Genomic DNA, 144179 nt, shown 5'->3' with positions numbered 1-144179 from the left:
TTGCAACATGTAATTTGAGAAGGAAATGTATGTTCCAACGCAATTACTTTTTCAATGATAATGTAATTTTAAATATTTCTAAAACATATTTATATAGGAAGAAAAATATCTGCTGAATATATTGCAGATTTTCATATTAATACATTCATTAGAAGATTTAATTTGAATGTAAAGAAAATGCGGTCTTGTAGACCGCACTTTCCCAGTCAAGTCCTAAATTTTTCCCTTCCCATTTAAGGGTTAACATTGCTGTAGAGAACTTTCCAATATTTTTACACAACTTTCAATCTCATCGAACCTTTGTTTTCATGATGACAATTTTTTTTTTTTTTTTTTTTTTTTTTTTATCCAAGCTTTGAAATTTTCACAAGCAAATGTTCTCATTGTCATATTTTTATTGTTCATCTTAACTACGTTGTGGCATTGTAACCCCAATTTTTTAAAAACTTCAGATGAATTTTTATGGACTGATAAACTTTGCATCTCATAAAGAAGTTTTGATGGTTTTTATCATCTATTTTATGGTTTATATCATCTATTGATGGTTTTTATCATCTGAAAGCAATTTTTTCAAAAGAAATGATTCAAAATCGGCTTTTTGCGCAATTTACCTAGATTGTATTTGTGCATAAGTATCACTATTAGGTTTATTAAGTACAATATCTGAAACGCAAGTTAAATCATCGCTACCTAAAGCTGAAGCGACATGATACAGTTTGTAGAATCAACTGTAATATTAGCCAATTGAAATTGAGATTCAAGTTGAGCAATTATAATTCAGGCTTGTCATTCCAAAAAAGTTGGAGTCTTAATTGTAACACTGGAATTCTCACCGCTTAAACTTGTTGGAGAAATAACAGAGAACAGGTTTTCGAAGCAACTTTGTTCATTCGTCTTGAATAAAACGTAATAAGGTTAAAAAAAAAAACCTTAAAAATGAACATTTTGTACAACATTAGGGCATGTTTGGTACATGTCATCTATAGCCATCTCCGTCTACCTGTATACATCGTCTTTTCGTCTATATAAATACACTTATATCGTGAGCTAAATGGCATCTGAATTCATCTGCTACCTTACGGTACTTTTCATAATGATCCCACGACTGATTACCAACAAAACTTCTATTATTTTTAAACACCGGCTTTTCATTCATTATAGTAGCATTTAAAAATTATATAGCAAATATTAACAGAATACAACAATTCAAAATGCGCTATGAATTCTTTTAAGTACCGATAAGATTGAAAATCTCAGCAAGACAATTTAATTGTCTTATTTAGTTTTATTCAACACAACTTTGTTTGAATCTATTATTCGGCATCTCGATTAAACCGAAAAGTTAAGACGAGAAATGCGAGCTCGCCGGGTTGCATTATCTACAACAATGGGGTTTAATACTTTGCATAATTCGTAGCTTAAATAGTTGTTGTTGTTTCTAATGGCTCTTGTCCCACGGACTTCTTAGTCTTTTGTGGTTTAAGCCAAGAGTACGTTTCTTGTTTTTCCAGTAGCGCCAACTAGGGCCAAGAGAACGATTTAGCTACACACACGTCACAACCCTTTTTACTGGGCGGACTTCATTCATGCATTTCATTCACTCATCCGCATCATTATTTAGATCTGAATTGGAGAACGATCGTAACTGATCCAGTACCCCCAGTGGTGTTATTCTCGACATGGAGGACTTTCTGACCACGACAGATTTATACGCGCGTCAGCCACCACAAATGCGAGGAGTCTTCGGCCTGCGGGGTTCGAACTCGCAACCCAGTGGACGCGAAACTAACGCCCAGCTTAGCTTAAATACTAGTAGAATAAGATTCTCTTACAAAAAAAATAAAAGATTAACTTATAAAAAAGAAAATATTTATTGATAAAACATAATCTCACATGCATAAGTAAGAAAGCAAATGTAATTTGAAATTGACGACACAATCTTTATATAGTCAACAATTAGTTTATTTCAATTCACTTCTTTAACTGTCGATTGATATATTGGCGCCGCCACAATGTCATTTATCATCTATTAATGGAACACTTTGTTGACGATCTGAAAATATCGTGACAATATATAGCAACATGGCTTTCATAGACTGACAATCGAAAATACAATTAGTTGCTTGATGTGATAACAATGGCCATATTTTCATGTGAGAAGAGTCGATGCGTCCACTTTTGAAGGAAGAGAAATGTTTTTTTAGATTGTATAATCCAAATTTACCACTTATTCCAGTTGAAATAAAATTCGGTTTTTGGAAATTAACTTTTGTCTGAATTTGACTCCCCTGCTGCATATCCCAGACTTGGGGAAGCGATATGAGATAACAAATATTTTAAGGTTCTCTCCAAATTATCTTTTGAGTGTCAATCGAACCACTTTTTTCCGTATGTATGATTCTCTCATCCTTTCCAGCATTGATCAGGGTGTATGGTGTACAATTCCAACTAATCTTCTATTTCGCCACGATTAGATACCGTCCATCATATTGCTTTATGGATCTATTCAGAAGCATTTTATAAGCCCCCCCCCCTAGCCAGAACAGCATCCATTTATAGATAACTCTTTATTTAAAGCGATCAAACATACCGGCCTTATATTATTTTTCCGATAAAAATTTATTCCATAACAATCTATATTCCAAATGGTATACCGTCCGTCCGTCTCCGCTGTTTGTAAGATGCATATATCCTTCAAATTCTGCTTTACAGTGAATCAAAATGCTCCTACAGCCGATGATAGATGGGTGTTTGATTATGTTACCATTAAGTAGCTTAATTATTGACTTCTGCATACTGGGATACACGACAGTTTTCTTTTTTTAAACCTTTTTCAGGACTCCATAAATCCTCAATCTTTACTTTGTTTTCCAAAAGTTTTTTTTTTATATCTGGCTGTCAATATCCTTTTGTGTCAATTTTCATCGATAATTCCAAGTCAAATGGCTCTGTTGGCTGCAGTATGTTTCTTCCATTTGATACATTGAGCTTTTATCTGCATAATTCTTGCTCTGTTCACTATATTCTGTGTACTATAGAATATTTCACATTCTGCTCGAATTTATACCGATGATGGCATGAGTGCAATGGAAATGCTTTTTCGCTGCCACAGAAAGATTACATCCTATTGACCAGTATGCTTTACATCCTCCAAATCATTTTTTACTCGAGTCGTGTGAGCATTATGGTGATAAAATGGTAGATACTGTTGCAAATTCAACATATTTTACTATGACCTAAAGACTTCCATACTATAACAAAGTACTTTAACCCCACAGACTGCTTTTCTTCACATTTAAAAAAATTTATAGATGATTTTTCATACTCAACATTATATGGTTATGAAACTTTGGATCTTTATTTTCAGTTCAACTATTTCACTCTATTTATAATCAGAATTAAGGAAATTTACTTTGCAATCGACGTTGATTATCCTCTTCCTGGTTTTTATTTACGACTCTATATTTTAAAACTAAATACAAAATAATTGGTACTTTAACAACATTTCTATGACCACAGATATTATTCTCATTATTACATACTATCACATTTTGTGTCATCTAAATAGGTAAGGTTGATATGGCTGCAGTGTTTCCAGATATTTCGACTGATGTATTTCCTCCGTGTTGCTCTATTAATACTTCTGAACTCTATGCTATCTGTCTGGGACTTTTCTAAATTTCTATATTCAAATGTAAAAAAAAAAAAAAAAAACATAAAATCCAATGAAAGCGTTGGTGCCTTTTAAGAACTGCTAAGCATTATAATCATCATTTAATGATGACTGTTTGGATGTTCATAATTCTCTAAAAAATGCCAATATCAAGGGTTATTAAACTACGGCATATGTTCGCATTCCAAGAAATAAGAAAGCAGATAAGGCAGTGAAACCTTCAAATGGGCTTGGAAACGTCTGTTTCTTTGTCATGCTATGAACAAAGACACTCAACAAAGGAAATTGCAAAGAATCTTAGGCACACAGACCAACAAATAATTAACTTTACAAATTCCAAAGTTCAGTGAAAGGTTTTGGAAACATCATTACAAAGGAAATATGACAAGAGTGGGGAAAGATCACAAGCTTTTAACTCGACACCACCTTTTATGCACTGAAACAGCTCCTCTATGTAATATGTACAATTGCTCTTTAACCATTTAAACATTTTATGCACAACAAAATCCTTCTTGCCCACAAACAAACCCATTTGGTTACACATATAGTTAATTTAATTGATATCCTCGAGAAGAATCCTCATATCAATGTTTATGCTTTTCTTAGTGAAATTCATTATTTTACGATCTATTTTAACTTGAATGTTTTTAAATAATATAGTGCGACTCCCAAGATAACGAGTATTTGGCGCAGCATGGCGAAATTAGCGTTCTGACCATTCAACCAAACTTGTTATCCAGCAGGATATAACAATGAACTCAGGCATGCCATTTTATTCATAGGCAAATGCTTTCCTTTGACAACTGCGCAACACCCCAGACACTCATACATTTATACGTAGCTTAGTTTCACATATCAAACATATTCAAACAAAAACAGAAGAAAAGATCAAAAGTGCCTAGTTTTTATTATGTTATTAGGTAAGCTTTAATCCCGTATTTTAAATCCCATCGAATGAAAATGCCATGACCTTTTTAATTTTAAGTGGAAGTGCATGCAGTCAATAATTTACTGTTATTTGTTTCCGGCTCACTTTTGAAGTATACCAAAGTATGTAATTTACCTTGAAAAGCGACTATAGCAACCATTACAATACATTGTAAGAGATTATATATTATTTGAAAAAAAAATACTGCAGAGCTAGAATTTGCATATAATTTCGCTCTTTTTTATCAAAATGTTTGGTCTGACGTTGGTTACTTACTGAATTTAAGGAAATATGCCTTGCATTATAACGGTAGCTTTCTTTTTAAATGCATAATTTGCATTTAGAATTATTTGTTCAATGTTGCAAAACAATAAGATGGCAAATGTATTATCGAGGTCAGTAAAGTGATAAGAATGCAATGGTGCAATAAGAATGCAATGGTCTTTTGAACGGCCAATACTTCATGCTATTTTAATTGTATATGTATCAGGCACCAAGTGTAAATTATGTGGGCCTGATGTTTATTTAATCCTAGGAGATAAAAATTCTTTTCCCTTTTTGAATGCATAGTTTTGGAGAGACGTATGTCAGCTCACACGCGCTCCATGTCATCTTACTAATCATCAATACTATGAAAAGTGTCCCAAAATAGGAATTCATATGCTTGTAAATTGAGTTATTTTGACTATACCAAACTAATTAAATTACTAGGAATATGGCAGATACGTTTTACAAAATATACATTTATTAAATTGAAATCTTAAAAATTCAACTTTACACCGCTTCAAAATGAAAAAAAAATATTTAAATCCATTAATATTTTCTTAAATTATCCCGAATAAACGTCAAAATTTCGCTAAATTGTTAACTAAAATTTCCAATATCTCCAAGGTCACATTCCCACAGTATGTATAGGCCATATATGAAATTTGTAATCAAAAACTCGGCCTGTAGAGCGCCACACTCATTCATCTTCAGTTATTAATATACAATTTATAAGGAAAATTTTATTGGCATTTTAAAATTATAATTTTGATCTTGCTATTCAAATATAATTCAAAGGTAAATTGGAGTGTATTGGGACACTTTTGAAATGAGAAATTCAACAAACCTATAAAACATTAATATAATTGAATTTACTACCACTTCTTCAGACTATAACTTTAAACATAAAAATTTCAACAGATAATATTTCTTACGGAAAAAATATCGATAGAGAAAAATATATCGATTGACGTGTGAAATCTTGTCGTAAGTCATTGGAAAAATCAGTTCGCTGTGAAGAACATATCTTGAAATTGAGTGAGTCTGTTTTTAGCATTATTCACAGATTCATGTAAACAAATAGTACTGAAACAAAGATCAGTTTGTTCACGGACATTTTATGAATTTGAAGAGATACGGATTGTGAAACAAGTTTACTTTTTTCGAAAAACTAGTGCAATAAAATTGACTCTGCAATATAAAAGTAAGTTCGGAAAATCTGTAAATCCTGAAACTGTTAGAAATGTTTTCTTAAAACATAAAAATCATGGCATAGTACCTCAATGAAAGCCCTACGTCAGCAAAGCTTATAGACAAGCTAGACTGGCATTTGCTAAAATTATGTAAAGCAGTCAAAAGAGTTATAGAAAAATGTAATTTTTGTTGATGAAAGCAATATAATATTTTCGGATCAGATGGCAAACAAAAGTTTTGGTTGAAACGAAATGCAGCAATGCATGTCAAAAATCATGACGTATTATCAAATATGGATGTGGCAATCAAATAGTCTGGGGTTGCATGATAAGTACTAGTGTTGGGAACTTGCATTTTATTGATGATGCAATGAATTAATATGTCTATCTTGACAGTCTCAAGCGAAATTTAAAGCAAAGTGCGAGCAAGCTGGGAATCTTATTTTAATCTGTACCAAGATAATGAACCGAAACCTGCTACTGATATTTGCAAGTTATGAGTCTTCTACTATTGTCCTAGAGTTAAGACTAATACGCTAAGGCCAGACTTGAATCCCATTGAGCCTGAGTGGAATTATTTTCAGCAAAAATTGTGCGAATATCACATTTCTAAAAAGCAGGATTTAAGAAAACGTTTGGTAAAGAGTAGGCCAAAATCCATTAATCATTTTACAAAAAATTGGCCCAATCCATGCCAAATATACTATCAGAAGCCATAATACGCTAGGGCGCCCAACAAGATATTAACTTTTAAGTTTTCTTAGTTTATTGGGAAGTGTCCCAATACTTTTTTGAGCACGTTGTTTTGATTTGTTTTCTTTTCAATTATAACCATAATTGCATTAATATGGGTTTTGTTTCAATTATTATGATTAGTATTAATCAAAATAATATCCATTTCTTTGTTTGGGTTTCATTTTTGCACTTAAGTAAAATATGAAATGTCTTAGTGTGTCCCAATACTTATTTGACAGGCTTTAGATGATTTATAATTGCGTAATTTTCAACTCTATGTAAAATATTATTGCAGAACAGTGTTTGTAACAATATAATAACTAAATGGAGGAAATGAAACAAATAGGATTTATTATAAATAGCAATTTATTTACATTTGACCTTGTATATCTGAGTAATCATTGGTATTTTATAATTAAATGACTTTTTGTTGATTGCCAACATACTTATTTGGTAACTCGGTTAATAAGAAATTTTTAATCGTAATTATTCGGGAGTTTCATGGTATAGTTGGAAATATTAGTTATAGAAGACCAGTAATTTGCTGTTGTTTAAATGATTAATCTATTGGCTGTAATTTTTAAGAAAATCCTATTTAAATGCATTGCAGGAATTTCCAACTACTTTTTAATGAAGTAAATTGTTTTAATGAAATTTCATAATAGTATAACGAATTCAATATGAATAGTTAGACTTAGTGCGGCAGAAAACATACACAATTCATATCTGCATGAATTGAAATTTGAAATTGGAGAGTTTTAAGGCAATTGCCGGAAAAAAAACCATTCCTTTTTTTCAGTTCCGATTCGTTCTTAGTATAATTTTGTAGGAAATCCATGGGAATTAAATCTGAAATAACTGCAATGAAAACAAGCGATAAATAGTTTAGACTGATATGAAATTCTACAGCAGTGCTCCAAGAATCATTGGAACAGATGTGAAATGTGGAAACTTTCCTGTAGAAAGTCGGTGTGGTGGGGTGTGATGATGTATAAAGCTGGTCACTTTAGAGCTGAAGCAAATACTTTTATTCCATGTCGACATGAGGAATTCACGCTGAAGACTATTACAAAAATATTGTCTAATATATAGGAGCAGATGCAAATTCACAATTACAGCTGATGTATAGGTACTTGCATATGAAAAAGATAATTTGTTAATGCTGAGTATTATAAATGAGTTTCAAATCCGACATTCAATTCTAAGGTTCGAATCCATAAATCCCTTTATCAGAAAAATGCGTCGGATATACCTATATGAAATTGGTTACTCTAAAAATAAAATATAAAATTATTACTTTCAGGCATTTTCAACATGCAAAATAATTTCTAATTTAGAATTGCAATTTTTAAATTGCTATTTTATTTTATATTAATAGTAAAAAACCAAATCTAAGGTATCTTTATAGCTTTCAAAACGTGGCCTTGGTGGAAATTTTTTTATTCCAAAATTTTTAAAAAAATCCCTTTAACGAAATTCAGTTATTTTGGAACTTGAGAATCGGGGCATAATACACTAAGACTTATCCTCAATTTTTGGTGGCATGTCCAAAAGTTCTGATCTCATCTCAATTCACCCATCAGATGAAGAAGTGGAGGATTTTAAAATGAATTGAGATATTTCGTAACTTTCTAACAGTGGCTCTAATTTTTCTTTCGTAACAAAACTTTCTTAATGGGCTCCTTCATTTCATGGAATTGTCCAAATTCTCTGGCATCAAGATTATTTTCAACAAATTTTATCTTTCCTGTGTCTGTGTCCAAGAACATTCTTAAATCCAAACTTTCCCAAAAAAAACCAAAATATGGGCACTGGAGGCCATCTCTGCTGCAGACCAATGGCACTCGGGTTATATTTTTTACCCTTCCGAAGAGTGAGGGCTCTAATATGGCCGCTTAAGAAGCACAAGAAAGCAGTTTGGTGGTATCTGGGTCTAAGCTGTAAGGATCCACGCGGATTTTTTGCGAATTACCATGAGTGGTTGGGAGGGGTTTCCGAAAGCTTTTTTATTTCTATTTTTTTTTCAGGGATGAAATCTCGCTAAAAATGATCTTCTCACAATGTCTCCACCCTCCTCAGCAGCGGACCTGGCTAAGGAGTCGGCTTTTTCATTACCTTCAATCCCAACATGTCAAGTGATCCATTAGAAAAAAAATAGTATACACCATAATATATATATAAATACTTCATTATTAATTTCGCACAGTCCCTTAAATAAATTTAAAAAAAAATCCGAATCTCAAATCTATCTGTTCAGAATGTAATGAAATTTAGTCCTTTATCTTTTAACCTTTCTTAGAACAATATTTAACACTTTTTAGAATGCCCTAGAAAGTGGAATAAATATCTCCTAATACAACGAGTATATTTTGGATAGTGTATAATTATGCCTTATGCGTATTATGTGGTCTGCATTTCAATACAGTTCCAACAGAACAACATTGACCTTAATATTAAATTGTTTCATATCTTTCATAAAATCACAAATAATCTCAGCCTGCATGATACAAGCAATCAGGAAATCTAAATATTTTCCGCTGAGACTTCATTAATGTAAACTCTATACAAAATTTTGAGAAACTATATATATTTTTATGTAGTGTTCGAAATAAACTCTACGGATGAATCTATTCGAAAGTCAGGGATTAAATATATGTAGAATTTGAAAGCTTCTATTGTCTATAACTTAACATTCATTTGGGAATTTAGTTCATTAGAATACCTTTATAGAATTTAAGTATTGTAATCATTAAGTATACTTTGCTTGATATTTTTCACTACATGTTAGGAAATTCTAACTTGAATAACGTTTAAATCTCATGAATGATTTCATCTACTAGGATATATTTGTAGTATATGGAGTAGTAAAACATTCGTGTTACTGAACTATTTTATGACTTTCCAGAATGTTGTGCTGGTAACTACAAAGCCCTGTAGTTTCATCACATCTAAATGTGCTCTAACGTCATCGGCAAAAATGTTTTGATACATCAGAGCTCATTAACTGTAAAAGAACGACTTCAATATTGATCAATAGAGCACATGTAATTGGAAAAGTGCCCTGCTTACATTTTATTTTTAAAAATAATAGAGAATATTTCTTAAAGTTATATATCTAGGAGTTGATCTTTTACGGGTTCATGCTTAAATGCGTTTAAACAATTTACTGAAGAGGAAGGTCTCAATATACATGAATTGTCTCATAAATTAGCTCTTGGTATATTGCATTATATTTAAAAGTATATAAATACCATCAACTGTTGCTATGTCTAATAATTAGATGTAGTTTTCATGCAAGAGTTAAAATTTCATCGGGCAAGTTTTATTATCCTTAAATGCGCAGAAATGTTACTTAATTCCTCTGAAACTACATATCAGAATTCAGCATGTCATTTTCTTTTTACTCCTAAACTGATTTAAAAGCCATATATATTCGAAATTTAAAATTACAGTTTTCCTTTTTTAGTAGTAGTCTATGATCTGAGACAATGCGTTTATATTATAACAGAAAGAACTTAGGAAACATTATATTCACAAAAAATATATTTTTATGTATGTCTCATGGCTATACCTATGAATTATGATGAAAGTGTCGTAGATTTGACATTTGATTTCGTTGAAAAATCGTTGTGCATTCCGGTTCATTTGTACATCAGATTTGTCATACATGGACGGTGATGATCTTGTGGCGGTACTTAGTTTGAGGGTGGAGGACAAGAGGTTCAAAAGCGTATTCATCATTATAACAGTCATGTGATATATTGCATTCGTAGAGATCAAATATTCTTTTATTGGTGTAGCAAAGAAATATGGAGAAAATTGTGCTTTGGTTCGTTTTTACTCCGACTGATGAAGGTGTGCCCCTGAGGGTCATCAAGTGTACGACCCCGAGGTCTCCTAGTGATCTAGTATACCTTACATATTTCCATCCCTTCAGTCTGTTGCCGTCTGCTTTGTTTCTTCCTTTCCATCGATGACAAGAGAGTGAGCTCTCCATGAGAAGTTGTCCCCGCTCTGTTTGCTAATTGCTTCTCATTGACAGCAAAAATCCCACATGTTGGCCGGGTGTGGCAGCCTATTAGACGGGGTGGTGCATTATGGTCCCCTGTGTTTCAATCGGCTGGTAGATAGTCATTTGAGTGGTCAGTCTGCTGGGGATTAAGCGAAGAAGTCACTTCTTGGGCTTAGCATTAAGGTGGTCACTGTTCCCCGATGTCACTCCCAGTAGTATGGGTTCCGGCTATCACTAAGGTAAGCGCCGAGTTTGGAGATATCTAGAGCCACTGGTTCATGTTTCTTGTTGGGCTGCGTGATGGGCGGTGTCGTCGGAAATGAATTTCTACCAATATCGTATGGGCAAAAGGAAACCTGCTCCCTTAGGTGGGCAACAAAAGGTTTCAAATAACTCAATGGCAGCTATCTTTGAAACTTTATTTCTCGTGAAAAGAGTTTCCAAGTGGAATGACGTTTCATTCGGTATCTTCTTTCTTAGCTGAAAAAAGAATCGCTGGTAATATCGAAGAAGTGAAATGCACCAAGAAACTTCGTTCCGGAGACTTGTTCAATCCCGGAAACAATCGCAACAAATAATGAAATTGAAGACATTTGTTAATATTCAAATTGCCATTTCACCATGTTTCTTTAAATTCCTCCAATTAAGTTATTTCCTGCGGAGAATTGTGTAATGTTGAAGTGGAGGATATTCTCAAAGATTTGATAAGCCAAGGGGTATCATGCAAGACGTATATCAATATGGAGAAATGGTGAACTCCATAACACAAAGCATTTGATTTTTGACATTTAGTTTTCCAAAAATGCCAGAGTATATTAACGCAGGCTATATGCGTTTTCCAATAAGACCGAATATCCTCACTTCGATTCGTTGTTTCACATGACAACGTTTTAGGCATTCTACGCCTTCTTGACGAGCGATACTGACCTGCACCTGTTGTGGAGATGTCGGTCATGACAGTTCTCAATGCAACTCTGCAGAAAAGTGTGTAAACTGTAAAGGTGTACACACCTCGTATTCTAGAAATTGCCCTAGCGTAGTTGCTTGAAAAGGAAATAATTAGCACAAAAATAAAAACAAATATCTTACACCGCAGCCTGGAAAGTTGTGAAATGCCGAACCTCTACAGGCACTATCTATGCTTCCATAATTCAGATAAAAGCTACGAAGTAAAAATCTTTTGGTGCATCGAATGATTCTTTGGCTTTAGACAAATATAATGCAATTCTCGAAATACACTCTAGTTACAATTCACCTAAATAATGTTTTACTCAGAATGAACCTGTGTCCTTTCCAGTCTTTGACGTTGCTTTAGCTTCACAGGTTTTGACAGATTTACAGTTAGTCGCAAAGAAACAAATATAAAAAAACACTATTGTTCACAATTGAACACCAAATGGAATCAATGTCGGAGAAATCTATATTTTGAGTAACTTCACCTTCGCAGTTTCGACTTACTCTATTATACAAATAAACAAATCTTCAACATATATGGAAAATCATTCCAAAGCTATACATAAAACTGGTTCTTTTCTCTAACTTCCTCGATTTCTGTCGCATATCGTCGTACGTTAATGCCGACAATAAAATTGACAATGATATCGGCTCATCTATGGCTGAAGTCACTATAGCCTCTTCAGTTCCTGTGGTACATATATGTGTACCTGCAATTTTTCATTTTTCTTATACAATAATGTAAAATTTTGTCGAAATAATGCATGCATTTCAACATTTATGAATGTAGCGTCCCTTTTGCATCGATAAATAGAACAATAGTACAATATTTTTTTCATAGCCATCGCTATTAATTAGAGACATAACGAAAATGACGTTGAATAGAAAACACAGCAAATATAAGTACATTTTTTAATATTTATTAATAAAATAAATGCTCGTATGTTTTTTTTATAAAATACTACGTGTCTGGTTAAGGTCATTACCAAATTATATCTTTTTATCTATAATAGAATCGGTGAAAATACAAATTTTACTAAGGTACACATACTATGTATGCCTCGGGCGTTTTCGCTCCTGACTGCTTGCGATCCATTGCGCTGTTTATCTTTTGAGAGCTTGTTTTCAAATTGTCATTTCTTACCTTTGAATATATTGCATATCTTTTTTATAATAAATAATTCTTATGACCTATAAGGTAATAAGATATATAAATTTGAAAACATTTATTTTTTAACTTGAGTAAGAAATTTAATTTTATAGCTGTCTTATAGTCAGTAACTGATATTTCAATCCTTTATTATGTATAGATTCTATACATAATACATTCTATACTATATAATATATGGAATTTTATAAGCTAATAATTTTTTTTTCACGTGTCAAGTGGCTTTAACTCAAAGGGAGGTTATTGAACTTCTAGAAAAAAGTGAATTTAGGGGAAGACATAGAATTTCTCATGTATCAAATTATGAAACCTGGCAAATGGGATGAATGGGTCACAGACGATAGTCAAATGTGCCTTTTCAAGTAGAAAGATAATAAATTCATGGTATAGACAGAAGTCAGTAAAAATAATGGAAACAAAAAGCTGATATAAAATAATCTGCTATTGTAAAAGCATATAATAGGGGAGGCATCGATCATTATTTTGCATATTACCGGTATGCAGTAATTAAAAGAAAAAATGACAGACGCGAGTATTCACGCATTTTGTAGATTTAGTAGTTGTCAATTGCTTGATATACTATAAAATGGTGGTAAAGCGACAAGCAGAACTAGTAGGAATGAAGACGAAAATGTTGTGAACTTAAAGCAATGTGAACTTAATGCATACAATTCGGTCCTGTTAAAATGAGGGAATTCTCATCAGAACAAGTAAAAAAAGAATCATCTTTGAATGAAAACAAATTAATAAAAGAAGAGTCATCAAATGATGGAAAGGCAACTAAAAGACCATTGGGGATTTCGTTACCACCATCTGATGAAAACGCCTCTAAAAGAGCAAGAAAAATTGTCCCTTCCCGATTAAAAAGAAACAAGACTAGATATGTCAAACCATCTACAACATTATATGGACTATAAGTATGAATAAAAATGCAGGTATCCAGGATGTAAATCTACAAGAGTAAATTTAAATTGCTCAAAGTGAAGTATCACTTATGTAATATTTTTTTAAAAAAACTTATTTTGAATGAAATTTCTTTTAACAGATTATTAATATATTAAATTTTGTATTTTTTCATTTATAAGGCCTTAGATTAGGAAAAGTAGAGCTATTAAATAATCAGGAAAAATATTTTTTTTTGTCGAGGATGCTTTAACTTGCTTAAGACCTGATTTACACATGTGTACCTTAAAATTATGGGACTTAAAATTGTTTGATCAACAAATATTTTTTTCCAAAAACTATTGAGATGGAACAAAGGTGAGATATATAGAAATCCAATTTATAAACCAGTTTTTAAAAAGTCGGGTCTGAAGAGGGTATGGAGATTCCTTGGCAAACATTGTTCAATAGAATTTAGAATGTGCAAACATTTCTTTCCTAACGACATGATGCAGTTATGATACTATTCCTGAAAACCGGCCAAGATCTTGTAATTCTCTGCACTCTAGTCCAATTGTCTTGAAGAATTGCATTTGTAAAATTTTGAACTAGCTTGACTAATACTAGAATTGCATTTCAATTAGGAAAAAAAAGCATTCCTTTTCTTTGGTTTCTGCAAAAACAGATGAACTGTTAAAAATGTTTTCCATTATAAAGCTCACATTGCCTTTTCTACCAAAATCAGGCCACTAATGTCGTTTTCGACTTCAATAATGCACATTATCGCACATGGCACTATGGAATCTTTTGCATTTTATCTTAATTTTAAGGGAAATTTGCCTATATTTATTATTTTATCTTGTCTCATTTTCCGTGCTCGAATCGGAAATAATCTTTCAGGCAATATTATTCAACAGGCGGGATTTCCTCAAGAGAACTTGTTTATACATAATTTCAAATTCTTAGCATTTTACCAACCGTTGTGAAACCGTGTACACTCTGGAGTGCGCATTTGTTTTGGGATTATGCCTGTATAAATTTTGTCTAATATGTCACCAATTTGCTTTCTACGCCTTAGGTCTAGAGGTATCTGTTCGATATTTCTTCCACATGGTCTCTTCCCCATTATGCAGTTCAAAATATTAGTATGCCTAACAGTCTTCTTACACAGTGCACGTACATATGTCCTTCCTTTTCATAAGAAAATGAAATTCGGCATTCATGCTGTGTATCTTGAGAAACTTGATATATATCGAACTAAAATCTTATCTTTCCCACTTTGGGATTATCCAGGCTCTACATATTTTATTTTTAAATTTTGCTAAAGTTACCTTGCTTTGTTTTTCTATAACTGTTTAGTTATTATCGATTTTCTGCTCATAAACCATCTTACACAGAAGGGCCAAATATGCTCAAACTGTCGGATGTGTTGTTTTTACAACAGTGACACAGTTATCGCCTGCTTGATTTGTGCACGGTATGACTGAATTATTTGCAATTTTGGTGGCTTTTGAAGAAAATTTTTTTCTTCTTATGAAAAGCGTTTTTATTGCATTTATTTAAATTTTCAGTAGTGTAATTATAACTAGTAATGAAAAGACAGACTGCACTGCGATAACTTCACAAAATTCTTCATGGCCATCTACACATTTTTCGGCACATATTGTCCGACCTTTTCAGAATTATCTTTTGCTTATTAACTTATAAGAAACATTGTTCTACTTGTTAATCAATCTTATTGCATTCTATAATTCAGGAATCTTGGAAAATAAACCGAAATTTATCAAACTGACAATTAGCTTGTGGCATGTCATCTGGACAGACCAGGGACAGATGTCAGCTTAACGAGACTACTCATTGGTCATAACGGCTTCCTCACAAGTGCCTCTTTGTTTGGCGTAGGGGTACCGATGTGGTCAGACTGCAATATTACTCTTGTAGTTTTACACATTTGAAGTCGATATCCTAATTTCATTCTCATTGTATACTATAGTTTAAACCAACATCATTCGAGTTCAGTGAATAAGTGAGAGAACACCTTCAACGGAATATTTTTGAAATTTAAGGGATTACAAGGGTTTTTCATTTATACCCACAGTATTGTTGTGTACTTTTTCATTTTAAAACTTTATTCAAAGAATACACAAAAGGCTTGAGCACAACGATCAAATTGATTAACGAGCCGAAGGATTTCTTGTTCCCACAATTCCATTGGCCTTTATAACGCGTAGTCCTTAACAGTGTCTTTAAGTTCGCCATCCGAGTTGAAGCGCTTCCCTTTCAGATGTTTTTCAAAGGAACACACACATGAAAATCGCAGGGTGACATGTCCAAGCTGTAGGGTGAATGATCGAGCTGCTCTCACTTGAACTTGTCCAGTTTCGCTTGTGTGACCCTGGAGATGTGTGGACGCGCTTTCTCATGGAGCAGAACCAACCATATCCTCTGTGAGTAGTCCTAATCATTTGTTTTTGAGTCACCTGTATAGACTATGGAGTGTCTCACAGTACACATCGGAGTTAATGGTTCTTCTGTGCTCGCCATCCTGTCTTCACATGCACTGCCACGACAATTGGACGTCGCTCTTTATAAGAATATCTGTTCACTCCTACACATGAGGGCGCCCGCGCATGCTCTGATCTATGCCGCAGACTTGTAATTTTATTTGTTTTATATAAATATAGGATTATTGTTTAATTATATAAATTTATATAAATAATGGATGTTTTATATAAAAATTAAGATCCTTGGAGAATTTTATGCACATTTGAAGTCACAATTTTGGGATTCCTATTATTTTTAGTATTCCCATTTTTTTTTTATAACTGTTTCTCACATTTGAACTTAAGAGAAACATTGTTCTACTTGTTAATCAATCTTATGAGGGATATATAAATACCACTTTTTTTTTTACTTAATATGACAAATTTTTGCTTTTATACCATAAAAAAAAATTCATTTATATGATGGTTCTTCGCTATTTCATTTTATTACTGAAAATTCACTGCTATAGGAATTCTGATGTAATAGTATAATTACATAAACGTTTGTATCATATTAATTTAATTCAATTTCTTACTATTGATTGCTATCCATGCATTGCTAGAAAAATTAAATGCCCAATAATATAAATTCACATGTTCTATAAATATAATTTAATATTATAAAAGGCTAATGGCTCTTTATTATTACCATATATTGCTGAAAGAATGAAGTATGTAATTAAATATATGGAATTTTAATAAAACACCATAATGAATATCCAGTTTGGTAATCGCATTTAAATAATTTAATAAAAACAAGTAGTAACTGAAATCTATTTATTAGAGTACACTTATACTTATTGTTTTTATTATTTTATTATTATATTTCTTGGGAAATGGAGGATTCATTCCCTCCATTTCCAAAATCTTTGAGCTTGATCGTCCTTCTAGGAAGAACTGCTATCTTTGCTCTCGGTACAGAATATCTCTCGAAAGTTCAAATTCAACCAAACGTTTTTAGCTGTTGTATTAACTAGTCATGAGTAATATTTTGCGTAACACATTCACTGTGTTATTCAATATCTTAGTGAAATTGAAATGTTTGCTTAAAATTATACTACGTTAATGAATTTTATTGTATTGTTGAAGAAATTGAAAGCGAAATAACATTCTTTTATTTCAATTTGGTTTTGAATGGTATAAAGAAATGCTAGTCGCATGGAAATTATATTTCAATTATAAAAAAAACATTAAAAAAGCAAAATTCTGTATTTTTTATGAAATTTTATTAAAGCTAAAGATGATGCTCTATATAGTTTCTTTATAATGTTAAATGAACGACGAAAGAAGACGCTTTGTAAGGATATAATGATTTAAATCCATTTTATAAAAAGTGTACTTAGAATATATAATGTGGATTTTCTGATATTTCCAAAAAATGTGAATTTAAAGGGAAAAATTCCAAGTACAATGAAATTTGAATGTAAAAATAGATCGAGTTTCGAATAAATTAAGTATATATACCGTAAAAATTCTCAAAGAAAATTTATTTAGAACCTTAACATGATTTCAAATACTATTGACATTTTTTTTTTTGAGATATGGAAATTTCAGTAAAAGCATTGTCAAATTTATGCTTGAAGGTCTTTTTTGAAATTCTCGGCGGAGTTAATATCTTTCTTGCAACATATCCCTCGCCAGTTCGAATGGAATGAGAATTGGTTGTTTTACAATTAACAAGATAATAAGGACAAACCTTAATACACATATTCAAGTATGTATATATGTATGTATTTTTAACTCCAAAAAGATTTTACTGAAATCTAGCTAAGTAAATTCACAGCTTCGACTTTATCGCATTGGTCTTTGCCTACCTTAAAATTCCATTCCATGTCTTCCTACTATGTTCCATGTTGTTTCTTTTTTTGGATTTCATAAGTGTTTTTTCCGGCATGGAGTAATTAGAATCACCTGGAGGATGAATCCCCTGATGTAATCATCAAAATTAGGAAGAGGTCGGATATACCTCGCCCACCCTCAAACATTGGGCACCCATTTTAGTCCTCTCCTTTGACTGTGAATATTCTTTCAATACCTGTAATTTAAAAATTTCTCAAATAAAAAGACTGAAATTGTGAACAAAGCATAAGCAACTTTAATATATTTTAATAGCGTAAGTTGGAATGGTTCTCTTCCCTCTGTTCTACCAACTTTCCCTGTTTAAATTAATTTGTAATGTATAGCGAGATTCATTAACATGTTACGTAACTAGGAAACATGAATCTTCGTACTTACAAGCTTAACTACAGTTAAACTCAAATTATTGAGGCGAGAAGCCTCAAAATAAAGAGCTCAATTAAACCTGAATATTCTGTATTATATTTTAAACGCAAAGAACAAATGCTTTTTAAATGAAAAACTTTTATTTCACACGTAAGCTTCATAATTTCATTGCGCCTCTAAATTAATAAAACGAATAAACGAAACGTTGTTTTATTCATTATGAAGTGCATGTTAGAATTTAGCACGTGATATTTTATACCAAAACTGAAAAAAAGTAACTGAAAACTGATCTAAAGTAAAAATCTGCTCAATAGGAAATAGTTTTCCTGCTATTCTTTGATCTGACACTCTATTGATTACACAATGAAAATAAAGAAAAATTATGTTTACTATAATTAGTTTTTTTTTTTAAATATCTTGTGGAAGTCTTCGATTTAATATGAAATTTTTTCTAATTCGACATTCGATTCCTTAGAAATCGCTTTGCGTTCGAATCTAATATAAACAAATAAAATTATTTAGTCTGCCTACTGGGCATAATCAAGTTACTCATAAGTACATACTCTTAGGTGAAAGAATACCTATCTGTGCACTACATGACTTGCTGAATTAACAGTTAATCATGGTTTAATTAAATGTACAGCTTTTAATGGTCGTAGCTGACAATTTTTCCAAGCATCGTTGGAAAAATATCTTATATCAATTTATAATCATCTTAAAATGTCTATATCAAATCTTATATCAGTTTAAACATAAACATATTTGATCTTATGCAAATTAAAAAAAAAATTAACAATACTTTGAATTACCGTCTTTATGGCGCAGTATGGCGGAAAATGGCAAAAAAATATCATTCAATTAATCAAGCTAGTATAAATCAAATCTGTAATAAATTCAGAACCATAGCTTAAATCATGTGCCTCTGGCTTCGAAACTCAATAGCTCTTGAAAATGGCTGTGTTACAAATTAATGTCGTTGGTACATTAAATTGGTTGATGTGGCGTCAAAAGGTGAAATACAAACGCCATTGGTATCTCTTGAACCATGAGTTAATAATAAATACCAGATCGGTCAAATTTCTCATTGTATTGCTTCCAAACTGGACGTAAATATAATAAATTGTCGTTGACCAAACGTTTCCTTTTGTAGTATTATGGAAGCGAGTATAAGGGGGTATAAGGTTTCTTCCTCATAATTTTTGTACTAAAGAACCACATTCTCGCCCCCTCCGCCCCCCCTACAAATATTTACTTCCCAGTAGTGTAGTTACTCAAAATACAAATTTTGAATAAATGAAAATATTTTTGTTCACTTTATTATTATAGTTAAAGCATTTAAATCTATTTTAGCAATTTCAGAAAAAAATAGATACTTCAACGAAATTTGTCGTTAGAAAGATAAATTTTGAATCACTGGAATATAATTTTCTTTGGTTAATAGTTTCCAGAATTTTCAACTGGAAACATTAAATTTCGTTAAACGAAAAGTTCTGGGAAGGTTCTAAAGGATAAAATACATCTGGATAATTTGACAATTTTACTGATGATTAGTGAAAACATTTGGTTGCAGATCATCAAGCTATTCGATTACTTTACCAACTAAAATATTAAAGAAATCCTTCCCAAACATTTTCAGTGTTTCTAGCCAGAATTTGCGTTGCCATTTTGTATAATAAAAATATGATCTAAACGCAACAAATATAAAAAGTTAAATCCGTTTTCTTAAAAAATATATAATTTGGTTTGAGATGAAAATTATTTTATTTATTCCACTGAAATGCATATAGTCAGTTCATCAGTAGAAAGTTTTTTTATGAAGTGACATTAATTAACAGTCGTTGACTTGATCGATAACTATTTTTTAAGTCGACTACAAAGATGTTAATAGATGTTAACACAATTTTCGATTACTTTCGGGTTTAATACGGAAATTTCCGAAAGATTCATCAGTAAAACTTGATGAATTATGATGATCTTAGCAACCAGAACAGAAAATTAAAGATTAAACGAAATAAGACAATGAAAGCAATTTCCTTTCGAGAATATTTCTTTCGTTTACTTAAACCAATGAAATTTACTTATTGACACAATCCTTTATTCAATGTTGCAATTTTTCTGTTGCATTTGTAGTATTAGCATTTCGTAGTTCAATTATATCCGTTATTACTTAGGGGGAAATGGAATACATTTTTCACTTAATTAAATGAGATTTTAGTGTATTTTTCATAAAAAATCGATATATCTTTAGAATAAGTAATAACTTATGGTATTAAATAGGATTTAAATTGCCGGGGAAATTGATTTTTTCTTGAATTCGAATTTATTTTTAACATTTCATTCAAATGAAGACATAGGAGAGGGAGAAATTATTGAAATAGTAAAAATTTCGACCAGTAAAATTTTAATTTCTAATATAAATTTCTTAATGGTTCCGCAATATTGCAATTATGACTAACAAAAACGGATTGACAATGTATTGGCCTTTAAGGCCAAGCATATTATTCTGAGGGACTCTTGTTTTTTAAGTGGATAGACAGAAATTCAGGAATCTTTACTCCTTTCATGTTTATCTTTCACTTCATCTCCTGCTTTTCTTTGATATCTGTCATCTCCCAACGACCAGCCAGGGAGAAATTACATTAGCAGTTCACGCTTCTCAGTTTGCTTCCAACTTGTCATGGGTGGCTCAATCCACGTGGTGCCTCTTCTTTTTCACTTTCTAGACTATTTGCGTTGGCAAGATTCACAGATACGCATGCCAAAACTGTTCACTACAACTCTCAAAGATATCTTATAAAAACTGGAAAAGTAATTATCTTCTAAATGAATTAATTTTCGAATTGATTTCTGCAAAGGATCTTAGTCGAAGGTCGGGAGCATCTTTCTTCTGTGATAATTGCTGCAGCCGCATGGAACACGTAGGTGATTTTATGCCGAAAGTATTTCGACGAACGGGACACATTTCCAGTGCAACATACCTTCCTGAATGTTGCATTCTTTTCCAGGAGTTATCGTGACATTCAGTCCATGCTTCGTGAAATCAAACTAGTAAAAGATTTCATCTTCCTATGTGAGTCTTCTTGAAATCCAATTTCCCAATAAAATTTCGATGTATTGCATTCAGGAAAATGCAGATACTGGATCTCGTGACTCGAAGGGTTATGCATCTCAATTTCCAGTTTATATTTGGAAACGACTGTCACTTAATATACTTCTCTACAAGTTGTATATGAATATTAGTCGAAACATTTATTTACTGCTTAATGATACCATTCGTAAACTAGAACTTTATAATTGAGTGTATCAACTCTATGCCCTTTCTCTTGTTAGACAACTTAAATGGAAGGTATAGTACTTTGTGGGAATCGGAAGATACAAATTATCGTAGGCTACAGATTGAACAGTTTATATCTAATATTCTATTTGCTTAATAATGGAGAGAAATGTACTTCCACGAACCCACACGTAATTTCTAGTTATTTTGATCTACCCATACGCTTTATTGAACTCTTTCCAAGGTCCATCTTCGCTGTAAGCCTATTGCATAGCACACTTGTGATAAAAATGTGCCATTTTGTCCACATCATTTTCTGTTGCAGTGGTCAGACTGGGTTGCTTTTTCGCAGTTGGAAACTATTACTAAGATTTTTGTCAATACTGAAGATATTTAGTGCGTCGTGATACAAATAGAAGCATCTCCAAGACCCCACCCCCCACTATTTAAAAAAAATGTCGAAGACCGTATTAAAACAAAACCTGTCGAGGCAATCTCAAGATTGAAAAAGAGGCTAAGTCGTCGAATATCTTCAAAATATGTAGTGCTTTAACAATGCTTAAGCTTAGTCAGTTTAAAAAAAAAGTGCCATCACGTAGAATTCTTTATTAACCTCGTTTCATTAATTACGTCCCTATTTCTTGTAAAACGTTTTGAAACAAGGCCAAGGCTGTTAATAGGATTTATTTTTTTTATCATCCTTCCTGTTTTAAGAAAGTTGCAGGCATTCCGTCCCATTAGTCGTAGCCAATATTTTTGGCCCAGCATTTGCACAAGAGTCCGCAATTGATTCTTATAACCCTGACATTTTCACAATTAAAAATTGGGAGGAAGGTAGCCTTAGCGTTTTAATGTTTTAAGTACCTTTCCATACGATTTTGATTTTGGGACATTTGAACCGGAAATGGGGTTTTTTCAAGTCCATGATACTAGTTCTGGGACAGATGATATCTCATGAAACCTTAGGTGGCATGTCTAGGAATGGTAACATGCTTATAGCATTTGAATAAAACTTCCGTTTTCCATCTATTTTTGATATATCATTGATTTTTTATTGGGCAGAAGTACACCTTTTTATTATAGTAGGCTATTGTGATACCAATCTTAAAACTTGTCTAAGATTTATCCAATCAAGCTACAAGCCAAATGTTTTGGTAACATTTTCGAGTGCATCGAAATATATACAGAATGTCTACAGAATTTATAGGCTGATTTGTATAGTACTTAACCTGCATGTTTAAAATGCCATTGAAAATAGTACTACGAATGTCACGCAAGCCGATAAAGAAAATGTCAATTTTATCCACTGTCATTCTTATTTTCCATATAATTGTTGAATTTTCCATTATATTTTTTCCTATATATCGTTGTATACTGGAAAAATAAATATGATTAAAAAGTAATACTTTTTCAAGAATATTATTTGTTGTAACATGTAATTTGAGAAGGAAATGTATGTCCCAACGCAAAAACCTTTTTCAATGATAATGTAATTTGAAATATTTCTAAAACATATTTATATATGAAGAAAAATATCTGCTGAATATATTGCAGATTTTCATATTAATGCATTCATTAGAAGATTTAATTTGAATGTAAAGAAAATGCGGTCTTGTAGCCGCACTTTCCCAGTCAAGTCCTAAAATTTTCCCTTCCCGTTTAAGGGTTAACATTGCTTTAGAGAAAACTTTCCAATATTTTTACACAATTTTCAATCTCATCGAACCTTTGTTTTCGTGATGACAATTTTCAGTTTTTTTTTCAAGCTTTGAAATTTTTACAAGCAAATATTCTCATTGTCATATTTATATTGTTCATCTTAACTATGTTGTGGCATTGTAATACAAATTTTTAAAAACTTCAGATGACATTTTATGGGCTGATAAAACTTTGCATCTCATAAAGAAGTTTTGATGGTTTTTATCGTCTAGCTAAATAACCTGAAAGCAATTTTTTCAAAAGAAATTATTCAAAATCGGCCTTTTGCGCAATTTACCTAGATTGTATTTGTGCATAAGTACCACTATTAGGTTTATTAAGTACAATATCAGAAACGGAAGTTAAATCATCGCTACCTAAAGCTGAAGCGGCATGATACAGTTTGTAGAATCAACTGTAATATTAGCCAATTGAAATTGAGATTCAAGTTGAGCAATTATAATTCAGGCTTGTCATTCCAAAAAAGTTGGAGTCTTAATTGTAACACTGGAATTCTCACCGCTTAAACTTGTTGGAGAAATAACAGAGAACAGGTTTTCGAAGCAACTTTGTTCATTCGTCTTGAATAAAACGTAATAAGGTTAAAAAAAAAAACCTTAAAAATGAACATTTTGTACAACATTAGGGCATGTTTGGTACATGTCATCTATAGCCATCTCCGTCTACCTGTATACATCGTCTTTTCGTCTATATAAATACACTTATATCGTGAGCTAAATGGCATCTGAATTCATCTGCTACCTTACGGTACTTTTCATAATGATCCCACGACTGATTACCAACAAAACTTCTATTATTTTTAAACACCGGCTTTTCATTCATTATAGTAGCATTTAAAAATTATATTGCAGATATTAACAGAATACAACAATTCAAAATGTGCTATGAATTCTTTCAAGTATCGATAAGAATGAAAATCTCAGCAAGACAAATAAATTATCTTATTTAGTTTTATTCAACACAACTTGTCCCCTCAGGGGCTCACCTACTATAGGTGAGTACTTGTGTCCCAATCCCGAGGTACCCAGGGATCTTTACTCCCTTTAAGTTTATTCTCCTCTACGCCTTCTGCTATTTACTTGATCCTTCCATCCATCGACGGCAGGCGAGGGAGCTCCCCATGAGAAGCTGTCGCCGATCTGTTTGCTTCTTGCTTCTCATGGACAGCCAAAACCCCACGTGTTGGCCGTGCGTGGCAACCCATTAGAAAGACGGATGGTGCATTGTGGTCCCCTATGCATCAATCGGCTGGTAGCTAGTCACCTGAGTGGCTAGTCTGCTTGGGATCAAGCGAAGGGGTTACTCCTTGGGCTTGGCGTTAAGGGTGGTCACTGTCCCCGGGGGTAACTTCGAGCGTATAGGTTCCGGCTAGCACTAAGTTAAGTGCCGAGGCTGGGAGTGCCCAGAGCCGGTCTCTGCCTTCCATTGTTGGGCTCTGTGGTGGGCGGTGCCGTTGGACCTGAATCTTATTCAATATCGTATGGGCTCCTCCCGGAAATCTCCCTTCAGTGGGCATCAGAAAGAAATATATTTTACATCTCCTCAAGCATTTGATACATATTTTGTCATAAAAAGAGTCTCGGAAAAACAAGAAACCTTTAATAACGTTTCACCATTTTTGGTACAAAAAGCAATTACAGCAGTTGTTGGTGAAGTTAAAGCAATCCGTAAAATGAACTCTGGTGACTTGCTGGTTGAAGTTTTCTCCAAAAATCAAGCCCATCAAATCATGAAATTAAAATTTCTGGCAACTATACCCGTCACTGTTAGCTCCCACATGTCACTTAACTATTCAAAAGGTGTAATTACATGTGGAGAGCTTTTTAACGTCCCGCTAGAGGAAATAACAGTGGAACTGAAACCGCAAGGAGTGACAAATGTACGCCAAATTAATATTCGCAGGAATGGACAACTCCTTCCCACCAAACACTACATCATTACTTTTCATAGTCCGAAATTACCTGAATTTTTATATGCAGGTTATATAAAATTACCAGTGCGGCCATATATCCCAAACCCTTTGCGATGTTTTCAATGCCAGCGCTTTGGGCATTCAAAATCTAACTGCCGCGGGACCCTCACTTGCTCCCGCTGTGCAGAAAAGGGACATGACAGCCAGCAGTGTTGCGCACCAGAAAAGTGCGTAAACTGCGAAGGCAATCATACATCTTTCTCCCGAACTTGTGAACGCTGGCAATTAGAAAAAAAGATAGTAGCAATTAAAGTAAAATGAAAACTTATCCTATCCTGAGGCCAGGCGAAAGGTTTTGGTCCAAACCCCTAAACCTGGCATAAGTTATGCTGCTGCTGTACAGAAACCATTCTGCGAAAACTGTTCATGCAACAACTGCACAAAAAGCAAACCAAAAACAAAACCCAACCATAAAAATTCAGATTCTGAAACAGAAAACTCTACAACCAGTACTCCTGAACCCCGTCAAACAGAAACACAAAAAACAAAATCCAAATCCAATAAATCCCTCAAGCTGAAGCTATCAAAACGAGGCCTATCTGCAAAAGATTTAAATACGAAATTTAAAAAATCAACGCTACGTACATCTGTCGCCCTGGGACTAGCAAATCAGAGTGTCGTCCATAAGGACTTAACGTCTATTTTTGGTGGAACATCTAAGAGTTCCGAACTTATCTCACTTCATCCATCTGAGGAGGATGATGAAGAACTTAAAATGAGTTGCGATCCCTTGCAACCTACTAGCAATGTCCTTAATTCTTCCCTTGCAACAAGAACTTCTTAATGGGTACCTTTCTTTCTTGGAATTGTCGCGGCATTCGGTCCAAATTAAATGATATAAAGTAAATTTTTAACAAATTTCATCCTGTCTGCTTAGGTGTTTAGGAAACTTTCTTGACACCAAACATTCCCATAAAACTACATGGCTACAACTGTGTACGGAAAGATGCAGACACAGGATCTCACAATTCCGGAGGTGTTTGTATCTTTAACTTGAAATCTCTATCCAAATTCGCCTCTCAATTTACAAACTTCCCTACAGGCTGTGGCTGTACAAGTTCATGTACGGAAGTTAGTCACAGTCTGTTGTATTTACTTACCGCCACATGATGCTATCTGTCGGCAAGATCTGGACAACTTAGTGGTTCAGCTTCCTAAGCCTTTTATATTGCTAGGTGATTTTAACGGACATAGTACTTTGTGAGGTTCTTGTACTACAAATTCTCGTGGGCGGCAGATTGAGGAGTTTATTTCTAACAACTGCCTCTGCTCAATAACGACGAATTGACATACTTTCACGAACCCACACGTACCTTCCACAGTCTTGACGTGGCCATTTGTTCTCCTGAACTTATGCCATCACTAACCTTCGCCGTTAGCAAATATTTATATAATAGCGACCATTTTCCTGTTATCGTCTCCCATGCTGATAGCGGTAGTGTGACTATTTGTCCTCCGCGTTTCCTGTTCCAGCGGGCAGACTGGGCTACTTTTTCGCAACTGGCAGATATCACAGAGACAATAGTCAATACATCAGACATCTCGGAAGCAGTATTGCAAGTAGTTAGCACCATAATGAATGCCGCTAATAACACAATACCAAAATCATCCCCACGTCTGCGAAAATTTAGAAGACCATGGTGGAATGAAGCCTGCCGTGACAGTCTCAAACAACAGAAAAAATTTTTGGAATAAGTTCAGAAGGTACCCAACAACAGAAAATCTTGTTGCTTTTAAAAGAGCCAAAGCACTAGCACGACGCATTCGTCGTCAAAGTCAGAGGAATTCATGGATATCATTTGTTTCTTCTATAACATCTTGTACATCTAGTAAGATCTTGTGGAAAAAGGTAAAGGCTGCTAGTGGGATTTAGGATGAATCATCCCTTCCTATTTTAAATACTGGAAATATGATACATTCTGCCCCTTTAGAGGTAGCCAATATCCTTGGCAAAGCATTTGCACCAGTATCCGCAATAGATTCTTATGGTCCTAACTTCCAGGCAATTAAGAATCCCGCTGAACGGTTGCCCTTGCATTTTGATGACAGAAATACCTATTCTTATAACTGTGTCCCCTCAGGGGCTCACCTACTATAGGTGAGTACGGGTGTCCCAATCCCGAGGTACCCATGGATCTTTACTCCCTTTATGTTTACTCTCCACTGCGCCTTCTGCTGTCTCCTTTTTTCTTCCTTCCCTCGACGGCAAGCGAGGGAGCTCTCCATGAGAAGCTGTCGCCGCTCTGTTTGCTTCTCATGGACAGCCAAAAACCCCACGTGTTGGCCGTGCGTGGCGTCCCATTAGACGGGTGGTACATTCCGGTCTCCGATGTATCAATCGGCCGATATCCCAGGCATTTAACTGGGCTGCTCAAGGGGATCAAGCGAAGGGGTCACTCCTTGGGCTTGGCGTTAAGGGTGGTCACTGTCCCCGGGGGTGACTCCTAGCGTATAGGTTTCGATCAGCACCATGGTAAGCGCAGAGGCTGGGGTGAGCCAGAGCCGGTGGCTGCCATCCCTTGTTGGGCTCCGTGGTGGGCGGTGCCGTCGAGCCCGAACCTTAATCCATATCCTATGGGCTCTTCTTCTAACGTCGTTGTAGCATCATCTAATTCTCGTTTCATGATCATTAGTACTCAAAATACATTTCATAGAGTTTCTCCTTTCCTTGTAAACAAATTAATACAATCAACAATTGGTGAAGTACAAAACATTAAAAATCTACGTTCTGGTGACCTTTTGTTGCAGACTTCCGAGAAACAAGCTCTTATTATTAGTAAACTCACCAAATTAGGAGATTTTCCTGTCCAAACAGCCTTACATAAAACTTTAAACTTTTCACGTGGTGTCATTTCCGAGCCGGATCTCATCGACTTATCTGATGGAGATCTTGTAACAGAATTTTCAGACCAGCAAGTATGCGCCGCGCGTCGTATCAACATTCGGTGTGACGGTCAACTTATACCAACAAAACACATTGTATTAACTTTTCAAACTCCAGTTCTTCCTAAATCAATCAAAGCAGGATACCAAATTTGTAGAGTTCGACCATATATACCTAACCCTCTTAGGTGTTTTAAATGCCAAAGGTACGGCCATTCCCAGCAAGCATGTCGTAGCAAAATGATCATGTGTGCAAAATGTGCTGAACCTGGACATGAGATAAATAATTGCCATTCAGACACCATGAAGTGCGTTAATTGCTCTGGGTCTCGTACTTCTTTCTCCAAGTCTTGTCCTAAATGGACTCTAGAGAAGGAAGTTATATCCACAAAAATACGAAAAAATATATCCTTCTCAGAAGCAAGAAAATTAATAAATGATAGAACTCCAAAAGTTGGTGCATCTTACTCTGGTATACTAAAAGCAACACTAACATATAGTAGTGCTCAAACTGATTCTCGTATAACTCAATTACCACCCACTAGTTCAGTTTCAAATCAAACTACAAAATTGCCAGCAGTCTCCTCTGTTCCTTCGATGTCATCCAATTATCCTGTAAATGATAAAATTGCCAAACGTAATTGCAGTAATAAAACAAAAATCTCCACGACATCATCTCTTAAAGCGTTTAAAGTAAATGCAAAACAAAGAACAAAAAAGAAAGCATTATTGAATCGACCCCTTGTGGCAGTAGATTTCTTAAAAACTTACACGTCGTCTTCTGAGTTCTCCGATATGGAGTTAGACCCATCTACTATCTCTAAAAATCAATCAGGTGGGGAAAAAAAGAAAAAACCTCCAGATAAATCCCAATCTTGATGGCCAAATTTATTTCCTGGAACTGCCGCGGTTTCCGTAACAAAACAACTCATATTAAAGATTTAATTAGTGAAACCCATCCGATTTGTATAGCTCTGCAAGAAACGTATTTGAAACCGTCAGACACTATGAAAATCAGAAGTTATAGCTTTATCCGAAAGGATAATGAATCTGATCGAGCTACTGGAGGTGTTGCTCTCCTTGTATCCCATAATACACCCTCGTCTATCATTCCATTACATACAAATTTGCAAGCTGTTGCTGTCCGAGTTTTGAACCCTTCTTTGACGACAATATGTTGTCTTTACTTGCCACCCAGTATTTCGGTAGAATTAAGAGATCTTAATGCCTTAGTGGATGAATTACCATCTCCTTTCATCCTAGTTGGTGATCTAAATGGTCATAGCCCTCTCTGGGGAAGTGAAGATGTTAATCCTCGTGGGCGGCTGATTGAAGAATTGATTAATAACCATTCACTATGCCTGCTCAATAATGGAGAAGAAACATATTTTCATCATAGGAGCAAAACCTTTCATTCACTAGATCTCGCTATATGCTCACCTTCTCTAGCTCCGTACTTTAATTTTAGAGTGGGAACGGACTTGCTCGATAGCGACCATTTTCCCATCTTTTTAGAACATTTAACTGGAAGTGGTGTAAATACTCCACGTCTACCACGATATATTTTTCAAAAAGCTGACTGGATAGACTTTACCTCAAGGGCACAAATAACACGTAATATGGTAGAGAATGATGATTTAAATAGTGTTGTAAACCTAATAACTGATACTATTATAAAAGCTGCAGATGCTACAATCCCAAAATCGAGATCAGGAAAAATCAAATATAAAAAACCATGGTGGAACCAAGATTGTACAAAGGCCCAAAAAGATCTTCAGAAGGCCTGGAACACCTTTAGGCGGCGATCAACAACGAATCATTTGATCCTTTTTCAAAAGGCCAAATCAATAGCACGACGAGTTAAGCGACGAAGTCAGAGGACTTATTGGATTAAATTTGTATCGAGCATAAATTCTGATGCAACTTCCAAGTATATGTGGACCACCGTTCGAAAAGTATGCGGAATATATCCTGATCGTTCCATCTCTTGCCTGAAGAAGAATGGGAAAATTATTTCCAGTGTTCAGGAAATGGCTGATGCTCTTGCAGAAGATTTTGCCTCTGTATGTTCAGCGAGTAATTACACGGAACCTTTCCTCACGCACAAAAAATACCAAGAAAACATCAAACTACGCTTTAAAACAAAAAAGCATTTATCTTACAATGCTGATTTTACCATCTTGGAGTTGCGCAGAGCATTATCTGTCACAAAACAGACAGCACCGGGGCCGGATGGAATTACTTATTCAATGCTTCAGCATTTATCTGACAGATCCCTCCAAAATCTTCTGTTCATGTATAACAGAATTTGGAAAGAGCATGTGTTTCCTGATAAATGGAAATTTGCAATAATAATCCTTGTACCAAAGCCAGGAAAAGATCCACAAGAGCCATCTGACTATAGACCAATAGCCCTGACCAGTTGCTTATGTAAGGTTTTTGAAAAAATGGTAAACGCACGCCTCGTTCACATACTGGAGGAAAATGAATTTATTTCCCCTTTTCAAAGCGGTTTTCGGAAGAATCGTTCAACAATTGATAATCTTTTGGCCTTGGAAGCGGATATTTGAACGGCCTTTATAAAAAGGAATCATTTGGTATCAGTATTTTTTGATATAAATAAAGCATATGATCGAGCATGGAGATACGGGATCATGAAAAATATTTACGACCTTAAGTTTAGAGGGCATTTACCTCTTTTTATTCAAAATTTTTTACACCATAGATATTTTAAAGTGCGGCTTGGGAATACCTATTCCAATGTTTTTTGCCAGGAAGAAGGTGTCCCACAAGGCTGTATATTAAGTGTGACACTCTTTATTTTAGCTCTTAATCCTATTTTATCTGTTATACCATCAACTGTCAACAAGACGCTATATGTAGATGATATGCAAATTTCTTGTTACGCCCGTGACATGCGATACATTGAGAGGCAGCTTCAGACAGCGATAAATAACATTGTAGAGTGGTCAAATAAACACGGTTTCACACTCTCTCCTCAGAAAACAGTTGCTATGCACTTCTGCAAACGTCCTCTTCATCCAGAGCCAGAGTTGTTCTTGAGAGGTAGTTTAATTTCCATTCAGGAGCAGCACAAATTTTTAGGAATTATTTTTGATAAAAGATTGACTTTCCTTCCGCACATTACGTATTTGCGGAGTAAATGCCTGAAGTCATTAAACATTCTGAGGGTTTTATCCAATACTTCTTGGGGTGCTGATCGATCGTGCCTACTAAGAGTTTACCGAGGTATCATTCGATCAACAATTGATTATGGATGTGTTATTTATGGTTCTGCTAGGCAATCTTACCTTAAACGTTTGAACGTTGTTCACCATCAAGCTCTCCGATTGTGCATTGGAGCATTTAGGACATCACCAGTAGCTAGTTTGTATGCTGAAGCGTTTGAGCCTCCTTTGTCAAATAGGAGAATGAAGCTATCATTGTTTTATTTCTATCGTATTTTATCTAATAAACGCCATCCTTTTCATGAGAAAATCCGGAATGACGTTAACGATCGCTTGTTTAATTCGCGCAAATCCTACATACCTCATTTGGGATTGCGTATACAAAGAATATTGCCAAATGATTTTAGCGATATACAAATATATGCGGATGATAGTCCAAATGCAGCTCCATGAATGGAGGATAAATTACACTTTGAAGACCCTTTTAAACAATTTAGAAAATCAGACACTGATAGTTTGGTTTTTATTGCACTTTTTAAACATCATCGTGAATTTTATTGTTCTTATGAACCCATTTTTACGGATGGTTCTAAATCATCTGATCATGTGGGTTGCGCATTTGTTCATGGACATCGAATTATAAGTTATAAACTTCATCCTTTTACTACTGTTTTTACCTCGGAATTAACTGCTATTTACTTAGCCCTCAAATATATTGATGAACAACAGATCCATAAGTCTGTTATTTACACGGATTCTCTGAGTGTTCTGCAGGCTCTAAACTCTTCATCTCTTGGTCATCCACTTCTACAGGAAGTGAAGAAGATATACCGACTTCTATTTTTTAAAAATATTAGTTTTGCTTTCCTGGATCCCTTCACACATCGGCATTTCTGGAAATGAAATCGCAGACACAGCAGCTAAGTCGGCGAGCGTAATCTTGCCCCAACGTCTTTCTTATAAAGATATCCGTACAGCGATTATTCGTTGGTGCTATCGCCAGTGGCAAAATGAATGGGACATGGAAACTAACAACAAGCTTCATTTTATTAAACCGCAATTGGCCAACTGGTCTTCAAAACTAAGCAGGCGCTATGATGTAATTTTATCCCGACTACGCATTGGTCACACTCACTTGACACATAGATTTTTACTTTTTGCCGAGCCACCACCAGTATGTTTTAATTGTGGAGATATTTTAACAATTCCTCACATTTTAATAGAATGCGCAAGTTTTACTGATCTTCGTTGGAAGCATTTTAAGTCCAACAATTTTACCTTAGATTCTTTATTGGGTGAGACGCATCACCCAAACATTTTTTCGTACATTAAAGATGTTCATATCATCCATGAAATTTAACTTTTAGTTTTTATACCTTCTTACTTTAACTTTTGACTAGTTCGAACACTGTCAGTTCACTTTTTGTAACGATAAACTACTTTTTATCTTGCTGTGAAAATTTTAAACTGCTTCGGCGCAGCATATTCTATATTAGGATCTTGCGCCAGAAATCTAAATCCAAATCCAAATCTTATAACTGTGAGTTAAAGATGTTTGAGGTAGAAACAGCATTATCTCAAGCGCATGATACCAGTCCAGGACCAGATGGGATTACTTATAATATACTCCGGCATTTGAATACTACTTCCCTTTCTAACCTGTTGCTGCTATTTAACAGAATCTGGAATGAGCAGAAGTACCCATCACAATGGCGGGAAGCTATTGTGATACCCATCTTAAAACCTGGCAAAGAATCTTCCAATAATCTGAACTACAGACCGATTGCGTTAACGAGTTGCCTTTGCAAAACATTTGAGCGAATGGTCAATGCTCGGCTCGTATACGAATTGGAGAAACAGGGATGCATTCCCCCGTTGCAAAGTGGTTTCCGTAGAGGTCGCTCTACCTTTGACAACCTCATTTTACTGGAAACCCAGATCCGCAACGCATTCGTTAAGAGGAACCACCTTGTCTCCATATTTTTCGATATAGAAAAAGCCTATGACCGTGCTTGGCGCTTTGGCATACTTTCAAAACTTTAACTTTGGTTTTAGGGGAAATCGTCCCATATTTTTAAAGAACTTTTTATCTCATCGAACATTTCGCGTTCGTTTAGGAAACTTTTATTCAAATCATTTTATTCAAGCTGAGGGAGTTCCCCAAGGAAGTGTCCTCAGTGTCACGCTTTTCATCATCCATCTTAGTCAGATTTTAACAATTTTACCTTCATCTGTGCATGCCAGTCTTTATGTTGACGATCTGCAGATCTCGAGTCAAGGTAGTGATATGAATATAGTAGAAAAACATTTGCAAACCGCAGTGGATAAATTGCTAGACTGGTGTGATAACAATGGACACACTCTCTCTCCGGAGAAGAGCCAATGCGTTCATTTTTGCAGAAAAAGAAAACTTCATCTCGATCCGAATATTAAGATTCGGAACATTCAAATCCCTGTGGTGAACGAAGTACGGTTTTTGGGAGTGATTCTCGATCGGAAGCTCACAATCCTTCCGCATATCTTATATTTACGGAAGAGGTGTGAGAAATCATTGAACATTTTAAAAGTGCTCTCGAAAACATCTTGGGGTGCCGATCGAACCTCCTTAATTCGTATTTACCAAGCAGTAATTCTTTCCCAAATTGACTATGGGTGTATGGTGTATGGTTCCGCCTCCCCATCAGTTTTGAGGCGACTGGATACCATCCACCATTCTGCTTTGCGTATTTGTTCAGGTGCATTCCGTACTTCTCCGGTTGAAAGCTTATACGTCATATGTCATCAGCTACCTCTATGTTTAAGGCGTAAGAAATTGTTTGCCATATTTTATTTTAAAACAAAATCTGTCCTCAATTATCCTTTAGGCCAATTGTCATTGCCAGTTGGTCTTCGCCGACTGTATAATGCCCGTCCTTCGAACATGCTACCCTTTTTTGAGAGAACCAAAAAACTCCTTCATGACTCGGACCTTAACGATATTCGTGTTAGAGCTGTGGATTTCCTTAGTTTCCCACTCTAGGATATCCCGCAATTTTCTTATTTGAATCCTTTTCTTGGATTCGATAAATCCTCAACAGATACTATTGTTCTCCAACAGATATTTTTATATCATCGCTATTGGTATTCTACTTTTAACCCAATTTTCACGGATGGCTCAAAATCAGATGGTCATGTCGGTTGTGGAATCATATTTCCATCCGATACACTGAGCCACCGTCTTCATAATTGCTGCTCCGTCTTTACTGCTGAGTTGGTAGCAATTTTCTGTGCTCTCCAGAAAATTAGATCGTCCTCTGAGCGTCAATTTATTATTTATTCCTTATAGCATGAGTGCTTTGGAGACCCTTTCACACTATCACAATCGGATGCATCCGGTTGCGATTAAAATTTTATTTACTTTGCGACTTTTGAAAAATGATGGCTTTCAAATAAATTTCTGTTGGGTTCCGAGTCATGTCGGCATCTTCGGGAATGAGAAGGCAGATTTGACAGCAAAATCTGCAACGACCTTTTTAAATATAGGACTTCCCTTTTGTGATATCAAAAGGTCTATAGATTATCACTTTTTTTCTATTTGGCAAAATTCATGGGATCTGCAGATCAGAAATAAATTACATTCTGTTGAAACGAACATTGTTTCTTGGCCTGTTCATCCTATACGTGAGATGGATGTTAAATTGACCCGTCTCCGTATAGGACATACACGTTTCACTCATAAGCATCTTATATTAGGCCAAAATGCGCCTATGTGCAGCAGCTGTCAAGTATATTTTACTGTTCATCATATTTTAATTGAATGTCCTGTTTGTAATGTTTATCGTGCTCAATTTTTTAATTCGTCTTATTCAACATTGAAAGACTTGGTGGGTGCAAGATACCACCCAAACATTTTTAAATTCTTAAGAGTTATTGGCTTTTTCACTTGCATTTAGCAGTTTTTTTTTCTGTTTGAGAAACATTCTGTTTTGAAGTTCATGTACATTATATAATTGCATCAAATTTTCATGTATCATTGTTTTAAATTTTAAGCTGCTAAAATCATTTCTTATATCATACGCACGCAATATCATTCTTACACATCTATGTTTATAATTTAATAAATGAGGGGTTTTTTTAATATATTTTATACTTTTACCATTCGATTGGCGCAGTATAGCCAGATATGGCTCTTGCGCCAATAAACCAAACACAACCAACCCTCAATTTTCTTTTTTAAATCCTTTTTCTTTTTTAAATGATTTATCGAAAATTAATTTTTTGATAAATCATCAACTCCTCCGATAATTTTCCAACTCTCTCTGCATCATCACTATCAGTATTCTTATTTTATACCAGTTTTCACGGGTGGCTCAAGATCTGATGGACATGTTGGTTGTGCCATTGTAACTCCATCTGAGACAGTGAGCTATCGCCTTCACAACTACTGCTCTGTGTTTACGGCTGAGTTAGTGGCCATTTTTTATGCTCTGCAAAAAATCTCGCCTTCTACTCAGCGTAATTTTATCATTTATTCCGATAGCATGAGCGCCTTGAAAACACTTTCTAATTATCATTATCGGATGCATCCGATTGCTGTTCGTATTTTGTTTACACTTCGTTTATTACAAAACGATGGTTTCAATATAATTTTTTGTTGTGTTCCGGGTCATATGAGCATTTTTGGTAATGAAAAGGCCGACTTGGCTGCAAAATCTGCGATGGAGTTTTTAAGAATCGGACTTCCATTTTCTGATGTTAAGACGGCTGTTTTTAATCACACATATTCTTCTTGGCAGGAGACATGGAACATTCAAGTTCAAAATAAACTACGTTCTATCAAACCTACCATTAGTTTGTGGCCTGTTCTCCCTATACGCGAGATGGATGTCAAACTGACTCGTCTCCGTATAGGACACACCCACCTCACTCACAGGCGTCTAATTCTAGGCGAAAAAGCAGCAACATGTCCTACTTGTCAACTGGATTTTACAGTATATCACATTTTGGTCCAGTGCCCTGCTTTTAATTCTCATCGTATTCGTTTCTTCCATTCACTGTCTTTAACTTTAGCTGACTTGGTGGGTGAGAATTACCACCCGAATATTTTTAACTTTTTAAAAGCTATTCAGCTCTATATCCACATATAAATTATTTTTTTATTTTTTTTATTTGTACATTTGAAATCATTGTTATGTTTGAAAATGATACATCCATTGTTACTTTTAAAAATGTCTAATTTTTACTAGAATCGTCTGCTTTTAAAATTTTAACCACATACTTTTTAGGATGGAATTAAACCATACGTTTGGCACAGTATGGCCAAGATTGGCTTTTGCGCCAATAAACCCAACAACAACAACAACCGGTATTGCAATACCTTGTCCTAAATGATAAAGTACATTTGAATAATTTGACAACTTTACTGATGATTAGTAAAAACATTTGTTTGCAGATCATCAAGCTATTAGTTGACTTTACCAACTAAAATATTGAAGAAATCCTTAAAGCGTTATAATTTTATTCCTAAACATTTTCAGTATTTCTAGTCGGAATTTGTGTTCTCATTTTGTATAATAAAAAATAAAGAAAAATTAAACACTGCTAATATAGCAAGTTAAATTAATTATCTTTAAAAATATATAATTAGTTTAAGATGAAAAGTTTATTTACTCATTCTACTAAAATACGAATAGTCAGTTCATCAGTAGAATTTTTTTTATGTAGTGACATTAATTAACAGTTGTTGACTTGATCGTTAACAGCCGTCAACGTCTTTGTAATCGATTTAAAAAATAGTTAACACAATTTTGAATTACTTTCGGGTTTAATACGGAAATTTCCGAAAGATTTTTCAGTAAAACTTGATGAATTAAGATCTTAGCAAACAGAACAGAAAATTCAAGATTAAACGAAATAAGACAATGAAAGCAATTTCTTTTCGAGAATATTTCTTTCGTTTACTTAAAACAATGGAATTTACTTATTGACACAATCCTTTATTCAATTTTGTGATTTTTCTCTTGCATTTGTAGTATTAGCATTTCTTAGTTCAATTATATTCATTATTACTTAAGGGAAAATGAAATACAATTTTTACTTAAATAAGATTTTATGGTATTTTTAAAAAAAATTGGTTTATCTTTAGAATTATTACTAATTTTTAGCATTAAATAGGATTAAATTGCCGGGAAAATATTTTTTCCCTTGAAATTGAATTTATTTTTGATATTTCGTACAGATGTTGACATACGAGAGGGAAGGAAGTATTGAAATAATAAAAATTTCGAACTGGAAATTTTGATGAATTTCTTCGTTATAGATTTCCTAATGATTAAAAAAACCACGATATTGGAATTATGACTAACATAAACGGATTGAATATATATTGGCCTTTACGGCCAAGCATATTATCCTCAGGGACTCGTGCTTTATAAGTGGATACACAGAAATCCAAGTAAGACGAATACAGGAATTTTTACTCCTTTCATGTTTATCTTCCACTTCGCCTTCTGCTTTTCATTTCTTTCTGTCACCTCCAAAGACCCGCAAGGGAGAAAATGTATTAACAATTCACATTTCTGTTTTTGCCTCAAACTTCTCATGGATAGCTCAATACCGTTGTGGTGCCTCTTCTCTTGCCTCTTCTAGACTATTTGCGTTGGCAAGATTCCCAAACTATTGCGGAATTATGTTCTGGAAGATGCAGACACTGGATCTCGTGGCTCGGGAAGTTACACATCATTATTTCTGATTCATATCAGAGAAAGCCTATCCCTTTATATTTATGTCTTTATAGGTTGTGGCTGTACAACTGTGTACATGAATATTAATTTACAGCATTTATTTACCGCCTAATAATATCATTAGTAAACAAGATCTTGACAACCTCGTGGACCTGCTCTCTATACCCTTTCGGGCCGCGGTGGCCTGGTGGTAAGGTCTCGGCCTCGGAACCGGAGGGTTTCAGGTTCGAGACCCGATTCTGCCGAAGAACCGTCGTGTAAGGGGGTCTGTAGCACGTTAAATCCGTCCTGACCAAACGTCCTCCCGATGGTGTGGTGTGGTGTGGTGTGGAGAGGGGGGTGCCAGCTCAGGTGTCGTCCTCGTCATCTGACTGCGGTTCAAAATTACGAGGTCCGTCCCAAAATAGCCCTAGTGTTGCTTCAAACGGGACGTTAATATAACTAAACTAAACTCTATACCCTTTCTCTTTTTAGGTGACTTAAATGGAAGGTACATCAACTTATGGTTAGAAAGATTCAAACTATCGTAAACGTGAGATTGAGTAATTTATATTTAATAATTTCTGTTTGCTCAATAATGACAAGAAATGTACTTCTTAGAATCCACACGTACTTTTTATAATCTTGGTCTAACCATACAAACTTTTGAACTCCTGCCAAGGTCCATCTTTGTTGTTAACAACGATTTATGTAATAGTATTCATTTTTCCTGTTGTGCTAGCATGCTTTGGCAACGATTTGAAGTTTTGTCCGCAGCATTTTCTGTCCCATTGGTAAGATTGAATTACTTTTACGCAATTGGCAACTATTACTGGGATTTGGTTAATACTGCAGACATTTAGGATACAGTACAAATAGCAGTATCGCAAAGACATCCCCACTATTTAAAAAAATTCATAAATCTTGCTGGAACAAAGCCTGTTGTGGCAGTCTTAAGACAAAAAAGTAAGTCGTAGAGTACCTTCAAAATGTGTAGCGCGGTAACAACGTGCAGGCTTAGTTGCTTTGAAAACAAACGAAAGCCTCGTTTGTCACAGTCTGAAAGAATCCTTGATTAACTTCGTTTCATCAATTACACCCTTCATTTTCTGTGAAACAAGGCCAAGGTTGCTGACAGGATTTATCGTTAATCATCCTTTCGTGTTTTAAATTTAGGAAGTGTGATATATTCTGTCCCATTAGACGTAACCAATATTTTCGGCCAAGCCTTCGCACAAAGTTGCAGTTGGTTCTTATGACCCTGATATTTTGACAAAAATCGGAAGGAATGGTTGCCTTTGCATTTTATTGTTTGCCTTTACATTTTAATGTTTGGAGTACCTTTTGGAATGAATCTGAATTTTGGAAATTTGAACTGTAAACGGAATTATTTCAAGTCCATGATATTAGTTCCGAGACAGATGGTATCGCATAAAAGATTAGGTGGCATGTCTAAGAATTTGAATGTGGTAGCATTTTTATAGTATTTGAATAAAACTTAACTTTTCAATCTATTTTTGATATACCATTGAATTTTTATTGGGCAGAAGTACTCCTTTCTATTATAGTAGGCTATTGTGATACCAATTTTAAAACTTATCAAAGATTATTCCAATCAGGCTACAAGCCAAAGGTTTGACGTCGTTGAAACCATGATACAAATAGAAGCATCTCCAAGACCCCCCCCCCACTCTTTAAAAAAAAAAATGTAGTGCTTTAAAAAAATATGTAGTGCTTTAACAATGCTTAAGCTTAGTCAGTTTTTTAAAAAAAGCGCTGACTCGTAGGAGTCAAAGAATTCTTTATTAACTTCGTTTCATTAATTACGTCCTTATTTCTTGTAAAACGTTTTGAAACAAGGCCAAGGCTGTTAATAGGAGTTATTTTTTATCATCCTTTCTGTTTTAAGAAAACTGCAGGCATTCCGTCCCATTAGTCGTAGCCAATATTTTTGGCCATGCATTCGCACAAGAGTCCGCAATTGATTCTTATAACCCTGACATTTTCACAATTAAAAATTGGGAGGAAGGTAGCCTTTGCGTTTTAATGTTTTTTAAGTACCTTTCCGTACGGTTGTGAATTTTGGATATTTGAGCCGGAAACGGGTTTGTTTCAAGTCCATGATACTAGCTCTGGGACTGATGATATCACATAAAACCTTAGGTGGCATGTCTAGGAATGGTAACATGCTTATAGCATTTGAATAAAACTTCCGTTTTCAATCTATTTTTGATATACAATAGAATTTTTATTGGGCAGAAGTACACCTTTTAATTATAGTAGGCTATTGTGATACCAATCTTAAAACGTATCGAAGATTAATCCAATCAAGCTACAAGCCAATTGTTTCGACAATGTTTTAGTAACATCTTCGAGTGCTCAGTTTATGTTCATCTCCTATAGCAACTGGAAAAATAAGGAACTTCCCATTACAGAGATCTGTAGGAACAGATCTGCATTTTATATCCTCCTTTTACTAGAAACCCAAATACCCAACATAATTGTTAGAAGAAACCACCTTTCTTCCATATTGACAATGCATATGAGCTGGCATGACTGGCATTTCTGGAATTTTTAACTTTGCTTTAGAGAAAACTTGCCAATATTTTTACAAAACTTTCTCTCGTCAAATATTGTTTTCCTGTTGACAATTTTTATTCTATTATCCAAGCTGAGGAACTTGTAAAAATGCGCTCAGTGTCGCATTTTTTATCGTTCGACTTAATTTTATTATCATTTGTCATCATCTATTAATGGAAAACTTCATGTTGATGATCTGCAATTATCGTGACAATAGAGCAACATAATTTTAATAGACTGACAATTGCAAAATATAATTAATAAATTGGTTGCTTGATATAACAATGGCCATGTGTTCTGAGAAGAATCGATGCGTCCACTTATGTAGAAATAGAAATATACTTTAAGGTTGCATAATTGACGTTTGACACTTATTCCAGTTGAAATGAAATATTTTTGGAAGTTATTTTCAATCGGACACTGACTCTTGTATATCTCAGATTTGTGGAAGGAATACGAGAAAACAAATGTCTTTAAAGAACTCGCCAAATATCTTCGGTGTGCCAATAGAACCTCTTTACTCCGTAAATATGATGCTCGCCTCCTTTCCAGCCTTGATCAGAGTGTATAGTGTACAGTTCAAACTGATCTTCGATATTAATTTGTGGATCTGTTCAGAAGCATTTTGCATGTCCATCCCGAAAAGAATTTATTAATAACAAGCTCTCTCTATTTAAAGCGTCCAAATATACCGGCCCTGTATTATTTTTTCGATCAGAATTTATTCCAAAACAATCTATATGCCAAATGGTATTACCGTCCGTCTCTGCTGTCTGTAGCTTGCACGTCCCTTTCAATTTCTGCTTTTCTGTAAGTCAAAATGCTCCTATAGACGATGATAGCTGGGAGTATGGATAGTGTTACCATTAAATTTTTTAATTATTGCTTTTCAACTGGGGATACACAAGTTTTCTTTTTTTTTAATCCTTTTTTAGGATTCCATAAATCCTTAATCTTTCCTTTGTTTTCCAACAGTTTTTTTTATATCTGGCTGTCAATATATCCTTCTTTTGTGTCAATTTTCATCGATAATTCCAAGTCAGATGGCTCTGTCTGTCTGATGACAATAGAATATTTCACATTCTGATCAGCAAAAAAAACTCGAATCTATGCCGATGATGGCATGAGTGCAATGGAAATGCTTTTTCACTGCCACAATAAGATTTCATGTTATTGATCTGTTTGCTTTACATTCTCCAAATCATTTTTTACTCGCTTCAGGTGAGAATTATGGTAATGAAATGGTAGACACAGTTGCAAATTCAGCATATTTTACTTTGACCCAAAGACTTCCATACTATAACAAAGTAATTCAATTGTCACATATAAATGGCATAAATGGCAATTGTTGGGGTGGAATCAGCAGATTCCTATTAAATTTACATTCTGGAAAACCTAACCTCAGTATAATTGGTAGATATCAAATTGAGTCGCCTTCGTATAGGACATAATCGCACAGGCATCTCATTTTTGGTGGAAGGACGCCAATATGCCTCATTGGTTTTAATATTAAAACGTTTTAATCCAGTGTCATGTTTTAACTCCTATGTTTTAAGTCAGCATTACCTCTACAAAGCATTTCAGCTTTCTCTAAAGCACATGATTCCAGTCCTGGCCCGGATGGAATTACCTATAACATGCTTCGCCATTTGTCTGACACTTCTCTCTCAAATTTGCTGTACTTAAATAATCGCATTTGGGTTGAACAGAAGTTCCCTGCACAATGGCACGAAGCTATTGTTATTCCAATCCTCAAACCCGGCAAGGACTCTTCTAACCCTCTGCACTACAGACCTATAGCGCTCACAAGTTGTTTGTGCAAGACACTAGAACGTATGGTGAATTCCAGGTTAATTTTCGAATTGGAGAAAAGAGCATGTATTCCGCAAATGCAGAGTGGTTTTCGCAGAGGACGTTCGACATCTGATAATATCGTCTTTCTCGAAACTCAAATCCGCAATGCATTTGTCCGTCGGAATCGCCTAATTTCTATATTCTTTGACGTTGAAAAGGCGTATGATCGCACTTGGCGCTTCGGCATTCTTTCAAGTCTTTTAAATTATGGATTTAAAGGAAATTTGTCTATTTTTTTAAAGAACTTTTTATCTTTAAGATCATTTCGTGTTCGAATTGGCAGTTTTTATTCAGACCCTTTTATTCAAGCTGAGGGGGTTCCACAGGGAAGCATCCTCAGCGTCACACTTTTTATTCTTCATTTTAGTCAAATTCTCAAAGTTTTACCTTCATCTGTTCAAAGCACCTTATATGTGGATGATCTCCAGATCTCCTGCCAAGGCTGCAATATGCGCTCAATAGAACGTCAACTGCAAATTGCAGTTAATAAACTTATTGATTGGTGTGGTCATAATGGACATACGATTTCTCCGGAAAAAAGTTGTTGCATTCACTTTTGCCGGAAACGGGGCCTTCATTTGGATCCTGAAATTTATATTGGGAATGTCAAAATTCCTGTAGTGGATGAATTTAAAATTTTGGGAATAATATTTGATCGTAAGCTCACTTTCCTTCCGCATGTCTTACATCTGCGGAAGAAGTGTGACAGGTCATTGAATATTCTCAAGGTATTATCAAGAACTTCGTGGGGAGCAGATCGTACATCTTTGCTTCGAATTTACGAAGCAATTATTCTTTCACGCATTGATTATGGATGTATGGTGTACGGGTCTGCAAGGTCTTCCGTTTTACGCAGACTGGATACCATACACCATTCTGCCTTAAGAATTTGTTCAGGAGCAATTCGGACCTCACCAGTGGAGAGTCTTTACGTTGTCTGCCACCGGCTGCCATTAAATTTAAGGCGCCAAAAAATGTCTGTATTGTACTACCTTCGAGCTCTGTCAATCCCAAAACATCCTTTACACTCTTTGGTGCTTCCTATTCGTCTTCGGAGATTATACATGGCTCGACGTTCTCACATTCTTCCATTCTGTGAAAGAGTTAAATTACTCCTCGAAGATTCAGAACTACGTGATGTGAGTATCCACACACTTGATCTATTCTCATTTCCTCCGTGGGATATCCCTCAATTTTCCTTTTTAAATCCTTTTCATGGGTTTGAGAAACCAACAACGGCCTCTGTGATTTTTCAAAACCTTTTTAGTTCCCATCGCTGTCAGTATTCGACTCATATACCAATTTTCACAGATGGTTCCAAGTCAAACGATCATGTTGGATGTGGTATCATTTTAAATACACAAATAATCGGTTATCGATTGCATACTTCTTTTTCAGTCTTTTCTGTTGAATTAACGGCTATTCTCTATGCACTACAAACAATTGCTGTCTCTACTGAGCGCAAATTTATTATTTATACCGACAGCATGAGTTCTTTGAAAAAACTTTCTCATTTTCATGGTCAAATTCATCCCGCCGCCCTGGAAATTCTGGGTCTCTTAAGAACTCTGAAAAACAGGGACTATGAAATTTTATTTTGCTGGGTTCCGAGTCACGTTGGGATAACAGGAAATGAACAGGCTGACAACGCTGCGAAAACGGCGTCTTTGTTTATGCAGCGTGAGATTCCATTTTACGATGCGAAGAACTTATTTGCGCGTCGTATTTATTCTATATGGCAGGAATCGTGGGATCAAGAGAGCAATAACAAATTACATTCTATCAAGCCCACAATTACATTATGGACTGCGCTTCCAGTGCGTGAGCTCGATGTCAAACTGACTCGACTCCGCATTGGTCACACTCGCTTAACGCACAAACATCTTTTATTTGGTGATCGAGCTCCTCTTTGCTCCAGATGCCAAGATATTTTAACAGTTTTTCATATTTTAATAGAATGTCCTGATTTTAATCTTCATCGTTTAAATTTTTTTAACTGCTCATCACTGGACATGCGAACGTTGCTGGGGGAAAATCCCCACAAAAACATTTTTAAGTTTTTAAAAGAAACTGGTTTTTACCACTGCATCTAAAACTCTATTTCAATTTTTATCAAACACATCACCGCATTGTTCTACAGTTCTATAATTGAACTTACTGCACCTTTAACGTTATTATTCGCTCTTTGAGCTTGTTATACAATTTTAATTTTCTTATTGACCATATGTATGGCACAGTATAGCCTATTTTGGCTCTTGTGCCATTAAAACTAACAATCCAATCAGCCAACTGGTGATGAATGTGAAACTTATGTCCCATCCAGTGAAATGCCACAGGACCTTCATGAATTTAAAACAGTTACATATAAGAAAAAATATAAAGAACACAAGCAAAATTCTGAAAATGTATCTAGTTCTAAATTCTGGAAGACTTCACCTCGAGAAGTCTCCCAATCTATGCCAGTCGCTAATTTTAGCTCTTCGACCATTAAATCCAAATTATATGATAACATGGATGAAGCCAACTCTGTGATTGAAACTATGCCCACAGATAAACCCAACCAAAACACTGATAGCGAAATAGAATCTGATAATGCAATAATATATAATCCTCATGAAACAATTGATGAAACACCACCTGCTCCGGAACTTTCTACCGATTCCACCACAGTGGACAAAACTGTTTTTAAACAAAGTCTTCAAAAAAAGTATGGTTCAATGGGTTACCCAAAAAAATTTTACAGTCAACCTTCAAATACACCTATTCACAAGAAATACTTGAAGAAACATCGAATAAAAAGGTTACAATGATTTTTTTTCACTTGTTTCCGTAATTTATTGCAATCATTCTTTTTTGCGTTGAACATTCCTTTTTGTGTATCCCCTCAGGGGCTCACCTACTATAGGTGAGTACGGGTGTCCCAATCCCGAGGTTCCCAGGGATCTTTACTACCTTTATGTTTACTCTCCACTGCGCCTTATGCTGTCTCCTTTTTTTTCTTTCCCTCGAGGGTAGGCGAGGGAGCTCTCCATGAGAAGCTGTCGCCGCTCTGTTTGCTTCTTGCTTCTCATGGACAGCAAATACCCCCACGTGTTGGCCGTGCGTGGCGACCCATTAGACGGGTGGTACATTTCGGTCTCCGGTGTATCAATCGGCCGGTATCCCAGGCATTTAACTGGGCTGCTCAAGGGGATCAAGCGAAGGGGTCACTCCTTGGGCTTGGCGTTAAGGGTGGTCACTGTCTCCGGGGGTGACTCCTAGCGTATAGGTTCCGGCTAGCATTATGGCAAGTGCCGAGGCTGGAGATGGCCAGAGCCGGTGGCTGCCATCCCTTGTTGGGCTCCGTGGTGGGCGATGCCGTCGGGCCCGAATTTAAATCAATGTCGTATGGGTACTAATGTTTTTCAACATGGAAATGCTTTCTTAAAATTTTTTGTTGTCAGTTCTGAAAAGTCTTCTTTAAAATTTGTATCACCAATTTTGATACATAAATCTATACTTGGCGTTGTCGGAGAAGTTCAAAATATAAAAAAGTTAAATAATGGAAGCCTACTTATTGAAGTAAAAAACATCCAGCAGTCTCAAAATATTACTAAGTTAAAAAATATAGGGGACATAGAAGTCACTGTTTCTGCCCACCGTTTCCTTAACTATTCCAGAGGTGTCGTATCCGAAAAAGAATTTCAGAGAGATCTTGAAGAGGACCTGTTAGAAAATCTAAAAGATCAAAAAGTAATAGCAGTTCGCAGGATTACAATCAAAAAAAATAATCAAAATCTTCCTACTAAACATTTAATTCTAACATTCAATACTCCAGTTCTACCGAAATCTGTAAAAATAGCTTATATCAATTGCCCAGTTAAACCATATATTCCAGAACCACTCCGCTGCTTTAAATGTCAAAAATTCGGTCATTCAATTACAGCTTGCAGGGGAGATAAAGAAATTTGCGCTCGATGCTCCCTCCCAGATCACAATAGTAAAAACTGTACATCTACCACACAAAAATGTTATAACTGTCAAGGCGATCACCCATCTTACTTCCGCTCCTGCCCACGCTACAAACAAGAGAAAGAAATTCAAACTATCAAAATAACAAAAGGTATTTCATTTACAGAAGCACGCAAAATAGTAAGCGAAAGAACACCGAAACCAAATTTTTCATATTCATCAGCATTAAGTTCAGCCGTTCCAACTTCAGAACCACGCAATTCACAAAACCAACCACTAATAAATATTGAAACAAATACTCCTGCAATCCGCACAGCAGATCCGGACACCATAACTATAAAAAAGACTGATTACCTTGCCCTTCTGGAAATAAAAAAATCTTGGGAAGAAACTTCTTCATCTTCTCTTAAAAAGCCGAAACGAAAAAAAGTCTTAATGAAGGAAAAAATGCTGAAAGAAAAAGACACCGAAAGCAAAAGAAACAAATAAAATTGAAGAAAAGGAAGAACATTTTAAAATTCATCCATCTGATGACAGCATAAGTGATATGGATGAGGACAGAGTGGATTCTGATCCCACTAATATTTCATCGCATTATTTTAAATCAAAATTTTTTCAAAAGCCTAAAGGTTGATGTTCTCTCACCTTCATCTTTTCTATTTACTGAAGGCAATCTCTTTTTTTCCCTCGCTCTTTTTTAATCTTTATGTCTACATTCGTCTCTTGGAACTGCCGAGGGTACATGAATAAATCTTCAGAATTGAGAGACATTATAAACAAATACCATCCTGCCTGCATTGCACTCCAGGAAACCTACCTTAAAACTGACAAGCAGAACATACGGCACTACAAAAATTTCAGCAAGCACAATATTCAAAACCGATTTTCTGGGGGCGTAGCAATTCTTGTCGCAACGGATATTCCATCAATGCAAGTAAATCTGAACACTAATTTGCAAGCTGTAGCTGTACGAATTCAGATGAAAAATTTAATAACTGTCTGTAGCCTCTATTTACCACCTAAACAACAAATCAGTCAAACGGACCTAAATAACTTGTTTTGCCAATTACCTCCTCCATTTATTATTTTGGGACATTTTAATGGTCATAGTGCTTTTTGGGGAAGCTCTGAATCAAATTCGCGTGGTAAGCAAATCGAACAATTTCTTGCAGATCATAATTTATGCATTTTAAATTCTGACGAAAAAAAACGCATTTTCATTTACCAACAAGAACGTTTCATTCTGTTGATCTCGCTATTTGCTCTCCATCTTTATTGCCTTTTTTCAGTTTAACTGTTGACAATGACCTTTATAATAGCGACCATTTTCCTTTAATTCTGACCGACAGTAGGCACAATGTAGCTAGTTCTTTCCGACCATCCAAATATGTTTTAAATGCAGCAAACTGGCAAAAATTCACCTCTCTGGCTAATATCAATTCAGAAATAGTTAAATCTTCCACTATTGATCAAGCTCTGAAACATATTGTCAGTATTATAATTGAGGCGGCAGATAACACTATTCCAAAGAAATCTGGAGTTCGTAGGAAGCAAAACAAACCATGGTGGGATGCTAATTGCCAACAAGCATATAAAAAACAAAAAAAGGCGTGGAATATTTTTCGCCGGTATCCCTCTACTGAAAATTTTATCAATTTTAAAAAATCTAGAGCAGAATCCAGGAAAATCCAACGACGTAGTAGAAGAATTTCTTGGCAAAAATTCGTTTCTGGTATCACTTCAACAATATCTAGCCATCATTTGTGGAATAAAGTTAAAAAAGCTTCAGGTGCTTCTCATTCTAATAATGTTTCAATTTTAATTGATAAAGGAAACACCATATCATCCACAAAAGATATTGCAAATTCCATAGCTTCAACATTAGCTCACACGTCCAGCAGTAAAAATTATTCTCCTGCATTTTTGAAATACAAAGAGAAAGCAGAAAAGCAAAAACTAAATTTTAATTCTCAGACTAACCTGCCCTACAACAGCGCTTTTACGTTTTTAGAGTTCCAATCGTGCCTTGCCATTGTCCACGATTCTTCTCCCGGTCCTGACAACATTAGTTACAGTATGATCAAAAACTTAACAACAGAGTCGAAAAAAAGCTTATTATATCTTTACAACCGTATTTGACAAGAACAGTATTTTCCTTCTTTTTGGCAACAAGCTATAATAATTCCTTTACTAAAACCAGGCAAAGATTCAACTAACCCATCAAATTATCGACCCATTGCTTTGACCTGTTGTCTTGTCAAATTGTTAGAAAAAATGATAAATCGAAGGTTAATTTATTATCTGGAGACTAATAACTTACTTCACTCGTCGCAGAGTGGATTTCGAAGAGGACGGAGCACTCTTGATAATCTACTTGCTCTCGAATCCGACATTCACCTAGCATTTTTGCAAAGAAAGCACTTAGTTGCCATTTTTTTCGACATCGAAAAGGCATACGACCGAACTTGGAGATAATTTTAAAAGATTTATATGATCTGGGACTAAGAGGAAATCTCCCTGTTTTTATTCAAAATTTTTTAAAGCTTAGAAAATTCCGTGTTAAGGTGGAATCTGAACTTTCAGATTCTTTTGTACAAGAGGAAGGTGTTCCCCAAGGCAGCGTTTTAAGCGTCACTCTTTTTATTTTAAAAATAAATAACATTTTAAAATTACTTCCAATGTCTGTGAAGGGCTTTTTATATGTTGACGACCTGTATATCTCTTGTACAGGGATGCATATGAATTTTATACAAAGACAATTGCAGATCGCAATCAATAATATTACCCAATGGACGAACACTAATGGTTTTACCATCTCAACATTGAAAACAGCTGGTGTGCACTTCTGTCGAAAACATAACCTTCATTTTGATCCTGATCTGAAACTGTATGATCAGCCAGTACCATTTTTAAATGAAATTCGCTTTCTGGGCATTATCTTTGATAAAAAACTCACCTTTCAGTCTCATATAAAACTTTTACGTAAAAAGTGTGAAAAGTCTTTAAATATTTTAAAAGTCTTATCAACTACAGCATGGGGAGCCGATAGAAATTCTATGATTAAAATATACAAGGCCGTTGTACTTTCCAAGCTGGATTATGGTTCCTCAATATACGGTTCTGCTAGGAAAAGCATTTTGCAAAAGCTGGATCCTATTCACCACATAGCTCTCCGTCTTTGTTCAGGTGCTTTCAGGACATCCCCTGTTAAAAGCTTGTATGTTGAAACCTGTGAACCAGCCCCTTGAATTAAGAAGACAATTTTTATCTCTTAATTATTATTTTAAAATTCAATCAAACATTAATCATTCATTTTATGATTTTAAACTTCGTCCCTTTTTAGTTCGCTTGCAAGATGCCCGAAAATCATTCATCCCTGTCTTTTTTACGAGAGTTCATAATATTCTTTTAGACCTTAATCTACTGTATGTACATGCAACTCCTCAGCCGGAAAATACTTTTCCACCTTGGAAAATCCCTGAAATAGAATACTTAAATCCTTTTGAAACCTTTATCAAGTCTGATACAGCAAATATCATTTTTCAAAAAATTTTCTTGGAACACAGACAACAATATCAAAATTTTATTCCAGTTTTTACAGACGGGTCAAAATCAGCTGCTCATGTCTCTTTTGCGGTTGTTTTCCCTCACACAGTTTCTTCGTTTAAACTTCACCCCTCCTGTTCAGTTTTTACTGCAGAAATAAGTGCTCTTTTATATGCTTTAGAAGAAATTTCTAATAGCGGGGACAAAAGTTTTATCATCTATACGGATTCTCTGAGTGTTTTAAATTCTCTAAAATCATGTAATCCTCATCCTTTGGTATTAAAAATCTTAGATACTTTTGATAAACTAACTTCTCATAGTTACACAATTTTATTCTGTTGGGTACCATCTCATGTAGGAATTTTGGGCAATGAAGAGGCAGATAAGGCTGCCAAATTGGCGACTACTTCAATGGTTACTAATATTCCTGTGAACGACATAAAGAAACATATTAAAAAGCTTCTATATTCTAATTGGCAAAGACAGTGGGATCTGGAAACAAACAACAAACTTCATGTTATCAAACCTCATGTGCAACCCTGGCCTTCATTACCGAACAGAAAAGCGGATACTGTGTTAACGCGATTACGAATCGGACACACTCGATTCACCCATATTCATTTGTTGTTAGGTGAACAACCACCGCTGTGTTCGCGATGCCATTGTCAAATGTCAGTTCTACACATTTTGTCAGAATGCCCAAATTTCAATGCTCAGCGTTTACAATTTTTTCAAAAGTCTTGCCCTTCATTATCTTCCTTGCTTGATAAGACACCTCATGTCCAAATTTTTGCTTTTTTAAAGTCCATAAAGTTTTATCCGTTGATTTAAATCTTGTTTACTTTTCAGCCTTTCATATTCCATTCAATTACTGTTTTAAATGATATAATTTTACCCATTGTTTGGCGCAGTATGGTCAACATTATGGCTCTTGCGCCATAAAACCCCAAACAAACCTCCTTTTTGTGTATTTGTACGTTTCATCATTGTAACAAAATCTCATGAATCATAGTTTTTAAATTTTAAGATGTTAACTATTTTCACATAATTTTTTGGGTGAAATTTTCTTTATTTATCTGTGTTAATTAAATAAATGGGTGTTTTTTTTAACAAATTTTATACTTTTACCATTTGATTGGCGCAGTATAGCCAAATATGGTTCTTGCGCCAGTAAAACACACAAAACCAAACCAATCTTCTTTTTACTCATATCTTTTGTATTTTTTTCATTCACTAGCACTATTTTTTATTAAACTTGGTGAGTGGGAAATCCCCTTCAAATATTTTTAATTATTTAAAGATTACTGGGTATTTTTCATGTATTTTTTTTTATAATATTCATTTTTACTTTTTACATTATGTCAATTGACCATTATATTAACTGATACATTATATCCCCTGATATCTATTTAAAAATCATATATCTTATTTCGCTACCAAGGTTTTAAAATTATATTCTTTCATTGTTACATAAGCGCCCTCAGTATTTCATTATCGTACTTTTGTATACTTTTGTTAAGTGTCTTTTAACCTTGCCATAGTTTAAGCCATATATCTAACGTAATATTACCTTGGATGGCTCTAGAATTATAAAACCCTACCTACCTAAATATCAAACATTTCCCACTTCTCTTTGCCCCTCAGGGGCTCACCTTCTTTAGGTGAGTACGGGTGTCCCAATCCCGAGGTACCCAGGGATCTTTACTCCCTTTCAGTTCGCTCTCCTCTCCGCCTTCTGCTGTCTTCTGTGTACTTCCTTCCCTCGACGGCAAGCGAGGGAGCTCTCCATGAGAAGCTGTCGCCGCTCTGTTTGCTTCTTGCTTCTCATGGACAGCCAATGTCCCACGTGTTGGCCGTGCGTGGCGACCCATTTGAAAGACGGGTGGTGCACTGTGGTCCCCGGTGTATCAATCGGCTGGTACCTAGTCACCTGAGTGGCTAGTCTGCTAGGGATCAAGCAAAGGGGTTACTCCTTGGGCTTGGCGTTAAGGGTGGTCACTGTCCCCGGGGGTAACTCCGAGCGTATAGGTTCCGGCTAGCACCAAGGTAAGCGCCGAGGCTGGGAATGGCCAGAGCCGGTGGCTGCCTTCCCTTGTTGGGCTCCGTGGTGGGCGGTGCCGTCGGGCCCGAATCATTCACCATATCGCATGGCTCCTCCCAAAAAGGGTCCCTTCAGTGGGCGTCGTATTGTTCCAGTACAAAGTACAACTAACTATTTTGATAGGTTTTTCGTCGTGACACGTAAATCGGAATCGAATGAAACATTTCAGACAGTGTCGCCATTTCTGGTCCAAAAAGCCGTAACAGCAACTGTCGGTGAAGTTACTTCAATCAAAAAGATGCGCTCTGGTGACTTGTTAGTAGAGGTGAATTCTCGAAAGCAAGCCCAGCAAATGCAAAAATTAAAGGCTTTGGCTTCAATATCTATATCTGTAAAACCTCATAATTCTTTAAATATGTCTAAAGGTGTTATTACCTGCGGTGAGCTGCTAAATATCCCTGTTGATGAAATTGTACATGAAATGAAATCGCAAGGAGTTGTAGACGTCCGCCGTATCACAATTTGGCGTGATGGACAACGTCTTGAAACGAAGCATCATATTTTAACGTTTAAGACTACAAACTTACCTGAATTTGCTTACGCAGGATACATAAAACTACCAGTGAGGCCTTACATTCCTAACCCACTCAGATGCTTTCAATGCCAGCGCTTTGGCCACTCAAAGGCAAATTGCCGCGGGTCACTCACCTGTGCCCGTTGTGCAGAAAAGGGTCACGACAGTCAGCAGTGTGACTCAAAAGAAAAATGCGTCAACTGCAATGGGGATCATCCATCCTATTCTCGCATTTGCCAACGCTGGAAATTAGAAAAAGAAGTTACAGCACTTAAAATAAAAGAAAATTTATCGTATCCGGAGGCCAGGCGTAGGATTAAAGCTCAGACTCCAACCCCTGGCATCAGTTATGCTTCAATAGTACAAAAAACATTTTGCAAAAATTGTTCCTGTCAAAAATGTGTAGCACTTACAACAAAAACAAAAACCGCGGAAAAAATAACAGAATCTGATACAGAACAATCTATGAACAGTATTCATGAAACTCCTGCACCACCTAAACCAAAACGGAAATCAAAGTCAAAATCACAAACTTCACTGACGTTAAATCTTGCGAAACGCGGCCTTTCAGGAAAAGATATTCCTATGAAATTGAAGAAATCGACCTTGAAGAATTCCGTCGCATTGGGGTTAGCGACGCAGGGTGTTGCCCACAAGGACTTGACGTCCATATTTGGTGGCATATCCAATAACCCCGATATTAAATTGCACCCATCTGAGGATGAATCGGAACTTGACATGAGTTGCGAAGATCAAGCAACTCCAGCAAATGTTTCCACACACTCTCCTTCAAAAACAGACTCTTAATGGGTACCTTCCTTTCATGGAATTGTCGCGGCCTCCGGTCCAAACTTCCTGACATAAAATCCATTTTAAACAAATATCATCCTGTTTGCATTGGTGTTCAAGAGACCTTTTTGACACCAAGCATTCCAATTAAATTGCGAGGTTATAATTGTATTCGGAAAGATACAGACACAGGATCTCATACTTCTGGAGGTGTCTGTATCTTCACTTCAAATCTCTATCCGAGCTCACAACTAAATTTGCATACCTCTCTGCAGGCTGTGGCTGTACAAGTTCACGTACGAACATTAGTCACAGTCTGTTGCATTTACTTACCGCCTCATGATGTCATCCGTCAGCAAGAACTTGACAATTTAGTGGACCAGCTTCATCCGCCTTTTTTGATATTTGGTGATTTTAACGGACATAATACTTTGTGGGGTTCAAATAGTACAAACTCTCGTGGGAGACAGATTGAGCAGTTTATTGCCAATAACTGTCTCTGTTTACTTAACAACGAAGAGAAAACATACTTTCACGAGCCCACACGAAGCTTCCATACTCTTGATTTGGCCATCTGCTCACCCGAACTTCTGCCGTTGCTAAACTTTAATGTTAGCAACGAATTACATAATAGCGACCACTTTCCTATTATTGTCTCCCATGCTGATAGCGGCGGTGCGACTTATTGTCCTCCGCGTTTTCTATTCCAGCGGGCAGACTGGAAGTCTTTTTCGCGATTAGCAGATATCACCGAGACTATGACCAATATCACAGATATTTCTGAAGCTGTACAAAATGTCACTGACGTTATAATTGGTGCCGCAACTTCCACTATTCCGAAAAGTCCATCACGCGTAAGAATTTTTCGCAGACCGTGGTGGGATGAAGCTTGTCGCGACAGCCACAAACAACAGAAAAAGTTATGGAACTTATTTCGAAGGTATCCTACCACAGAGAACCTTATTGCTTTTAAAAAAGCCAAAGCACTAGCCCGCCGCGTACGTCGTCGTAGTCAGAGGGAATCCTGGATAAAATTCATATCCTCTATCACATCTTCTATATCCAGCAAAGTTCTGTGGAGAAAAGTAAAGGCTGCTAATGGTATATATCATAATTCTTCCATTCCTGTTTTAAACAGAGGGAATGTGAAGTATTCTGCCCCATTAGACGTAGCCAACATTCTCGGTCAATCATTTGCACAGGTTTCAGCAATTGATTCATATAACCCCGATTTTCTGAGAATTAAGAATCGCGCGGAACGGTTGCCTTTACGTTTTAATGACCGAAATACTTCTCCATATAATTGTGAGTTTCGGATATTTGAGCTAAAAAAAGCATTATCTCATGCCCATGATACCAGTCCTGGGCCTGATGGAATAACATACAATATGCTCCGCCATCTCAATGCAACTTCCCTTTCAAATCTGTTACAATTATTTAATAGAATATGGATAGAACAAAAATACCCTTCACACTGGCGGGACGCTATTGTGATCCCAATCTTAAAACCAGGCAAGGAATCTTCTAATCCTCTGAACTACCGACCAATTGCTCTAACGAGCTGTGTTTGCAAAACTTTTGAGCGCATGGTCAATGCTCGCCTTGTGTATGAACTGGATAAACAAGGATGCATCTCCCCGTTGCAAAGTGGTTTCCGTCGGGGTAGATCTACTTTCGATAACCTTGTATTGCTGGAAACGCAGATACGCAACGCATTTGTCAGAAGAAACCATCTAGTATCCATTTTTTTCGATATCGAAAAAGCGTATGACCGTGCTTGGCGCTTTGGCATACTTTCTACTTTATTTAACTTTGGCTTTAGGGGAAATCTTCCCGTATTTTTACAGAACTTTTTATCACATCGGACCTTCAGAGTTCGTGTTGGGAACTTTTATTCAAATAATTTTATTCAATCTGAGGGGGTTCCACAAGGAAGTGTCCTCAGTGTCACCCTTTTTATTGTCCATCTTAGCCAGATTTTAACTCATTTGCCTTCATCCGTACAAGCGAGTCTCTACGTTGATGATCTGCAGATCTCATGCCAAGGAAGCAATATGAATCTTATAGAGCGACAATTACAAAATGCCGTTAACAAAATAGTATCTTGGTGTAATAACAACGGTCACAGTATCTCGCCGGAGAAGAGCCGATGTGTGCACTTCTGCCGAAAGAGAAACATCCACTCAGATCCAATTATTAACATTGGAAATGTACCAATCCCTGTAGTGAATGAAATACGGTTTTTGGGAGTGATCTTCGATCGCAAGTTGACTTTCCTTCCGCATATTTTACACCTGCGGAAGAAGTGCGAGAAAACATTAAATATATTGAGGGTGCTCTCCAAAACATCATGGGGTGCTGATCGAACCTCCCTGCTCCGTATCTACCAAGCACTCATCCTTTCCCGAATAGATTATGGTTGCATGGTGTATGGCTCCGCACGTCCTACGGTTTTACGGCGATTAGATACCATTCACCACACTGCTCTACGGATATGCTCCGGAGCATTTCGAACTTCTCCAGTAGAGAGCTTATATGTTATTTGCCACCAGTTGCCACTTCATTTGCGGCGTCAGAAATTGTCTACATTATTTTATTTCCGTGCAAAATCTATCCCAAATCATCCTATTTGTCGCACGGTACTTCCTGTTTCTCTTCGAAGGATTTATGAGTCGCGACCTTCTCATATTCTCCCTTTTTGGGAAAGAGTCAAAAGTTTCCTACATGGTTCGGACCTTTATAGTATTGCCATTAAGTCATTTGACTTTTATTCCTTTCCCCCTTGGGATATCCCGCAATTTTCTTTTCTGAACCCTTTTTTGGGATTCGATAAATCTTCAAATAATCCTGTTATTTTCCAAAAATTGTTTTATCATCATCGCTGTCAGTATTCTTCTTTTACACCGGTTTTTACAGATGGCTCGAAATCGGATGTACACGTTGGTTGTGCCATTATAACTCCATCTGATACACTGAGCTATCGTTTGCACAACAGTAGCTCTGTATTTACGGCTGAGTTAGTAGCAATTTTCTGTGCTCTACAAGAAATCTCCTCTTCTACTCAGCGTAATTTCATCATTTATACTGACAGTATGAGTGCTTTAGAAACACTTTCTAATTATCAGATTCAGATGCACCCAGTTGCTGTCCAGATTTTATTCACATTAAGAATCCTACGAAATAGAGGTTTTAAAGTCATTTTTTGCTGGGTTCCGGGCCATGTAGGTATTTACGGCAATGAAAGGGCAGATTTTGCTGCTAAAGCTGCATCCACTTTTCTAACACATTCACTTGTCTATTCTGATGCCAAAAGTTCCTTCACTAGTTCGCTCTTTACTAACTGGCAGCAATCATGGGATCTGCAGATCCACAACAAATTACATTCAATTAAACCGACAATTAGTTTGTGGCCTGTCCATCCTATACGAGAGGTTGATGTCAAATTGACTCGCCTCCGTATAGGACATGCTCGTTTTACACACAAACATCTCCTTTTTGGCCAGGCAACACCAAAGTGCTCCACATGTAGTGTAGATTTTACCATAAAACATATTTTAATCGAGTGCGCATCTTTTAATTCCTTTCGTTTACACTTTTTTAAATCATCGTCATTAACTTTACAAGACCTGGTGGGTGAGAAATTCCACCCAAACATTTTTAAATTTTTAAAAACCATTGGTTTTTATAGTTGTATTTAGCATTTTTTAACTTCTGTTCACATTCGACAATTCATTGTAACGTTCGTTTTTCGAATCAGTATTTCATTTATAAATGCATTAACCTTATATATTTCTGCACTTTCATTTTTCCCATTTTTTGATACATTTGGCTTTTATATCTTAACATGTGTGTTTATATAAATTATTTTTGTTTTTTTACCATCTGCTTGGCGCAGCATGGCCAAACATGGCTCTTGCGCCAAAAAACCCGAACAACCAACCAACCAACCCACTTCTCTTTGTGTACGAAAATAAAAAGAGCTATACGCTTCATCAACTGTATTTAACACCTTTTTCGTCTGGTTTTCATTTTTTGTAAAATAAGTCTTCATTGCATGATTATTTTGCATTTACATTAATCATTGTCTTTCATTAAAATAGTTTTATAATATTTGTATCGACATTTTTATGGAGTTTTAATTACTTACACTAACTTTTAAAATCGTTTTGGTTTAAATGTCTGTTTTGATTTTACCGTAAGCTTGGCGCAGTATAGCCAAAAATGGCTCTTGCGCCAATAAACCATACAACTACTACTACGAAAATAAAGTCAATTGAAAAAGATATGATTGCATATATTATAAATTGCCTCTGAAACATTAATGGAGAATAATTGGTTTAAATGAAAATGTATTCAACATTTAGAATAAAAGTTTAACAAATAAAGATGCCATTGAAACCGTAAGTATTTAATCAGTATAACAGGATAGTATTTAAAACACATTCGAGAGCCTTCTTCTTTTACGGTGTTTCTTGTGGTGGAACAAATTCATCCTCTTCAGCGTCTTCATCTTCGTCATCCAAATCTTCATCTATACCTTCTGTCGTAGTATCGTCGATATCGCTACCATCATCTTCAGTTTCACCTCCGCCAGTTTCATCGCAAGTGATTCCATTCATGAAGTCATTAACTTCCTGCATGCACTCTTCTGATGGTGTCGAGGACAATGAGCATCTGATGCTTGAGATGCCTTCCGATTTGCACTTCTATGAAAAGAATTAATAAGCAAGATTAACGGAATAATTATAACAGCATTAAAGAAATAATGTTCTTGTGTCATAAGAAATAAGTGCCACTGAATAATTATTAAATATTAACATGTAAAGTGTTTGCCTCACTGGCAGCAATACTTTTCAAGCTGAAGGGTTATATCATATTCGATGTAGCCTTTACAATACCCGATAGAGGATGATTTTATATTGTTACGAAGCTCGTGCAGTGGGTTAAGTTCGGCACACTAGTTAATGGATTGGATGCGATAATTTTCTGGCGCAAGATCCTTTTCTAGGATTTGATTGACGCAGCATGGCCAGATATGGCTCTTGCGCCAGAAAACCTAAACAACCAACCAACCAACCTTTTCTAGGATATGCTGCACCTAAAACACAGTTCAGTTATCGAGTTTCTATTTAGTCCCATAAAATTCATCGTAAAAACTGGTAAAACGATAGGTAAAAATATAATAGTAAATTTAAATTTAGCTAAAAATTCCGATTTTCCTCAAGAACGGGAATAAATTTGTGTGAGGTCTTTCTCCTATAAGGAAAGACAAGTTAAAATCGGAAGAGTTAAAAAAGTTGATACGGTCTCTGTAAAAATGAGAACACTCAGTTAAAATATGGCGTATAGTCAGTGAAACATTACATAAACTGCACACAGGTGGAGCTTCACTAAATAATAAGTGTCTGTGTGTGATACGTAAATGGCCGATACGCAGTCGAGTTAAAATTGCATCAACTTTCCTGTTGAAAGATGTAGTAATGTAGTAATATAGGGTTTTACTTCATGGAGTTTATTATTATTATTCACTTCTTGATTCTAGTTATTTTGTCAAGTCTTCAGCATCCACTCACTTAGTGCGCTCTTGATATCACTATAATGAAGAGGCTGAGGACGATACGTAATGGCAAATTTAGCTGCAGTGTCTGCCTGTTCATTACCTGTTAGGCCGACATGAGCTGGTATCCATGAAAACAAAATTCTAAAGCCCCTCCTATGCAAGTGGGATTGCAAAAGTTTGATTTCTGAATGGAGCAATTATTAAAATCGAGTGCCTTCTTTATGACATGCCTAAAGCTCCCAAATGCCTAAATTAGCTACTCTTCTAAGCAAGCTACCATTATACTAGAATATAAGGTTACTATCGTAAAAAATAAAACCTTATTGCAGAAAAAACAAATCACGTTTGTACCTTAAAAAAGAAAAATGTTTATATTCTTCCTTAAATTTGCCGCCCTTAAATGGATTTTTAAAATTCATTCTAGGAAGCACGCTCTAATATTATAGAAACAAAAATTAATGGAATAGAATATTAATGCATCTATACAAAAAAATAATAGAAATATGTACTCACTTCTTGCTCGTCTTCTGTTCCTACTTTGCATTTTTCAGGCCATATTTCGCGATTTCTTTTAAGTTCTGTTCAATAGAAATAAACTTATTAATATGATTTATCATTAGCATTAATGCAATAAATTGAATTTAACATTAATTACAGATTCTGTTAGTAATTCCAATAGAATTTCGAAGCAAATTTTATCTTTTGATTTAAACAAGAAATTTGTATATCATTGAATCTAAATGATTAACTTTTTTATGGGCAAGAAAACACTGTATTTGGCAGATGTATTCTGTTGCAAGTCCCCCTCAAGGACATCTTCTTTCGGTGTGACGGGCTTCAGGACTCCTAGGTTCCCAGGGATCTTTACTCCCTTTCAGTTCATTCTCCCTTTCGCCTTCTGTTTTCTGCTGTCGTTCTTTCTTTTTTCGACGGCAAGCGAGGAAGTTTTCCCATGAGAAGCTGTCGCCACTCTGTTTGCTTCTTGCTTCCTATGGACAGCCAAAAACCCCACGTTTTTGTGACGACCCATTTGACGGGTGGTGCACTGTGATTCCCGGTGTATCAATTGGTTGGAAGCTAGCCATTAGAGTTGCTAGTCTTCAAGGGATCAAGAGAAGGGGTTACTTCTCGGGCTTTGCTTTAAGAGTGGTCGCTGCCTCCGGAGGTAACTAGGAGCGTGTAGGTTCCGGCTAGTATTAAGGTATGCACCGAGGCTGGGAATTCTCACATTAAAAATAATTAAACAGAGCCTGCGAAGCTTTTTCCCATACGTTAGTGAAATAAAACTCGATGAGTTCCAGATTTTGATATTAAAAAGTCTAAGCAAATTAAACATAAAACTGCTCTGTAAAAATGAATAAAAAAAAGTCGAAAATCAGCAACTTTACTTGATTTATTTTTGTGTTTGCATCTTAAAATATTCTCGCGCTTTGATGCAAATATTTCAGAGCAGTTTTTACTGGAATTGGCTGCACAATAAGGTCAAAATAAGGTCAAGCCACGGCCCAAGTGTTTTTTTATCAATAAAATCTAATTTATACCTTTTTAATTATGGGTTGAACAAAATTCGCAGCCTATAAAATTTCGTTTGAAAAAATTCGTTGCCTAAATTAAGGCTCAATTTAAATCTAGTCCTAAAAGCTCCAGGCCTGCAGACCATATCTATGAATTCTAAAGCAAACTTCGGTAAATAACTAACAATATGGAGAACAATTTGAAAACTATTTTCACTTTCTTTTTATCAACTTCCATTTTAGACAAATTTTAGATTTTTCTTTCTCTTTGATATTATGACAATCAAATCGGTTTAAAAATTTAAGATAGTTATAATTCTAGCCAATACTTTATTTTATTAATTGCTTATCACTCATTTATTAATAATATCCTTATGCGAATAAAATAATCTGAGTATATAAATATCAATTCAAAACCACTCCGAATAGAAATAACTTACCTTTTCTTTTCATCGAATATTCCACGTTGAAATCTTGGCACGACTTAAAAAGAGGGAAAGGATATTTGCTTTTATAACCCTTATGGTTCGGAGGTTTTCTTTTGCCGCCATTCCCTGGTTCACCACCTTCTACATTTCTTTCTCGATCTGTTTTGCCGTCTTTTTTCCGTTTGGCGTCTATGGTAACAACACACAGAATGAAAATCACTAGAACAATCATTAAAACCAGCTTCATCTTTGATTCTGAATGTATAATAGGCAGTCGATTGCTGGAATAGCATAATATAGAATATGAAATCTGCTATTTCATGGATTTAGTTCCGCTATGCATTCACGTTGTGTTGAAATAGCTGTTGGATATTTAAATAGACGATATTGATTGTCATTTCCTGTGAAAAAAGGAATCGTATCCATTCAAAATCTACGAGGAACTAGCTTTCATAAATGAAAAATAATGCGTTTTTTATCCTTTAATGTTTATCTGCCATGTCATTTCTCTATTTTTTATGAATATTAACATGCAATATCATTTCTAAAGTGAGCGTGTTTTTGAATAATGAGTTGAAATTGCATGGATTCTATTTGCATTCTTCTATTTTTTTTATAGAGATAGAAAAAGCAGATGCAATAAAAATATATAAAAGTACGTCTGTTGTTGGAGAAATTATTTCCCTTTTCGAATGAACTAACGTGGCAGTTTTTTCCCCTATTGGTGAATGCTTGTTTTTTTTTTTTTTTTTTTTCATTCATTTTCTGTCATATGGGAAGGAATGAATTTGTTAGAGAAAAACATTTACAATTCATGAGTCAGTATTTAATTGAATGAACAAATATTTCATCTCAAAGATTCGTGTTTGGGTATAAATTTTAATACGTTTTTATTAATTCTATTTCTGTTTTGTCTGTCTAGTCGGTGCAAATTTTGAAATCGGTTTTAAATAACTTCCCTGTGAGCTAAAGTTTTAAACGCTGTTCAGAACGGGATGGTAATGCAATATTATCATTTTCTTGTCCGTTTGCTTATTTGTCTATTAGGTACAAATTCTGTCATCGATTAAAAGATTACATTATCGTCAGATGGCACCCTGCCAAGTCATCAAACTCATCTGGAATTTAATTTAAAATTCATTGTAATTTCACATACTCATGCTTCAGATTCTATTTATAGAAAAAATTTTAATGAACATAGGCATCACTATAATGATTATATTGCAATATACACAGATGGATCAAAAACATGCGATAGTGTCTCATTTGCTGTGGTTTTCCAAAACGCAGTCTTCTCGTTTAAAATCAACCCTTCTTGTTCAGTTTTCACAGCGGAGATAACTGCTGTTCTATTTGCCCTGGAAAAAATATCCGACAGTCTACAAGATAAATACATAATTTACACCGATTCATTAAGTGTTTTACAATCTCTAAAATCACCTCATCTTCATTTTAACAATCTTAAGATTTTAAACCTATTTAATAGACTTGCCTCTCGTGGATTTACTATATTATTATATTGGGTGCCTTCTCATGTAAGTATTGGGAGCAACGAGAAGGCGGACAGTGCCGCCAAATTGGCTACTTCCGCAGCAAATATTAGTATCCCTGTGAGTAATTTAAAAAAAAACGCACAACTTTGCTCTACCTCTCAAAATGGTAGACTCAATGGGATCTGTTAACAGAAAACAAACTTCATAGTGTTAAACCTCGTGTTGAACATTGGCCATGCCTTCCAAATAGAAAAGCAGACACTATCTTAACCCGTTTGCGGATAGGTCATGCCAGATTCACCCATCGCCATCTACTTTTTGGAGAAGCGGCACCAATGTGCTCTCAATGCAATTGCACCATGTCTGTTTACCATATTCTCAGTGAATGTCCAAATTTTAGTACTCAACGTTTATATCATTTTAACAACTCCACATTTTCACATTTGCTTGATAGAATACTACATGCTAATCTTTTGCTTTTTTGAAATCAGTAGGTTTTTACCCCCCCCCCCCATATTTAAGTAATCTTCATCTTTTTCATTTTTTTACATTGTTTTTTAAAGCTGAAATTATATTTTTAATCCTAAAATAAATACAGTTTGGCGCAGCTTAGTCAATACCATGGCTCTTGTGGCAATAAAATCCAAAAATCCAAATCACATACTCATGACTACTAACAGAAAATAATTATTTAAATAAAAAAATAATATAATGTTTTATATTATTGTTTTTTATATTGACCAATTACTTAATCTAGTCCCAGAAACATTGTGTTAAAAATGTAATGTATGAAAATTTCTGTTTGTCCTGAAACTTTTTGAATTCATAATCTGTTTGAGATCTGTTCAGGACAATCTGTTTATTATGCTTTTTATTCCGTTTAATAAACGTGATATAGTAAATGTTTTGATGCAAAAAAATTTCTTATGTTTATGTAATGAAATTCACAACACATTATGATATCCTTTTAGATAATCATTGGATGCAATAGTATAATAGAACACCAAATTCGAGCTGATAGTTGAATACAAATCTGTAATTATTTGAGGAAATAATTATTATAATACTGTTTTGTTTTTTTAAAAGTTTACTTGTATAAGTAATTTGCGATAAATTATAGTTAGTCTACTCTATCGCAGCTAATAGTATATACTAAAGAATATTAAGCCTAAATTCCATGAAATGGCACTTTTTTAGAATATGGAAGCCCGCATACTTTCTTTGACTCGTATCTTTTCATATTTCGAAATTAATATAAAATGTAATAAGTTTTTAATGCCTTGTTTTAAACCTTTCATGAATGCGTTGTGTCTAAAAGGCGAATTTTTCTAATAGCAATAATATTTTTCTTAAAAGAAGACGTGCGTTTCTATTTCCCGAAATTTGCTAACTGTTTTGAGGATGTATTTTCGTATTTAACTAAGTGTCCATGATATGCTTAAGATTTTAGTATACGTTTTTAGAATTCTATGAAGTCAAATTGTAGTTATTTTGTCTAATAATGTTTTAATTATTCTTAACTGTGTTGAACAACAGTTAGGAAGTGAAATCTTGCTTTAAAAGGAAAATCAAAGGGATGCCATTTTTTTTTTAACTTGCATGCTTATATTTCATGCTTTTTAATAACACAAACATCTTAAATGAGGATGAAATGAAAATGTTCCCTTTTTAATAGTCTCCCCCAAAATTATTTCCATATCATTATTTACGCATTTAAAAAAATTGGCTGAATTCGCTTTTATAAAGTTAGAATTTTACAATCAATTTACACTGCACTTCTTGATAAGATAAAATTTCCTGCCGTTGGTGTTCTGATTGGCTTTTACATTAAAATTTTAAGAATTTAATTCTTATTTTTATTGAGTAAGTTAATTAAATCTCCATTCTATACATTTGGTAATAACAGATTTCTTGTTTATCTAATTATTTTGATATTCGATTACAAACTAAAATTTAGACTGTAGGGTCGGAAAATGTTAAATTGTGTCAAATGACTTTCTCAGAATTTTCAAGAGGGAACTTTCATCCTCTTCATTTGACCGGGGTTCAAGGTAATAAGATCAATCTCAAAATAGCACTCATGTTGCTTTCAAGGGAAATGCTAATATAATTACTACTCTATTATGATGGAGTTCTTCTAATCTATTGTCTAGTAAAATACTGATTGTTAGCCTATTTTCATGGAATTCTTTATTATGAATTGTGTATTTGATTTCTCCCTACACCAAAAAGGGTGGCAATCATTAAAAAATTAGATCAGAAGATAAATCTCCAAGATTTAGTCTCTTTATGTTTCTATATTAAATTAATTTTTATATTTGCTTGAATCATAAATTTTTTTACATTATAATTTAAAATGCGAAAGCCATTTTTTTTTTATTTTAATTGCATATTTTAAGATATTTTATCTTTACACCTGTACTGCATAATTTAATAAATGTATTTTTAAATCAAATTCTAATTTTACTATCAGATTGGCGCAGTATGGCTAGGCGTGGGTCTTGCGCCAATAAACCATACAAAAACCAGCCAACCAACCAACCTATTCGAATAAATATTTTTAGCATTTTTCCCATTTAATGGTGGTATGACAAAATACGGTTCTTGTGACATTAAACCGCTAACAAAAACAGACCTATTTAAAATAAACAGATATCACTTTCCATTAATAAATTTAAAGAATAAAATTCTGTGTATTATCTTGAAAATCGAATAAGATCAAGTAAATTTGCATCCATTTTCTTAAAAAATCGGGTAAAAGTCAATTTTGTTTATTGTCTGTTCATCCTTGTGTTTGTGCACATGGTTAACTGCAGAATCAAAGAAAGAGTTGGAAGAACAGAATTAAAAGTGTGGTGCAGATCTCATGATAAATCAAGTTTTTTTTTTTTTTATTCACATTCGTAAATGAATTGATGGCTGTATGGTTATATATTTATACTAAAAGATGCGTTTAATTTGAAAATTGTTTTGTCACTTCTTGCTGAATACAATTTCTTCAAAAACTTCCTTTTAATGATCGATGAAGATTTAAATTCATAGCCCAAAACCCCTCAGGGGCTCACCTACTATAGGTGAGTACAGGTGTCCCAATCCCGAGGTTCCCAGGGATCTGTACTCCCTTTATGTTTATACTCCTCTTCGCCTTCTGCTTTCTGCCTTGTTTTTTCTTTCCCTCGACGGCAAGCGAGGGAGCTCTCCATGAGAAGCTGTCGCCGCTCTGTTTGCTTCTTGCTTCTCATGGACAGCCAAAACCCCACGTGTTTGCCGTGCGTGGCGACCCATTTGAAAGACGGGTAGTGCACTGTGGTCCCCGGTGTATCAATCGGCTGGTACCTAGTCACCCGAGTGGCTAGTCTGCTAGGGATCAAGCGAAGGGGCTACTCCTTGGGCTTGGCGTTAAGGGTGGTCACTGTCCCCGGGGGTAGCTCCCAGCGTATAGGTACCGATTAGCACTAGGGTGGATGCCGAGGCTGAGAATAACCAGAGCCGGTAATTGCCTTCCCTTGTTGGGCTCCGTGGTGGGCGGTGCCGTCGGACCCGAATCACTTACTATATCGTATGGGCTCCTCCAAACGTGGTCCCTTCAGTGGGCATCGAAACATTCCAATATCTTCCAACATATCCAATCATTTTGATCCATTTTACATTGTAAAGCGAGTTTCTTCAAATAACGAAACATTTCAAACTGTCTCTCCCTTCCTTGTGCAAAAGGCTATAACGGCAACAGTGGGAGATGTTAAATCCATTCGTAAAATGCGCTCTGGTGACTTGCTTGTTGAGGTGAATTCCCGTAAGCAAGCCCAGCAGATTCAAAAATTAAAAGCACTGGGAAATATACCAATCACTGTAAGTCCTCACCAGTCGTTGAATACCTCTAAAGGTGTCATTACCTGTGGGGAACTCTTAAATGTCCCCATAGATATAATAAAATCAGAAATGAAACCGCAAGGAGTTATAGATGTCCGTCGCATAACGATACGGCGTAATGGACAACTCCTTGAAACAAAACATCACATCTTAACGTTTCAGACACCCAAACTACCAGAATTTGTTTACGCAGGTTATATACGACGCCCAGTAAGGCCGTACATTCCGAACCCACTCAGATGCTTTCAGTGCCAGCTGTTTGGCCATTCTAAAGTAAATTGCCGCGGGTCTTTAACATGTGCCCGCTGTGCAGAAAAAGGGCATGATAGCCAGGAATGTTCCGCACAGGAAAAGTGTGTGAACTGTAAAGGCGATCACCCTTCCTTTTCTCGATCATGCCCTAGCTGGCAGCTTGAAAAACAAGTAATCACAATAAAAATCAAAGAAGATCTTTCATATCCCGAAGCCAGGCGTAGAGTTCAAGTACGAACTCCTATTCCTGGTAAAAGTTACGCTTCTGCTGTCCAGAACACCTTTTGCGCAAATTGTTCGTGTAGTAATTGTGTAAAATTTCACGCCGATTCAAAGCCACCTGAAAATATTAGGAATTCTGATTCTGAACATTCCAACAATAGTACACTTGACAGACCTAAGAAATCACAAAAGAAATTGAAGAAAAAATTGCAAAACTCGCAGACGTTGAAGTTAGCAAAACGCGGTATTTCAAAACCGGAACTGCCTTCAAAATTGAAAAAGTCAGCAGCTAAAAATTCCGTCGCTTTGGGACTTGCGACGCAGGGTATAGTCCACAAGGACTTGTCGTCAATATTTGGTGGCATGCCCAAAAGTCCAGATCGCCTTTCTCTCCATCCATCAGATGAGGATGAGGATGAAGATTTGCACATGAGTTGTGAAGTTTCCGCAACTCTACCACATGCACCTATTAACTTACCTGCAATCTCGAATTCTTAATGGGTACCTTCATTTCTTGGAATTGTCGCGGCCTTCGGTCCAAACTTTTTGACATTAATACCATTATGAACACCTTTCATCCTGTTTGTTTTGGTCTTCAAGAGACCTTCTTGAAGTCCAATATTCCAATTAAATTACGCGGTTATAATTGTGTTCGGAACGATGCAGACACTGAATCTCATAGTTCGGGAGGAGTCTGTATCTTCACTTCTAATATATATCCGAGCACACCTCTCACTTTACAAACTTCTCTACAGGCTGTGGCTGTGCAAGTTCAGACACGAATTTTGGTCACAGTCTGTTGCATTTATTTACCGCCTCATGATGTCGTACGTCAGCAAGATCTTGACCAGTTAGTGGATCAGCTTCCGAAGCCTTTTATCTTATGTGGCGATTTCAATGGACACAGTACTTTGTGGGGTTCAGATAGTACAAACTCTCGTGGGCGGCAGATCGAACAGTTAATAACAAATAACTGTATCTGTCTGCTCAATAATGATGAGAAGACGTACTTTCATGAACCCACCCGTAGCTTCCATAGCCTTGATCTAGCCATTTGCTCTCCTGAACTCTTGCCATCTTTGACCTTTACAGTCAGCAAAGATCTTCATAATAGTGATCACTTTCCTATTATTGTCTCCCATGCTGATAGTGGTGGTGCGACTCCCTGTCCTCCGCGGTGTCTATTCAAGCGGGCAGACTGGGATACTTTCACGCAATTGGCAGATATCACCGAGAACATGGTCCGTACTTACGACATCACGGAAGCAGTACAACATGTCATTAACTGCATAATAAGCTCCGCGAATGCCACTATTCCGAAGACTTCCCCACGTCTAAGAAAATTTCGTAGACCGTGGTGGAATGAAGCTTGTCACGACAGTCATAAAAACCAAAAAAAACTTTGGAATATTTTCCGAAGGTATCCGACAACAGAAAATCTGATTGTATTTAAGCACGCCAAAGCACTTGCTCGTCGCATTCGTCGTCGAAGTCAGAGAGAATCTTGGATAAAATTCGTATCCTCCATCACATCCTACACTTCCAGTAAACATATGTGGAAAAAAGTAAAGGCCGCTAATGGAATATATAGTGAAACCTCCTTGCCTGTTTTAAATACAGGAAATATGGTGCACTCAACCCCATTAGATGTTGCCAATATTCTTGGTCAAGCATTCTCGGAAGTGTCCGCAATTGACTCTTACAGTCCTACATTTGTGGCTATTAAGAATCGCGCGGAACGGTTGCGTCTACGCTTTAATGACCGACGCCCTTTTCCATATAACTGCGAATTCAGGATGTTTGAACTGGAAACGGCCTTATCTAAAGCTAATGATACAAGTCCTGGCCCAGATGGGATCACATATAATATGCTCCGCCATTTGAATACAGCTTCCCTTTCCAATCTGTTAATATTATTTAACAGAATATGGATTGAACAGAAGTACCCTTCACAATGGCGCGAGGCTATTGTGATCCCAATCTTAAAACCTGGAAAGGAACCATCAAATTCTCTGAACTACAGACCAATCGCTCTGACGAGTTGCCTTTGTAAGACCTTTGAGCGCATGGTGAATGCCCGTCTAATATTCGAACTGGAGAAAAACGGATACATATCCTCGTTGCAGAGTGGTTTCCGTAGAGGTCGGTCTACTTTTGACAACCTAATACTACTGGAAACCCAGATACGCAACGCATTTGTTAGGAGGAACCACCTTATCTCCATATTCTTTGATATTGAGAAGGCATACGACCGTGCTTGGCGCTTTGGCATACTTTCTACAATTTTTAACTTAGGTTTTAGGGGAAACCTCCCCATATTTTTACAAAACTTTTTATCACATCGGACTTTCAGAGTTCGCGTTGGCAACACTTATTCATCTAATTTTATCCAAGCTGAGGGAGTTCCTCAGGGAAGTGTCCTCAGTGTCACTCTTTTTATTGTTCATCTTAATCAAATTTTAACTCTTTTACCTTCATCTGTTCATGGATCACTTTATGTTGATGACCTTCAGATCTCATGCCAAGGTAGCAATATGAATTTAATAGAGCGGCAATTGCAAAATGCCGTTAATAAAGTGTTAGAGTGGTGCGACAACAATGGGCATACTATCTCTCCGGAGAAGAGCCGATGCGTCCATTTTTGCAGGAAAAGAAATGTTCACCTTGATCCGAATATTCATATTCGGAATATTTCAATTCCAGTGGTGAATGAAATTCGGTTTTTGGGAGTGATTCTTGATCGAAAGCTCACCTTCCTTCCTCACATCTTACACCTACGGAAGAAGTGTGAGAAATCATTGAATATTCTAAAAGTTCTGTCCAAAACATCTTGGGGTGCCGATCGAACCTCCCTACTACGAATTTATCAAGCAGTCGTACTTTCTCGCATTGATTATGCCTGCATGGTGTATGGGTCTGCACGCTCTACGGCTTTGCGGCAATTGGATACCGTACACCACACTGCTCTAAGAATCTGTTCTGGAGCATTTCGCACCTCTCCAGTAGAGAGCCTGTATGTTATTTGCCATCAACCCTCTCTCCCTTTAAGGCGTTTAAAGTTATCTACTCTATACTATTATCGTACAAGATCTGTCCCTAATCACCCTATTTGTCATATGAATCTTCCCGTAGGTCTTCGCAGACTATATAATGCCCGCCCCTCACATGTTCTTCCATTCAATGAGAGAGCAAAATTGCTCATGCGTGATTCGGACCTTTCAAATGTCACCATCACGACTGTTGATTCTTTTTGCTTTCCGCCTTGGGATGTCCCATACATTTCATTTCTGAATCCATTCGCAGGTTTTGATAAGTCCTCCACTGCTTCTGTTGTTTATCAGCAACTTTTTCTTTATCATCGCTGTCAGTATACTTCTTTCACACCAATCTTTACAGATGGTTCCCGATCAGATGGGCATGTCGGTTGCGGCATCATAATTCCATCTGATACTCTGAGCTATCGCCTACACAACTGTTGCTCCGTTTTCACGGCTGAGTTGGTGGCAATTTTCTGTGCTCTACGCGAAATCTTGCCACTTTCTGAGCGTAATTTTATAATTTATACTGACAGTCTGAGTGCTTTGGAGACACTCTCTCATTATCACTATCAGATGCACCCTATTGCTATTCAAATTTTGTGTACATTACGACTCCTAGAAAATAGGGGTTTCAAAATTCTCTTCTGTTGGGTACCAGGGCATGCAGGTATTACCGGTAATGAAAGGGCATATTTTGCAGCTAAATCTGCATCACTATTTCTAACGCAATCTCTTCCATATTGTGATGCTAAGCGGTCCCTTGTACGACACATCTTTTCTAAATGGCAGGTGGAATGGGATCTGCAGATCCACAATAAGTTGCATTCCATCAAGCCCACAGTTGGTTTATGGCCTACTCTACGACAGCGTGAGAATGATGTCAAAATGACTCGCCTACGTATAGGGCATACTCGATATACTCACCGCCATCTCCTTTTTGTGAAAGGGCACCAATATGCTCCAAATGTCATGCTGAGATTAGTATTCAACATATTTTGATTGTCTGTCCTAATTTTGAAGTTCATCGTCGTTACTTCTTCCACTCGTCAAATCTTAGCATACAAGACCTGGTGGGTGAAACATACCATCCAAATATTTTTAAATTTTTAAAATCTATCCATTTTTTTACTTGTATCTGATATTTATTGCTATATCCCTTTGTATACTACTGAGCTTTTAAAACTTTTCCTCTTTTCTCTACTATAAAAAAAAAATTATTGTACATTAGTAATCAATGTTACATTTGAATTTCATGCATTCATTGCTACTTTAAAAAAAATGTCCGTTTTTTACTAGAATCGAAAGTCTTTTTTAAAATTTTAATCACTTATTATATGGGATGAAATTGAACCATACGCTTGGCGCAGTATGGCCAAGAATGGCTCTTGCGCCATTAAACCCAACAACAACAACATCATAGCCCAAAATGACTTCTAATCAAGTATGGTTCTTGCGCCAGAACACCCTAACTAACCAACCAACCGAAAATGAATTCTTAATTATTTCATGCAGTAAACACAGTTATGATGCCACTTCCAATGCTTAGTTAAATTTTGTTTATCTTTCTTTATGAATTATGAATAATTTATGAAAAAAAGAAGCTTTTTGGATTCTTTATAATAGTGTGTAATATTTTTTGTGTGTTACTTTTCTATAATCTAAAATTTTAAAATTATTTGAATCCTTTTTCACATTTTTATTTTTTTAAAAATATGCAGTCAATAAAACGTTTTTGTTGATTTTAATTTATATGAAAAAATAGTATCACAAAATAACTCAATGCTGATTCAAAAGCCGATTTTATATGCGATAACTTTAAACACTGCTATATATATTATTTTCTTTTCTTCTATGCATAGTATAGTAATTGTCAAAAAATTCGAACTCGTGATTTTGATGAATGTTTACATTTTAGACCTCCATAAGTTCTAAATACAAGCTGTTGGAAAATGTCTGTCGGTGACAAATGTAATTAAAAAAATATTTCGAGCTAGACTGTTGAAATTGGGTATGCGGTTTTTACACCAAATTTACAGATTTCTATTGAATTTTGAGTAAAATATGTTCGGATATAAGTTCACGATAATTACAAAACGAAGAGAGCTAGATATACAAGATTCGGAACACAAATTTAGCATCTACAGTGTTTGTGCAGTGTACAGTGTACAAAGCTTGAGCCACACCTATGTAAGGGTTGACTCTCTGTCGGTCCGTACTTCTAGAAACATGTCAAAGCGACAATTTAAAAAAATACAAAGGCTTAAATAAATTAAATTGGACGTGGTATTTTGTGATTACAAGAACAGTTTTGTATGTAATCTTTATTTCAATCGGTTGAGAATTTTTGGTGATACGCTATGATGTAAGAGGCCAAGGAAAGGGGGTACAGTAGCTTCTGAGAGTAAAAACCCTGAGCACCCGAGGGCAGAAATCTGACTTATAGCGCATATAAAGATGACATTCACACACTCGCTTGCACAACCCCTTTTTACAGGGAGGCTTTTTCACAAACTTCACAGATAAAACACAAGTATGAAGTGATGCCCGAACCAGGACTCAAACCCGGGAACTCCCAGATCACGGGGAAGACGCGCTACTCCTAGGCCAGGATCCCCTCAGGGGCTCACCTACTATAGGTGAGTACGGGTGTCCCAATCCCGAGGTACCCAGGGATCTATACTCCCTTTCAGTTCGCTCTCCCCTACGCCTTCTGCTTTCTGCTGTGTCTTTCATTCCCTCGACGGCAAGCGAGGGAGCTCTCCATGAGAAGCTGTCGCCGCTCTGTTTGCTTCTTGCTTCTCATGGACAGCCAATGTCCCACGTGTTGGCCGTGCGTGGCGACCCATTTGAAAGACGGGTGGTGCACTGTGGTCCCCTGTGCATCAATCGGCTGGTAGCTAGTCACCTGAGTGGCTAGTCTGCTAGGGATCAAGCGAAGGGGTTACTCCTTGGGCTTGGCGTTAAGGGTGGTCACTGTCCCCGGGGGTAACTCCGAGCGTATAGGTAACCGATTAGCACTATGGTAAGTGCCGAGGCTAGACGTCTAGAGCCGGTGGCTGCCATCCCTTGTTGGGCTCCGTGGTGGGCGGTGCCGTCGGACCCGAATCATCTCTAATATCGCATGGGCTCCTCCAAGAAATCTCCCTTCAGTGGGCATCGAAAACAAATACATTTTTCATCTCCTACTCCATTTGATACATATTTCGTAATAAAAAGAGTGTCTGATAAGCAAGAAACTTTTAATAATGTTTCGCCTTTTCTAGTTCAAAAAGCAATAGCAGCAGTTGTCGGTGAAGTTCAATCCATCCGCAAAATGCGTTCAGGTGATTTGCTGGTGGAAGTCTGCTCGAAAAAGCAAGCCCAGCAAATCATAAAATTAAAAGCTTTGGCAACAATACCTGTCACTGTAAGCTCCCACATGTCACTTAACTATTCAAGGGGTGTAATTACATGTGGAGAGCTGTTTAACGTTCCTCTAGAGGAAATTACCATGGAACTCAAGCCACAAGGAGTTACAAATGTACGCCAAATTAATATTCGCAGGGATGGGCAACTTCTCCCTACAAAACATTTTATTATTACCTTTCATAGTCCGAAATTACCAGAATTTTTATACGCAGGCTATATAAAATTACCCGTACGACAATATATCCCAAATCCTTTACGATGTTTTCAATGCCAGCGTTTTGGTCATTCGAAAACAAACTGCCGCGGGACCCTCACTTGCGCCCGTTGTGCAGAAAAGGGCCATGATAGCCAGCAGTGTTGCTCACCAGAAAAGTGTGTAAACTGCGGAGGCAATCATGCTTCATTTTCCAGAAATTGTGAGCGCTGGCAACTAGAAAAACAAATAACAGCAATTAAAACTAAAGAAAATTTATCCTATCCTGAAGCTAGAAAAAAAGTTCTAGCTCAAACACCCACACCCGGCTTAACATATGCATCTGTAACAAAAAAACCGTTTTGTGCAAATTGTTCGTGTAAAAATTGTGTTAAATACTCCACCGAAAACAAAAATACAGATAAATCCTCTGAATCTGAAATTGAACCTACTGTAAAAAATATCCCTGACAACATCAAACCAGTCAAATCCAAATCTAATTCGAAATCTCAAAATTCACTGAAATTAAAGCTTGCGAAACGTGGCTCTTCATCGACACAGTTGGCTTCAAAATTAAAATTATCAAAAACACAGAACTCCGTCGCACTGGGGCTGGCGACGTAGGGTATCGCCCATAAGGATTTCAAATCCATTTTTGGTGGCGCACCCAAAAGGCCCGATATCATTGAGCTTCATCCATCTGAAGGGGATGACGATGAATTGGAAATGAGTTGCGATGTTTCGCCAACTCAAACAACTGATAGTGACTTTTCTGTTAATACAAAAATTTCTTAATGGGTACCTTCCTTTCATGGAATTGTCGTGGCATTCGGTCCAAACTTCCTGACATCAAGTCCATCATTAATAAATTTCATCCCGTTTGTCTTGGTGTTCAAGAAACCTTTTTGGCACCAAACATTCCTATTAAACTGCGCGGTTACAGCTGTGTTCGGAAAGATGCAGACACAGAATCTCACAGTTCTGGAGGTGTCTGTATTTTCACTTCTAACCTTTATCCGAGCACACCTCTAACTCTACATACATCTCTACAGGCTGTGGCTGTACAAGTTCATGTACGGACATTAGTCACAGTCTGCTGTCTTTACTTACCACCTCATGCAGTTATATGTCAGCAAGATCTTGATAACCTAGTAGACCAGCTTCCCTCACCATTTCTCTTACTGGGCGACTTTAACGGACATAGTACATTGTGGGGTTCAGAAAGTACAAACTCTCGAGGGCGGAAAATTGAGCAGTTTATTTCTAACAACTGTCTCTGCCTGCTCAATACTGAACAGAGAACGTACTTCCATGAACCCACACGTAGCTTCCATACACTTGATCTGGCCATATGTTCTCCTGAACTCTTGCCGTTGCTTAAATTTTCAGTCAGTAATGATCTGTACAATAGTGATCATTTTCCAGTTATTGTCTCATATGCTGAAGGAGGAAATAAGACCCTGCGTCCTCCACGTTTTTTATTCCATCGAGCAAACTGGGATATGTTTATGTACTCAGCAGACATCTCACAGGCTATGGTCAGTATTTCAGACATCACAGAAGCAGTTCAACATGTGATTCAAACACTTATAAAAGCCGCTAATAATACCATACCAAAATCTTCCTCGCGTCTAAGGAAGTTCTACAAACCGTGGTGGAATAAAGAATGCCACGACAGCCATAAGAATCAAAAGAAACTATGGAATATTTTTAGACGATACCCAACAACAGAGAATCTTGTCGCTTTCAAAAGAGCCAAAGCGCTTGCTCGTCGCATTCGCCGACGTAGTCAAAGAGAATCGTGGATAAAATTTATATCATCAATCACATCTTCTACTTCCAGTAAACATTTATGGAGGAAAGTAAAGGCTGCTAATGGGATTTATAGTGAATCATCCATCCCTGTTTTAAAAACCGGAACTGAGATGCACTCTTTCCCATTAGACATAGCCAATATTCTTGGTCATACATTCGCACAGGTTTCCGCTATGGATTCTTATAGTCCTGAATTTCTGGCAATTAAGAATCCAGCGGAACGGGTATCATTGAATTTTAATGACCGAAGTTCCTATCCATACAACTGTGAGTTTAGGATGTTTGAATTAAAAGCCGCCTTGTCTCAAGCCCGTGATACAAGTCCTGGGCCAGATGGAATCACATATAGTATGCTTCGCCATTTGAATGAAAACTCGCTTACCAACCTACTATTTTTATTTAATAGAATCTGGACGGAGCAGAAGTACCCATCACAATGGCGTGAAGCTATTGTGATTCCAATCCTGAAACCTGACAAGGAATCTTCCAATCCTCTGAGCTACAGGCCAATTGCTCTAACAAGTTGCATTTGTAAAACCTTTGAGCGCATGGTCAACGCTCGTCTTATCTTTGAATTGGAGAAACAAGGATGTATCTCGCCGTTGCAGAGTGGTTTCCGGAGAGGTCGTTCCACCTTCGACAATCTCATTTTACTGGAAACCCAGATTCGTAACGCTTTTGTTAAGAGGAATCACCTTGTCTCCATATTTTTTGATATAGAAAAGGCCTATGACCGTGCTTGGCGCTTTGGAATACTTTCAACACTTTTTAACTGCGGTTTTAGGGGAAACCTACCTATGTTTTTACAGAACTTTTTATCTCATCGGACTTTCAGAGTTCGTGTAGGCAACTTTTATTCCGATTCTTTTATTCAAGCTGAGGGAGTTCCGCAGGGAAGTGTCCTCAGTGTCACGCTTTTTATCGTTCATCTTAGCCAAATTTTAACAAGCTTACCTTCATCTGTACATGCCAGCCTTTATGTTGACGATCTGCAAATATCATGCCAAGATAGCGATATGAATGTAATTGAACAAAATTTACAAACTGCCGTAGATAAATTAGTATCTTGGTGCGATAACAATGGGCATACTATCTCTCCGGAGAAGAGCCAATGTGTCCACTTTTGCCGGAAAAGAAAGCTTCACCTTGATCCGAATATACATATTCGAAATACTCAAATCCCTGTGGTGAACGAAGTACGGTTTTTAGGAGTGATTCTTGATCGGAAGCTCACCTTCCTGCCGCATATCTTATATTTACGGAAGAGGTGTGAGAAATCATTGAACATTTTAAAAGTGCTCTCGAAAACATCTTGGGGTGCCGATCGAACCTCCTTAATCCGTGTTTACGAAGCAGTAATTCTTTCCCGAATTGACTATGGGTGTACGGTGTATGGTTCCGCCTGCCCATCAGTTTTGAGGCGACTGGATACCATTCACCATTCTGCTTTGCGTATCTGTTCAGGTGCATTCCGTACTTCTCCGGTTGAAAGCCTATACGATATATGCCATCAGCTACCCCTTTGTTTAAGGCGTAAAAAATTGTCTGCCATATTTTATTTTCGAATTAAATCTGTTTTGAATCATCCCTTGAGCCACATGCCATTACCAGTTAGTCTTCGTCGACTTTATAATGCACGTCCCTCTCACATCCTCCCATTTTGTGAGAGAACTAAATTGCTTTTGAATGACTCGGACCTTAACGCTGTTCAAGTTGTTGACACTTTTAGTTTTTCACCCTGGGATATACCGCAGTTTTCGTTTTTGAATCCTTTTACTGGCTTTGATAAATCATTAACTGCTCCAGTTGTCTTCCAACAGCTCTTTTTATATCATCGCTATCGGTATTCTTCCTTTGTGCCAATTTTCACGGATGGCTCAAAATCGGATGGTTATGCTGGTTGCGGCATCATACTTCCATCTGATACACTCAGCCACCGTCTGCTCCCCTCAGGGGCTCACCTACTATAGGTGAGTACGGGTGTCCCAATCCCGAGGTTCCCAGGGATCTTTACTCCCTTCTTGCTTACTCTCCTCTACGCCTTCTGCTATTTACTTGATCCTTCCGTCCCTCGACGGCAAGCGAGGGAGCTCTCCATGAGAAGCTGTCGCCGCTCTGTTTGCTTCTTGCTTCTCATGGACAGCCCCCCTCAGGGGCTCACCTACTATAGGTGAGTACGGGTGTCCCAATCCCGAGGTACCCAGGGATCTTTACTCCCTTTATATTTATTCTCCCCTAAATCTGCTGCTGTCTGCTATATATTCTCCTTCCCTCGACGGCAAGTGAGGGAGCTCTCCATGAGAAGCTGTCGCCGCTCTGTTTGCTTCCTGCTTCTCATGGACAGCCAAAAACCCCACGTGTTGGCCGTGCGTGGCGACCCATTAGACGGGTGGTGTACTGTTGGTCCCCGGTGCATCAATTCGGCTGGTATTCTAACCATTTGGTTAGTCTGCTAGGGATCAAGCGAAAGGGTCATTCTCTGGGGCTTGGCGTTAAGGGTGGTCAACGTTCCTGGAGGTGACTCTGAGCGTATAGGCCTCGGCTAGCACCAAGGTAAGTGCTGAGGCTGGGAGTTCCAGAGCCAGTAACTGCCTTCCCTTGTTGGGCTCCATGGTGGGCAGTGCCGTCGGGGTCCGAATTACACTTGTTTCTTTGCATGGGATCTTTTGCAAATTTTTCTGGTGTGGAAGTTATGGAATTGGAGAGTTATAATATTGATTGTTTAAGTAAATTTGTAAGATATTTAATTTTGACTACAACGGATAAATCTAGAAATTTGTTTTCGTTTTCTCCTTTCGCTATACATAAAGCTATTACTGGTATTGGAGGAGAACCAAAATCTGTTAAAAAGCTAAAATCTGGAGATTTCCTTATAGAAACTTTGTCATCATCTCAAACAAAATCATTTCTCAACGCAAAAACGCTGCTTGATATTCCCATCTCTGTTACTCCTCATAAAAGCTTGAACTCTGTTCGTGGAGTAATATCTGAACCTGACTTGTTGAATACATCCGATTCTGATATCCTTGAAGGTTTCTCTGATCAAGGCGTAATTCATGTTCGCCGCATTACTGTAAGAAAAGGTACAGAGTTTCAGCCTACTATTCACATAATTTTGACGTTCAATAAAACTCAGCTACCGAAATCAATTAAGGCTGGATACTTGCATTGTCGTGTCCGCCCTTTCATACCTAATCCAATTCGATGCTACAAGTGCCAACGGTTTGGGCATTTGAGGACTGCCTGTCGAGGAAATATGGTGTGTGCTAGATGTGCATCAGTTGGACATTCTATTACTGATTGTCAACTAGAGCCTAAGTGTGCGAATTGTGCACAGCCTCATGAATCCAGTTCAAAATACTGTCCGACTTGGAAACACGAAAAAGAAATTCAGAAACTGAAAGCACAGAAGAACATATCCTACGCGGAAGCACGTAAATTGTGTCTGCCAACAGCTGTTCCATCCTTTGCAAAAATAGTTCAACAAAAGAAACCTATTGACACTGTAGAAAAATTTACACAGACAGATTCAGATGTTACTTATGTATCACTTAAAAAATCTGTTTCAACACTAACTGATGATAAAATATGCAACGTAACACGACCTCCGAAGAAGAAAAAAGCCCAACAGGATACCAGTATTCATTCTAATGGAAATTCAGCAAATTCTAACAACGTAGATTTTCATACACATCTTAGAGCCACAAATAAAACTAACGTACAAGAAACAATGCAATCGACAGCTTCTTATAACTCAGTGTCAGAATCAATGTTAACAGATAATTTGCTTCCTGATGTTCAAGATGCAGCAGAATCTGAGGATTATATTGATTATGATCCAGAAGAATCTATAGACGAAGATTTTATAGATGATCACCATCGACGGGAGCCGTCTACCAGTCGAACAGTTGCTAATTCAAAATTTTATCCTGCTCTTAAATCGAAGTTTATGAAAAAGCGAAGAAGGAAAAAAAGCTGATATTTAGTTCAGAATTTACTACATTTTGATACATTGACATTTGTCAAGTGAACTTTTTCTGTTTCTTGTTGACTTTTATGATGTATTTTAATATTTGTACCATGCGTCTTATATTCCTGAAAATTTTTAAAATTTTATCATAGAATCAATCTTGTATTTGCTTATATATAGAATTTTAAATTATCACTTTTATATATCGTATCCTTTATTTCAATTACACCATATGTTTGGCGCAGTATGATCAAAAGTGGTTTTTGCGCCAATAAACCCCATATTCACTCACTCACTCACTCAGCCACCGTCTGCATAATTGTTGCTCAGTTTTTACTGCTGAGTTGGTGGCAATTTTCTGCGCACTTGAGAAAATTTCATCCTTGACTCAGCACAAATTTATTATTTACACTGATAGCATGAGCGCACTGGAGACACTGTCGCATTACCACAATCGGATCCATCCGATTGCCATTAAAATTTTGCTCACTTTGCGCCTGCTTCAGAATGATGGGTTTCAAGTAATCTTCTGTTGGGTTCCGAGTCATGTCGGTATCTTGGGAAATGAGAAGGCAGACTTGGCTGCAAAGTCTGCATCGACTTCTTTGAGCATGAGCCTTCCCTTTAATGATGTTAAAAGGTCCATTGCTCATCATTTCTCTTCTATCTGGCAAAAATCATGGGATCTGCAGATTGAAAATAAATTACATTTTATTAAAGCGAACATTGTGCCTTGGCCTGTCCATCCTATACGTGAGATGGATGTTAAATTAACACGTCTCCGTATAGGACATACGCGCTTTACCCACAAACATCTCATATTTGGCGAAAATGCGCCTATGTGCAATGGCTGCAAAGTTAATTTTACTATTCGGCATATCCTAATTGAATGTCCTCTCTTTAATTCATACCGTGCTCGTTTTTTTACCCTGTCTTCAACATTGCAGGACTTAGTGGGTGAAAGATACCACCCAAATATTTTTAAATTCTTAAAAGCTATTGACTTTTTAACTTGTATATAGACTTTTTAATCGTTCCTTTTTGTGTATTTGTACATTCCATCATTGTATCAATTTCATGAATCATAGTTTTTTAATTTTAAAATGTTAAAACTATTTTCTAATCTTTTTTTTAGAAATTTTCTTTATGTCTGTGTTAATTAAATAAATGGGTGTTTTTAAACAAATTTTATACTTTTACCATTTGATTGGCGCAGTATAGCCAAATATGGCTCTTGCGCCAGAAAAAACACACAAAACCAAAACCAAACCTAGGCCAGGATGCCGGCGGAAAAACTTTTCTAAAGCACAAATTCGATTTTCGGATATTATTAATAGTATGCCAGGGATTAATCGTAAAATAACTCGCCAAGGATGACATGATGCATACAGTATAAATGCTAATTTTACATCACAAATTAATGTTGGCGTAACTAGTGTATGCCATTGCTGCACAAGGCGTTCTCTGGCATAAGTTTATTAGAAAGTAAGGGAGAAAGTTTTGAGGAAATAACTGCCACTGATTGTCGTAAGCATTTAAAATTTTTATTACAAATTTTGAAGTATGAAAAAATGTAATTAAATTTTTCATGACAGTTTTTTAAATATTTTATGCTTTATTAGTGAAAAGCAGGAAAATAATTTCATCCCTAGAAAAGCCGAATTTATCAGCCTGTTATAAATAATTCAAAAGTATTGCAAATCCCTTTTTTCAGACGCAAACATTGTGTATTTTAATCAATAATCTTTGGTATGTGCAACTCGAGATCCGAATGAAAGGTAAGATGGTGGGATTTAGAATTCTTAGAAGAAAGGGGAACATTCTTTTCAATCCGAAGAAAGAGTAAAATGAAAAATTTCCAAGAATTCAGGGAAAAAAATCCTGCTGTGTATTGAAATGGGGATTTTGAGGATTTAAGTATGCAGCTTTTCAACTACAAATTATGGATTGTCGATATTTCATGTTTTGAAAACTCAAAAATATGCGCGATAAAATCTACCATTTATTTATTTTGTAAGCGGAATAAGTATATCTATAGAAGAAAAATATTTAAGGAAACCAAAGAAATAGCATATCCTACCCAATTCAAGTCACGGGTGTGATTTCAAAAATCTTTATGGCATATGATCTCTAGAATATATTAACAATGGTCGCCTGTGACGCACCATTCTCGAGTTTTAAATAAAATCTCAAATTTCTGCTTTCTTACACTTTCAGAAACCGATTTCGTTAATTTTATACTCCATTCTTCTCATTTGCATACTATGTCGCAAATGTTTGACAACTTTTTGCCGTTGTTTTGAATAGTTCTAATATTTGAAATGTATTCAGCTATTGAAACGTTTAGGTGGTTCACATCCTATCGCATACGGGGAAACTTTTCAATGCTCTTTTTTAATTCAAAATGAAATGTGAGCTAGGGTTTGTAAGTTTTATTTCTTAAAAATTCTTCGTTTTTTGAAGATAACTGTATGTTAGTGATAATAGTTAAGTACTATCGCAATATGATGATTAAATTATAGCGTCTGAATTTTAAAATTCTTATTTGTGAGACAAGGAATTTTAAATAAAAATTTTTTTTTAAAAATCTTTTATGAAATATCTCTTGTATATGAGTGAGTACACGTGCAATTATTCGCATTTAATTGGTACTGCATTCTTCGATCATTTGTTTATCAGCACAAAATTTAGCAATGATGAATTAATAGAAGTAATAACAATAATTGTTACCTTAAAATGTGAATTATTTCATTTATTTAAAGTGTTAAAGAGACTTTCTGTATATTTTGACAAATTATTAGTATATAATCTCTTTGGAGACGTAATTTTTATTTCGCTGTAAAGCCAAAACTATTCATTTTGTAATGAGCAATATTTAAAGGTTTTGAAATATAAATTGTATATTTATTGGATAATTGTGAAAAATGCTGTTTTCAGTTAGGGAAGATTTCTTAAATTTATGGAAAAAACTGAATTAAAATTCATTTTATTCATGTCTATAAATTTATCATTTTCACAAATTCAGCAATGGTTACATATGCCTTTTCTGACGTTGACAATGACAAAATAGAAGAATCAAGATGAAAAATTAATATACAATTTTTCGGGTGCGTAAATCGAATTTCAACTATTGGCGTCACGGGAAGATATATATATGGAATCTGCATGTTCATTGTTTTTTGATTCGGTAATATGTATTGCGAGACTATAAATTTTAATACCAGTCAAACTGTCATTGTAAATAAATTTAAATTAATTTTTACCAGTATAATAAAAAAAGAAAGCTAATATAAAAATCATGAAGTCAAGTGTGAAAATGCGATACCATTAACAAATTTTCTAATAAGTCTAAGACTGATTATTTTGATTGTACATTTAATATTAAACATGTATGCATGTTGTGGCAATGATATTTAAAAATGAATGCCTCATCCTCGATTCTCAATAACGCTGACTTTAAAAATGCCATCTTTGATTATTTTCTTTTCTGATTTGATCATTCCATTGATATTGGCTAGAAATCTGTCGACCAACAGAAATCAAAGATCATATCTGCATTTCCGTCATTAAATAAATAACAAAGTAATGAGCTTAAAAGTGATCATGTAATTTTTATGAAAATTAATAATATTAGCATTACCAACTATTTGAATAGCTATTTTCATTTTTCAAGTAAAATTATAACTATCTTTAGTTTAAATCTTAGAATCGCTATAAAATTTTAATTCATTAATCGGCCCTTAAGTTGCCATAATTATAGATTTTCCAATCGCAATGGCAAATATAAACTGTATTATTATATCTTCTATAGTGTAACGTGCATTCTAAGATACAAAGCCATTAAATTAGAATCAGGGTGTAAATTCTAATTGATTAAAGAGTTCTGTACTATTATTTTGATATAAAAAATTTCGTAATTAAGTTCATCGTAATTTTGTAATTTCAATTAATATCTATGATTCAAAGCTTTACTCCCATTTTCTTGAATATTTCCAATGCCTGTAAGTAATTCATCTTCAAAACAATTTAAAACTACAAGTGCCCCAGTTTCGTTTTAGAAATTTGTCAGTTTCTAAAATTTATGTGCGTGGCGAGTCACCATAGAATACGTAAGTCAACAATAAGAAGCATGAAATTAAGATAATAATAAAGAAAAATTTTACAAAAATAATAGCACTTAAAACTTTATAAATTATGATTTATTTAAAAATATAAACACTTATCTAAAAATCAGGTATGCATATACTGGTAAGTGACTAGTCTTGAAATTTGACTTTTTAGAAATAAGTCAAATTGTTTTAAATATTGAAAAATTGAATTGATATAAATTTTATTCAAATATTATATTTTTAAATCTAACAAATACTTCAATATAAATACTCTTATAATAAATGCATATGTTCCACCGAAAAGCTTGAAAAGGTTTATTTCTTTGTCCAATAATCTAATTCATTATTTACTTCACTTTTAGCATCTTCCAAAGCTGATTCGTAAACATAATCAAATAAATCTCCTAACAAGAATTCAGCCAAAGGTTGCATGCATTCAACTGGTGGAAGAGATGCAATTTGTCTTCGAGCGTAAAATAGTTGGCTTCTTATGCATTCCTGTAAAAAAAAAAAAAAAAAAAAAAAAAAAAAAATCTGAGATGAATGCGCTTAAATAAGTAATAATGTGTTACTGTGATAAAAAAAATCCCCCAGATTTCAATTAAATTATGTCTGTAATAAATATCGTCTGCAAACTTTTATTAAACATTTTTACGATTTCTATAAATATCTGGCAATGGTTGGAAACTAATTTCATTTTATCGTTTGAAAATAAATTTGTTTTTAATGCGGTACTATTTTTAATTTTGTTAATTTTTAAAAATGTTAAATGTAAGAATATAAGAAATAGATAAATAATGTGCATTAAAATTTGTTTTACAAAAATGTCTGAAATGCTGCGAAAAGGCAACTGTTTATCAAAAACAAAAGCGTCTGAATGGAATATAATACCAAGAAGGTAGAAAATCTTTTATAAAGAAATTACTCTTCAGAATGCCATTCCTCTTATTATCAGCATACCGATCATATCAGAGAGCGTTTAGCGATTGTCATTTAAAAATTAGACGGAAAACAATGACAATAACAAACTGTGAAGGAGTATCTATAATATAATGTAAAATAGTACTACATCTTTTCACAGTTCATTAATCTTGGATTCTTAGTAAAAAATAATTCTGTTCCATAAGTTTCGAATTCACCTGATATGGCACCGTGTAATTTCTTTTTCCACGGTTGAAATTGCTTCTTCATAGCCATCACTTTGAATCCATTAATTAGATAAAGGACAAATAGTTACGAATTCTGAAAGGGTTTCACAAAAACAACTTTAATCATATTTTACTAATTTGAAAAATTGTTGACTGAAATGCATTGCAGTAAATTTGAAAGAGATTCATGGGAGATTGTTCAATAAATTACTACCTTCTGTTTTATACCAACATTCCTGTTACTTTGTGATTACGGTAGTATGCTTCACATTACAAGCAACGAACTCGTAGATTAAGTGTCCTTATTTTATTCTAAAATATTTAAACTGTATTTGTTATTGTATATATGTCTTTGTAATCTAGTTATAGATTACTGGAATATGCGAGTTCTTATTTTAAAAATTGACTTTTATTTTCAAAACTTTTATAGGAAATTAGGAAATAGTATTAAATCTAGTAGTCACCATTTTAAATAATTCATAATTACTTTTCACTCATTTGCTTATAAATTCATTGCAAGATTAATATGCATTTTATAGCTAAATAATATATAAAATTATACATAAAAATGAATATGCTTTGTATTATCATGGATATATTAGAGCTAGAAATATTAATAATTCATAAAGTGTGGCATCTACATTGAACTTCTTCATTTCTGTTATTTGAATATTAAAAATATCGTTTATAATTTCGATAAAGAAAACTAAACCTAGCAAACATATTTAATAACATTTTATTTAACAAATATAAAAATAATTTCGCAAACTAAATTCATCGTAAGTAATCTGTATTCATTGCTAAAAAGTATTTTATTTAACCACAATATTACATGAATAATTTAAAAATATATACTTTTTAATTATAATGATATGGAAATTGAAGTGAAAGTATCAATAATGAATACAGAATTGAAGTTGTTTTTTTCGTAAAACAAATTTCAGTAAACCATTTCTTTGAAAGGATATCAAAATAATTGCATTAGGAATTCAAAATTAAACATCGTTTTAAAAATTCAGAATACTGCAAAATCTTAGCAATAACAAGTCCTATCTTTATAAATATTTAATTCAATCTATTTCCCTAGGCGTTTCATTCTATGCCTAAGCTATTAAAGTCTTAAACAAAATCTTACTTTATTTTATAAATATACTTCTTTTTATCAAATAATGGCGTAGGATGAATTTAGAATTAAAGAAATAATGCTAAATTTGATTACCATAGTATCTATATCTTCTTGACAGTCTCCTTGCAATTCTCCTTTTTCTATTAATTCTGAAATTAGAATAGAATAGTAAATTAGAATTGATAAATAAATAAATATTAGAAATGATACATAAATAAAGGATTAAAGTTATGAATAATGAGAAATTTAATTCTCAGGGAGTTTTATTTAGATAATTGAATTATTTTCTGTTAAATTATTTAAAGTGATTTTTGAGACAGCTACAGCATTGATAAAATTCAGCTTGTGCTGTAAAATACATTTTGAAATAGAGTTGCTTCCGTGTTAATTGTGTTATTCTGTGTATTGCTCTTCATTGTAATATGATTCTCAATCACAAATGCTTATTGAAGAATTTTAAAAAATACACACTATTTACATACCGTAATTAATTTTTAAAATTTTTCTTAGTTCCATTTTATTGCGGAATCTGGCGTGCATTTTGAAATTTAGTCATTGAAAGTATCATTACGATTGATTTTTTTGAAACACTAGTAATTAAATGCACATTCTCCTTAATATATTATTTTTTGACAATAGATACTATATGAAATAAATATTATTTATTATTTTAAAAAGAATTTATTGTTTATGAAGTCGTTTCTTTTAAAGTTCACATATTTTTTAAGTTGCAAATATGATTCATTCAGCGCATTCTCGGTGGATATACTAGATGAAATCTTGTATTCAGAAATTGAGTCTTCAAGATTCGAAACCAGATTTTGTTCTACTGCAATCTGATGCCACGCATCAGAAGTCTATTCACTCGTGTGGTGAGAATGTTTGGGAAACAAATTGCCTGCACAGGCTTTGTCCTTTTCATCTGATCACCTTGCATAATGAAGGATAAAATAAGACATTTATTTTAAAAATCAAATCTGCTCACAACATAAGTTTCGCTATCACATTTGAGATTATGTATATATGTATATGAAACAGAAATTCTTGCAATTTTAATATATTTTAGTGTCTATTTTACGAGATACTGCTATATTCAAGAAGTAGCATAATTTTTTTAATAACTGACATTTAAAAAAACCTGTCTTATATTTTGATTCAGATATCTCGTTTTAAGTGCCATCACATTATAATTTATGAAAACTAAACACTCAAAGATTTTTTTCTATTATGAGGCGTTCTCATTTCTCTTTTTATTTAGAAGTCACAAACAAATGAGTAGATGGCAAAGAGTGTGAATTCAATCAATAATGGAATCAAGAATTTCATGAAAAAAAAAAAAATGTAATACTAATCGAAAAAACTATTTAACCTCTTTTTCCTAAACCTCTAATAATAATAATGGAAGATGCATGTTTCGAATTGTTTCTTTTTGCATTCTACTACAGACGGTGTAACCTTCAGCTATCAAATTGGGCCCTGTGTATTTCTGTGCGATTATTTTGCGAGAAAGCACCCAGATGACCATCACGATGGATTGATTGATTTTACAGTAGCGCAAATCCTGAGTGCTCCACCTTTAATTATCATCGTATGATGTAATTTTAATTCATCAACACTTAGCATATGGGAATTGGTGGGAGAATCTCCCCAACAGTAGATTTTAAATTTTTTAATGGCTATTGTTTCTATAGTTATTTTTCGACATTATACTTGCTTTACTTAATTTCTCAAGTTTTGATTACTGCCGCTTCACTGAATTATTTTTAATGTATTTTATCTATTTAAACTTTCCCCCTCAGGGGCTCACCTACTATAGGTGAGTACGGGTGTCCCAATCCCGAGGTTCCCAGGGATCTTTACTCCCTTCTTGCTTACTCTCCTCTACGCCTTCTGCTATTTACTTGATCCTTCCATCCCTCGACGGCAAGCGAGGGAGCTCTCCATGAGAAGCTGTCGCCGCTCTGTTTGCTTCTTGCTTCTCATGGACAGCCAAAGTCCCACGTGTTGGCCGTGCGTGGCAACCCATTTGAAAGACGGGTGGTGTACTGTGGTCCCCTGTACATCAATCGGCTGGTACCTAGTCACCTGAGTGGCTAGTCTGCTAGGGATCAAGCGAAGGGGTTACTCCTTGGGCTTGGCGTTAAGGGTGGTCACTGTCCCCGGGGGTAACTCCGAGCGTATAGGTTCCGGCTAGCACCAAGGTAAGCGCCGAGGCTGGGAATGGCCAGAGCCGGTGGCTGCCTTCCCTTGTTGGGCTCCGTGGTGGGCGGTGCCGTCGGGCCCGAATCGTATTCAATATCGTATGGCTCCTCCCAAGAAGGGTCCCTTTAGTGGGCGTCATTTTGTACCTGTATCTTCAAACGTAGATAATCATTTTGATAAATACTTTGTCTTGAAACGTATTTCCGAAAAAAACGAAACATTTGAAAGCGTGTCGCCATTTTTGGTGCAGAAAGCGATCGCAGCAACAGTCGGTGATGTAACATCTATTCGCAAGATGCGTTCTGGTGACTTGCTGGTAGAGGTTAATTCTCGTAAGCAAGCTCACCAAATTCAAAAATTAAAAGCCTTGTCAACAGTTCCTGTCAGTGTCAGCCCCCATCACTCATTAAATATATCGAAGGGTGTTATCACTTGTGGGGAAATATTTAATCTCCCTGTAGATTTAATTACAGCTGAAATGAAATCCCAAGGTGTCACACATGTACAACGCATTACTATCCGAAGAGATGGTAATGTTCTAGAAACCAAACATCATATTCTGACTTTCAAATCACCAAAATTACCAGAATTTGTCTATGCAGGGTATATAAAATTGCCTGTCAGACCATACATTCCCAATCCTTTAAGATGTTTTAATTGTCAGCGTTATGGACACTCTAAAGCAAATTGCCGCGGGACACTCACTTGTGCCCGTTGTGCTGCTAAAGACCACGATAGCCAACAATGTTCTGCACCCGAAAAGTGCGTGAACTGTGGCGACAGTCATGCGTCATACTCTAGATTATGCGAACGTTGGCAACTTGAAAAGAAAATAATAACTCTTAAAATCAAAGAAAACATTTCGTATCCTGAAGCTAGGCGAAAACTTTCACCACAAACGCCTACTCCTGGTCTGAGCTATGCATCTGCTCTGCAAAAATCCTTTTGTGTAAATTGTTTGTGTCCAAATTGTACAAAAACTACCAATCGCTCAAAAATAACTAAAAAGACATCCGATTCTGATACAGAACAATCTGTAAACAGCACATCTGACACTGGCATACCAGCTAAACCCATTTCAAAAAATAAGTTACAAAAATCACTGAAGCTAAAACTTGCAAAGCGTGGTCAAACGCAGAAAGAACTATCTGCGAAATTGAAAAAATCATCTTCTAAAAATTCTGTCGCATTAGGACTTGCAGCTCGGGGAAAAGCCCACAAGGATTTAACATCCGTATTTGGTGGCATATTAAATACTCCCGATCTGAAACTGCATCCTTCAGAGGATGAAAATGAATTTGAAATGAGTTGCGATGTTTCTGCAACTCCGTTTGTTGCTCCTAATAATTCTTTTAAGCATCTCTCTTAATGGGTACCTTCCTTTCTTGGAATTGTCGCGGCTTGCGGTCCAAACTTCTTGATATAAAGACCATTATCAACACCTTTCATCCTGTTTGTTTTTGTTTTCAAGAAACATTTATGACATCTAATATTCAGTTAAAGTTACGCGGTTACAACTGTGTTCGTAAAGACACAGACACTGGAGTGCGCAGTTCTGGTGGTGTCTGCATCTTGACATCAAATCTTTACCCAAGTACACCTCTTACTTTGCATACACCTCTACAGGCTGTGGCTGTGCAAGTTCACACCCGAACACTGGTTACAGTCTGTAGTATCTACCTGCCACCCCATAATGCTATTCAACAACAGGATCTTGACAACCTAGTGGACCAGCTTCCTTCACCTTTTATTTTACTTGGTGACTTAAATGCACATAGCACGTTGTGGGGTTCAGATAGTACAAACTCTCGTGGGCGGCAGATTGAGCAGTTTATTTCTAATAATTGCCTCTGTCTGCTTAATAACGATGATAAAACATACTTCCATGAACCCACACGTAGCTTCCATAGTATTGATCTGGCAATATGCTCACCTGAACTTCTGCCATTATTGACCTTTACTGTTAGTGATAATTTATATAATAGCGATCATTTTCCGATCATTGTCTCCCATGCTGATAGAGGCGAAGCGACTCATTGTCCTCCGCGTTTCGTATTCCAGCGGGCAGACCGGCATAAGTTTTCTCAATTGGCAAAAATTACCGAGAGTATGGTCAATGTACCAGACATCATAGAAGCAGTTCAAAACGTCACTGAATGTTTGATAAATGCCGCTAATTATGCCATTCCTAAAAGTTCACCACGTCCGAGAAAATTCCGTAGACCGTGGTGGAACGATGCCTGTCGCGATAGTTACAAGAACCAAAAGAGACTATGGAACAAATTTAGAAGGTACCCAACCACAGAGAACCTGATCGCTTTTAAAAGAGCTAAAGCCCTTGCACGCCGCATTCGTCGCTGTAGCCAGAGGGAATCATGGGTAAAATATATTTCTTCAATCACATCTCGAACCTCAAGTCGGCAATTGTGGAGAAAAGTGAAGGCAGCTAATGGAATTTATCAGTTTTCTTTTCCTGTACTAAAAACCAGGAATAATACATACTCCTCTCCATTAGATATTGTCAATATTCTTGGACAGACATTTGCACGGATTTCCGCTGTTGAATCGTATAGTCCTGAATTTATAGCGAGAAAAAATCTCGCGGAACAATTATCTTTGAATTTTCAAGCTGCATATACACATCCATATAATTGCGAGTTCAAAATGTTTGAATTGAGAAAAGCACTATCCCAAGCTCATGATACCAGCCCTGGACCAGATGGAGTCACTTATAATATGCTTCGCCACTTAGATGAGATATCGCTCTCAAATCTCCTGTATCTGTTTAACAGAGTCTGGAGTGAGCAAAATTTCCCATATCAGTGGCAAGAAGCTCTCGTGATTCCCATTCTGAAACCGGGCAAAGATTCTGCTAACCCTCTGCATTATAGACCGATTGCGCTAACTAGTGTCCTTTGTAAGACGCTTGAACGTATGGTCAATGCCCGACTAGTCTTCGAATTAGAGAAGCGAGCTTGCATTCCATTAATGCAAAGTGGATTCCGCAAAGGTCGATCCACTATTGATAATATAGTCCAACTTGAGACCCATATTCGCAACGCTTTTGTGAGACGAAACCATCTTGTCTCCATTTTTTTTGATGTAGAGAAGGCGTATGATCGTACGTGGCGTTTTGGAATTCTTAGAAAACTTTTTAACTTGGGTTTTAAAGGAAACCTTCCAATTTTTATAAAAAAATTTTTATCATCTCGTACTTTTCGGGTACGCATGGGGAAATTTTATTCTGATCCTTTTATCCAAGCTGAGGGCGTTCCACAAGGAAGCGTTCTCAGTGTCACACTTTTTATCATGCATTTTAGCGACATTTTAAATCAATTACCACCGACTGTCCAAGGAAATTTATACGTGGACGATCTTCAGATTTCTTGCCAGGGCTGTAATATGCCCTTAATTGAACGGCAGCTGCAAAATGCAGTTAAGAAACTGGTAGCTTGGTGTGATGAAAATGGGCACACTCTTTCTGCCGAAAAGAGTAAATGTGTGCATTTCTGCAGAAAGCGAGGCATTCACCCTGACCCCTCAGTTCGTATACGCAATGACTTAATACCTGTCGTTAATGAAATACGATTTCTGGGAATACTTTTCGATAGGAAGCTCACTTTCCTTTCGCATATCACATACCTTCGGAAAAAGTGCGAGAAATCTCTGAATATCCTCAAGGTACTTTCTCGTACGTCTTGGGGTGCCGATCGTACGTCTTTAACCCGTCTATATCAAGCCATAATTTTATCTCGGATAGACTACGGGTGTTTTGTATATGGCTCTGCCAGTCTTGCTGCACTACGTCGGCTAGATACTGTGCATCATTCCGCCCTCCGAATATGTTCAGGGGCTTTCCGCACATCGCCAACCGAAAGCCTTTACGTCATATGTCACCAACCGCCCTTGTCTTTACGCCGAAAGAAACTTGCACTGCAGTACTACTTTCGAGCTCAGTCTCTCCAAAATCATCCTGTAACTCGCATGACCATTCCTGTTTCCCTTAAAAGATTTTACAATGCTCGCCCATCTCACATTCTTCCCTTTTGTGAGAGAATCAAAAGCGTACTTCATGATTCAGGGCTCCAGTTTTCTGATGTCGAGCCAATAGATTTTCAAATATTTTCACCTTGGGAAATTCCTCAGTTTTCCTTTTTGAATTGTTTCTCTGAATTTAATAAAGCTACAACTGCCCCAATTATTTTCCAACAACTTTTTAATTTTCATCGTTCACAGTATGCCTCCTATTTTCCAATATTTACTGACGGCTCAAAGTCGGACGGACATGTTGGATGTAGTGTCATCTTTGGAGACGAAATACAGTTTCCGTATTCATGCATCATTTTCAGTTTTATCTGCGGAGTTGCTGGCGATTTTATGTGCTATACAAAAGATTTCTCTTGCCTCTCAACGACAATTTTGTATTTATACGGACAGTATGAGTTCTTTAGAAGTACTTCATCATTTTAACTTTCATCCGTTCGCTATTAAGATCTTGGGACTCTTGCAGACCCTCCATCATAGGGGCTTTGACATTTTATTTTGTTGGGTCCCTAGTCACATTGGAATCGTTGGAAATGAGCAGGCCGATCACGCTGCTAAAACTTCATCTACCTTTTTTCATTATGAATTACCTTACTGCGATATTCAAAAATCAATTGCAAAACATATTTTCCTTTTGTGGCAAGAGACATGGAATAAACAAATCCATAATAAACTGCACGTCATTAAGCCTTCTATTTGTATGTGGCCAGCTTTGCCTATGCGTGGCCCTGATGTTAAATTGACACGCCTTCGCATAGGGCATACTCGGTTTACGCATCGACATCTTCTTCTCGGAGAGAGACCACCGGTTTGTTCTCGATGTCATGTCGACCTTAGTGTGAAGCACATTTTAATTGAGTGTCCAAATTTTAACTCCTATCGTATTCGCTTTTTTAATTCAACATCATTGACTCTTCACGACTTAGTAGGTGAAAAACATCACCCTAATATTTTTAACTTTTTGAGTTTTATTAGGTTTTTACATCGGATTTAGCACATTTTATCTTTGTATTCAACATTTAGCCTATCATTCAACTTGTATTTTAATGTTTTATGCACTGTTTATAATTATTCCTTTTTAAAATATTATCATATGCTCTCTGTATTTTATTTCCTGCTCAAGTTTTTATGCATGGTTTCATTGTCTTTTCGTCATGCTATATGAAATTGTCTCCATCTTTGAACTTTCTTATTTTAACTGTGTTTTTTTAACTTAACTTTTTGCTTGGCGCAGTATGGCCAGATATGGCTTTTGCGCCATAAAACACCACAAAACCAAAACCTATTTAAACTTTCAACTCCTCACATAGTATCATTTTGAACCAAATGATTGGTGCAGTATAGACTATTTTTGGCTCTTGCGCCCTTAAACATAAATCAACCAACCAACTTTATTTCTGTGTGTCGGTTTTTTTAATTTTAATTAAAAATGCAGAGAGATACTGCTCTTTATTGTGATAATTCTTAAAAATAACACTGAAAAAAAAATATTTTCATTTCATAAATTAGTCTTTTTAATGATACCAAATTCAATTGTTATGGAAGATTTTTTTTTATTGCTTACAAATAATGTGTTAATTCAGTGTTATAATTAAATTCAAATTGTGTTTATTTTATATTGAATATTTAACCGCTTGCTTTTCATTAATTGTTGAGCACTGAAGGGAAAAATCCAATTTATTATTAGCGGAATTTGTGTGATGTACACGACAGTGACGATAAGCGAAAGTTGAAAGAAGGATTGTTCGAACATTTTAAATTTTCTTTAACATATTCATGTCTTGGGATTTGACTTAATTAGGATGAGTAAATGAAAAAAATCAACAAAACAAATTTAAGATTATTAAAATAACACGGCTTGAATGTCTTTTACAATAAAATAAAAATGTTTGGCGAGAACTTTAAGGATGAAACATCATAAGATATTTAATTAAAAGTATACACAGTATTCTTATCAAAACATCTAGGCTTTGAATGCAACTAATAATGATTAAAGCTCTTATTCAATTTTCATTCAATAAAACCAGCTACGCAGAGAGTAATACCTTTAAAATTTTATGATGCATATCTTAAATGTGATCTAATGGTACAGAAAACCCATTAAATGATATTGATTTTTAACCGTTTTATTCATGTTTATGATGATGGAATTTGTAATCCCTCTGTTATTCATTGCCCTCTGTGCTAGACTTTACGTATTTTGTCCGTAGTCGTGTATTTGGTCACAATTCATTGTTTTAATATTTTCATCACTTAATTATTTGTTAATAAATCGATTAAAATTTGATTTCATATTAATTGAGCTACTTGGTAAAAGAAAGTGAGATTTGCTTCAAGATTCATGATAAAACTAGTAATAGAGTAAACATAATATTTATCGAATAAATTAGCACTAATAGGTTTATTATATATATTAACTTAAATACTAATACAATAAATTTTTAAAATTTATTTTTTTCATGTCGAATTAGTAAATTTGCCTTATTTACAAAACTGTGTTAGAAAAATTCTAAAACTAGTAGCATGGTAACAATGCAATATGAAAACATTTTACAAACATGTAATATCCTATCTTCTGATATTTTACTATAAATTCCAAAATTATTTGATAATGGATCTTTTAAAACTCTTTATCCATTTCGTTAGTAATGGAAATATGCTTTCGTCCCCTCCTTTTAGTTAAAATAAAAATTTGAAATATTTTATGTTAATATTTGAAAGTAAATAAACGAATGAATGATCTTTCAGGCAACAAACTAAATGAATTTAGCTATAATTAATCTTAAAATATTTGACAAAGATTATCTTAATTTATTCTAGTAGGTTGAAACGTGAATTTGGATGAAGAGTCACTTTTTTGCAGTTTCAAAATATAGGTAAGTTTCTGCTTCCAGCGATATTTTTATTTTGTCTATGTCCACTAGGAGCTAAGTTATAGCAAAATATTGGCATGCAAATGATGTTTTAGCATTTTAAAGCACGCTTTCTGAGCAACGAGTATTTTCGTAATTTTACTGTACGAGTATCGTCATATCTTAAAAAAATAATCAAGATATTTTAAGGAAATTTATTAGTGCTTGTTATATTATGCATAATGTAATAAACTATGCAATTGATTTTAAATGTTTAATAAATGGATATGAGATTACTTAATATAATGAAAAAATTTCATAGACAATTTTATATATTGTAGACAAGAATTTCATTTTTGAATATAATTCTTAGATAATAGTTCGTCACACTCTAAGATATGCTACATATTTAACGTCACAAATAAAAATTAAAAGCTGTAGCATTTCTTTTTCCCTAGAAAAACTCTATTTTTTTAAATTAATTCTAAAATTTGCTCCAAAATATGCATTTTTTTCAAAAGCTGCATATATGGTTAAACAATTTCACTTTTATCCGTCATTTTATACCTATATTAATAAAAAAACAAACATCATATAAACCTAAAAATATTTACTTTTTTGAGAAATCGCTTCCAAACCAATTCAGATTCAGATTGAACAATGCTTTACCTTACATTATTTCGAAGATATGATGTAGTTTTGATAATACAGGGTGTTTATAAAGTCCCGGACCCATTTTGATGTTTAATAACTCATAAAATAATAAAGATAGATTAAAATTAATAACATAAATGGTTAAATAGGCTCAAAAAGTTTCATGACCCTTGTCAATGAACTTCCACGTGTGCCCCCTTCGTCGCACGGAGAATATCAAGTCGATAGTCCATTTCACGCCAGGTAGCGGCAAGCATGTCGGCATCCACAGAGACTATTGCGGTTGTAATTCTGGCTTTTAGGTCATCAATGTTAGACACTCTCCTCCTGAAAACGTTGTCTTTTACAAACCCCCAAAGGAAAAAGTCCAACGGCGTTTCTCTCAGTTCAAAAAAAGTTCAACGGCAATGTCTCTCTGACACGCTCAACATCAAAATCACTTGTGCAAGGACGTCCGGAACGTTTCATATCTGCGATACTTCCAATTTCTAGAAAATTCTTTTTCCACCGCAAGATGCTGTTTTTGGATGGAGGATCTTTTTGGGAAATTCTTCTGAAATTTCTCTGTGCTTGCTCTATCGATTTCGTTTCTATGAACCACCATAAAATCTGTGCTTTCTCTTGTGGTGTATGCATTCTCCTTAATATCCGCTCGAATAAAACATCACATACAAAAGTACTACATAGAACAAACACATCAAAAGTAAACATAACATTGCAATAGTTGCCAAAAACAAAAGAGAGAAAACTGCAATTAATAAGCAGACGGTATTTAGAAAAGTGCAGATATTTAGACTGGAAAATGAAATTATCTGAAATTAACCACACGCGCAGACGATATTTACAAAAGTAAAAAATATTCAAACCTGAAAAGGAAAATATATGAGTTATTCCATCAATAAATACCATAAGTTTGTTTATATCTTCATTATTTTATGAGTTATTAAACATCAAAATGGGTCCGGGACTTTATAAACACCCTGCATTATACATTGATATATAATAATTATATTAGCTCTTTTGCGAGAATTTGATCTTGCTTGCTGGCACAAATACTTTTTAAATAATTTGATGTAATCAAAACTTTATTTCATCATCGATATGCTGAATATGTAACCCTGATATTGTTGATCAAATGTCCTCCCACGAGCGGACGTCAACTCAGATATCATCTTGATCATAAGAAACCTTCAGTCGTATCCAAAAAGCCCTTGGGATTTTAATCTCTCTACATTCAATATTTTGACCCCTCAGGGGCTCACCTACTATAGGTGAGTACGGGTGTCCCAATCCCGAGGTACCCAGGGATCTTTACTCCCTTTAGGTTTACTCTCCTCTGCGCCTTCTGCTGTCACCTTTGTTTTTTCTTTCCCTCGACGGCAAGCGAGGGAGCTCTCCATGAGAAGCTGTTGCCGCTCTGTTTGCTTCTTGCTTCTCATGGACAGCCAAACACCCCACGTGTTTGCCGTGCGTGGCGACCCATTAGACGGGTGGTACATTTCGGTCCCCGGTGTATCAATCGGCCGGTATCCTAGGCACATGACTGGGCTGCTCAAGGGGATCAAGCGAAGGGGTCACTCCTTGGGCTTGGCGTTAAGGGTGGTCACTGTCCCCGGGGGTGACTCCCAGCGTATAGGTTCCGGCTAGCGCCATGGTAAGCGCCGAGGCTGGAAATGTCTAGAGCCGGTGGCTACCATCCCTTGTTGGGCTCCGTGGTGGGCGGTGCCGTCGGGCCTGAATCTTTGTCTTTTTTGCATGGGTCTTTCTTCACACACCGAATCCGACAAGTCAATTAACGTTGCACAAACTGAGCTTTCGAAATTTCTTCCAAAATTTTTAGTTGTACATGGTAAAGACGATAAACTTAAAAACATGTCACCTTTTTTGATACAAAAGTATATTCAAAGTACTGCTGGAAACGTCACATCTGTAAAGAAGCTTAGATCTGGAGATTTGTTAATAGAGACTGCGACGCCGAAACAGTCAGAGCAACTTCTAGCCATAAAGAATTTTGGTGATGCCCCAATAGAAGTATCTGGCCATAAAACTCTGAATTATACCAGAGGTGTCATATCTAGTATGGACCTTACTATGGTTAGTGATGAAGAATTTGTTTCCGAACTGCAGTCATTTAGAGTAACAAGTGCACGCCGTATAACATTAAAAAGAGATGGTAAAATAATTCCAACCAGGCATGTTATTTTGACATTTGCTACTCATGTGCTTCCCAGAAAGATAACAGCTGGGTTTATAAGTTGCGATGTGCGTCCTTTTGTGCCAAACCCGATGCGTTGTTTTAAATGCCAGAGGTTTGGACATACAAAAACTAGCTGCCGCGCTTCTTCCTCTCGCTGTCCACAATGTTCTGAAATTGGCCATGATGACACTCCATGCACAAAGCCCCAAAAATGTGTTAATTGCAACGGTAGTCATCCTGCTTATTCTAAATCCTGTCCCAAGTGGAAGATTGAAAAAGAAATCCAGACCATTAAAATTTCTAGAAATATCTCTTTTGCAGAAGCTAGGCAAATAGTTGAAAAACGAACTCCAAAGGAAAATCTCCCATACAGTACAGCTTTAAAAAGAACGACTTGTTCAAGCATGCAAACTGAACCGATACAAATTCAAGAAAACAGTTGTCCATCGCAAACAATCGCGAAGCCTTTTCCCTCTCCATCAAATGAGGAATACATTACCATCAAACTGAAAGATTGGCTCGAAATAATAAAATCGAACAAGTCTTCCATAACTAAAGAAAAAAACATTACAAAAAACCAAAAAACTTTAAAAATTGTTCCACAAAATAAAAAGAAAAAGAATCTTTCCATTCAAAACCAAAATGAACAGAAAGAAAAGATAAACGTAAATAGTAAGGATGTTGAGTTGGAAATTCATCCATCCGAGGAATCTCTCAGCGAAATGGACCTGAGCGATGAAGCTAGAGTAAGCACAGCCAAGCCAAAAGTTTTTAAATCTAAATTCTTCAGGAAACCGAAATGACAAATATTAATTTAGTCTCTTGGAATTGCCACGGTTTTCAAGCTCATAAAGAGGATATCAAATCTATTATTAACAAATATCAACCTGTTTGCTTGGGGATACAAGAAACATATTTGACTCCACGTGTCTCTCCCAATCTTAAAAACTATATCCTTCAAAGAAAGGATAATGAACAAAATTCTAGAGCATCTGGCGGAGTTGCATCTTTAACTTTACGTCATTTGCCAAGTAATGAAGTTGTTTTAGACACAAATTTACAGGCAATTGCTGTCCAAATTCAGTTGAAAGTTCTAACAACAATCTGCTATTTATATCTGCCCCCAAATGACTATATTGAACAACGACATTTGAATCAATTAATAGAACAGTTGCCAGAACCTTTTTTTCTCCTAGGTGATTTAAACGGACATAATCCTATTTGGAATAATGATGATATCAACACTAGAGGAAGGCAAATAGAAAAACTAATTGATGATCATTGTCTCTGTATACTTAATGACAATAATCCTACTCACTTTCACCAAGCTAGCAAAACATTCCACACGATTGATCTTGCACTTTGTTCTCCTTCCCTTGCCCCTTACTGGAAATTTTCCGTGGACTCAAATTTATACAACAGCGATCACTTTCCTATTGTATTGACGTACATGCACAGTGATTTTTTATTTCCTAAAAGACCTGTGAGATATAATGTTAGTAAAGCAAACTGGCCATTGTTCAACTCAATATGTCAACTTACACCAGATATGATTGATGAAACTTCTATTGATTTGGCAGTCAAGCTTGTAACCGAGCATATAATTGCAGCAGCAGATATCAGTATTCCCAAAACATCGGGGAAAATACCAAAGCTATGCAAACCGTGGTGGAATGATAAATGTGAAAACTGTAAAAGAGCACTAGACAAAGCATGGAATACCTTCAGGAGATACCCTACCACCCAAAATCTCATTAAATTTAAAAAAGCAAAATCTGAATTTCGTAGAATCCGACGCATTAGCCAGGAGCAATCCTTTCATTCGTATGTCAAGTCCTGTGGGACAAAGTAAAAAAGATTTTTGGCTGTTACACAAATACAGATAAAATATCCTTTTTAAAATTGAACGGACGAGTAATTTCTAATGCAAAAGAAATTGCTAATCTAATTGGACAAACTCTTTCTAATATATCGAGTGAAGAATTTTATCCAGAAGATTTTATTGCTTTTAAAAAAACAGACAGAGAAACAAACATTAGAATTTCTACCCTCACATGGGGAGGAATATAATACTACTTTTAAGTTTCATGAATTGAAAAATGCATTAAAAAAATCCCATTCTACATCACCGGGACCTGATAGAATACATTATGATATGTTGAAACATCTAGGTGATTCGTCATTGTGGGTACTCTTAACTTTATTTAACAGAATTTGGATAGAAAGAGTCTTCCCAACCAACTGGCAAAAAGCAATAATAATTCCTATTCTCAAACCTGGGAAAGATCGGCAAGATCCCTCTAATTACAGACCAATAGCCCTTACTAGTTGCCTCAGTAAACTAATGGAACGTATGGTTAGTCACCGACTGATGTATGTCTTAGAAGAGAAAAACTTGATTTCCCCTTTCCAAAGCGGTTTTCGCAAAAAGAGAAGTACATTGGATAATTTACTAAAACTAGAGACTGCTATCAGAGAGGCTTTTGTAAGCAAAAAACATCTTATATCTATTTTCTTTGATATGGATAAAGCCTATGACCGAACCTGGCGTTATGGCATTTTGAAAGATTTATTTAACTTGGGTTTAAAAGGGAATCTACCAATTTTTGTACAAAACTTTTTGAGGACAAGGATCTTTCAAATTCGTGTTGGTGATATTTTATCAGATACTTTCATTCAGCATGAAGGTGTTCCTCAGGGTAGCGTACTAAGTGTTTTACTGTTTATCATAAAAATAAATGGGATTGTTTCGAAAATCTCACCATTTGTACATACTTCACTTTATGTCGATGACATCCAGATCCATTGTGCTAACGAAAGTTTGGATTTCATTCAAAAACATTTACAAACATCCATAAACAATATGATAGACTGGGCTTTGAAAAATGGATTTGTTTTTTCTCCTCAGAAAACAGTTAGTGTTCACTTCTGTAAACGACGTGGCCTTCATGCAGATCCAGAGCTTCGACTGAATGAGTCGGTCATTCCGACAGTTAGTGAGAAAAAGTTTTTGGGCGTGATATTAGATAATAAACTAACATTTCGCTCTCATATTCAAAACTTAAAAAGAAAATGCCTTCAAACACTAAATATTATAAAAGTCCTTTCAAACACCTCTTGGGGAGCAGATAGAGCCTCTTTGATGAAGATATATAAATCACTGATACGCTCAAAGCTTGACTACGGGGCACCCATTTATGGCTCAGCTGCCAAATCCACCTTGAAATTGTTAGACTCGGTGCATAATCAAGGACTTCGTATAGCTACAGGAGCTTTTAGAACATCGCCAATTCAAAGTTTACAAGTTATAAGTGGTGAGCCCTCCTTGGAATTGAGGCGGAAACGACTTTGTTTATCCTACTTTTATAAAATTAAAAGTGTGGAATACCATCCACTGTGCAACAAGGTTCTTAATCCTATATACGGAGCGTTATTCTCTAAGAGATTGTCTTTTACGCCAACTTTTGGATTCCGTATAGGAGAGATTTTACGAACATTCAAAACTGAAGACTTCCCGATTGCTGTAAACATTAGTGGTCCACCTCCATGGCAGGAGTTATCTTTCAGTTTTGTAGATGATTTTATGCACTTCCTGAAACCATCAACATCAGACGTGATGTTTCAGAAATGTTTTTATGAACATAGACAACAGTATCATTCTTTTCAACCTGTTTATACAAATGGTTCGAAATGCGGTAATAATATTGGCTCAGCAGCAGTTTTTCGTAATGTAATAATATCCGAAAGACTTCACCCTTTCTGTTCTGTTTTTACATCCGAACTTTATGCAATATATCTAAGCCTTCAAAAAATTGCAACGTCATCCCCCTCTAAATTTATTATATATACTGACTCTAAAAGTAGCATTGCAGCTTTTAAGAATGTGTCATCGGAAAGTCATCCCTTAGTTCTAAATAGTTTGCACATATATCATTCGCTAAAAAATAATTTCACGATTAAATTCTGTTGGATACCTGGGCATGTTGGAATTTTGGGAAATGAAAAAGCTGACAAGGCAGCAAAAAGCACAACCCTGTTGAAGGAAAATTTTGTTCCATTATCCGATGCATTACAAGCAATAAAAATAATTCAAAGTAAATCCTGGCAAGCTACATGGGGAAAGCTAACTACGAATAAACTTTTTCAAATACAGCCATCTGTCAAGGGTTTCAAAAGTAAAATTCTGACTAGAAAGAAAGATGTCATCATTACGAGACTTCGAATAGGCCACACCTATTTGACCCAAAAACATCTTTTGCACTCTGATCCTGCACCACTTTGTGACAAATGCAATTGTGTTTTAACGATTAAACATATTTTATGTGAATGCCAAGATTTTAGATCACAACGACAAGTTCATTTTGGAGCGACTGTTTTTAACTTAAATGACATTTTAGGAGATAACCCTCATCCAAATATTTTTACTTTTTTAAAAGATATTCAAATTTTACAGCATATTTAATTGTATCTACTTAAAATGTTTTAATTTTTAACACGAAAGCCATTTTTAACAAACGTTTGGCGCAGAATGATCAGACCTGGTCCTTGCGCCATAAAAACCAATTAACCAACTAATCAATATTTTGAGGTTCTGAAATTCAGTTATCAACGTAAATGATGAAATTTCTTTTAGTTTGATTCTAACACACGTTGCATGTCATATATTTTACTTTATTTTTCTGAATATCATATTCCAACCAACCAATCTATCGTTTTACTTAGTTTCTCTTTCTTCAACATTTTATTTGCTTTACTTAACTTGCTTCTGAAGTTTTTATTATTGCTGTTTTACCGAATTATTTGTAATGTACTTAATCTATTTAAACTTTTAACACCTCACGTGGTTTTATTTCATACATGGCTTGACACGGTATAACCAATTTTTGGCTCTGGCGTCACTAAACCAACCAACCGACCGACAAAAAAAACCAATTGAACGTCCTATTTTTAATCATCTATTGCGTTCTTTTGATAAATAATCCTGAAACATTTGTAACTTGGTGATAACTTCATAAACATTTAAATTATTTGATAACCATTAATTTTATCACTTCATTTTAATTTCAAAAAAAATTGCACAATTATTTATCTTTATTTTTCTTTATTATGATAATTTGCACTCTTTAAATAAACGTTTGCAAGTTTATTTGACTACGTTAAAAACCGTGAGGTAGATGTCAAGCTAACACGCCTCCATATAGGACATACGCGCTATACTCACAAACATCTGATCTTTGGCGAAAGGGCACCAATGTGTCAGACGTGTCATGTTAATTTAAGTATTAAGCATGTTTTAATTGAAAAAGTTTATGAAGTTATCACCAAGTCACAAATGTTTCAGGATTATTTATCAAAAGAACGCAATAGATGATTAAAAATAGGACATTCAATTGGTTTTTTTTGTCGGTTGGTTGGTTTAGTGACGCAAGAGCCAAAAATTGGCTATACCGTGCCATCCCCATCGTGTCAGCTTTTTCAATACATCATCCGTAACTCTAACCGACTTGGTGGGTGAGAAATACAACCCAAATATTTTTACATTTTTAAAAGCAATTCACCTTTTTACTTGCATCTAATTGCCTTTCAACCTTTTGTCGTCAGTTATTGCATTTTCATGGAGTCGTATCATTAATATCACACTTTTACCGTTTCCTAATTATTTTCTTCCTGCGACTCATAAATTTTAAAATTTTATTAGTTGATTGCTACATCGTTTATACTATATACAGTTTATCTTAGTTGGTATTAATTTATAATTGATTGATTCAGTTCATATTAATGTGCTCTTAAATTAAACCATATGACTGGCGCAGTATGGCCTCACATGGCTCTTGTGCCAATAAACCATACCTACCTACCTACCTACCTACCTACCTACCTACCTTGACTACGTTAAAAAGTCAATTCTTTTAGGGAAATTATGATTTTTTTAAAATTAATTATTCTAAATGTTTCAACAGGTTTCTTTATAAGAACCATTAAAATTTTGTTCCCAAGACTATTTTTTGAGAAGTTCCACTAATTTTTACATCTGTTTATGTTTTAATGCTATTTTACATCTTTAGATGCCATTTTCTCAAATTCTAATCTTTGATTGAACTTTCTTTCTTTCTTTCTTATAAATTAAAATCTAATGCCTGTTTTTTGTTTAAATTTGGTGTAATAATTTCTCCATATGTTATGAAGTTTCTGAAGTAGACAATAAGTAATCTATTCATTTAGAAATATTTTATACTTGTTTTAGTGACTCACAATGTAAAAAAAAAAGATTGAAATCTTATTGTTATTTGTTAGCAGAATATTTAAAGAATGGATACAGCTTATTTTTTAATTCAGGAACTAGATAATATATATCTTAAGCTATCCGCAAAAATTTAAGCAAATCATTCGATACGCTTCAAAACTAGAAGAGTTTTGTTTTATACCCCTTTTAAGCCAGAAAAGTCTTTTCTTTGGATTTTTTTTTTAAAAAAACTTTTGCTGTTTAACTGGCATATTTTGGTTTCACAGATGTTTATCAATTCCTACTCTTAGTTCACACCCTCCCTATATATATTTATATAACTTGTTCAAATTTTCAATTATTAATAAAATACTTTTTATTCTTCCACTCAAGTTCAAATACATTTTTTAAACTTGTAGTGGATGACACTTGATGTTAATACGGTTTTTTCAAATATTAATTAATTATTTTTTAATTTTTAATACTTTAAATAGAATTTTAGTAGTTTGTAAGGAAAATTGACATCGACAAGCAGTAACTCAATAGGGAAAATGCAAGGATTTCAGTATTTTTCACGTGAAGGTGAAGATTGCGGGTTCAATTCTTGCGAAAATCAATTTCTTGATATTTATTTTTTGATATTTAATAATTCTTTTGATAAATATTTAATAAAAAGTAACTAAAATAAAATTTTTCTTTGTTGACCTAAGTAGGGATTGAATTTAAAAAAAAAATTATATTACTTGTTTATGCAAATATTCAAAAGTATAACTATTTTCGAATGTTTTTCAAAAAATTCATTCCGAATATAATCATTCCTTAAATGTTGCTATTTTCTTGCAATTCCAAACATATTTCTGGTTGAAGCCATATTTATGGCCCTTTATATATAAAATAACATAATGATTCTATGAAACTAATATAATGAGTCCAACTATGAAACAAACATACTGATTCTAGTTAATAAGAATCTATTCTGATTTTACCGTATGCTTTGCGAAGTATAGCCAGTTATGGCTTCTACGCCAATGAACCAAACAAAGTAACAACAACAAAAAAATTCTAGATATGAATAATAGCATAAATAGGATCTCATGGATTGAAACTTACCTCTCCTCTTTTCTTGAATGATATCTTCATAGTCTTTGCACTCTGGGAACATTGGAAACAGGTAATCAGAGGCGCACGTAGTATTTTCTTCCACATAACTTGCGTCTTGAGCATTGCTAACAGCAACGCCCAAACTAACAATAAAAATAACAAACAGGGACTGAAAAATGGACATCATGTTTCTCTTAAAATTTCAAGTGGGGAAATGAAATGTGAATTTTTCTTCTTTATATACAATATAACAATGGACATGCTTTTGATTTAGGCTCATATTCAAAAATTTCCTGTTCGGGCATTTCCATTCACTTTCAAGGACTCCTTTTGGATATTTAATTCAAATGGAAATGATGGAAATAATTATGCCTTTTCATTTATCTTCATTTGGAACCTTTCCGCATATTATGCTGTTGGAAAGAATCACCATGCACTATTTTTATTTGATCACCTGTTGAAAAGGAAAAAAAAACTGAAAATAAAGTTTATCTCGTTTGTATTATCAGACTACTGGAGCATTTACTGTAGAGATCTAATTAGATTTTATGTCTTACAATCTGTTTTCTAATAGAAATTAACAGGCAATGATTTTCTGTTTTTAGTACACTATTTAAAATTTTTTTTCTATAATTTCGGCTTGTGGTATGTCCATCTGAAGATCAAAGGATACTTCATTCGGTATTCGATTTTATATGCCAACAAAAATTGTTTTCTGTAGCGAGGTATACAGTAAATTTGTTGCTGTAGATCGAATTCAGATATCAGAATGTGGGTCAAATAAATAATGTCTGCATTAATTTGTGAGAGTAGAAAGATTGAAAAATTGGTATTTTATGAATTTCGATATTATTAGGGTCAGTGCAGTTACCTGTTAGTGCACCAAATAAATCTATGACATAAAATAATTTTACCTCCATATACATATAATTTCGCTGTTTTAAATGTCATTTAGCATTTAGAAAATGTTTTTAAAAACTGGACCCATTTTGTAATATTTACCATATGTTTTAATACTTCAATCCTGTTCATCCACTTTGGCACTTTGTTTATTTTTGTGAGTACGAATTTCATCAATTTCGGGATCTTGAATTTTACTTTAGTATTACATTTTTTAATTTTGCAAAAATTGCTTTTAACTTCAATTTCAAACGTACTTTATTTATCATAAAAAATATTTTATTAAAAAAATTTAGACTTTTAAATATGCTTTAATACCTACAATACGTTTTGTGCACTATAGCCATATCTGACTCTTGCGCCATTAAAACTGACAAACTAACCTGCTAATCCACCATAAGCTTGGAGAAGCATGGCCAAACATGACCTTTTGCGCCAAAAAGCCCAACCAACCAAACCTTAGAGTTAAATTTCAAACCATATATTTGGCGCAATACAGCCTATTCTTACCTTTTGTGCCACTAAATTTAAATCAACTAACCATATCATTTCGTCAAACATAATATACCATTTTAAATAGATTAAGGATATTTGGAATTGTGTTAATCAAAATTGAATTCTTTAAGCTCTCTTTTATCGCTAAATTTGAAGAAAAAAAATATTTTTACAACCATATTGATATAATACAATATTCTTGATTTAATATTTAATTCTGTAGTATTGCCGACATCTAATTGAAAAAAGGTCGCGGTGGCCTGGTAGTAAGGTCTCGGCTTCGGAACCGGAGGGTTTCAGGTTCGAGACTTGAATCCACCGAAGAACCGTCGTGTAAGCGGATTTGGTCCACCAAATCCGCTTACACGACGTAAGCGGATCGTCAGGGCCAAACGGCCTCCCGCTGGTGTGGTGTAGAGAGAAGGGTGTCAGCTCAGGTGTCGTCGTCCTCATCTTACCGAGTTTCAAAATTACGAGGTCTGTTCCAAAATATCCCTAGCGTTGCTTTAAAACGGGACGTTAATATAACTAAACTAAACTAATCTAATTGAAAGAGAAAGACAACTTTTGGAAAGAAAAATTATTAAAATGTATGGTATGCTATAACTCTGCAAGAACAATAGATGAGACATCTTTAACCTGTGTGGTCGTTTGGCTCCATTTATTTCTTAATTCCTAAAAACTGTCTACTTTTTAATTGAATGCGATTTCAGTTTTAGGTAAGAATTTTAATGCCCGATATGAGGCTTAAACCATACGAATGGCGCAGTATGACCAAAAATGGTTTTTGCGCCAAAAAAAACAACCATTTGGCTCCAAGTTTTTATTTGCATTTATAAACTACACATGACTCCTCCAAAAAGCAACAATGAGCCTGTGGAAATCCTTTTTTAAATGCTTTTTGATAAATATTTGTAGAAAAGACCTATATATATGGTAATAGAATAAAATTTAATCTGGAAGCTTGGGAAAATATCAAGAAGGTTGTTATATGAATAGTTCTACCCTTAAAAATACTATCAAAATATTTTCTTGGCATTATAAAATATATCTTAGTAAAAAGGGACTTTGTTTTTATTACAGAATAATTATATGGGACTTAGGTCGCTGAGATATTGTTTAAATCAATGTAGCCATTTAGCGCATTTTAATTTTTTTTTTTAAATTTCAGGAAACAAATTTTAAAATTTTTTCTAAATTATATGCAATTGCTCAAAACATACTTTTTTTTGTTGTAAAAAAATTAAGTCGTGCATTCTGGGGTTAAATATCTTTTTTCAAATATCGTCGTTATCAAATAACCAGGTTTCAAAATCCCAATCCTTGGCATGTCGATTCAAACATATGACAAACAAACAAAAATAATTACCATTTGAAACAATGACCTTTATTTTCCCCTCAACTTCAGAATTCGATATCTATTTTTAGCAAATGCAAAGGCTAATGAATTCAAATGGATGCCAAGCCTTTGGCTCCTAATCATATTATCTTTTAAAATCGCATCCATTGAAGTGTTTTTATAACTGTAAAATTCTATTCATGATTTTTAGGCACTCCCTTCACGAACGCAGACGATGACGAGGGTAATATTGTATACATCTCCGAATGTAATTAACTTGAAGTTGCAAATTTCAGTTCAAAGTTCTAACCATTTGATACTTTTGTTTTGCGTCTATTTTTAGAAATTCTCATGTGTGTTGTACGTGTAATTTATAATAATTCCATTTCCAAAATATTTGGGAATTGACGCTCATGTTACCACGTCATGACATTGAATTTGTGTTAACCATTTTTTTATTCGTAAGAGTTTTGCGATAAATGTCTAGTCGCCTCGGTAATGAAAATTGTCTTTTCCAGCCATGTTAAATACAATTATAATTGTATAGTATCGGAAAACATTTTACAATTTGTATAATGAGAAAATATGAATAGAATACGATTATATTTAATTTAAAAATAATTTTCATTATAAAATGTATATTTTTACATTTTTCGTGTATCAAACATACAAAGGGAAGATTATTATAATCTTGAAAAAAAAATTCGAACTCGATGTTTTGAAGAACTAGGGAATTTAGGAATTAAGCCTTTCCAGCTTGTGAAACCAAGCTCCAAAACACTTTAAATTAAAGGATTTTAATATATAGATTTTTATCAAATTTGATGTCCATTCTGTCTGGATGTTCAGGACAAACATGTTACGCGAACACAAGAAATTACAAAACGTAAAAAGCAAGATGGATAAAATTTGAAACACATTTGAAATCTAAAATATGGATGTTTCAAATTTGGATCAAAATCTTTTAAAGAATTCACCGTCTGGGAATCCGTACTTTTGGATGCATGCAAATGCGATAATTCAGAAATGTAAAAGCGAAAATAAATGAAATTTGGTTCATTTTTAACATTTAAAGCGTCAATTTTTTTAAAAATTTGAAATGGCATCTATAGAAATCATAATGATACATCATGATCATGGTGGTCTTATCAGAACGAATAATGATTTGTACCACAAAGGAAATATGAATAGTATATTGTTTTATTCAGATAATTTTCTTGTAGGTTCCATAATAAATAATTACTGATTTTTTCAATACTGCATTTCTACTCCTATACTTTTTGAATAGTTTTGATCATAATTTGAGCCTTTTTTAATGCGGACAAGTAAGTGCCTTAGATACTCGAAATTTAACTATGCATTCTAATCCATTTCCTTATTCCTTTGCATCTTATATATTTTCATTTAACTCATTTAAGTTGACTGATTTTAATTTTTTACTACTGTTTTAGTTGGTATTTCATAGTATAGAAACTTCTCTACGTGTTGTATTCAAGTTTTAACTTTTGCAATATATTTTTTTTACTGCATGTTTGGCGCAGTATGGGCATATTTGGCTCTTGTGTTATGAACTTCAAACTCAAATTTCCGCATTCTTTATTTTTAGCTTTTTTAATGACTTAAATATGTCTGTATAAAAGAATATAGACATTGCGCCTTCTGAAATATATTCTTTTGGTCTATGCATTGTATTTTAATTTCATGTATTCCGACTTAAGTACACTTCTTTATTTTCTCGCAAAATCTATCCAAAATCACCCTATTTGTCGCACGGTTCTTCCTGTTTCTCTTCGAAGGATTTACGAATCGCGACCTTCCCATATTCTTCCTTTTTGGGAGAGAGTCAAAAGTTTCCTACATGGTTCGGACCTTTATAGTGTTGCCATTAAATAATTTGATTTTTATTCCTTTCCCCCTTAGGATACCCCGCAATTTTCTTTTCTGAACCCTTTTTTAGAATTCGATAAATCTTTAACTAATCCTGCTATTTTCCAACAACTTTTTCATCAGCACCGCTGTCAGTATTCTTCTTTTACGTCAGTTTTACAGATGGTTCGAAATCAGACGGGCACGTTGGTTGTGCCATTATAACTCCATTTGATACTCTGAGCTATCGTTTGCACAACAGTAGCTCTGTATTTACGGCTGAGTTAGTGGCAATCCACTGTGCTCTTCAAGAAATCTCTTCTTCTACTCAGCTTAATTTCATCATTTACACTGACAGTATGAGTGCTTTACAAACACTTTCTAATTATCAGATTCAGATGCACCCAGTTGCTGTCCAGATTTTATTCACATTAAGAATCCTACGAAATAGAGGTTTTAAAGTCATTTTTTGCTGGGTTCCGGGGCATGTAGGTATTTACGGCAATGAAAGGGCAGATTTTGCTGCTAAATCTGCATCAACCTTTCGAACACACTCACTTGCCTATTCTAATGCCAAAAAGTCCTTCACAAGTGCGCTCTTCAATAATTGGCAGCGATCATGGAATCTGCAGATCCATAACAAATTACATTCAATTAAACCGACAATTGATTTGTTGCCTGTATACCCTATACGAGAGGTTGATGTCAAATTGACTCGCCTCCGTATAGGACATACTCGTTTTACACATAAACATCTCCTCTTTGGCCAGGCTATACCAAAGTGCTCCACATGTCGTGTAGTTTTTACCATAAAACATATAATCGAGTGCCCATCCTTTAATTCTTCTCGTTTATACTTTTTTAAATCATCCTCATTTACTTTACAAGACCTGGTGGGTGAGAAATTCCACCCAAACATTTTTAAATTTTTAAAAACCATTGGTTTTTATACTTGTATTTAGTATTTTCTAACTTCTATTCAGGCACGACAATTCACATCAATTCATTGAAATGTTTGTTTTTCGAATTAGTTTTTTTCATCTATGAATTTATTAACATTATACAATCTTGCCCTTTTAGTTTTATTTGCATTTTTAATACCTTTTGCTTCTATATCAAGTGTGTGTTTATATAATTTGTTTTATGTTTTTTTTTTTACCATCTGCTTGGCGCAGCATGGCCAAAAATGGCTTTTGCGCCAAAAAAAAAAAACCCAACAAACCAACCATCCGACTTAAGTAAGGTATTGAATTCATTCGAAAAAAGGACAGCAGATATTTTAAAGCTAAAAGTTTATAAATATGAACAATACTTAAATAATAATTAAACAAATGCTTTGGCTCCGATAACTAGTTGAAAATTCTCGTCCAGTTTGAACTCTAGCTTCACATTCCGAGTTCATTGAAATATCTGCTTGGTTCAAATGTCCTATTTTTGTTTTGGAGCAAAAGCTTAGAAAAATTATTTCGGTCCTCATAATTCAACCAAAAATCAAAATGTCGAGATACGACCAAACAAAATAACTCTAGCATTACTACAAAACGGAACTTTAACTAAACTTATTTCTGTTAAATGCTACATGGAATTCGTTGGCTTTAATATTCGAAAACATTTGTGTTTTTACCATTATTGCAAAAATCTACTTTTCCATTCCATAATGCATCCTAAATTGTGTTAGTTTTGTTCAGCATTAATTCCAAAACTGTTATTAATATTTCTTCAAATAATTTGAATAATTCTATTTTTTACCTTTTGCTTATGATAGCAGCACCGGTTTCTTTTGTAGTCTGACTTCCCGATTTGAATGTCTTGTTTGCATTTTTAATGTTTGTCTTTGTACACTTCGTTTTCCATCGTTACATTTGACACAGATGCTGACTGGATGAGTCTCGCTTTTTCGCTACCAAATGATCCCTGTACACATTTGAACGTACAAAATGTTAACAGACAGTTATTATATTGGTATCAGTAGTTATTTAATCTCTAGTGTCTCATTATGATCATTGTTCTGTGGATTTCGAAACTAAGCATTCATCATTTGGAGGAATTGTATGGTCTCGCATGTCAAGGATCCTCTATTCTCCTTTGCTGGGTTCCCTCTCACTTCGGAATAGCAGGCGATAAACTGGCTGACAGTTTGACGGAAGTCTGCCACTACTATTTTAAATTGTCCTGTCCCTATAAATGATATAAGAAAATACGTTACAATCAATCTGCGCTCGAAATAGCAAAGTGAATGGGATCTCAAGAATACAAATGACCTTCATTCAATTAAACATATTATTCATCACTGGCTCAGCTTATCTAATAGAAAGCATGATGCAACTCTTACTCGATGAAGAATAGATCACACTCGACTCACGCACAGGCATTTGTTGTTGGTATATCCCGCCCGTCAAAGTACAGAATGCCAATTGTCAGTTCAACATACCTTAATTGATTGCCCACAATTTATTTCACAACGCATCCGTTGCTTTCAGTTTTCCTCAATCATTTTAAGATATTCCTCATAAAATTAATCAGACGAGATCTTTATACTTTCTTAAAAATGATCAGTTTGTGCCATTAGATCTAATTAAAAAATTTTTAAAACTTTCGTACTGCTTTTTACCGTATACCATAAACATTGACAAGTCATGACAAATGATTAGATTTTATATACGAGTTTATAAAACAAGGTTTTAATTCATACCATACGTTTTGGAGCAGCATAATGAAAAATGGTTTTCACATAATCAAATCGTCATTTGGAGAGGGAATAACTATTTATTCTTGTCGAATACAAATCTGTTACAATGTTCAGTTTTTAGTAATTTTAAAAGTTGTAAATTGATCCCAATGTTGACAATTTGAAGTAAGGCGATGACGAACCGAATAATCAAATAAAAAAAATTCCCGACTATTTGTAAAAGGTAGTATGTATTTATACAGTCATGGAATATTCCAGAAATGTTATACAGAATTGTAAGCAACAATTAGGAAGTCTATGAAACAAAAATAAACTAACCTATCTTAGCAAAAAAAAAAAAAAAAAATCCAATGTTTGGATTAAACTGTTGAGGTCGGGTTATGAGTTTCGGATAAGCGGATTATTAAAGCTAAGCTGACTGGGGAAGTGTTTCTAGTGTTCCTTCGTGCATAATATTGTGAAAAAAAGTTAATTTGAAATGGCGATAACCCGCCAAGTTTCGCACTTCTCTTTCTCCTCACCTGCGCTCGTGAGATTACCAGTGAAGAAGAAATGTAAAACTATATTCAGTTGAACTTTAGATTTCGAAATGATAGAAAAGGAATCCGTTTTGATGCATGCTTAGTATATAAATATATTGAATTGAGAAAGTTGTTATTTTGAGCTGAAAAAGCAATTGAAAATCTAATTGTCTTAATATTTGTCTACTGTTAAACGTTAATGTGTTTCGTCTTTGTCCTGCAAAATAAATCTTTTATACTAAATTCGAATATTTGATTTGCACCATTTTGACATGTTTAATTGGATGCCGCTGAATCAACTTTCGAATTCTATAAATACAAAAATTTCTTCAATATATTGATAGTTATTCAAATATCCAGCACATAATTGGGTTAACGAAACGTTTGAGTAAGGAATAAATGCTATATTTATCAAACAGATAGAAAAGTTTGTTCAATAAATTATCAAACATGTTATTAGATTTATAAAATAGGTTTAGGTTATGTATGCCAAAAATGAAGAAAACAGAATTGAATCGAAATCAAGCTATTTATTTTTAATCTACAGAATAAAAAACTATACTAAAAAAATGCCAGTTCGCAGAACCCATATCAGCTGAATGAGAAATTTGGTGTCGGTCCTTGGGGACTGGCGCAATATCGAGCGTATTGAGAATCTCAGTGAACCTACAAAGAAACTCGTTTCTTCATTGATCTTTTCCCCCCAGTCTCTTTATCTAAAGAGTAGTTGGCGCATCTTCAAAATGGACGTCAGTATATCTAAACTGTAAATTCGTTGGCTGCCGGATATTTTAAATAGATATTTTTTTAAAGCTTTCTTTTAAGCAAAAAATCTAGCAGTTCATACACAGAGGAATAAATTTACCCGAGTTCTGTAAAACTGGTTTTTTAAATCAAGATATCGTACATATCTTAACTCTTTAACTTTGTATGACAAAACATTTATTTGTAACATACCTTTGTGCAACGAATATGGAAAAGGTTAATTCCCTCGGTCTTCGATTCAATTGTTTAAGAGTACTATTTTAAATAAGATGAATTGGTTCGGTCTATTCTATTGTCAAATTTTGTAGTTTAATTTACTGTATATTAAATTTAGCAAATGTCTTATTTACCTAATCTCCAAAATGTGATTATTAAATCGTCATTCTAATTTAAGTGTTCTTGGAAATGTATTCATAAATTTTATAAACACAAAAGCCGGCGCCCTGGCAAAGGGGTAGCGCGTATTCCCCGTAATCTGGGCGTCCCGGGTTCGAGTCCCGGTAACGCATGGTTGCTCTGTGTACAATCTGTAAGATGTGTGAAAGAGGAGTTGCAAAAACGGGTTGCGCAAGCGAATAAGACGCATGAAGTAGCTAACTCGTACTCTTGGCACTAGTTGGCGCTACTCAAAAAACAAGAGACGCTCACTCGGCTTAAATTGGTGACAGATAACTATCAGCGGGCTTTAAGGTGCCATAAGTCACAACACGACAACATAAATTTATAATAAATTTAATATCAACTTATTATAAGTTGTACTTAATTACTTACAATACTTAAAGTACTTATAATCTAATACATTTGTATATATATAATTATATTTTTATAATATAATAAATTTATATATCCACTTATCTATTTCAAACAATTTGCGATAACATATTTAGATAATTTTAAATTTTTGTAAAATAAAATATTTGATAAATGTTTAATTTTTCATAAAATAAATTTATTTATTTGAATATTGTATATGTCTTAACAAAATACCTACCTACCAAACTCAAATTTGTTTTCTATAATTTAAATTTATGTATCTTTGAAAGAAGAGAATTTTAATTTTACAAATTTCTTTTTTAATGATAAACGGACATTTAATGTTAACTGTTCATGTGATTTGAAATAATTTTACTTTTTATATTAAATATAATTTTTTTTCGTTCTAGTAAATATGCATAACTATATCGTACACAAGTGAAAAGCGCTGGGGTCATGTAATAATCCTAAAAGAATCACAATGTGATTCATAGGAATAGCATATATGATATAATAATTTATCTATTCAGTTTATGAAAGAATAATTAATAAGATTATCGACAGCAGTAACGAAACTGTATAAAATATTTAAAAAAGATAATATGGGTTCTCTCAAATATATGTAAACAACCTAGGTTTTAAAACATAATTTGTCACGTTTTCAGAAGCGGATTAGATAATAAATGGATGAAGCCATTTATTAAAATTGTTATAAAAGAAAAAAAGTTGTTAACTAAAACGTGATATATCAGCTATAATCTTCTCAAGCAACTGCCATTAATCAGAACCAACGTTATCATATATTATTTTTTATAAAGTAGAAAGGATTAGTTATTCTCGTATTTTGATGAGTTTGCAGTTTTGCGATAATTAGTTGTAAAATACTTCTATCGGAAAAAGAATTTTGTTATTTTGAGCCATGGGCAATTTAGAAAATCGATCATTCTTTGTATTACAATACACAGCGGCTGTGGACGAACAATTTATAAGACACATTTATTAAAATTTAAATATTCTTAATTTTTTTTTTTATTTTAGAATGAATATGTCAAACTTAAGAGAGCATTTTTTTTCTTAAATCTTATCCATCTTGACTGCTTTGACCCCTCGTGGCCCTGAATTCTTGGACGAAAGTCAGCCTGTCACAAGAAAAAGCGCCGTTTTAAGTCCCTGAGGGTGATCTTTGGAAAATTCCTCTGGCCAAATTCACCTGTTCTTTCTTTTTTTAATTCCATTTAATTCATTACTGCATTTAAACTTGATATTTAGTTCTATTTGATTAAGTGCATTTGTGTTTTAGAAATAGTAGTATTTGCATGCTCTAAATACAATGTGTCGTTTATTAGTTTTGACTCACAGGAAATATTTACTTTAAAGTTATTTTCATAAAGATTGTTTGAATTTTGGTTATTAGTTTCTTAATAATGTAGTGTAATTTTTGAGTTTCGAGCCTTTGTTATATTTAAATATAAATATAATTTTCTTAGTCTTTTTTTCTCCAGCATCGATGATTTTTTTGAAGTAGAGAAGTAAAGTAAAATGCCAAATCAAATTGACATTTTACATTATGTTGGTCAAAGTGTCCTTAATGCAGCATTTTCCACAAATTAATTTGAATTTGGATGAAGAATAGGATGTAGTTCTTTGTCGGTAACACAAGAATTGATTATATTTTATTTTTCTCAAATATATGTATTTATTTATTTATTCGAATTCTAAAAATATTCTAAATATGTTCATGAGGTTAAAATAAAATTTTCTAAATAAAAAAAATGAAAAATTGTAAAAATAGTATTGTATTAGTTTTTATTCAACTGAAATACAAACTTTCTTTCGCAGAGAATAAGTTCTGAATTCTTTATAATTCAATATTCTTATCAAGAATTCTTAACTAAGAAAATGCCATTATAAAATCAATTAAAGACAGCACTTTTATCACCTTCTAATACGTGAATACAAGGAATTGAGGTAGTGTGTATTAATATCATTAACTATAAATATACTAGTTACTAAGGGCACAATTTTTTAATCCAAAAGTTCTCTGTAGATTCACGTTTTATTGTAAATTAACATTAAATAGTCACAAAAAAAGTCAATTTATAACCTCATAATAAAGTAAGAGGGGTTTTTTTGTATAACCTGTTGTTGCTGCATAATGTAGAAAATTATCTCCTATACATATCCTCTAAACTCCTTCTACGATTTTTGTAGGCGTTGAATTTCTTATTAATTTTACCTTGGTCATTGTAAAGTTAATATACTGAAGTTTCGTATGAAGACACCGAAACCAAAGACAAAAAGTAATTTTTAATGAATAAGGTTGAATGAAATTTAATGAATTGGATGTATTTTTAGTATTCATAATATACCTTGCCTAGGGGTAGCGCGTCTTCCCCGTGATCTAGGCGTTCCGGGTTCGAGTCCAGGTTTGGGGATGGTTGTTCTCTTTCTTGTGTTCTCTCTGTGAGGTGCGTGAACGAACCCCCCCCCCCCCTGTAAAAAGGGGTTGTGCAAGCGAGTGTGTGTGTGTTATCTTCATTTGAGCTAGAAGTCAGACTTCTGCCCTCGGGTGCTCAGGAGTCTTTACCTTCAGAAGCTACTGCGCAAAAATTTGGCTTAAAATAGTCACACGACAAAAAAAAAATATATATACCTTGGATTCTTAATGCTATTTTCGTTTGAAAATAATTTTGTGTCTTTCAAATATCCCCAAAATGCAAATGTGGCCATCTTAAAGATAGAACAAGAATCTTTAATAACAGATAAAGGGTTACAGAAAAGATAATATAAAAATAAAAACTGCAACTTTTTGTTAACCAAGCTTACAAAGTACTTACATAAATGGCACTTGTACTAATATCACATGACTTAAAGTACATGAAGCAAAACCATAAATAATTTTTTGTAACTTTATAATATATCAATAATTTCAAACGCTTATTTGAAATTAGCAAAATTTCAAACGCTTATTTGAAATTAGCAAATCAGAAAATAAATATTTAGTTCCTTTAGTTTTCTGTAATTATTTTCTTGGAGAAATCGCTCTTTCGTTCGTGGTGGGGTCCAAAGGCTCCCCGTCAGTTTCTTCTCCTCCCCCTCCATTGCACATATCGCCTTGTATGAATGCAATTATTTGGTCCATACACTCCTCTGGTGTTTCTTCTGTAATCTCGCATCGCACTGCTTCCATATCTCTTTGCATGCATTTCTGTATAAAGGATAGATGTTATTTTTTCTATATAAAAAGATTCTATATAAAAGAAAGCATAAAATATTTCTAGTAGATCAGTTATTGAAGGAAAATATCACTTTGAATACGTGAATTCTTTTACAATCTTTAACACCAGAACAATCGATGTTAAACATATACTAGTTTTAACACTAGTTTCACCACCAGAGGTTTTTTTTTTATCAAAATTTGGTCAAATTAACGGGTTTTTGATAATCATAGTAACTTCAGGCATAGTTTTCCAATGTGTTCTCTGTGAAACTGCACTATGTCCGTCCAACATATACTTTCTGAATGCCAAAAATTTTATACATAGAGTTTACACTTTTTTTAAATCTAATAATATATTTTTATCGACTTTACTTCGAAAAACTCCATATGATAACCTTTTACCCTTTTTTAAATCAATTTGTTTTTATTCACATATTTAGTCTACTGTCCTTTCTGTTTTGAAACTATTAATTATTAACTGTTACTATTAATTTTTATTCCACTTTGTTTCCTATACCAAGGAATTTGAAATTTTAACTTGAAAGAATTTTACGTAGTCTGGCGCAGCATGGCCAAATCTATGGCCCGTGTTCAACAAAAAACCAAACCAAACCAAATCAATCAGGCATAGTTTATGTAAATAAAGGATTATAATTAAAAAATTTTAATTAAATTAAATATAATTCATTAATTATTAATAAAAAAAAACAAGAAAAACAGTTTTTTTGTTTGCATTTATAGGATATAGCATTTGATACTGATTGACCTTACTATGTCACATATTCTACAAGTACACGTTGTCTTAGATGAACACCTGCCACAAACAGATTTGTTGCATGCATCGCAGGTATGAATCGCACTGTTTTTGTTGAATAATCGAATTTGGCAAAATTTGTGTTCATAAAGAGTTTTTTTAGTTTTCTGAAGCACAATCTACTGCTTTCAGTTCTTGTTTTTGAAAGAATTTTTTTAGGCAGCAAATATATTCATACGGGACATCTTCGGATAATATATGCCATTGTTTGGCGCAGTATGGTCAATATTATGGCTCTTGCGCCATAAAACCTCAAACAAACTCAAACTCGGATAATATATGAAAATTGTAATTTAAATTTTTCCAGGAAATGTCTGAAAGCAATATGTCAATGAAAGCTAATGTCCATCATTGCATAGATTATCCATAAACTTTGAAATTGCTAAAGCCATCATTTTGACTATTGGTATAAATAGGCAGAGGTCATACTGATTATGGACGTTAAAATGGCTGAGTGGAAATTGAATCATCATCATCATATTTGGCTAGACAGCCCAGAGTGGGCCAGTGCCTTCCTCTGAATTCTGTTCTACCGCATTTTATTTTGAGAGTTGCGCACCAGTTTCTTTCTTGGATAGCCAGGAAGTCTGCCTCCATTGATTCCATCCGTCTCATTTTGAGTCTACCTCTTTTCCTATTGGCTAGAAGTTTATGTAAAATATTTTTTAAATATGGAATCATCATCTATTCTAAATATATGAGCCACCCAGTTCATCAGATTTATTTTTATGAAATTTATAATATCTGGTTCTCCATAGATTTTATATAACTCAAAGTTATATCTTCTCCAAACATTGTTGATTTCTATCCCACCAAGAATGACCCTCAGGGGCTCACCTACTATAGGTGAGTACGGGTGTCCCAATCCCGAGGTACCCAGGGATCTTTACTCCCTTTCAGTTCACTCTCCTCTACGCCTTCTGCTTTTTGCTGTATTTTTTCTTTCCCTCGACGGCAGGCGAGGGAGCTCTCCATGAGAAGCTGTCGCCGCTCTGTTTGCTTCTAGCTTCTCATGGACAGCCAAAACCCCACGTGTTTGCCGTGCGTGGCGACCCATTTGAAAGACGGGTGGTGCACTGTGGTCCCCTGTGCATCAATCGGCTGATAGCTAGCCACCGGAGTGGTTGGTTTGCTAGGGATCAAGTGAAGGGGTCACTCCTTGGGCTTGGCGTTAAGGGTGGTCACTGTCCCCGGGGGTGACTCCCAACGTATAGCTTCCGGCTAGCATTATGGCAAGTGCCGAGGTTGGGAATTCCCAGAGCCGGTAACTGCCATCCCTTGTTGGGCTCCGTGGTGGGCGATGCCGTCGGGCCCGAATCATCTTCAATATCATATGGGGAAATCTAAACTTACGCATCACATTGAAAATACTATTAAAATTCAACCATTTGATAAATTTTTTGTTATACAGAGAGTTTCAAATGAAAAAGAAACATTTAATTCGGTATCGCCGTTTCTTGTTCAAAAGGCCATTGTTAGCACTATTGGCGAAGTTACTTCCATACGAAAGCTGCGTTCTGGAGATTTACTTGTTGAGGTAAATTCTCGTAAACAAGCTCAACAAATTTTAAAACTAAAGGCGTTAGCAACAATACAAATTAATGTTACTACTCATCGAACTTTGAATTCCTCTAAAGGTGTGATAACCTGCAGAGAATTACTAAATGATACCTTGGAAAAAATTACTGATGAGCTTAAACCTGAAGGAGTGACTCATGGGCGTCGCATCAATATTCGACGAGATGGACAGCTCCTTCCAACCAAGCATTTAATTTTGAAGTTTAATTCTCCCAAGTTACCTGAGACTATAAAGGCAGGCTATATGAAATTGCCAGTAAAGCCTTTTATACCGAATCCTTTGAGGTGCTTTAATTGCCAGCGTTTTGGCCACTCAAAAGCTAATTGCCGCGGGACACTTACCTGCGCCCGTTGTGCAGTAGCCGGCCACGAGAGCTCTGAATGCACATCTAATGAAAAATGTGTGAATTGCAGGGGTGAGCATACTTCTTATTCTCGCTCTTGTCCTAAATGGAAACTTGAAAAAGAAATTGTCACTACTAAAGTGAAAAACAATATAACATTTCCTGAAGCTAAACACCTGGTGCAAGCTCAAACACCCACAGAAGTGAAAAGCTTTGCATCTGTGATTAAAAAATCTGTTTCGGTATCGGGAACACAAACTAAACGTGTTGTTATTGTAACAACTGATACTGATTCAGATCGAATCCCTGATACTCCAATAGCAGAACAACGGCCAAACAAGGTAAACAAGAAAAAATTGTCTAAATCTCAAAGATCCCTTGCATTAAAACATTCGAAACAGGGATCTTCTCTTAAAGATTTGAAATCAAAAAGATCAATTGCTCTAGAACTGGGAAAAGCTGGTCTCGCTACCAAGGATTTACCATATTTGTTTGGTAATCCATCGACAAGTACAGAGCTATTAAAAATCCATCCTTCAGAGGATGAAGAAGATATCCAAATGAGTTGCGATCAGCAAGCAACTCCACATACTGTCATTAATAAAGTTCCCCCCTAAAGCCGTTTAATGGTTTCTTTCCTCTCTTGGAATTGTCGCGGCATCAGGTCGAAACTTGCAGATCTTAAAGCTCTTATCAATGTGACACACCCTATTTGTATTGCACTTCAAGAAACTTTCTTGAAACCAAATGCTTATTTAAAATTGCGAGGATATAACTCAGTAAGGAAGGATAGTGATATTGGAGCTGCAAATTCAGGTGGAGTTTGTATACTGACATCTAATCTCTACCCTAGTTGCACCCTTCCTCTTCACACATCCTTGCAGGCTGTAGCAGTGCAGGTTCATGTTCGAACCTTGATGACTGTCTGCTGCATTTATCTACCACCAAATGATGTTATTCCTCAAAAGGATCTTGATATGTTGATAGAACAATTACCGGCACCTTTCATATTATTAGGTGATTTCAATGGGCACAGTAATTTGTGGGGTTCTGAGAGTACAAACTCGCGTGGAAGACAGATTGAACAACTCATTTCTGATAACTGTCTCTGTCTACTAAACAATGACGAGAAGACGTACTTTCACGGGCCCACACTTACGTTTCATTCCCTTGATCTGGCTATTTGTTCTCCAGCACTCCTTCCCTTTTTGAATTTTGAAATTGCAAGTGATCTTTACAACAGTGATCATTTCCCCTTGATTGTATCCCATTCAGAAAGTAACAATTTGATGAATTCTCCACAAACGTACGCTTTTCAACGTGCTGACTGGGTTGAATTCACTAGGAATGCAGTGTTAACTGAATCTATGATCACTTCTAGCAGCATTACTGATGCTGTACAAAATGTAATTAACTGTATTATAGGAGCAGCTGATGCAACCATACCTAAACGATGTCCTATTCCACGAACATTTTGCAAGCCATGGTGGAATGAGGCTTGTCGCGACGCTTATAAAAAACAAAGAAAGTTGTGGGGAATTTTCCGCAGGTACCCAACTACGGAAAATTTAATAGCATTTAAGAAAGCAAGGGCAAACGCTCGTCGTATCCGGCGTTACAGCCAGAGAGAATCCTGGATAAAATATGTATCTTCAATAACATCCACTATATCTAGTGCGCAGTTATGGGAAAAGGTCAAAGCCGCTAATGGTATTTATAAAGAATTCGATTTTCCTGTTTTGAATACAGAAATGTCTACATTCTCTTCGCCTTTTGACATGGCTAATGCCATTGGTGAAACTTTTGCAGGCGTTTCTAGCAACGGTTCTTATAATCCAGTCTTTCTTTCAAAAAAGAAACAAGTTGAGAAATTCATTTTGCAGTTCAGGACCCGAAAGAATCTGCCATATAACTGCGAATTCCGGATGAATGAATTAAAAAGTGCTCTTTCCAAAACTCGAGATACTAGTCCAGATCCTGATGGAATTACGTACAGTATGCTTCGACATCTGGATGAAACATCTCTTACACACCTACTTTATCTATATAATAGAATTTGGAGTAGAAATTTATTTCCAACCCAGTGGCGAGAAGCTACTGTAGTTCCCATCTTAAAAGCAGGGAAAGATCCCAAAGACCCATTAAATTACAGACCAATCGCTTTGACAAGTTGCCTTTGCAAAACCCTTGAGCGCATGATTAATGCGCGTCTTCTTCATGAATTGGAGAAAAATGGATGCATCCCGCCATTCCAGGGTGGGTTTCGTCGTGGACGATCTACTCTTGATAATATTGTGTATCTTGAGTCGCAAATACGTAACGCGTTTGTAAACAGAAACCACCTTGTTTCTGTATTTTTAGATATACAGAAAGCATATGATCGTACTTGGCGATACGGAATCCTTCGGGTTTTATTTGACTGCGGCTTTAGGGGTAACCTACCGAATTTTATACAGAATTTTTTAAACATTCGTGTTTTTCGTGTTCGTATTGGTAATACTTTTTCCGATGCTTTTATTCAAAATGAGGGTGTCCCACAGGGAAGTGTTTTAAGTGTCACCCTTTTTATTCTCCATTTGAGTCAAATCCTTCATGTTTTACCATCATCCGTTTATGGAACGTTATACGTGGATGATCTGCAGATCTCCTGTCAGGGATCTAATATGGCTTTAACAGAACGGCAACTTCAGAGAGCTATCAACAAACTTACTGCTTGGTGTGACAGAAATGGGCATACGATCTCCCCTGAAAAGAGCCATTGTGTACATTTTTGTCGAAAATGGGGACTCCATCCTGATCCTGTAATACATATACGGGATGTTAATATTCCAGTAGTTCAAGAGGTAAATTTTTTGGGGATTATTTTTGATCGAAAACTCACCTTCCTTCCTCATGTTCTTCATTTGAGAAAGAGGTGTGAGAAATCCCTCAATATTTTGAAAGTCCTCTCAACAACATCATGGGGAGCAGACAGGACATCTTTACTTCGCATTTATCAATCTGTTATACTCTCCCGTATTGATTATGGATGCGAAGTGTATGGAACTGCTCGCTCTAATGTTTTACGACATTTGAACACGATACATCATTCTGCCTTACGGATCTGTTCTGGTGCTTTCCGCATATCACCGGTGCATAGTTTGTATGTAGTTTGTAACCAAATGCCATTGAATTTGCGCCAAAAACAGTTAAGCGCTCAATATTTTTTTCGTCTTCAGAGTTATTCAAATCATCCTATATGCCATATAACTATGCCTATTGGACTGTCAAGATTATATACGGCTCGTCCTTCTAACATCCTTCCTTTCTATGAAAGGACTAAAAGAATGCTTGCTGATTTTCAAATTTCGGATGTACAAATCTGTAAGTTAGATTCTATATCATTTCCACCATGGGATATCCCAGACATCTCCCTCCATAATCCTTTTTCACAATATGATAAAGCGAATACAGCTCCAGTTGTTTTCCAAAAGCTGTATTTAAATCATCATGATGAATTTTCTGCATACATTCCCATTTGTTTATTTGTTTGTTTGAATGAGGGGGATTTAGGGATTTTTAGCTACAAAGGCTGTCATCCCAGCGTTCAACAATATCTTCAATCAATAAATATCAAAAAATTTCAAGTGTTGAAGGAAAATATGGAGAGAGAGTTTATCTGTAAATGCTTTGCTTGTGAGTTGTTTGAAATTACAGCTTGAAAGAGAGTTGAGGTCCAACTTCGACCACAGGCAACGTCTTACGCTTGAGTATTTTCGGCAGTGCAGTAAGATATGATCCAAATTATTCAAAGAGTGGCATGTTTCGCAATTTGGTTCATTCGACAGGTTAAAACGATGTAGAAGGCCAGGTGTAATGAGTGTTTTGGTAGATATTCTAGCGCAAATGATGTCTTCTCTTCTATTTCTTGTCCATTTAGCAATATTTTTTATGTCTGGAATTTCACCAAGAATTTCATAATATTTGCTCTGTCTATAGCTGTCTGTTGGTTTTCTTTTTGAGATTTGTTGGATGCGTGAGATGTCTTCCGATGCGATCCATTCAATGCATGGGCTGATTTCTGTAACTGATTTTGCGATCAAGTCCGCTTTTTCATTCCATAAAATTGTCGAATGCCCTGGGATCCAAAGAAAAGTAATATGTTGGTTAATCTGAGATTTTTCCACAATTTTGGCCACAATTTTATGAATAATGGATGGGGATTTATATGAAAATTTTTGAAGTGCTGCAAGAACTGAAAGACTATCTGTAAGAAGAAGTAAATGTTTCTCAGGAACGGAAAGATAGTCCAGAGCCTGGTAAATTGCAAGAGCTTCAGCTGTAAAAATTGAATTGATGTTGTGGGTTCGAAAAGCAAATTGAGACAGATCCGAAATGCCGGCGATTGAAGTTAAGTTTTGCGATTTCGATGCATCAGTTGCGATAATGAAACATTGTTTGAAGTCCTTTTGAAGCGTTTCTTGAAAACTGCCATTAATAGCTGAGTGTGGGAGAGATTTGTTTTGAAAAGGGTATTTTGAAATAATAATACTGCAATTTTCTCTTGGAAGTTGCAAAAAATGTTGATCAGAAATAATGCGATTCCAATTAATGTTTAGATCAGAAAAAATTTTATCCAGAAAAATTTTGTCCTGTTCAATAAGAGCAAGATTGAAATGTTCTAAATCTAATTTGTAGATGGCGGAGAAGGAACTGATAGAAATCTGCTTAATGAGAAATTGTAAGGATAAACGTTTGATTTTTTCACTGAGAATTTCCTGATTGGAGATGTAAAGGAGAGCTTTATTTGGTGTCCACTGTGGAACACCAAGTGCAATGCTAAGTGCTTTGGTCTGAATAATATTACATGCTTTCATGTGAGTTTCTGGAAATTTGTTGATAATGGGACTGGCGTAAAAGAATAAGCTGCAAATGCTATTGTCTGTGATTGTGATTAAATCTTTTGTTCTTGGGCCATAATGTTTATATGCAAAACCCTTTAATGCGTTGATTTTTTTAAAGCTTTATTTTTAATTTTATTTAAGATCGATCCGTTTTGATTTCTTTTTGAAAAAGGAATTCCGAGGAATGTAATTGAGTTTTTCCATTGGATGTTCGTTCCTGCTAGTGAGATATTTGGGTGGGTAAAATTAATTTTGTTTGAAAGATCGGCTATGTAACTTTTCTCTGCATTAACTGAAAGCTTCCAATACGTACACCATTGATGTACGTTTTCCATTGTTTTTTGTAATTTCTTAGCAATAAGTTCAATAGACTGGTGCGAGCAAAATATAAATATGTCGTCCGCAAAGATCAAACAATCAACTTCATTTTCAAGAGTTTCAAAAAAATCCGATATAAAAATTGCCCATAAGATTGGCGAGATTACACTACCTTGTGCTAATCCTTTGTTTGTAATTCTTATGTCGGAGAGTGTTTGTCTCCATCGCACTTGAAACGAACGGTGACTAAGGAATTGATGCAACCAAGCGCATATCTTCCCGCAGATGCCCAATTCCAAGCATTTATATATCAATCCGTCAATATAAACCGAATCATAAGCTTTTGCGATGTCGAGACTAATACCAATGAAATGTTTTTTTTCCCTCTTTGCTTTTGAAATGCTGTAATATAATGAGTAAGTGGCTGCCCTATTGTCCTTGTATGGTAAAAAACCAAATTGTTTTGGATGAAGTTTTTTGTTCTTTGTAAGAAAATCAGTAATTCTTTTACATAAGATACGTTCAAAGATTTTGGAAAAAACAGATGTTAGAGCTATTGGCCTATATGATGTTATCTGAAGCTTGTCTTTATTTGGTTTTGGAATGGGAATAATAAGTACATGTTTCCATGTTTTGGGAACATATGCTGTGTTAAAAATCTGTTGAAATAATTGAAGGATGTAATAATTTGCATTTTTGTTAAGTTTTTTGAAAAAGGATGCGGGAATATTGTCTGGACCTGGGGTTGTTGTTTTTGATTTTTTAATTGCGAATTGTAATTCTTCCATTTGAAGTGCTCCGTTTAATTCGCTTTCCTGATTGTCCGTAAACTGGATTGGTAATGGCTCGTGAGTACTGGAATTGTTGGCATAAAATTCTGCGAGCAGATTACTTTGCACGAATGGGTTTGTGATAAAAGAATTGTTAACAGAAATGGTGTTGAAGGAGTTATTATCTTCATATTGCTGATTCAGTTTTCTTAAGATAGAATAAAATAAACGAGGATTTCTTGCACTATTACATAAGTTATCCCAAAATTTTTGTTTTGCTTGTTTACTATAAAATTTGAATCTGCTTGCGAATTTTTTGTGAAGAATCCAAAATTTAGTTGATATGCATTTTAATGCTTTCTTCCGATATATGATTTTAAGTTTGTAAAGTTTGTGACAGGTTTTATCCCACCAGGGTGGGTATTGTTTGTTATTCAAAGGTATTTTTCTAGTATTATTGGATATGATTTCTGAAATGTTTGATGAAACTGAGTCTAGGTTAAGATTTGTATCTTCAAAAATTTTTTCCGATTGAAAAAGAATAGATTGCCATTTAATTTCTGTGAGGAACCTTTGTTTGTTGTGTAAAACTTTGCAGGTGGAAATTATGGGGAAATGGTCGCTATCAAAAGATGATTCAGCAACAAAACAATCTGAGCTACAGAAGAGTGATTTGGAACAAAGGGTAAGATCCAGAAGTGATTGGTTACCTGCAGGAGTAATGTGCGTCGGGTTCGAAGTATTTAAAATGACAAAATTTGAATCCGTTAACCAATCGACAAAATTGTTGCTGAGTCTGGAAGAAGTGGTTGAGCCCCAAAAAGGGTGATGTAAATTAAAGTCACCAAAGATGAACGTTGGTTCAGAAAGTGAGTTAAAAAAGTTTCCGAAAATTTCAATGTCAAAACCTGTAGGAGCGTAAATGTTTACTATACAAAAGTTTAGAGAAGCTGTAATGATTTTAACGGTGAGTATCTCCACGTCCGAATTTTGAGGTACATCGTAAGGGATTATGTATGCCGACAAATGATCGGGGATTCCAATTAAAAGGCCCCCTCCCAGTCTGCCTTCCCTGTGAGATCTAAAAAACCTTTTTTTATAGAAACTAAAATCTTCTTCAGCATAAAGAAAAGTTTCTTGAAAAATCCAGAAATCTGAAATTGAGAAGGGAGGAATACCAAGCCAGATTTTTTTATTCCTAATACTACGGTAATTCCACTGAACAAAACGCATCCTAATAAATTAAACCAACAGAAAAGGAAAAAGCAATCTGCAAACTCTGCAAGAGGTCAACCAAACACCGGGGTGACGTACACACACACAAAAAAAAAACCCAAAAAAAAAACCCAAGCATTTGGGAAAGATAAAATTGAAGCAGCGCTTTGCAAAGAAGAGAAACAAATAACAAGCAGTAAAGTGGGAGAGGAAACATAAAACAGCAAAAAGGAAACAAAGCGCAAAAAAAAGATTATTAATCCGAAGTCCCAGCAGGGCCACCAGCGTCCCATTGCATGGGTTGACTAGTAGAACTAGCGAAGTTTTTCGAAGCATTAAGTAAAGCTTTTTTCTTCCTGGATGGAGATTTAATTTTTTCACCTTTGTCAATCACATGAATTAACTGTTGCACCATAGACTCGACCGTCTTTTGAAATATTTCCAATAGAGCATTGAAATGTTGCTCCATCTTTTTGTTGATGTTTTGGATGATGGATTCCATTTTGTCGTTGAAATGTTGTTCCATCTTTTTGTTGATGTTTTGGATGATGGATTCCATTTTGTCGTTTAAAGATTTTTCAAAGTCAATGGGTTCCGTGTTCGATCTAGTAACAGTCGCATAAGTTGTATTAGAAGATGCATTAAATATGCGTCGTGCTTCCCCCGTAGTGAGGTGATTACGACATTTTAGATCCAAAATTTGTTGTTCTTTGACGTACAAGGGACATGCTTTAGATGTTGCTGCATGAGAACCTTGAAAATTAATGCATTTAACTGGGTTTTGACAATTTCCAACGTGTTCTGTTCCACATAATTGGCAAACTTGGTCTTTCGAACATATCCTAGATGGGTGTAGGAAACTGTAACATTTTGAACACTGTCTAGGCCGATCAATAAAAGGTCGAATTTTCTGAATTGTAAGCCAAAGTTTAACTGAATCTGGAAGAGAAGTACCCAGAATTGTTACGAGAATTGGAGAAGTTTGTTGTGTCGAATTTTGTTTGACAAAACGTCTCATCTCTCTGATTTCAATATCGTTAAACTGTCGCAGTTCATCTGCAACTTCTTTGAGTGGAACACATGTGGGCATATCAATAAGCAGAAATCTAGAAGTAACTCCTTCCCAAATAACGTTTGAAGTAACCTTAGTATCGTTAATCTGCTCTAAGCTAAGAAGTTGTTTTGCGCATCCCGGATCCTTTGTAGTAAAAATTAGTTTCCCTTGCCGGGTAAATCTCATGTTCATGATATTTGAGTGTCTGTCGATATTTTGCTTTATGAAAGTTTGCATCAGAATGGGGTTTGTGCGCGGTATTTGAGAAGAAGCATTCGCATTAGAAAAAATAACGTTTATTTCCTCGTAATGTTTCTGACCTAAATTTAGCACAAGGTCCTTGGCAGGTTTTTCATTCAAAAAATAAATGTCAGTAATTTGAGGCATCGTGTTGAAGGCGAGAGTTTCAGAATTCAATTGAAAGGACTCATCACTAAAGTCTTGCACTGATACAAATGTGCGACTCAGCTTGCAATGAAGAAAAAATTCACAAAATATAAAGGAACAATCTTACCTCGTACAAAATGAATTTAGCAGAGTAGAAATATGAGGAGAAACAAATAAAAAACTTGTCTAAGCTTGAGAGTAAGATGCAAAAACAAAATCCACCGTAAAGTATTTTTAAACGCAACTTCGCTTTTTTATAAACAAAAGACCGTTATATCTTTCAAATCAAAAAGCCACTAACGACACTTTTTATTTTCGTCATATTCAACATTCCCATCTTTACAGATGGTTCAAAAACAACTGGTCATGTTGGCTGCTCGGTTGTCATTTCTCAAGAAACATTTAGTTGCCGTTTGCGAAACTCGTGTTCAGTTTTCACAGCTGAGCTAACGGCGATTTTACTCGCACTTGAGAAAGTTTCAAGTTTACATGATCGTAAATTTTGTTTATACTCAGACAGTATGAGCGCTCTTATTTCTCTCAACCAACCTCAAAATTCTAAGCATCCTTTGGTTTGGGATATACTTCATCTTTTACGAGCACTGAATTCCAGGAATATTCAGATTTTATTTTGTTGGATTCCTGGTCACGTCGGTATAATTGGAAACGAAATTGCTGATAATGCGGCAAAAGCAGCATCCACTTTATTGTGATATAAAGAAGAGTTATATGTCGTACATACGCATGCAATGGCAAACATTTTGGGATTCTCAAATCTCAAATAAATTGCATAATATAAAACCCAACATAAAACCATGGCCAATTGTTCCGGTGCGTGATCTCGATGTCAAATTGACTCGACTCCGCATCGGCCACACCCGATTCACTCATAAACATCTTTTGTTGGGTGAAAGATGTCCTTTATGCACATCATGCAATGTTGATTATACGGTCATCCATATTTTAACCGAATGCTACTCTTTTAATCACCATCGATTACATTTTTTTGGTGCATCGTCACCACATATTTGTGACTTGGTGGGAGAACGTCCCCATTGTAACATTTTTAAATATTTGAAGACCATTGGTTTTTACCCCCACATTTGAAATTTTTTAGCTTTTATATTTGTTCCGATTCTTTTATACTGGACTTTATGCTTTTAAGAACATTTTTCAATTATGATATTTAAAATTTTACCTTTTATTCACAGCTCTAACCACATGTTTTGGCGCAGCATGGCCATATGTAGCCCTTGTGCCATAAAACTGGAATTAACAACAACAACCACCAAGAATGACTCGCAGAATTTTGCTTTCGAAAATAGCTATTCTATTTTCTCCAGCTTTGATCAGGGGCCAGGTCTCTGAGCCATATGTAATTATTTGTCTAATTAAGGTTTCGCATAGTAACAATTTTGTATTTCTTGATAGTAGTGAGAATTTAAAAAATACTTCTAGTCCGTAAAAGGCTTTATTTGCATTTATAAACGACCTTGAATCTCCTTGACTATGCTATTGTCATTAGTAACTATAGAACCAAGGTAAGTAAAATTTTTGACAGTCTGAAATTTCTGAGAACCAATTTCTCGATGAGATTCATGGGAGGTTCCATTACTTAGTACAGGCATATATTTGGTCTTTTCGCTGCTTATGATAAGTCCCATGCTATTAGCAGCATGCTTTATAGAAAGAAAAACATCTTTTTAATGCGGAAACTGTTCCTGAAATGAAGGAAATTGAATAGGGATATAATTGTTCTTATGTTTCATCAAAAGCTGTCACAATGTTCTAGAACGATACATAAATTATATCGAAATTTTTAAGCATGAAATTTGAAAACCGTCTAAATGACGGTAGTTTCTTAAAAGCAAGAGTATAAATAATATGTTAATCGTACGTTAAGTATTATTTATTGCGTTTATGTGTACTTTGCCGTTGTCTTATTTAATCTTCCAGACGCTTGGCATCTCTATTCTGCTACTTCAAATGATATCTTCTTATAGTTAATTTCAAAATTTATTGAAGACATTGATTTGAGAGTGTTTTTTCTATAAGTGGAAACATTACTCATTCCGATAATTGCTTTCAAAGACAGGATTCATTTCATATACTAGTTTTACTTTTAAACCTGGCTTGCAAACATTTTTTTAAAAATCGGGTGTTATAAATTTATTGAATTTGACTCCATATCTGAATAACATCCGATATCGCTTTCCTTTATTTGTATATTAAGGAATGTTTTATGTCTATAGAGAAAACCGAAAAGAACAAATAAAAACAGTTTTTCCAAACGTTTTAAAATTTTCAAATTCGTTTCTATAGCTCAATTTTTTTTTTTTTTTTTTTTTTTTGTTGAAAAAAAATTGTGGTTTGTTAGCAAAATTTTTAATTAGACGTATTATTAAAAATGCTTGTTAAAAATTTTATTAAATACTACAAGGTGGGTAGCAACATATTTCTGTTCTAGTATGAAAACTTTTTTTCATAATATACCTGGAATAAATATCAAATACTTCGTTGCAAACAGTAGTTTTCTTCATGTTCCAAATCGTCGTTAAATAAGACAATGTTTTTCGCCAGAAATGTATTGTTATAATGTTGTTTCTACCTTTTTTTTTACAATGATAGCCTCCAGTTTTAAAATATATATTCTATTCAAAAATACAGAGGGCAGGAACATACTTTTAAACATAGTGCAGTTCGTCACATAGAAAACTTTTTTTTTTCAAACTAACAAATCAGAAAACTTGCCTCTTCTCTCCGGATGTTGACAGTCGTGTTTCCCTAGATTTAGAAGACACAAGCATTGAAATCCCTCAACCCTCGCCAACAACAGCCAAATATCGTGTCAATATTTAGTCAGCCCGCTACTACTGCTTCGTTCAGTCGGCGGTACACAAAAAAAGAGCCAAATATCGCAGTTACATATTATTTTGTCACTATTGTCTTATTCTGATTTTGAAATTCGTTTGACGCGATAAATTTGTTTTTACTTTGTCCTTGTCGTGGCAGGTGATCCTCCCTTTAAAGATTCTTAAGATAAAGTAAAACGAGTCATTGAAATGTCTCAAGTATTATTGAAATGTCTCTAGAATCATAATAACTTATCGTACTGTATCTGAATGAAAACACAGATACAAATTTCTCTAATACAACAGCGGAACTGGGTTGTCTAGTGGTGCAATATTTGTAACAATTTACGCTTCGAAAAATAAATTCGATTCATCTGCAATAACTCATAAACGGAACAAAGTTTATTTGATGTAGCAACTGAACTAGATCGTACACAAGGAACCAAATTTGTGTCAAGTTGCTGCTGTATAATAGATAAAACCAAACAGTAACTCCATAGGCATAGTTATCGGTTTAAAAAAATGCTGAACTTATAAGAAAATTAATTTCATTCAAAATGTTTGATTTGCAAATTATCAAAATATTTAAAAATAATAAGTAAATTCGCATGGTAATTATGTTATAATTAGGAATTAGAGGTGTTCACCAAAATGTTTATGCAGCAGATAATAAGCGATCAGATAAGATAATGAGCTAAAGAAACCTAAGCATATTTCTTAGGGAGAAATCGCTTGCATATTTTAAGCAGGAAAAAAACGAACTTTAATTCATATGATCAATAATAAGTACATGCGTTATTTCTTTTACATTTATCACTAAAGTTATTATTATCAAAGAGGAGATTTTTTTTCTTTTTTTGTAAATGATGAATACAAAAATGGCGATCGTATTATTGTTTACATATGCTTTTACGATTTCCGTTGAATGAATACATTTATAAATGAAATGAAAACAGATTTATATAAATCTTTGTCAGGTAGAATGTGTGACTGCTATGAGAAAATGGGGTTTAATTTTTGAGAGAATAGTTTGTATTTACGAAAATAATATGCAAAATTTCTTGCGAGTTCGAACCTCACCGGCCGATGACTCCCTGTGTGTGTGGAGGCTGGTGCACGTATAAATCTGTCGTGGCCACAAAGTTCTCCGAGTCGAGACAATACCATTGGGGATGCTGGATCAGAGGTGATAGTTCTCAGATTCAGCTATACATTACGAATATGTGGTTGAGTGAATGAAATATAGGAATGAAGTCCGCCCCGTGAAAAGGGTAGTGGCGCATGCGTAGTCAAATCGTACTCTTGGGCCTAGATGGCACTACTGAAACAAGAGAAGCTCTCTCAGCTTAACTTCGTCAGCAGGCTTGTCTATGACAAGTGCCATTAGAAACAACAACGAAAGAATTAAGATAAACGTTTGGTTGTTAAGTTTAAATTTAATTTCTGTGTCTATAGATTTAGAGCAGAACTTAATATTTCATTGATATAAATATATATTTGACTTATTTTTTTTTATGAAACCACTGTTGATATTTTTTATAACAATCGCAAATGATAAATTTGCAAACAGTAATAATTTTAAAATTAAAAAAATAATAATTTAAGACGGCTTACTTTATGATTTTGCTCTTTGCAATTTCTAGGGCCAATTTGTCCACTTTGCATCATTTCTAAAGATATATCGAAAATTGGTATGAAAATCAAACTTTTAATAGCATTATATAAAAACAAAATATGAAATAAATGAACAAAGAGAAATTGCTCGGTGCATCCTTTCATTTACTTTTACTCCATTTACATAGCAATAAATATGAAATCAACAATCAGTAATTAGGTAAATGGAAAAAAAAAATGGAAAAACTCATTTTTAATTCTGCTTGCATATTTTTTCTTTATAAATCAAATTATATATAAATTACTGTAAATTTAATTTGATATGATGCTTACTTTTAAAAAACATAAAAATTATCCAATTGCAGTACATTTTAATATTATCCGTCGGATATGAAATGTACTTAAACTAAAATTGTAAAGATTTCTTATACATAATACCAAATCATTTAGGCGAGAAATAAATTAATTACATTAAACCCAAATTATTAATATCAATTTTGTCTACAAGAAAAATAATTCATTGTTAACATTGATATAATTTATAACTATTTTTTTTAACATACAACACATCTGTATGAACACAGTAGAAATGGCTGAATTAAAGCAACGAAAATGAGCTTGAGGAAAAGAAAATGAATGTAAAGCGCGAGTGTTCTTTAATTACAAACATCAAAAAAGAATGTGCCGGCGTCCTGGACTAGGGGTAGGCGTCTTCCCCGTGAGCTGGGCATCCCGGTTTCTAGTTCTGCTTCGGGCATGGTTGTTCTTCCTCTGTGTTCTATTTTTGAGTGTCTGAAAGAGCCCCCTGTAAGAAGAGGTTGTGCAAGCGAGTGTGTGAATGTCATCCTCATACGGGCTAGAAGTCAGACTTCTGCCCTCGGGTGCTTAAGGGTCTTTACCCTCAGAAGCTACTGCATCCCCTTTCCTTGGTAACGGGGATACGACATCATCATCAAAAAAGAATGTGATATAATGCATCCAAAAGGATACAATTTCAAGTTTACTCACGTTAGGTTTATTCCAAAGAAAGTATATTTTTTAATTATGCGAAATTCATAATTCTCATAAAAATGGAATATATTGGGGGATGAAACAAATTTCGAACTAAAGAATGAAAACTTACCGCAATGCTTAGTTCTCATAGATTCTGCCAAACTTGCACAGGCTGGGAACATATCATAAATATTAGGTGGTCCATGCGGTCCTCTATGACCACCAGGCCCACCATGGGGACCACCATGGCCTCCCCATCTCCCATGAGGTCCTCCTGGAGGTGGAGGACCTCCCCATCCTCCATGCGGATCTCTTTGAGGTGGGGGTCGACCATTGCCTCCCCATCCTCCCTGAGGTGGGGGTCCACCAGGTCCTCTTCCACCACGACCTCCACCACCTTTGGATTGTGCACAGGCAGAAATAGCAAAACAGAAAACCAATGAGATAGCAAGAAATGAATCCATGGCAATGTATGAATCGGTACAGAAAAGGAAAATATTTCGTTTTTATCACTTTTATAGTCAGCAATATGGCTATTTAAAATTGCGTGATATTCAATGGCAAGAATTCAAAATAAAACATTCAGAAGGAAGTTCAGTGTTTGACCTTATGTTTTCCTGTTTTCAAACAGTACTGCAGTTTCAAAAGTTCCGAATAATAAATATAGCATTTGTATTTAGTCTATTAGTTTCTCAGTGGCATGTTATTTAATTGTTGAAATATTTTGTAACATGCGAATCGCAGCTGTCAGAAAACAAATGTGTCAAGGACAGATCTATTTTGCTATTTATTCCTGTGGCCAAGAATGAGGACAACAAAGGAGGAAGGAAAAAAAGATGCTAGTTTAATTCATATTTGTTATTCATGTTCAAGCTGTATTACTTTCAGATTTTGAAATAATAATTAAATGAAAGTTCAAACCTCAATCATATATTAATTTAAACACTAAGATTTCCCTTCTTATTTCGTTTTTAATGGATCTGGGTCGTAATCGCGACATATCAATTTTAAATCTAAACGCTTTGATATCATTTTACAGGGTGCGACAGAAAAACCCGGACAAACAATTTTTAGTATAACTTTATAAAAAATAAATTAATTAAAAAAATATGACAAATACTAATAATAGTAGACATTTACTAATAAATAAATTCAATTGATTTCAAATTGGCTGCCTTTTGCAGTGATGCAGATGCTTAAACGCTTATTAAAATTTTCAGCAATGGGCCGAAAGTCTTTTACTTTTAATCTCTTCTATTCTTGTCAAAACGATTGCTCTAAAAAGTCTAGCCCAAGACAAATATCGACTTAGGATGTTCAACAAAAGTGTACAGACCATATGTACAGGGTATTGCCGAAGTGTGTACAGACCATATGTACAGGGTATTGCCGAAGTGTGTACAGACCATATTCTGTCGTTTTGGAAGTTATGAACTCGTTGGACTATAAAGAACTTCTCATTAATGCAAAAGAATCCCTCCCAGCAGTGACATACCATATATTATATTTTACTTCTGCTTTTATATTTTACCATTTGCTTGGCTCAACGTGGCCAAATATGGCCATTGCGCCACTAAGTATCACACACAACAACAACAACAACAATCCAGCTCTGACATGCGGCCCTTCTCAAAAAGTTTCGGCATCTTTGGAGCCGCACGAGTTTCTTTTCTTCAGTGAAATGCTGAGCTTTTTGGAACTTGTAAATCTTTAGTTCAAGCTCTGTTTTTGCCTTTCGTCACACTGCTCGGTCACTTATTTTCATTTCATGAGCGACCTTTCTGAAGGAAAACCTCGGATTTTATTAAACTCGCTTTTTGATGGCCTTACGGCTATTGAAAGTACCTACTGTCCGTTTTCGTTCACTTCCTGGAGGCCGACCATCATTGCCAAGTTCTTAGAAACGACAGATTGTCTCAGACACCATTCGACGAAAAATTAAGCAAACAAGCGATCTTACACTGTCGTTTACCTTGCTTTAAAATAGCAGATGTTTTGCTTGATATTGTAAAAAAAAGCCAAAAGCAATACCTACAACAAAAGATATATTATAAAATATCTTGTAATTGAAATGGCAGGCAAAAAGAAAGGAACACAAATTAAAAAGAAATTAGTTAACTTCCATTCTATGATGCAATAACTTTGTCCGAGTTTTTTTACCGCACCCTGTAAATTAAATAACATATTACTTATTATATTATTTGAACTATGAAAACTATTGCTACAGAAAATAATTTGGACAATTATTAAAGAAATTCTGCAGTTTTTTGTGACAGTTTAGGGAACAAAAATAAACCGACCAGCGAACTATTGCTCTTGCAAAGCCCCTCCGATTCCTTATCTGAGCCAGATAATAACACTTCACTGTTAATTGCTTCTTTTACTGATTACCAGATTATAGGATTTGTTGGAGAATTACTTTTCATCCAGATAAGTTGTTAGGGAAGTCAGCCGAAAAAGAAAATGAGATCAAATATACAAGAAAGCAAAGAAAATACGAATCGCATAGGAAATAGTGAACTTAGTTCGGAGAATTTTTACTCTATTGAATGAAATGAGTTCGATTTCATCTCTAGGCTGCATCGAGATTTTGTATTTTCCATTTTTTTTTTCGACTGATGAGATCATGTTTGAATATTACATGTTGAGTTTATAGTACCTTGATTTTCATCATTTAGTATATTCGTATTATAATCATTTTACTCGTATCATTATTTTCATCATCATCAATATTATTATCAAATTTGTATCATCAATATTAGTATCATCATTATTATCAAATTTGTGCCAAGTTCTTTCGGATTTTGGAAAAATTATACTGTGAAATAATTTTTTCGGAATGTTCTTGTTAAAGTTATTTTTTCTGTAATTTTTGTATTATCCAATATTCAAATGAATACTGAAAGATACAAAAGAGATTATCGATATGCTGTTCATAAATTTAAACCAGTATAGTTAAACTTCCATTCCCTTTTTTAGTTAATTGGATCATCCTAATTACAAGGCAGTTAAAATGGGACTTCCTTCAATGGCTAATAATAATTGTTTTGCATTTTTCAGATTTGTGTTGATATTAAACATCTTGTATTTTTAATCGTTCCCAACTCCATTGTAAAATAAGTAATATTGTGTAATGACTAACGAATATCCAACCCGGCCTAAGGCGCACGGAAAAAATCTGAATATTCGGACCACTGGTCAGAAAGTTAGGCCTCGACCTAATCTCGCTAAGTTGGTGGAAGTTCTAAGACCAAGGTACAATCCCTCTGTAGAAGGCACGTTCCGTCATTAGTAAGGGGTAGTCGATCCCACACTATTTCTGTACTTACTAGATAGGAGAAACCTAACCACCATACCAGAAGCTTTTCATCCCCATATATATGGACCCCTCCCCCTCCCCGCTTCGATATAAAACACCTCCCGAAAGAATCAAAAGCTAATTAGATTATACATTCTGTAATATACATTGTGCTTATTCGAATTACAATATATAAATTAATACAGAAATTGGGTGTCCCAAAAAGTGAAGCAAACATTCCTTTCATTAAATATTGCACATAGATATTGCACATTAAATATTGCAATAGTTCATCAAATAATGTGTATGGAAACTGTTTGGCTTTTGTGGAAGTTGATAATAAAAGCTTGTGTTGACTTCTTTCACGACTTGTATGCCAATTCGTCAGTTAAAATGAAATCTTTGGGAATAAACTTAACTGCCCGTTTGCAATAGATTTTCATCTTTTGTATGTAATTTCATTATCTACGTTATACCTGTTCAACACTTGTGTAGCATTTGTTCTTTGTTTGTCCGGTGATGCTTGTTTGTATGGAGCCTAAAATTAGGTTTGGCTTTCAATATCTTCATATTTAAAAGATAAAATTTTCATTAGAGTACTAAAATGTCTAGGTAATTAGTCAATTAGTTAGTTAGCTTAGTTTCAAATTTCTGAGAAATCTATTATGCATGGTATAACAGTTCATTCGCTATAAAGCGGATACATTGAAAAAAAGAATTTAAAACTATTAAATTTGTGCCAAGTTCTTTCGGATTTTGGAAAAATTATACTGTAAAATAATTTTTTCGGAATGTTCTTGTTAAAGTTATCAAAGAAAGATAAAAATAGGTATCTGAATCATCATTATAAACATTTGTTGTTTGGGGATGAAGCACCTCTGTGCCCGACATGCCGTGTAGATTTTACCGTTTTACACATTTTAATACAATGTCCCTCTTTTAATCATCATCGTAATCATTTGTTTCCTTCGACGACACCGTTAACTCTTCTAGATTTAGTGGGTGAATATCCCCACAAAAATATTTTTCACTTCTTAAAAATCATTGGATTTTATCACTCTATTTAGATTTTATTGCCTTCTTAAATCGTCTCTGATCCAATTTCTTGTTTTATTCATCAATTTTACATGTTGAATTTAAAAACGTTTCGAAAAAATCAATTTTTTTTTCTCGCTTTTAAATTGGTATTGAAATAATTTTAACCATTTGACTGGCGCAGTTTAGTCAAAACATGGCTCTTGCGCCAATAAAATACAACAAACCAAACCAAACCTGAATCATCATTATTTAAAAAAAAATTTGCTCAAAAAATTTCTACATTATTTCCCTTTTTTTTCCGATAGTAATGATCTACTCTTTTACGAATTTTTTTTTTAAATTGAAGCAAATTTTATGCTTTTTTTTAACTTAATGTAATTTTTGCAATTGAATGGAAAGTGACTCCTTTAAATGGCTGGGAGTGATTCTTGATCGGAAGCTCACCTTCCTTCCGCATGTCTTATATTTGCGGAAAAAGTGTGAGAGATTATTGAATATTTTAAAAGTGCTGTCTAGAACATCTTGGGGTGCCAATCGGACCTCCCTGCTCCGTATTTACCATGCAGTCATCCTTTCCCGCATTGATTACGGTTGCATGGTGTATGGTTCTGCAAGTACAACAGTTTTGCGGCGATTAGATACCATACACCATACTGCTCTAAGAATATGTTCCGGAACCTTTCGCACTTCTCCGGTTGAGAGCCTGTATGTCATTTGCCATCAACTCCCTCTTCAATTAAGGCGTCAGAATTTATCTATTTTATATTATTACCGTATAAAGTCCGTTCACAATCACCCCATTTTTCATATGTATCTTCCGGTTGGTCTTCGTAAACTATATGATGCCCGTCCCTCTCACATCCTTCCATTCAGTGAGAGAACCAAATTAATACTATGCGATTCGGATCTTAACGATGTTCATGTTAAAGTTCATGACTCTTTTAGCTTCCCACCTTGGGATATCCCTCAATTTTCTTTTTTAAATCCCTTCACTGGAACCGATAAATCATCAACTCCTCCGATAATTTTCCAACAACTCTTTCTGTATCATCACCATCAGTATTCTTCTTTATACCAGTTTTCACGGATGGCTCAAGATCAGATGGACATGTTGGTTGTGCCATTGTAACTCCATCTGAGACAGTGAGCTATCGTCTTCACAACTACTGCTCTGTGTTTACGGCTGAGTTAGTGGCCATTTTTTATGCTCTGCAAAAAATCTCGCCTTCTACTCAGCGTAATTTTATCATTTATTCCGATAGCATGAGCGCCTTGAAAACACTTTCTAATTATCATTATCGGATGCATCCGATTGCTGTTCGTATTTTGTTTACATTTCGTTTATTACAAAACGATGGTTTTAATATAATTTTTTGTTGGGTTCCGGGTCATGTGGGCATTTTTGGTAATGAAAAGGCCGACTTGGCTGCAAAATCTGCGACGGAGTTTTTAAGAATCGGACTTCCATTTTCTGATGTTAAGACGGCTGTTTTTAATCACACATATTCTTCTTGGCAGGAGACATGGAACATTCAAGTTCAAAATAAGCTACGTTCTATCAAACCTACCATTAGTTTGTGGCCTGTTCTCCTTATACGTGAGATGGATGTCAAACTGACTCGTCTCCGTATAGGACACACCCGCCTCACTCATAGGCATCTGATTCTAGGCGAAAAAGCAGCAACATGTCCTACTTGTCAACTGGATTTTACAGTATATCACATTTTGGTCCAGTGCCCTGCTTTTAATTCTCATCGTATTCGTTTCTTCCATTCACCGTCTTTAACTTTAGCTGACTTGGTGGGTGAGAATTACCACCCGAATATTTTTAACTTTTTAAAAGCTATTCAGCTCTATATCCACATATAAATGATTTTTTTATTTTTTTTTTATTTGTACATTTGAAATGTTTGTTATGTTTGAAAAGGATACATACATTGTTGTTTTTAAAGATGTCTGATTTTTACTGGAATCGTCTGCTTTTGAAATTTTAATCACATAATATTTAGGATGGAATTAAACCATACGTTTGGCGCAGTATAGCCAAGATTGGCTCTTGCGCCAATAAACCCAACAACCAACCAACCTTTAAATGGCTTCGAAATGTTTTCCGTTATTTTCACAAAAATGTGTTTTATTTTAAATTCTTTTTGCTTATATAGATTTTTAAATATATTTATAATTTGAAATTTGTCTTCCCATGAATGTGGAAAATATAAAATTGAAAAGGTTTTTACAGTTCCGAAAGGTGAAGAATTTAATTCATGGTATGTTCTTTTGAACTTGTCCTGCTAGTTTCTTTGGAATTTGGACTCATTTCTTAAAATCTTTGTTTATTTCCCAGGTTATTATTTATTTATTTATTCATTCTTTTACTTAAAAGGAAAAGACATAGATATGTCTCGTTTCTTTCAATCTGACTGTTTGGTACATGCTTGGAAAAAATTTTATAGCAAATAAGGGCATAAACTTTCCTGTTCTTGTAATTGGATATTTTATGCACTGTTTAGTATTTTTCAAAAATGTATTTTTTAGAGCTTTTTGTTGCTTTAATATCTTTTTTTCTGGTTTCAGGTAACTTTTTTTCATTAAATTCATCCCTCTCGCTGCTTCTACCTACTTATCTTCTTTATGCAGCTTAAATCGGACCCTTTTTCAAAATTCAATAGAATTTCCGCTCTAACCCTATTTTTTGAAGAGCTCCTTCAAAACTTTTCATAAGAATTGAGCGAGATTACATTTCTATTTTTACTTATTAGGTAATGTTTTGTACTACTTCAGTTCGCTACCTAATTGATAATTTTGCTTTTGTATAGTTTTTTTTCTCTTTCTCAGTTTTTGCCCGAGTGTATTAAAAATGAAATGCGACTTCGAATTTCCAGTAAAATTCCAGAACGAATTTTAATTCATTAAATGTTATTTTGCAAAAATTTATTCTTAAATATTCTTCCATGTTAAATCAAAGAGTTGGAACTAAAACTCTTACCATGTAATTCGAATTAATATAGTAAAATATATTATATAATCATTGTAAAATAAAAATATTTCTTTGATTTATTGAAATAAATTAAACTAAACAGTTTTGCAGAAATAAAATTACTGTCAGCGGAAGTTTGATTTTTGAGTGTCAAAATGATTTTCTTATGATTTGATCTGAAATTAAAATTTTGTTTCATATTTAATTAAAAAGATCTTTCCTTAATTTGAATATTCTTTTCATAATGAACATTTACTACTCAAGAATGTGTTAAATTTCTTTTAATCATGAGCTTTTTTTAATGTGTTAGATGTAGGTTCTAGATATGATTATTCTTGGTAGATGTTTCGTACCTCAATTTACAGATATGTATTAACCTATGCGAATTAACATGTTAATTCATTTCTTAATACATTCACAGTCGTGAGGGTAATATTTCTCAAGGGCCGATAATATGCCTCTTTTCAAATTCGCATTTATCTGACATCAGATATGTTTTGTGATATGTGATTTGCTAAATTGCTTTAATTTTATCGTTTTTGCTTATTTTTATGTCTCTTGCATATCAGATATTTCTCTAAAGTATTTTATTAATTTACATCCTCGAAAACTAACATTGATTGTCGTTAATTCGTTTCTGAATGCATTCGTTTTTTAATCAAATTCGCGTGACGGCAAACGTTTTCAGTTAATGTAGAATTTCATGCGACTAGTTCTACTCGCATGAACTACTAATATTCACTAATAATCTATCACTATCTAATAATCTATAAATATTAGAAGCTGCATACCTTGTGGGGTACCTTACAGACCTGTGCTATAATATTCTCAATGTTATACGCGGAAATCTATAAAATCATTTATTTGTTAAGCACTTGCCAATAATGTTTTCCATATCTCTCATTCATTATAACACTCTTTATTCATCAGACATTAAAGTCCTTTTTCATAGTTTTTAGTCTTGAGTAAAAAATCTAGGGATTTTTAGTTTAATGTTGGTTCTGAAACTTTGAAATGTATGAACAAGGAAATTAACTCTCCAAGAGTAGCAATTTATTCTCATAAAGCGGTTCACAGTTAGTTTGCTCTGCATGTTGTCTTTTCCTATACATTTCTGGAAATATGGGGGTTTTTTTCTAGATTTTTTTTTGTATTGGTTTAATTTCTCTGATATTTTTCAACTCTTCATTCCGTCCAGACATATTTCATACATTGATGGATTAGTTCCGAGAGCCATTACGAGCCTTTTGGAATAGGTGGAAGATCTCGTCTTCAGGGCCAGAAGTTCAAGTTTAAATCATTAACCTGTTGGGGCTTAATGTCAATCCATGGTGTGGCTTAGAAGTTTTGAGAAGCTATTATCGTTTCATTTGTTGTTTCCGACAACTAACCACAGTGTAAAATTACAAGGCTCGTCACAATATAGATGTCGATTTGCTTCGGAAATAAGGCATAAATAACAATAAACATAGATATCCATAAAAAGCTGGATAATAAAGATCATAAAGGATAATGAAGTCGATGGATAGCAATTACTGACATTTCAATTGATGGAACAGGAGAGAGGAGATAAACTTTTCGAGTATCTAAAACAGAATAAAAACAATGTTGTTTGAAAGAATAACAATGAGATAAAGTATTATTTCTGGATGTTTTTAATTAGGTCAGATAGCCTTTATGAATCCTGTGTGCTGGGTGAAAGATCTCGTCTGTGCGGATACTTAGCCTCTTTGGGGTTTTATCTTCTATAAAGAAAAAAAAGTTGCAATTTACAAATGCTTAAGTGTGTGTGTTCGGGCCATAAAGATTGCAGGCTTCAGATTCGATATTTCATGAGATTTGCTTACATACTGCTTTTGTTTGCATTACATTTTTTAAGGATTAAACAACCTTTTGTTATATGAGGAGTTGGAGGTAGGTGGGTAGCTTACGTACCGCCTTCAACAATTATGCAAGATTAAAAATTACACAATTGTTAAAAGTATGTTGTTGTGCACTTTACAAGCCCGCTGACAGTTATCTGTCAGCGATTTAAGACGAGTGAGCGTCTCTTGTTTTTTTAGCAGCCCCAACTAGGGCCAAGAGTACGACTTGGCTACTTCATGCGTCACATTGCTTGCACAACCCATTTTTACAGGTAGGCACATTCACACACCTCACAATTCGGACACAGAACAACCATGCCCGAACCGAGACTCCCAGATCAAGGGGAAGACGCGCTACCCCTATACCAGGATGCCGGCGGTTTAAAGTTTTAATCCAGATAGTAACCAAAGTTCCTGGATCCGATAGACTTTTAGTCATATGTTGCTTCAACAAAGGAAAACTGAGCAATGATATTCGCGTTAAGGTTCATTTTACCTCTCGGGATATGGGGCACTGTTATATTTAAGGATTAAAATAATTTAAATAAGCTTCGAAGAAATTTCC

The 144179-nt window shown here is 35.0% G+C and overlaps 5 protein-coding genes across 5 annotated transcripts; 2 read left to right on the top strand and 3 right to left on the bottom strand.

The window, feature by feature from the left end:
• Nucleotides 1-57925: 57925 nt before the first annotated feature.
• Nucleotides 57926-61456, bottom strand: LOC129989153 (uncharacterized). The gene is made up of 3 exons (XM_056097503.1): nt 61162-61456; nt 59721-59785; nt 57926-58353 (listed from the first exon to the last, which is right to left on the bottom strand). Exons 1-3 carry the CDS (start codon nt 61394-61396, stop codon nt 58108-58110), a joined length of 546 nt encoding a protein of 181 aa, XP_055953478.1. The 5' UTR covers nt 61397-61456; the 3' UTR covers nt 57926-58107.
• Nucleotides 61457-66398: 4942 nt separating this feature from the next.
• On the top strand, nt 66399-67484 carry LOC129987570 (uncharacterized). The gene has a single exon (XM_056095536.1). The coding sequence runs from the start codon at nt 66399-66401 to the stop codon at nt 67482-67484; it is 1086 nt and encodes a 361-aa protein (XP_055951511.1).
• A 2405-nt stretch (nt 67485-69889) lies between these two features.
• LOC129987569 (uncharacterized) lies at nt 69890-71023 on the top strand. The gene has a single exon (XM_056095535.1). It carries the CDS (start codon nt 69890-69892, stop codon nt 71021-71023), a length of 1134 nt encoding a protein of 377 aa, XP_055951510.1.
• A 12602-nt stretch (nt 71024-83625) lies between these two features.
• LOC129988630 (uncharacterized) lies at nt 83626-105284 on the bottom strand. Its single transcript, XM_056096896.1, has 3 exons — nt 105076-105284; nt 85887-85942; nt 83626-84017 (listed from the first exon to the last, which is right to left on the bottom strand). Exons 1-3 carry the CDS (start codon nt 105251-105253, stop codon nt 83835-83837), a joined length of 417 nt encoding a protein of 138 aa, XP_055952871.1. The 5' UTR covers nt 105254-105284; the 3' UTR covers nt 83626-83834.
• An 11841-nt stretch (nt 105285-117125) lies between these two features.
• Nucleotides 117126-134909, bottom strand: LOC129988690 (pulmonary surfactant-associated protein A-like). The gene is made up of 3 exons (XM_056096964.1): nt 134567-134909; nt 133444-133499; nt 117126-117602 (listed from the first exon to the last, which is right to left on the bottom strand). Exons 1-3 carry the CDS (start codon nt 134898-134900, stop codon nt 117417-117419), a joined length of 576 nt encoding a protein of 191 aa, XP_055952939.1. The 5' UTR covers nt 134901-134909; the 3' UTR covers nt 117126-117416.
• Between the last annotated feature and the right edge of the window lie 9270 nt (nt 134910-144179).

This window comes from Argiope bruennichi, chromosome 10 (assembly GCF_947563725.1).
Source record: "Argiope bruennichi chromosome 10, qqArgBrue1.1, whole genome shotgun sequence".
Taxonomy (NCBI): domain Eukaryota; kingdom Metazoa; phylum Arthropoda; class Arachnida; order Araneae; family Araneidae; genus Argiope; species Argiope bruennichi.
The sequence above is the reverse complement of the archived record's forward strand: the minus strand, read 5'-3'. Positions and strand labels throughout refer to the sequence as shown.

Coding starts and splice junctions, on each gene's coding strand:
- LOC129989153 (XM_056097503.1), bottom strand. CDS start 61,396: ATGAAGCTGGTTTTAATGATTGTTCTAGTGATTTTCATTCTGTGTGTT. Junction 59,786..61,161: donor ATATTCGATGAAAAGAAAAG/GTAAGTTATTTC, acceptor TCTATTGAACAG/AACTTAAAAGAAATCGCGAA. Junction 58,354..59,720: donor GAACAGAAGACGAGCAAGAA/GTGAGTACATAT, acceptor TTCTTTTCATAG/AAGTGCAAATCGGAAGGCAT.
- LOC129987570 (XM_056095536.1), top strand. CDS start 66,399: ATGCGCTCTGGTGACTTGCTTGTTGAGGTGAATTCCCGTAAGCAAGCC.
- LOC129987569 (XM_056095535.1), top strand. CDS start 69,890: ATGGTGTATGGGTCTGCACGCTCTACGGCTTTGCGGCAATTGGATACC.
- LOC129988630 (XM_056096896.1), bottom strand. CDS start 105,253: ATGATGTCCATTTTTCAGTCCCTGTTTGTTATTTTTATTGTTAGTTTG. Junction 85,943..105,075: donor CATTCAAGAAAAGAGGAGAG/GTAAGTTTCAAT, acceptor TTCTAATTTCAG/AATTAATAGAAAAAGGAGAA. Junction 84,018..85,886: donor AAGAAGATATAGATACTATG/GTAATCAAATTT, acceptor TTTTTTTTACAG/GAATGCATAAGAAGCCAACT.
- LOC129988690 (XM_056096964.1), bottom strand. CDS start 134,900: ATGGATTCATTTCTTGCTATCTCATTGGTTTTCTGTTTTGCTATTTCT. Junction 133,500..134,566: donor TATGAGAACTAAGCATTGCG/GTAAGTTTTCAT, acceptor ATATATCTTTAG/AAATGATGCAAAGTGGACAA. Junction 117,603..133,443: donor GCAAAGAGCAAAATCATAAA/GTAAGCCGTCTT, acceptor TCCTTTATACAG/AAATGCATGCAAAGAGATAT.